Source organism: Ursus maritimus, unplaced genomic scaffold (genome assembly GCF_017311325.1).
Source record: "Ursus maritimus isolate PB19 unplaced genomic scaffold, ASM1731132v1 scaffold_21, whole genome shotgun sequence".
NCBI classification, from domain to species: Eukaryota; Metazoa; Chordata; class Mammalia; order Carnivora; family Ursidae; genus Ursus; species Ursus maritimus.
Genome location: NW_024424564.1, coordinates 633,801 through 769,838, shown reverse-complemented (window position 1 = coordinate 769,838; position 136,038 = coordinate 633,801). Strand labels below are relative to the sequence as shown.

At 47.2% G+C, this 136,038-nt stretch overlaps 10 protein-coding genes, 1 long non-coding RNA gene and 1 pseudogene across 28 annotated transcripts in view; 8 read left to right on the top strand and 4 right to left on the bottom strand.

Moving 5' to 3' along the window:
• Positions 1-5,555, top strand: part of LOC103656249 (major intrinsic protein of lens fiber) — a 7,978-nt gene extending 2,423 nt beyond the window's left edge. For all 3 annotated transcript variants that reach the window (XM_040637135.1, XM_040637134.1, XM_008683610.2), the window contains 4 exons: positions 1-1,270; positions 1,761-1,925; positions 2,354-2,434; positions 3,790-5,555. The exon at positions 1-1,270 is cut by the window's left edge. In XM_040637135.1, the coding sequence (XP_040493069.1) occupies positions 911-1,270; positions 1,761-1,925; positions 2,354-2,434; positions 3,790-3,975 (792 nt within the window). In that variant the 5' untranslated portion in view covers positions 1-910 and the 3' untranslated portion in view covers positions 3,976-5,555. The remainder of the gene's footprint in view (positions 1,271-1,760; positions 1,926-2,353; positions 2,435-3,789) is intronic.
• A 176-nt stretch (positions 5,556-5,731) lies between these two features.
• On the top strand, positions 5,732-36,558 carry TIMELESS (timeless circadian regulator). Of its 2 annotated transcripts, none has more exons than XM_040637133.1 (29): positions 5,732-5,829; positions 23,309-23,473; positions 23,622-23,775; positions 23,899-24,013; positions 24,109-24,171; positions 24,461-24,562; positions 24,743-24,898; positions 25,149-25,282; positions 25,483-25,570; positions 26,251-26,427; positions 26,927-26,991; positions 27,236-27,339; positions 27,485-27,654; positions 30,084-30,218; positions 30,317-30,468; positions 31,165-31,262; positions 31,354-31,477; positions 31,587-31,788; positions 32,076-32,221; positions 32,817-32,902; positions 32,991-33,105; positions 33,195-33,277; positions 33,506-33,648; positions 33,852-34,029; positions 34,112-34,180; positions 34,303-34,421; positions 35,353-35,572; positions 35,679-35,783; positions 35,914-36,558. In XM_040637133.1, exons 2-29 carry the CDS (start codon positions 23,377-23,379, stop codon positions 35,985-35,987), a joined length of 3,474 nt encoding a protein of 1,157 aa, XP_040493067.1. In that variant the 5' UTR covers positions 5,732-5,829; positions 23,309-23,376; the 3' UTR covers positions 35,988-36,558. The 2 variants fall into 2 exon arrangements, with proteins under 2 accessions (XP_040493067.1, XP_040493066.1); XM_040637132.1 differs by having other exon boundaries at positions 26,774-26,991.
• A 6,446-nt stretch (positions 36,559-43,004) lies between these two features.
• APOF (apolipoprotein F) lies at positions 43,005-47,409 on the top strand. The gene is made up of 2 exons (XM_008683594.2): positions 43,005-43,221; positions 45,387-47,409. Exon 2 carries the CDS (start codon positions 45,404-45,406, stop codon positions 46,241-46,243), a length of 840 nt encoding a protein of 279 aa, XP_008681816.1. The 5' UTR covers positions 43,005-43,221; positions 45,387-45,403; the 3' UTR covers positions 46,244-47,409.
• On the top strand, positions 47,038-64,654 carry STAT2 (signal transducer and activator of transcription 2). 2 transcript variants are annotated; one of them, XM_008683577.2, is made up of 24 exons: positions 47,038-47,162; positions 49,073-49,287; positions 49,439-49,592; positions 49,940-50,035; positions 50,210-50,299; positions 50,391-50,466; positions 50,911-50,978; positions 51,140-51,288; positions 57,702-57,860; positions 57,965-58,057; positions 58,309-58,368; positions 58,756-58,776; positions 58,991-59,084; positions 59,235-59,282; positions 59,361-59,444; positions 59,604-59,702; positions 59,805-59,940; positions 60,063-60,115; positions 60,242-60,336; positions 60,875-61,011; positions 61,190-61,372; positions 61,598-61,655; positions 62,737-63,056; positions 63,341-64,654. In XM_008683577.2, exons 2-24 carry the CDS (start codon positions 49,157-49,159, stop codon positions 63,481-63,483), a joined length of 2,547 nt encoding a protein of 848 aa, XP_008681799.1. In that variant the 5' UTR covers positions 47,038-47,162; positions 49,073-49,156; the 3' UTR covers positions 63,484-64,654. The 2 variants fall into 2 exon arrangements, with proteins under 2 accessions (XP_008681799.1, XP_008681792.1); XM_008683570.2 differs by having other exon boundaries at positions 50,893-50,978.
• On the bottom strand, positions 53,589-54,171 carry LOC103656916 (annotated as a pseudogene).
• IL23A (interleukin 23 subunit alpha) lies at positions 64,011-68,634 on the bottom strand. Its single transcript, XM_008683583.2, has 4 exons — positions 67,069-68,634; positions 66,743-66,844; positions 66,070-66,216; positions 64,011-65,964 (listed from the first exon to the last, which is right to left on the bottom strand). Exons 1-4 carry the CDS (start codon positions 67,228-67,230, stop codon positions 65,803-65,805), a joined length of 573 nt encoding a protein of 190 aa, XP_008681805.1. The 5' UTR covers positions 67,231-68,634; the 3' UTR covers positions 64,011-65,802.
• A 56-nt stretch (positions 68,635-68,690) lies between these two features.
• On the bottom strand, positions 68,691-69,707 carry LOC121104381. Its single transcript, XR_005836652.1, has 2 exons — positions 69,289-69,707; positions 68,691-69,108 (listed from the first exon to the last, which is right to left on the bottom strand). It is a non-coding gene; the product is annotated as an uncharacterized LOC121104381 (long non-coding RNA).
• Positions 69,708-70,947: 1,240 nt separating this feature from the next.
• On the top strand, positions 70,948-85,449 carry PAN2 (poly(A) specific ribonuclease subunit PAN2). 10 transcript variants are annotated; one of them, XM_008683516.2, is made up of 26 exons: positions 70,993-71,144; positions 71,787-72,182; positions 75,018-75,187; positions 75,301-75,421; positions 75,583-75,660; positions 76,033-76,300; positions 76,696-77,038; positions 77,242-77,338; positions 78,176-78,295; positions 78,510-78,629; positions 78,891-79,019; positions 79,147-79,346; positions 79,445-79,578; positions 79,715-79,821; positions 80,011-80,109; positions 80,449-80,522; positions 80,627-80,774; positions 81,073-81,216; positions 81,353-81,412; positions 81,637-81,727; positions 82,782-82,939; positions 83,039-83,182; positions 83,315-83,494; positions 83,835-83,928; positions 84,206-84,403; positions 84,724-85,449. In XM_008683516.2, the coding sequence occupies exons 2-26, from the start codon at positions 71,901-71,903 to the stop codon at positions 84,756-84,758; spliced, it is 3,594 nt and encodes a 1,197-aa protein (XP_008681738.2). In that variant the 5' UTR covers positions 70,993-71,144; positions 71,787-71,900; the 3' UTR covers positions 84,759-85,449. The 10 variants fall into 10 exon arrangements, 9 of the variants coding, with proteins under 9 accessions (XP_008681746.2, XP_008681738.2, XP_008681708.2 ...); XM_008683486.2 differs by having other exon boundaries at positions 81,046-81,216; XM_008683499.2 differs by having other exon boundaries at positions 79,445-79,590.
• A 651-nt stretch (positions 85,450-86,100) lies between these two features.
• CNPY2 (canopy FGF signaling regulator 2) lies at positions 86,101-89,160 on the top strand. Of its 4 annotated transcripts, XM_040637130.1 has the most exons (7): positions 86,129-86,363; positions 86,668-86,835; positions 86,948-87,060; positions 87,213-87,328; positions 88,174-88,377; positions 88,528-88,624; positions 88,998-89,160. In XM_040637130.1, the coding sequence occupies exons 3-7, from the start codon at positions 86,973-86,975 to the stop codon at positions 89,039-89,041; spliced, it is 549 nt and encodes a 182-aa protein (XP_040493064.1). In that variant the 5' UTR covers positions 86,129-86,363; positions 86,668-86,835; positions 86,948-86,972; the 3' UTR covers positions 89,042-89,160. The 4 variants fall into 4 exon arrangements, with proteins under 4 accessions (XP_040493065.1, XP_040493064.1, XP_008681781.1 ...); XM_040637131.1 differs by lacking the exons at positions 86,129-86,363; positions 86,668-86,835 and adding an exon at positions 86,101-86,122; XM_008683559.2 differs by lacking the exon at positions 86,668-86,835 and having other exon boundaries at positions 86,129-86,306.
• A 5,641-nt stretch (positions 89,161-94,801) lies between these two features.
• CS (citrate synthase) lies at positions 94,802-119,245 on the top strand. The gene is made up of 11 exons (XM_040637129.1): positions 94,802-95,040; positions 106,925-106,975; positions 107,551-107,658; positions 108,804-108,869; positions 109,230-109,361; positions 109,616-109,804; positions 115,950-116,149; positions 116,599-116,728; positions 116,853-116,954; positions 117,153-117,362; positions 117,675-119,245. Exons 1-11 carry the CDS (start codon positions 94,810-94,812, stop codon positions 117,843-117,845), a joined length of 1,590 nt encoding a protein of 529 aa, XP_040493063.1. The 5' UTR covers positions 94,802-94,809; the 3' UTR covers positions 117,846-119,245.
• A 704-nt stretch (positions 119,246-119,949) lies between these two features.
• On the bottom strand, positions 119,950-123,521 carry COQ10A (coenzyme Q10A). Of its 2 annotated transcripts, none has more exons than XM_040637127.1 (5): positions 123,256-123,521; positions 122,554-122,700; positions 121,384-121,576; positions 121,049-121,150; positions 119,950-120,763 (listed from the first exon to the last, which is right to left on the bottom strand). In XM_040637127.1, exons 1-5 carry the CDS (start codon positions 123,387-123,389, stop codon positions 120,596-120,598), a joined length of 744 nt encoding a protein of 247 aa, XP_040493061.1. In that variant the 5' UTR covers positions 123,390-123,521; the 3' UTR covers positions 119,950-120,595. The 2 variants fall into 2 exon arrangements, with proteins under 2 accessions (XP_040493061.1, XP_040493062.1); XM_040637128.1 differs by lacking the exon at positions 123,256-123,521 and adding an exon at positions 122,964-123,110.
• A 5,225-nt stretch (positions 123,522-128,746) lies between these two features.
• ANKRD52 (ankyrin repeat domain 52) overlaps positions 128,747-136,038 on the top strand; it is a 17,552-nt gene continuing 10,260 nt past the window's right edge. Inside the window, exons 1-15 of the mRNA XM_040637126.1 lie at positions 128,747-128,849; positions 129,169-129,252; positions 129,724-129,802; positions 130,003-130,073; positions 131,128-131,328; positions 131,918-132,005; positions 132,357-132,499; positions 132,796-133,008; positions 133,281-133,359; positions 133,665-133,779; positions 133,952-134,034; positions 134,122-134,239; positions 134,437-134,505; positions 134,683-134,823; positions 134,900-134,980. Of these exons, the coding sequence (XP_040493060.1) occupies positions 128,823-128,849; positions 129,169-129,252; positions 129,724-129,802; positions 130,003-130,073; positions 131,128-131,328; positions 131,918-132,005; positions 132,357-132,499; positions 132,796-133,008; positions 133,281-133,359; positions 133,665-133,779; positions 133,952-134,034; positions 134,122-134,239; positions 134,437-134,505; positions 134,683-134,823; positions 134,900-134,980 (1,592 nt within the window). The 5' untranslated portion in view covers positions 128,747-128,822. The remainder of the gene's footprint in view (positions 128,850-129,168; positions 129,253-129,723; positions 129,803-130,002; positions 130,074-131,127; positions 131,329-131,917; positions 132,006-132,356; positions 132,500-132,795; positions 133,009-133,280; positions 133,360-133,664; positions 133,780-133,951; positions 134,035-134,121; positions 134,240-134,436; positions 134,506-134,682; positions 134,824-134,899; positions 134,981-136,038) is intronic.

The window sequence follows — 136,038 nt, the reverse complement described above, 5'->3', positions numbered from 1 at the left end:
GCATTAGACCCTCCCATTGCTCCATAGCCATGACTCAGTTTCTTTCTTTTCAGTACTTCCTGCTAGGACTGTGTGAGTTAGGAAAGATGAAGTATAAACTGATTCTGAAATTTAGCTACTAAGCCTTTTCCTCCTCCCCAGTCCCCCACCTCCACCCCCACCCTATCCATGGAAGATAGGTTCTTCTTCCTATCTTTGTAGTTTACAAGGCCAGGCTGAGGGTTTGGAAAGGGAGGTGCTGGCATGGATGGGGGTAGGGAACCTGGGCTTGGAGAAAACCAGACACAGCAGAACTATTCTGTCCCAGAGCTGCAGGGTCCACAGATTCCAGACCAAACCAACCAATGGGAAAAGGCCCTCTAATCCCAGAGAACTAAAGAATTCTCTTCAGTTATCCAACTTCCCTGCTGGACCCCACTCCTGACCCCCACCCCCACCCTTCCCCCTGGCCGACTGAGAGGAGCCTGAAGGCCCCCAGGAGCACAGTCTCATACCCTGTGAAGTGAACTCAGTTTGACTGAACTTCCAAGCAGAGTTGAGGGATGTTCTAATATAGAAGTCAATCAGGACCACGAACCCCAACTTTGACACAAAGAGAAAAACAACTTTTACAGTCCTCCTGTTCTTGGTCCTTTCCTCTCAGAGTCTCTCCAGCCCTGACTCTACCCCCACCCTAACACCCATGGCTCTGCTTCTCTCCCAGTGGAAGAGGGAGGGGAAAATCCAGCAGCTTTATCAGATGCATTAGAGTGGGCCCAGCCCTCTGCAGCTGTGAAGGGGTTAAGAGGCTGGGCCAGCCACTTCAGCCTGCCCCTCCCAGGGATTAAGAGTCCTCTATAAAGGGGACTGTCCACCCAGATCAGGCCAGGGGGGTATCAGGGACCCAGGCATTGTGCCCATCCCCCCTGCCATGTGGGAACTGCGGTCAGCCTCCTTCTGGAGGGCCATATTTGCTGAGTTCTTTGCCACCCTCTTCTATGTCTTTTTTGGACTGGGGGCCTCACTGCGTTGGACCCCTGGACCCCTGCATGTCCTGCAGGTGGCTCTGGCCTTTGGCCTGGCCCTGGCTACGCTGGTGCAGGCCGTGGGCCACATCAGCGGAGCCCATGTCAATCCTGCAGTCACTTTCGCCTTCCTCGTGGGTTCCCAGATGTCTCTGCTCCGTGCCTTCTGCTATATGGCAGCCCAACTCCTGGGAGCCGTGGCTGGAGCCGCCGTGCTGTATAGTGTCACCCCTCCTGCCGTCCGAGGAAACCTAGCACTTAATACGGTAATGGGCAGCTCAGTGGGATTGGGGGAACCTTGTACCCTGTCTCCCTGCCTGGTGGAGGCCTATCAGTTCCTCAGGGGTCTGGGACATTGTGTGTGTGTGTGTGTGTGTGTGTGTGTGTGTGTGCGCACATGCGTGTGTGTCAACGGTAGTTTGGAGGAGTAAGGAAGGCATAAAGGCCTGGACTGACTCAAGAGACCAGAGTTCTGGTTTCAGCTTTCGTTCCAACTCCGTGCAGATTCTTGAGGAAACTTATTTTACCCGGGGGGGCCTCAGCTTCCTCACCTGCGTAAGTGGGTACAATTCTTTCTACCATGAAGGAGTATTATTAGGAGAAATTAGAAACGAATACAGTCACTACGAAGGGAGTTGTATTATCCTCCCTCTCCAGGGGACTGATGCCATATGGGTTTTGCTGTGTGGGAAGCCTTGAGGAGGTAACATGGTGGCCACCCTGATGAGCTGCCTCCTTTCTTCTTCCTTTGACCAGCTGCACCCTGGGGTGAGTGTGGGCCAGGCCACCACGGTGGAGATCTTCCTGACACTCCAGTTTGTGCTCTGCATCTTTGCCACATACGACGAGAGGCGGAATGGCCGCCTGGGATCTGTAGCCCTGGCTGTTGGCTTCTCCCTCACCCTGGGGCACCTCTTCGGGGTAAGCAGGAAAGCAAAGCAACTTCTTGTTTAAGGCTTCTAAGGCCCCTCAACCTTTCCCAATTTTGAAGTTTCTTTCTACCCAGCCCACTGTCAAACATGAACATAGCCCACCTCACTCTGTTTCAGTCGGCAAGAGGAATCAACGCTGTTCTATTCCTCTCTTCTGTGACCACTATACCTGGTCCTTGTTGACCCCAAGGTGGAAATGTATGCATCATGGGTAGATGTGGGCTTTGTCTATGGATCCATAGTCTGAGCCCAGATAAAGTGCCTTTACTCCACTGTGGAACCCCCATGCAGTTTGTCTTTCCCTACTTGCTGCTGGCTTGGGGCAAGTTGCCAGCCCTTAGGGGCATGTGGGTTGTAGGAGAAGACGCTGGGGTGGAGTAGGGGAAAGTGTCTCAGTTATGACTGTGTCTTTTGCAGATGTATTACACTGGTGCAGGCATGAACCCTGCCCGCTCCTTTGCTCCTGCCATTCTCACCAGAAACTTCACAAACCACTGGGTGAGTGAGGGGAGAGGGGCAAGATCCTGACGCCCTCCTGTATGGGTGTGGGCTGCAGGGTCCATGTTTGGTTCCTGCTTTTCCATCTGGATGTGTTAACTGCTTTACTAGCACTCAGCTAAAGGGGCTGTCACAGAGTTTGGCATGCCTGTGTGAGCAGGATTCATTATTCTGCTAGGAAGAGAGGTTCTTGCTCATATTGTTCCTTCACCGGTTGGTCAGGTATTTTTACTAAGTATCCACAGGATTCTAAAGCTAGCACTATGAGGATAGACAACTGAACAGGAAGTCAAATACTTCTACTCTCAGAGCTCAGGATGTGTATGAGTACAGATGGGCCTGTGTGCCTCTTCCCAGTTCTAGCACATTATTGGCCTTGGGTGTGACCATGGCAAATGACTGTCATTCTGCGCCCCAGTTTCCTTACCATAAAATGGGGTGTTAGGAGAAATCAGTGTGAAAATTATATGTGTGAAATATTTAGCACAGAATCTGGTATGGACTAAGACCTCAATAAAAATTGGCTATGTTTGTGTTGTTTGGCTATATGCCAGCCAAACATCCAGAATTAATTTTAAAAAATGTTTTTAAAGGTATATTTCCATTTTCATGGCAGTGTTATTCACAATAGCCAAAAGGTGGAAGCAACCCAAGTGTCCCTCACAAGTGAGTGGATAAACACAATGTAGTCTATACATGCACTGGACTAGTATTCAGCCTTACAGAGAAGGACGTCCTGTCACGTGCTACAGCATGGATGAACCTTGAGGACATTATGCTACATGAAATACCAGTCACAAAATGATAAATACTGTATAACTCCCCTTACATGAAGTATCTAGAGTAGTTAAATTCATTCAAACAGAGCAGAGGAGTACTTGATGGGGTATCAGGAGAGGGGGCAATGGGGAGCTGTTGTTTAATGGGCATAGAGATTCGGGTTTGCAAGATGAAGGAGTTCTGGAGATTGGTCGCACAACAATGTGATATACTTAATATTACTGAACTGTACACTTAGAATTGGTTAAGGTGGTAAATTTTATGTTATATGTTGTATCACAATTAAAATATTTTTTTTCCCAAAGCAATGTGCAAACTAGTGAAAACCGATAAGAAATAGAATATATATGTGGGATAAAGAACTAATTTGGTGAGTCAGAAAAAAATGGTAAGTTTTGAGGCACAGGAAGTCGAGCAGTTTAGAATTTAAAAACAAACACTGGTTTCTGCTTAAATAGCGCCCAGTTGTATGTGCCAAGTACAGATGTCTGTTTTCCACCCATAGGTTTGGAAAAAGAGAAGCCTTGCTCTTGATCCCTTCCCTGAGTCTGATTATTCCTCTCCTTTTCCTACAGGTATACTGGGTGGGCCCAATCATTGGAGGAGGACTAGGCAGTCTCCTCTACGACTTTCTCCTCTTCCCCCGGCTCAAGAGTGTTTCTGAGAGACTCTCTATTCTCAAGGGTGCCAGGTCCAGTGACTCCAATGGACAACCAGAGGGCACTGGGGAGCCTGTTGAACTGAAGACCCAGGCCCTGTGAAAGCTCCAGTGGGCTAGAGGGAGTAGGAAGCTTCTGGGTTTACTTGGAGGGGCTGAGACAGCCCCTGGATGAAGAAAGAGACTGGGCGAGGGACATGTACTTCTTTATTTTTTAATTTATGTGTGTGTTGTGTGTGTGTGTGTGTGTGTGTGGTTTTTTTTTTTTTTGCTTTTTGCCGTGTGAAATCTTTCAAGTTGCATTCATGAGCTGGTTTGTGCAAACTTCCCTCTCTCCCCATCCCACCTCTCTTCGCCACTGTGTGTGCATGATTGTGCGTATGAATGGTATGAATGTGAGTGAACGTGGCTGTGTCTGAGTTTTGGGGCACAGCAGGAGAGGTAGGGAAGGGAAAAAGATGTCACCCTATACCTTCCTCTCCCAATCCAGTGTGGTGAGCACAGGGAACCAAGACATTTAAGCTTCTAGCCTTTACCCTGCTGCCAGTCAAGTTTATTATGGCCCTAGGTTTATTAGGGAGCAGGGAAGCAGGGAGTACTCCTCACAGGAGGCAGATGGAGACAAGGCATTCCAAGGGTTGGGAGAAGGGGCTGGGGGCAGGGAGAGAGAAAATGGAGGTATGAGCCCCAGATCAGGCTTCAATTGTACCAAAAAGTTTTGGGGAAGTTAATGGGAGAGTGTAGCCTACTTATCTCAGGGATGCTTGCCCCAGGGACTTGGATGGGGAAGTAGCTCTGAGAAAAGTGAACACTGGGGTTTGAACTGTTCTGTAAAGCCACATAAACTTGTCTACATCCACCAGCTGGGTTTTGTGTTCATTCTAGTATGATGGATCTCTTTGGAGGCCCTGGGCCAGTGAGCTCCCAACCTAAACAAGGGGTAGGGTGAGCCTAGAATCTAGAAAATTGAAGTAGTTTAGCGGTTCTGCCAGGTTCTGCCAGACATCCCTAGAGGGGCCTCCGGTACTTAAGCCAAAGAAGAGTTCCCTAAGGTCAAAACAGGAAACGTGATGCCTGGAGCAAATGCAGAGGTAAGGATGGGGGGCCGTAGGAGGGAGAGGCTTTGACCCTGAGTTTTAATTTAGCTAGACAGATCAAAACACCCTTCAAATGGTATCTTTCTGCTTTTACCCCTAGTTTTATAGTCTTCTTTATTTTCCTTTTTTGTGTGCGTCTTTTCACTTTTCTCTCATGTATCCTTTCATCTTCAGCAAATCTCTTATTAACTCTCTTCATATCCCAGAAATTGATTCCTTCTATTCAAATGCTTAATAATTCCGGAGGTAATTATTCGTCTGAGCCCTATCTTCTTTTGTCGTCGGCAAAATACACTCATCTCAGCAGAGTCCAGAGGAGATCCTCAACTTACCAGCGAATATTTATTGTTGTTCTCTTCCTTTTAGGAGCCTGCACGCTTCGCAAGCTTTAAACCAATATCTCTAGCATGAAAAGACACCCCTCCCGCAAAAAATCACCCTAGCCCGTAGCTCAACTCTTCACTTCCTCCCAAATAAAGCCTAATTTTTCTAACTAACCATGGAGACTTTGGAATAATCCACTTGACTAGGAGAAGGGGAAGAATGTTTGTAAATTTACCTCTAATCGGACTTTGATCCCTATTATCTTAAGTCAGCAGAAAATTCATAGCGCTGTGGTGCTTAGTTCATCATAGGGGATCGACTCAGATAAAACGGTGATTGTACTCTCTTCCCTTTTCCTTACTTCATCACCAGCACCACCCTCTCGCTTGGGGTTACATGGACCAGCCCAGCTCGCCCCGCCCCACTTCCCACGCAGGCGGGGACTGGTCCCGCCGGGTCGGGTGGCGGGAAAAGCTGCGGCCCGGGGCCTGAGGGCCGCTGGCTCCGCGGGGATCCTGAGGACCGGCGGGGAGCGGGTGAGTGTGCGGGAGAGAGGGCTCTAGCGGACAGCGTTATTTCCGAGCCGCGGGGGCACTCTTGAGAGGTGCCCAGTTCAGTTTGCCGCCACCGGCTTTCAAGTCAGAGGGCGGGGCTTGCGCGTTTGCTGCGCACGCGCAGTTCTCCACCCCGAGTCCCAAGTAGGTGCCGCTGCGTTCCGGATTCGCCTGGGTCTCTCCTTCGGTAGTCCCCGCGCTCCTATCTCCCCCGGGTCCTCGCGCAGGGGTGGGGCTGTGATGGGAGGTGGCTTGGAACCCTTAGGTAGAACAGACGGTTCCGGGGCATTTCCACTTTAGAACTTTCCATCCAGTTCAGACAAGAAGAAACAAGTGCCGCTTGGTGGCCAGCAGGAGTCGGAATTCGGAATTCGCTTGACTCAAATTTTGGGTTTTTATAGAACGGATTTCTCATTCCCTTCCCTCCTTTCTCTCGGGTGTCAGACTTAAGGAGGATACAGCTCTTGCTTGGGTTTGTTAGCTGGACTGTCAGCTACTAATTAAGCTCCTTCCCTTGAGTCTCAGTTCTTTACTTTGCCCTTCGTGCTGCCCACAAGTTACCTTTTTAAAAAGTCAACCTGGTCATTTCAGATTAAATTTAAAACTCCTCTTTGGCCACCCACAGTCAGGCTTAAATCCTCAGGTGGCGTCCATGGCCCTTCACACTCTGATCCTCTCAGCCTCATTTTCTAAAGCTCCCTAACATTTGTCCCGTGTCACGCAGTCGATTCCCAGCTACATGGAAGGGGTGTATCTACATTGTGCTCTTTTATGCTTTGCTGTTCCCTCTACTTGAAGTTCTGGCCACTTCTCTGCCAAATGAACTTCTCTTTCAGGACTGAGCTTACTGGTCCCTCTGAAAACCTCTATTTCCAGCCCCCCACCTCCCTGGCCAAAGTAGTCACTTCTTCCTTTGTGTTCTTGAAGTATTGTACCTCCCTCTATTATCAGTGTCACTGATAACAGTCCTGTAAAAAAGTTCCTAAGCTCCTAACAGGTACTCTGCACTTTGCTCGGTGACAAGTGGACAGAGATGAATAGGACGGAGCTCCTGACCTTAAAGAACCCACAGTCTGGATGGAAAAACACATATGAATGAGTCCTCTGCAGTTACTGGGTGACAAAGAAGTCTGCCCTGGCTTCCTAACTCCTCTCACTTTGTACTCTCTTAATTAAGCTTATTTACTGCCACAGTTTCACACACGTTCTTGGATTCTGATGCCTCCAAATCTCCAGCTCCAACCTTTCCTCCCTTAATTTCAGAACTTGTCTGCTTCAGTTCCAGTTTAGAAACCATTTATTGATGATTCACATTGTGCTGGTCGCAATGATTCCTGATCTCAAGGAGTTTATAATTTAGAGCGGTTAACAGGGGATTAAGTTAGAATCACCAGGTGAGCATTTTCAAAACACTCTCCTCCAGGCCCCACCCCTGTAAGTCCGGATTCTGTAACTAGACTCTGAAAATTCAAAAATGAATAAGAAATACTTTACATCCTCAGGGAATCTAAGGCTAAGGGAGGGAGACAGACATTTTCAAACAATCTGTTTAAATACGACGCATAACATGACCTGTAGATGCCATGATGGAAGTATATTTACAGCACTAAGTAGACACAAAGGGAAGAGAGGTCACTTCTGTATGGAATAGTAGGAAGGAAGTACCGTTTGGGCAGAGCCTTCAAAGATGAAAGGATCGACTCTAGGGCATTTGGGACAGAAGAGTAACTTGAGAGAGCAGCTTAAAGGTAACCAGCAGGGAGATTATGAAGAACCTTGTATTGTAGGCATGTGAAGCTGCTGAAACTTTAGTTTTGTAGTGCATGCTGTGGCAAGTCATTCAAACAGTGCTAAAGTGAGAGGTAAATATTTCCTCCTATTGTAGTCCCCTCCCCTCGTCTCCCAAGAGACTATCACCATGAAGTGTCTTTTGTATCCGTTGAAGGGTTTTAAGCAGGGTAGTTATGTGGCCAAATCTAGTAACCATTTTGTGAATAGATTTAAGGGAATAAGACTGGAAGCAGAGAAGGAGGTTAGGAAGAGGATGAGTAACCTAAGCTGGAGATATTCAGGTCTGAACGAAAGCAGTAGCAATGAGGATTTATTGGGGTTGGATAGGAGAGCTTAAAGAGGTAGAATTAGCCTGAGTCAATGACGTGAGGTATCTAGGATGACGCCTAGCTTTCCTATGTGAATGACTAAGTAGATAGTGTCAGTCCCTAAAGAGATCCAAAATAGAAGTAGAGACAGATTTAGGGGGAAGATACTCCATTTTGCACATGTTTAATGTGAGGTATCAGTGAGACATAAAATGGAGAATGCTATTCGTTAGTGAAATGTGAGATTGACACCATGAGAGCTCAGTATGGCAAGAATACAGATTTGCTGGCTAATAACTCGGAGATAGTAGTTGAAGACGTGGGAATGGATGAGTTTGCCCAAGGAGGCTGTGTAGAATAACAGGAAGACAACCGAAGACGAAAGCCTATGAACATCTGTGCTTGAGAAGGAGAAGCCAATATGGCATCAAGGAAAGGTTTTGTTTTTTGTTGGATATTTTCCTCCCTGAGATGGAAGAGCTTTGAGCAACTTATTTGGGCCAATATAAAGAGAAGACTGGAAACAAATGAGAAATGAGGAACAACTGGGGCACCTGGCTGGCTCAGTCAGTAGAGAATGTGACTCTTGATCTCAGGGTGGTGAGTTTGAGTCCCACGTTGGATGTAAAGATTACTTTAAAAAAATAAAATCTTAAAAAAAAGAATGAGGAACAACCAACTAAGGGACAGGAAGTGATTGACAAATCACAAATGGAGGGCTTAGATTAGAAGCAGAAAAGTCTGGGTGGGCATTTGAAATATGTACGTTTTTAGGCTTGGGTGGAGAAAGTTCAAAGAGTTCTTCCTTGTCTGATGACGGACCTCAGTTGTTCCTCAGAAGAAGGGGCAGAGACACCAGCTGAGAGGTCTGGTAAGCAATGGAGAAGAGGGGCTTGAGGATAACCGTGAAAGCTAAGAAACAGTTGTTCCTTGGGAAAGAGAAGAGGAAGTGGACCAGGAACACTAAAAAAGATTGGCTGGGCCAGGCTGAGGGCCCTGCTCAGGTTGGAGACTACCCCGTAGCTGTGTATCATCCTGCAGGGTTTGGTTTTCTTCAGCAAATCTGAGTCAAGATTTAAGTTCAAAAGTCTAGAAAGTGGATGATCCGAGGTTGGGATCTTTTGCAGGGTTGAATGCAATGAAAGGAAAAAGATTGACACCTCACAAAGAGTGATATGTAGTGATACGATAGCGGGTTACATGATACCGCCTGTGTGACCCCCAATTTGATCATTTTGTTTTTCAGCTCAAAAATCTTCAGTGACTTCTTGGTTTTCCTTTAAATCCTTGAATTGTTAGACAAAGACAAGGTTGTTGCATAAAGTCAGTTCCAGCCCCTCCTTTCTACTGCTGTCCTGTTAGTTTCAGCTGCTTTTGCTCTGGCAGTTTCCTGCCTAAACGCCCCACCTCCTCCCGGCTACCTGAACACTATGGAGCCTTCGAAGGCCGCGATCTAGTCACACTTCCTCTGACCAATCCTCCTTGACCACTTTCACCTGGAAAGAGCCCTAGTTTGTCAGAATATTTGTTTCAATATCACTTACTTAGAGCTTATACTGACTTGTCTTTCACATTATTTCTTTTATATTGGGCAGGCTTTATTTCTGCAACTGTATTTCTTAAGTTTCGTTAGCACCTGCGCAACATTTCTTTTTTGGCTTTGGGGGCTCATCGTAAGCATTTAGTGACTGATTATAGAGTCCAATAGGCAGAGAGGAAATTAAGATTTTGAGAGTTCTTTCTTGGTGCTTAGCATTCAGTAAAGTGTCTGGTATCAGTGCTTTTCAAACTGTCTTCGTAAAGGACCAGGTAGGTTTTTTTTCCCCGAAGGTGTTACAAATCTACTTTTCTTTTTTTTTTTTTTTAAGATTTTATTTATTTATTCGACAGAGAGAGAGACAGCCAGCGAGAGAGGGAACACAAGCAGGGGGAGTGGGAGAGGAAGAAGCAGGCTCATAGCGGAGGAGCCTGATGTGGGGCTCGATCCCATAACGCCGGGATCACGCCCTGAGCCGAAGGCAGACGCCCAACCGCTGTGCCACCCAGGCGCCCCACAAATCAGTACTTTTCTTTCTTTCTTTCTTTCTCCACCCCCCACCCCACGTTTACTGAGTTATAATTGACATATGAAGTACTTTTCTAAAAACACTTCTGTAAAACACTGAAACTATTTAATTACTAATGATAATTCAAATAGTACTAAAGTGAAAGATAAGGGAGATAAATGTTTCTCCTACCCTAGACCCCCCCCCATTCTCCCCAGAGACAATCATTATGAAGTTTCTTATGTGTCCATTAAAGTGTTTTAGGTAGGGTGGTTATATGATCAAATCTGGTAACCATATTATGGATAGACTTAAGAGAACTGAGTAATCTAAACTAAAGATACTCAGGACCTGAACTAAATTAAATTACTAGAAAAATAACATGGAAAAAAACCCATACAGAATATAGACTTTTAAAAATTATTAGATTTAGGGGGTGCCTGGGTGGCTGAGCGACTGACTCCTGGTTTCAGCTTGGGTTGTGATCTCCGGGCCCTGATCTCAGATTGAGCCCTGCTTTGGGCTCCACGCTCAGTGCAATGTCTGCTTAGGACTCTCCCTCTGCCTGTCCCTACTCACTCGCACGCTCTCTCTCTCTCAAATAAATAAATAACATCCTTTAAAAAATGATGAGAGTCAACAAACGTTAACCCTTACCTTGCTGTAAGATGTTCTAAATGCTTATGCTTCGCGTCTGTTCTGGATGTAGACTGATAGTTTGTGGAGCGGCAGTGGTCTGCTTACCATGCTTTGAGTACCACTGCTTTCCATGCATGATCTCATTTACACTTCCCCATTTATCTTCTCAGTGTACTGACAAGGCAACTGAGTTTTAGGTTAAGCCACAAACAGGATCGCCAGTGTGGTACTGGACAGTACTGGGATCCAAATGCCAAATGTCCTTCTGGTTATGCTAGTGATTCTCAAAGCTGGTTCTTAGAGTTGGTATGGGGCGGAGTGTTTTGTTTGGCTTTATTTTGTTTTCAAGAAGTGAGTTAATTTTCTATTTTCAATAACAAGTACATTTAATATTTTATCCTTTTTTTAAAATTTGGTTCTTGCATTTTGAGACCTACAAGTATTAATTTCAGAGGAATATTCCTTCATCTGAACCATTTAGTATTTAGTTGAGTGGGAAAAGTAACTAACATCCCTTTAAATGTCCAGGTCTGCTGGCTCTAAGATGTTTGACAAAGTTCCCATCTGTCTATGATAAACTGTGAAAGTAAAATATAATTAGTTTTTTCATAAATTGTAGTTTATCAAATTTAATGACTGTATTTTATCCTGAGATTTTGTTCTTAGTGGGTTTTGTTTTTGTTTTTTATGTTTAAATAGAAAATAGAATATATAGTAATTGCATGGGATTTTTTCGTAACAGCTTTATTGAAATATAATTTACAGACCATAAAATTCACCCTTTTAAAGTATACAGATCACAGAGTTGTATAACCATTTGCATTATCTAACATTAGAGTATTTTCATCACCCCCTAAAGAAACTGTGTGTGTACCTACTACCTGTGTTCCATCTTTCCTTCTCCCAGGCCCTGGCAACCACTAATCTACTTTGTGTCTCTATGGGTTTTCCTCTTCTGGACATTTCATATAAATGGAATCATATAGTATGTAATCTTTTGTGTTTGGCTTCTTTCACTGAAAATAGTGTTGTCAAGTTTCGTCCGCATTGTAGCATGTATCAGCACTTTGTTCCTTTTAATTGTCAAATATTCCATTGTATAGATACACCACTTTTTGTTTATTCATCAGCTGATGGACATTTGGGTTTTTTCCCACATTGTGACAATTATAAACAATGCTGCTATGAACATTCACGTACACGTTTCTGTGTGGACGTGCTTTTTATTTCTCTCAGATAAATACCTAAGCGTGGAATTGCTGGGTCTTAGGATAACTCTATGTTTAACATTTTGAGGAATTGCCTAACTATTTTCCACAGCAGCTGAACCATTTTGTAGTCAGCAATATGTGAGGGGTGTGTGTAAGTGTCCTTAAGTTACAAAAATGTAAGGTTGGCAACCTTATGTTAGTCTCCCTAAATTAAAAAATAAAAAATTAAAGACCCATCTAGGAAACCACTGCATTTCACAAAACAAACAAATAAAAAAACCCAAAAACCTATTCAGGAGTTTATTGATGAAAAATAAGAATTTCTTTCTTTTCTGTTGGTTCTTTGGCAAACCAGAATGGCTGGTTTTCCTGTTTTGCGTCTGTTGTGAGTGAAAGAGGCAGCATGGGGGGAATTGCTCTCAAAGCAGAAAATCCAGGAAGTATAATAGAATGCTCTTACTAGAACAAAGAGAAATTACAGACTGTGTTTATTCTGTCCCACGCCTGGAAACTGCACATGTGGTTTCTCCTTTTCTCTCTTTGCAGGAGGAAAGGATTTAGTAGAGGTAACTGTAGTGAGACCCCACTCTGTTGTCTGTGCATTAAAATTAACCTTTTTTTTTTTTTTAAGATTTTATTTATTGGGGTGCCTGGGTGGCTCAGCGGTTCAGCATCTGCCTTCAGCTCAGGTCATGATCCCAGGCCACTGGGATCGAGTCCGGCATTGGGCTCCCTGCTTGGCAAGAAGCCTGCTTTTCCCTCTGCCTGCCACTCCCCCTGCTTGTGTTCACTCTTCTCTCTCTCTGACAAATAAATGAATAAACTCTTAAAAAAAAATTTTATTTATTTGAGAGAGAGTACGCACGAGCACAAGTGGGTTGGGGGGTGGGGGACAGATGGAGAGGGAGAATCACAAGCACACTCCCCACTGAGCAGGGAACCTGACCTGGGCCTCAATCCCAGGACCCAAGAGCCAAAGGCAAATGCTTAACCGACTGAGCCACCCAGGCGCCCCATGAATTAACCTTTGATGTTCACAGAAACACAAAAGAGTTTGGGCTGCTTCAAAACTCATTTACTGTGTAAGATAAATAATAATAATAATAATAATAATAATAATAATAATACAAAATGCAAAGATGAAGAGCTGCAGAAAGAGACCAAAGGGAACTTTGGGAGATGAGACAAGGTTCCTGCATCTCTGGGTGGAAACATTGAATGGACAATAACTCTTAGTGTGCCAGCCCAGCTGCCCCCATTCCTTTTGAAGGATAGTTGGAAGGAGACTTTTGGGCTAGGAGAGAGAAGATGGGAGGGAAAGACTGGGAGTACAGCAGTGGCTACCTTTGCCGTTTTTATTGAAAAGTATCATTTCACCCCAAGAATTGAAAACAATAAATACCTTTTTTTTTTTTTAAGATTTTTCTGTATTTGTTCATTTGAAATAGAATGTGTGCACCCATGAGCAGAGTGAGGGGCAGAGGGAAAGGGAGAAGCAGACTCCCTGCTGAGCAGAGAGCCCCACTCAGACTGGATCCCAGGACCCTGGGATCATGACCTGAGCTGAAGGCAGATGCTTAAGCTACTGACCCATCCAGCCACCCAGTGAATACCTTTATTTTTAAATACAAGATGTATCTTTATTATTAATTTCCAAGATCCCTCTTCTGCTTCAGATCATTCACATTTTTATGTAGTTGTTATTGTGAACATTCTACTTTATGTGCCCTTTTTTATTTTTATTTTTTTAAGATTTATTTGAGAGATAGAGGGGCGCCTGGGTGGCACAGCGGTTAAGCGTCTGCCTTCGGCTCAGGGCGTGATCCCGGCGTTATGGGATCGAGCCCCACATCAGGCTCTTCTGCTATGAGCCTGCTTCTTCCTCTCCCACTCCCCCTGCTTGTGTTCCCTCTCTCGCTGGCTGTCTCTATCTCTGTCAAATAAATAAATAAAAATCTTTAAAAAAAAAAAAGATTTATTTGAGAGATAGAGTGCGTGTGAGCAGGGGGCAGGGGAGGGGCAGAGGGGGAAGGAGAGAGACTCTCAAGCAGACTCCCCACTGAACAGGGAGCCCAACACAGGGCTCAATCCCAAGACCCCAAGATCATGACCTGAGTAAAAATCAAGAGTCAGCCCCTTAACTGACTGAGCCACCCAGGCACTCCTAGGTGCCTTTTTAAACATAAGCTTTTGAATTTTAGTGTGCAGTTAGTTTTTATATGACATATTGTTTACTGATATTCTCAAGTTTTCCTAGCTGTTCCTCAGGCTTGGGATATCTGGCTTGTTTCCAAGCCTTTACCATTAAAGACAGCTCATCTATAAACATCTTCCTGAAGTGTTCATTCTTTCTGAGCCTCTGTTTCTTCACCTGTAAAATGGAGATGATTTTATCTATCACTTAGGACTGTTGTGACGTTCAAAGTGTAATAAAGGTATGAAAGCATTTTATAAGCTAGAATCTACCAGGAAGAGTCTTATTTTTGTTTTCGTGTAAATGATTTCGTGTCTCTTTTGAATTGTTTTCTTGGGTTATAAGCTCCAAAATGGACTCGCTGGTTCAGAGGTTATGACCCAGGATAATCTGTTAATTCAGAATTAATGTATTACATGCTCACTGTAGGCGTGCTGTAGGCATTGAGGAGTACAGCAATGAAAAGTAAAATGAAACATCGCGCTCAGGGAGCTTTCCTTTTGTCGGGCTGGTTTATGACTTTTATTATATAAATATATAAATCAACGATTTCTAAGTGCCAGTGAGCCGGACAATACTAGTCTATAATAACATTTCTATCAGTCTGAAGTCAAATGAGAAAAAGACAATGTAGGGAGTTTTTCATAAAGGCTTGTTTATGTACCTTAAAGGAAAGGGCATAGCTGAGATTGTATAATGTCTACCTTTCGTGCACGTGTTAAGCTGTTTCTTTCTTTTATGAAACATTGGTGTTAATAGGTGTTAGTGGGGTTTTAAAAAGTGTTTGTCTTTATTTTTAATATCCTTACAAGATGGCTTCTCCAGTTTGGGGGGATATATACACTGGTACATGAAATCATGAAGCATGGGAACCACTGATTTTTATTTTAACTTTGTATTATCCATCCAAGCCGTGATACAATGTGCTGTGTTACAGCTTAAACGGATTCTCACAATACAATAACCATGTAATGGAAGTGGGGTCGGTATCTGTCAGTTCAGGTCCTCCGGGGAGCAGGCACTGAGTGGAGTGAGGAGTGCTTGTGATAGACCAAGGGAGGAGCGAGGTTGGGGCAGTGAGAGCCTCAGCCCCCAGGGCTGATCTGTCAGTCTCAGCCGAGCCAGTGAGAAACTCAGAAGCAAGGACTGACTGGTGGAGGAGTCCTTGTTGGACAGAAACGGCTAGGCCGTAGGACCCCTCTGCTTATCATTCGCTGAGGGGTTGCCCAGGAAGCATAGAGCTGGGGTGGGTCCTGGAGGGACTGTGAGCCACATTCTTTGCAGCTGAATGACAAGCTCTTTTTTTTTTTTTAAGATTTTATTTTTTTATTTGTCAGAGAGAGAGCACAAGCAGGGGGAGCGGCGGGCAGAGCAGGCAGAGGGAGAAGCAGGTCCCTGCCGAGCAGGAAGCCTGATGCAGGACTCAATCCCAGGACCCTGCAGTCATGACCTGAGTGAAGGCAGACGCTTACCCGACTGAGCCACCCGGGCGCCCCGACAAGCTCTTTGTTGATGAGAACTCTCTGAGTGGGCACCTCCGTGGCCACCACAGCCTCCTTTCTGTGCCTGACTGCCTTGGTGAAGAACAGAGAGGGAGGCAGTGAAGCCAGGACCCCAGCCCCACCTTGTGACCATTGTCCTGTTCTTTGTGTTAGTTTTTAATGAATGATTCTCAAATGAAAGAAATTGAGTGCATTCAGAAATGCATAAGCCAACATTTAGTAGAGGAGAATAAGACGGTCAGAGTATAAGTGGTCTAGGAGAGGAAGATGAGACCGGCAGACAAAGTGAGTAGCTTCTAGTTAAATGAATAAAAAGAGTGAACTCTAAGTTTTCTGGCCCTGGATGATTTTTTATTTTATTTTTATTTATTATTTTTTAAAGATTTTATTTATTTATTTGACAGAGAGAGACCGCGAGAGAGGGAACACAAGCAAGTTGAGTGTGAGAGGGAGAAGCAGGCTTCCCACCGAGCAGGGAGCCCGATGCGGGGCTCAATCCCAGGACCCCGGGATCATGACCTGAGCCGAAGGCAGACGCTTAACAGCTGAGCCACCCAGGCGCCCCTGGATGATTTTTTAATAGCGTGTTTCTACCCAGAATGGCTGAAACACCTGTGAGAGCTGTTTGATTCCAGTTCTAATGAACAGGCCCAACACTGCCAGCTTGCTTCATGACCTGAGAGCTTTACAATAGGTCATCTGACCCATTTCTTCCTCTGCTTTGCCTGTTGCTCTCTGGTTTTGTGAAAACTGCGGGGGACGGGGCAACAAAACTGCAGGGGATTAGAACCTGAAGTCCTGGGTCTCTTACATAACATCTTCCCTTCTCAAGTCTGCAAGGACTGTTCCTTTCCCATCTCCTTTCCCCTCCCCCTCTTAGTTTGCCAGCCAGGTAACAGGTAGCTGTTACTTCTTTTTGCCGTTCAGGTAAAGGGATGTATTCAAAGCAGATATCTGAGTACTCTGCTGGGGCCAATTTTACAAATACTGAATCTTTATATAGCATTGGTCTACAATCTACAAAGATATAGGGGAAGGGGAGCTGGGACTGTATGAGGTTATCCGTCTTAGAGCCTCCCAGACATGGCTTTGTCTCAGTTGTTGGAAGATTTTATCACGTTACAGCTTTCAATACCAGAGTGTGATGCTGTGTCTTAGTTTGAGGAAGATGTGCTGACTCAGCATCTTTATAGACCGTTGTATTGTCTGTCTTTGTCAGCTTTCTAGGCTGCCACTTGGAGACAGCGGACAGGGAAGCCCTGCAGTCTGGGTGTGTGTGTGTGTGTCTGCACGCGCGCGCACGCACGGATGTAAACACACCAGTGATCTATCTGAAAAAGCTGGATGTGTCTAAGGGGAGAATTGGAGATCCCACACACCACCTACCGTACTGAAGTCCAGGTCTGAGGGGCTACGGGTCCCATGGGGCATTGAAGAGAGGTCTCCCTTCAGACTTCTGGTCCTTCAGTGTTTTACAGGCTCACTCTTGCTGGGCTGAGCGTTCAGAAAGTAGATTAGCACTGTGTGGGGGTAGAAAGATAGCAGGTAGCCTGGAGAAGTAGACCAATTACATAAATGCAAGGAGATAACATCAGGCATTAAACCTTAGTCTTTTGGACACTGCCCATTTAGTCTTGGGGAACGGGTGGAGGCGGGCTAGAGATAGCTATGGAACAGCTTCCTTTTCAGAGGAAGCTGTCGAGGGCTGAGAGCAGAGTAGCTGAATGTGCTAAGGGGACAAGATTGACGGGCATTCCGTTTTCCACAGGAACAGGTTAGTGAATGTAATGTGTTTGTGTGTGTCTGCGTTATTAGGGTCAGGTTGTGAAACATCCAAGATTCAGGATCTCCGCCTTCCTGATTATCTGGTCAGGGTTTAGGGATCTTTTTTTTTTTTTTTTTTAAAAGCTTTTTATTTATTTATTTATTTGACAGAGAGAGAGAGACAGCCAGAGAGAGAGGGAACACAAGCAGGGGGAGTGGGAGAGGAAGAAGCAGGCTCACAGTGGAGGAGACTGATGCGGGGCTCGATCCCATAACGCCGGGATCACGCCCTGAGCCGAAGGCAGACGCCTAACGACTGAGCCACCCAGGCGCCCCAGGGTTTAGGGATCTTAATCAAAAGGGACAAGCTTCAGCAAAGGAAGATGGTTCTTCTGGGGAGAATGATGGGGAGTTTAACCGGTTCCTACTTAATTCTTTTCCTTCCCATTCCGTTAGACACTAGCTTCTACTAAGATCCCCAAAATTTAAGAGTAACTTTGGGGAGGAGAGTGAAGGAACTTTCTTTCTGCATCTCCAGTGCCTCAGAAGCCTCTGGACTCCTAGGAATGTCAGATCCTAAGTAGAATCAGTATGGTCAAAGCTGGGTTTCTTAGCCTGTGTGGTACATAGAGCTCTAACAGGGTGTGTAGAGGGGCTGTGGAAGGTGGAGGGGCCTTAAAGGAGGGGGAAGCTCACACCCCCCCACTTCCTCCAAAAGGCTACAGAGCTGTCTGAGGCTGAAAGTCTCAGAGTTGATGCCTTTCTCTAACCAACCTTTCTTTCTATACATTGTCTTGACTCTGAAATAGACTGTTTCCATAATTTTAGATCCAAGTTAGAGGAATTAAATTAGAATTGCTTAATTCTTAGGCTTGGAATCTCCTTGGTTTTGACTAGGTAGAAGCCTGAATTGAAGCTTTCCCTGGAACTAGGAATAGCACTTTTGATACTTTCTTTTTTATTAACATATAATGTATTATTTGTTTCAGGCGTACAGGCCTGTGATTCATCAGTCTTACACAATACACAGCGCTCACCACAACACATACCCTCCCCAGTGTCCATCACCCAGCCACGCCATCCCTCCCACCCCCTTCACTCCAGCAACCCCCAGTTTTTTTCCTGAGATTAAGAGTCTGTTATGGTTTGCTTCCCTCTCTGGTTTCTTCTTGTTTCATTTTCTCCTCTCTTCCCCTATGATCCTGTGCCTTGTTTCTCAAATTCCACATATCATTGAGCTCATATGATAATTGTCTTACTCTGACTGACTTATTTCGCTTAGCATAATACCCTCTAGTTCCATCCACATTGTTGCAAATGGCAAGATTGCATTTTTTGATGGCTGCATAATATTCCATTGTATATATGTACCACATCTTCTTTATCCATTCATCTGTCGATGGACATCTCGGCTCTTTCCATAGTTTGGCTATTGTGGACATTGCTGCTATAAACATTGGGGTGCAGGTGCCCCTTCGGATCACTACATTTGTATCTTTGGGGTAAATACCCAGTAGTGCAATTGCTGGATCCTAAGGTAGCTCTATTTTCAACTTTTTGAAGAACCTCCATACTGTTTTCCAGAGTGGCTGCACCAGCTTGCATTCCCATCAACGGTGTAGGAGGGTTCCCCTTTCTCCACATCTTCACCACCATCTGTTGTTTCCTGATTTGTTAATTTTAGCCATTCTGACTGGTGTGAGGTGGTATCTCATAGTGGTTTTGATTTGTATTTCCTTGATGCCGAGTGATGTTGAGCACTTTTTCATGTGTCTCTTGGCCATTTGGATGTTTTCTTTGCAGAAATGTCTGTTCATGTCTTCTGCCCATTTCTTGATTGGATTATTTGTTCCTTGGGTGTTGAGTTTGATAAGTTCTTTATAGATTTTGGACATTAGCCCTTTATCTGATATGTCATTTGCAAATAAATATCTTCTCCCATTCTGTCGGTTGTCTTTTGGTTTTGTTGACTGTTTTTCTTTGCTGTGCAAAAGCTTTTTATCTTTATGAAGTCCCAGTAGTTCATTTTTTCCCTTGCTTCTCTTGCCTTTAGCGATGTATCTAGGAAGAAGTTGCTGCAGCCGAGGTTGAAGAGGTTGCTGCCTGTGTTCTCCTCAAGGATTTTGATGGATTCCTGTCTCACATTTACGTCTTTCATCCATTTTGAGTCTATTTTTGTGTATGGTGTAAGGAAATGGTCCAGTTTCATTGTTTTGCAAGTGGCTGTCCAATTTTCCCAACACCATTTGTTGAAGAGACTGTCTTTTTTCCATTGGATATTCTTTCCTGCTTTGTCGAAGAATAGTTGACCATAGAGCTGAGGATCCATTTCTGGGCTCTCTATTCTGTTCCATTGATCTGTGTGTCCGTTTCTGTGCCAATACCATACTGTCGTGATGATTATAGCTTTGTAATAGAGCTTGAAGTCCGGAATTGTGATGTCACCAGCTTTGGTTTTCTTTTTCAACATTCCTCTGGCTATTTGGGGTCTTTTCTGGTTCCATACAAATTTTAGGATTATTTGTTCCATTTCTGTGAAAAAAGTTGATGGTATTTTGATAGGGATTGCATTGAATATGAAGATTGCTCTAGGTAGCATAGACATTTTAACAATATTTGTTCTTCCAATCCATGAGCATGGAGTGTTTTTCCATTTCTTTGTGTCTTCCTCAATTTCTTCCATGAGTTTTCTATAGTTTTCTGAGTACAGATCCTTGCCTCTTTGGTTAGATTTATTCCTAGGTATCTTATGGTTTTTGGTGCAATTGTAAATGGGATTGACTCCTTAATTTCTCTTTCTTCTGTCTCATTGTTGGTGTATAGAAATGCAACTGATTTCTGTGCATTGATTTTATATCCTGCCATTTTACTGAATTCCTGTATGAGTTTTAGCAGTTTTGGGGTGGAGTCTTTTGGGTTTTCCACATAAAGTATCATATCATCTGCAAAGAGTGAGAGTTTGACTTCTTCTTTGCTGATTCAGATGCCTTTTATTTCTTTTTGTTGTCTGATTGCTGAGGCTAGGACTTCTAGTACTATGTTGGACAACAGTGGTAATAGTGGACATCCCTGCCGTGTTCTGGACCTTAGTGGAAAAGCTCTCAGTCTTTCCCCATGGAGAATGATAGTCCCTGTGGGTTTTTCATAGATGGCTTTTATGATATTGAGGTATATACCCTCTATCCCTACACTGTGAAAAGTTTTAATCAAGAAAGGATGCTGTACTTTGTCAAATGCTTTTTCTGCATCTATTGAGAGGATCATATGGCTCTTGTGCTTTCTTTTATTAACGTAGTGTATCACTTTGATTGATTTGCGGATGTTGAACCACCCTTCAGCCCAGGAATACATCCCACTTGGTCATGGTGAATAATCCTTTTAATGTACTGTTGGATCCTATTGGCTGGTATTTTGGTGAGAATTTTTGCATCCATGTTCATCAGGGATATTGGTCTGTAATTCTCCGTTTTGGTGGGGTCTTTGTCTGGTTTTTGAATCAAGGTAATGCAGGCCTCATAAAATGAGTTTGGAAGTTTTCCTTCCATTTCTATTTTTTGGAGCAGTTTCAGAAGAATAGGTATTAATTCTTCTTTAAATGTTTGATAGAATTCCCCTGGGAAGCCATCTGGCCCTGGGCTCTTATTTTTTAGGAGATTTTTGATTTTCAGTTTCCGTGCTGGTTATGGGTCTGTTCATGTTTTCTATTTCTTCCTGGTTCTGTTTTGATAGTTTGTATGTCTCTAGGAAAACATCCATTTCTTCCAGATTGTCTAATTTGTTGGCATATAGTTGCTCCTAATATGTTCTTATGATTGTTTGTATTTCTTTGGTGTTGGTTGTGATCTCTCCTCTTTCATTCATGATTTTATTTATTTGGGTCCTTGTTCTTTTCTTTTCTTTTTTTTTTTTTTAAGATTTTATTTATTTATTTGACAGAGATAGAGACAGCCAGCGAGAGAGGGAACACAAGCAGGGGGAGTGGGAGAGGAAGAAGCAGGCTCATAGCAGAGGAGTCTGATGTGGGGCTCCATCCCATAACGCCGGGATCACGCCCTGAGCCAAAGGCAGACGCTTAACCGCTGTGCCACCCAGGCGCCCCATCCTTGCTCTTTTCTTTTTGATAAGTCTGGCCAGGGGTTTATCAGTCATTAATTCAAAGAACCAGCTTCTAGTTTCGTTGATCTGTTCTACTGTTCTTTTGGTTTCTATTTCATTGATTTTTGCTCTGATCTTTATTATTTCTCTCTTCCTGCTGAGTTTAGGCTTTATTTGCTGTTCTTCCTCCAGCTCCTTTAGGTGTAGGGTTAGGTTGTGTATTTGAGATCTTTCTTGTTTCTTGAGAAAGGCTTGTATTGCTATATACTTCCCTCTTAAGACCACCTTTGCTGCATCCCAAGGATTTTGAACAGTTGTGTTTTCATTTTCACTTGTTTACATGAATTTTTTAAATTCTTCTTTAATTTCCTGGTTGACCCATTCATTCTTTAGTAGGATGCTCTTTACCCTCCATGTATTTGAGTTCTTTCCAACTTTCCTCTTGTGATTGAGTTCAAGTTTCAAAGCACTGTGGTCCGAAAATATTCCCAGTCTTTTGGTACCGGTTGAGACCTGATTTGTAACCCAGGATGTGATCTATTCTGGAGAATGTTCCATTTGCACTAGAGAAGAATGTGTATTCTGTTGCTTTGAAATGGAATGTTCTGAATATATCTGTTAAGTCCATCTGGTCCAGTGTATCATTTAAAGCCCTTATTTCCTTGTTGATCTTTTGCTTAGATGATCTGTCCATTTCAGTGAGGGGGGTGTTAAAGTCCCCTACTATTATTTTACTACTGTCGATGTGTTTCTTTGATTTTGTTATTAATTGGCTTATATAATTGGCTGCTCCCATGTTGGGGACATAAATATTTACAATTGTTAGATCTTCTTGTTGGATAGACTCTTTAAGTATGATCTCCTTCCTCATCTCTTATTACAGTCTTTGGTTTAAAATCTAATTTGTCTGATATGAGGATTGCCACCCCAGCTTTCTTTTGATGTCTGTTAGCATGATAAATGGTTTCCACCCCCTCACTTTAAATCTGGAGGTGTCTTTGGGTCTAAAATGAGTCTCTTGCAGGCAGCATATCGATGGGTCTTGCTTTTTTATCTAATCTGATATCTGTGTCTTTTGATTGGGGCATTTAGCCCATTTACATTCAGGGTAACTTGAAAGATATAAATTAATGCCATTGTATTGCCTGTAAGGTGACTGTTACTATATATTGTCTCTGTTCCTTTCTGGTCTATGTTACTTTTGGGCTCTCTCTCTGCTTAGAGGACCCCTTTCAATATTTCTTGTAGTTCTGGTTTGGTGATTGCAAATTCTTGTAGTTTCTGTTTGTCCTGGAAGCTTTTTATCACTCCTTCTATTTTCAGTGACAGCCTAGGTGGATGAAGTATTCTTGGCTACATTTTTTTCTCATTTAGCACCCTGAATATATCATGCCAGTCCTTTCTGGCCTTCCTGGCCTCTGTGGATAGGTCTGCTGCCAATCTAATGGTTCTACTGTTGTAGGTTACAGACCTCTTGTCCCAAACTGCTTTCAGGATTTTCTCTTTGTCTCTGAGATTTGTAAGTTTTACTATTAGATGTTGGGGTGTTGACCTATTTTTATTGATTTTGAGGGGGGGTTCTCTGAGCCACCTGGATTTTGATGCCTGTTTCCTTCTCTAAATTAGGGAAGTTCTGCGCTATAATTTGTTCCAATATACCTTCTGCCCCTCTCTCTCTCTCCTTCTGGGACCCCAATTATTCTAATACTGTTTTGCTTTATGGTGTCACTTATCTCTCGAATTCTCCCCTCGTGATCCTCTTGCACTACAATACAAACTTTTGGTACTTTTGACAAAAGTGAAGTATTTGAGGACCTTGTTCAGAATACTCTGAGCATTAAGGTCCTGTTCTGTTCCCCTCTCCCTTTCACGGAGAGGACCCTACATGTGTTATCTTTCCCTGTCTCTACAGGCCTCATCATTTCTGTGTCCTGTCTCCACCTACCTTATATCTATCTCTCTTGGCTGGTCCACTGGTGTATGGACTTGTACATGATGAATTGTGAACTTCTAGCCACATGTAGTGCCCTTGGGTACTTAGAAGGAGACACTTACCACAAGGAACCGGATTGCTTAGGTGAGTACCTTTCTGAGGAAACAGGTAAAAAACTTGCTTGAATTGAGGAGGTCTGTAGAATTTCTCCAGTTGTGGGTTTTGAATAGCCTGTGGGCAGGGGTGGAGCTTCTTCCATGGTTCCTTGTAAGTGTTTATTCTGTCCCTGAAGAGAGTGTGAAGGATTTGATCCGCTACTTGAGGCACGAGGATGACACTCGCGATGTGCGGCAGCAGCTGGGGGCAGCCCAGATCCTGCAGAGTGACCTTCTGCCCATCCTCATCCAGCACCGCCAGGACAAGCCTCTTTTTGATGCTGTTATCAGGTTGGTTCCTCAGCGCTCTGACTTTTACCACGCGCCAGCCCTTGGTGTTTGAGCTGGTAGATTTCGGCGTTTGACCCTGGTGAGGAAACTGAGCAACATCTCCCTCCTTCATGGTCTCCGCAGGCTGATGGTGAACTTGACACAACCAGCCTTGCTCTGTTTTGGCAGCGTGCCCAAGGAGCCTAGCTTCCGGCACCATTTTCTGCAGGTGCTAGCGTACTTGCAGGCCTACAAAGAGGTGAGGTTTTCCTTCAAAGTCCCTGGGGCAGAAGTTGGGGGCAGTAGGGAAGGAGAGGGTGGGTGCCGCTTAAGGTCCATTCCCCTATTTTATAGGCCTTTGCCAGTGAGAAGGCTTTTGGAGTCCTCAGTGAAACTTTGTATGAGCTGCTGCAGCTGGTGAGTGAGGGTCCATCTTCCAGGATCCCAGGGGACTGTTAATACCTTGCTCCTCCTCCAGGCAGAGTGCCAGGCTCGTTGGTCATTGTCAGGATAGTAGAGTTTGGAGCTGTGGTCCCAGTCCTTGCGATACATAGCCCCATTCATTGTCTCTGGCTGCCTCAGGACTGCTTGAACTTTTTTCTTCCTTCGTAACCCTGGTTCTCCTCTGGGCCTCTGTCCTCTGGCCAGGGTAGATGCTGCCTGCCTTCCGCAGGGAGTCTTGTCCTCTAACCGTCCTTCTGACTAGGGCTGGGAGGAACGGCAGGAGGAAGACAACTTACTGATTGAACGGATCCTGCTGCTGGTCAGAAATATTCTCCATGTTCCAGCTGACCTTGATCAGGAGAAGGTGAGAGGGTCTTGGGTTGTCTCCTTTCTTATGCTTGGTTAGGTTGAGCTGCCTTTTTTTGCCTTTCTGCCCTCTGACACGTCAGGGGGGATCCTTGGTCAAGGTGTGAGTTGGAGAACCTCAACGCAGGGCAGTGGAGCTGAATGACCTCTCTTCTTCTCCTTATCACTCACTGCTCAGAGGATTGACGATGACGCCAGTGTCCATGACCAGCTTCTCTGGGCAGTTCACCTCAGTGGCCTGGATGACCTGCTTCTCTTTCTGGCCAGCTCGCCAGCTGAGCAACAGTGGAGCCTGCATGTGCTAGAGATTGTCTCCCTTATGTTTCGTGACCAGGTGAGAACCTGGCTTATTCCCTAGTCCCATGAGCCATGTACTTTTCTGCTCTGTAGCCAGAATTACTCTTGACGTAATGGCTGAATTATCCAGGGGCAGGTGGGTGACAGATGGAGTAGCCATGTCCTGAGTATGGAGTACCTTCAACAGTCCTTTTTCATTCACCTTTTCTGTTCCCACTAGGACTGAACCTAGAACAAGGACAAGGAACGACCATCCTTCTGACTCTTCCTCTTTGTTCCAAATCTAGAACCCTGAACAGCTGGCAGGAGTAGGACAGGGACGCTTAGCGCAGGAGCGGAGCACAGATGTGGCAGAACTGGAGGTGTTGCGCCAGCGAGAGATGGCAGAAAAGAAGACTCGAGCCCTTCAGCGAGGCAACAGGTGAGTGGCAGGGAGGTGCCCTATCTAGGTTCCCATCCCTTCGGTATGGAATGCTGAGGCCTTGGGCCAAAGGCTAAGACAGTGGTGACCAGGTAACATTTTGCAGTCATGATATGCTCTGATATGCTGATGAGAGGGAATGGGGATAAAGCTTCCAGAGGATTGAGGAATCACCCTGGACTAATTTTTTTTTACGGCAGGCATTCTCGATTTGGGGGCTCCTACATTGTCCAAGGCTTGAAATCCATTGGGGAGAGGGACCTCATCTTTCACAAAGGTCTGCACAATGTGAGTACGCTCCCCATCTGGGGTGGGAACGCTGTGGAGTTGAGGGTGCCTAAGGAAGGTAAGCAGGGGTGGGGCACCTGGCTGCCTCAGTCGGGGGAGCACGCAACTCTTGATCTCAGGGTTGTGAGTTTGAGCCCCATGTTGGGTGTACAGATGACTTAAAGATAAAATCATGAAAAGAAAAAAGAAAAGAAAAGAAAAGAAAAGAAAAGAAAGCAAGAATCTCTGGAAGTAAAGCATCTTTGTTCTTAGGCTTAGAAAGTTGGAGACAGGGATGCCTGAGTGGCTCAGTCGGTTAAACGTCTGCCTTCGGCTCAGGTCATGATCTCAGGGTCCTGGGATCGAGCCCTTCATCAGGCTCCCTGCTCAGCGGGGGGTCTGCTGCTCCCTATCCCTCTGCTCCTCCCCCTGTTCATGCACATGCCGTCTCTCTCTCAAATAAATAAAATCGAAAGAAAGAAAGAAAGAAAGAAAATCTTAAAAAATAAAAAAGTTGGAGACAATAGGAGAAATGGAGCCTCTGGCATTATTGTCTTTATCTATATCTTCTCTTAGTACCAGAGGGAGAGAACCTTCCAAGAGTTTCTTATGAGGAAATTGTAGCACGAGGGATGTGGAAAGAGCTGCAGGGGGAGGGTGGTGGTGAGGAGTCATTCTAATCCCCCAACCCACACCCCCAGCTCCAAAACTACAGTTCCGATTTGGGAAAGCAGCCCCGAAGGGTGCCTAAACGACGCCAGGCTGCCCGGGAGCTGTCCGTTCAGCGCCGCTCTGCCCTCAACGTGAGACTCTTCCTCAGAGACTTCTGCTCTGAGTTCCTGGAGAACTGTTATAACCGGCTCATGGGCTCGGTGAAGGTGAGAGCCTGGGAGGGATGGAATAGAGAGGTGATGGGGCCAGTGGTGGGTAGGAGCCTATGGGACGCTGACCCTGGAGTGTGGACTAGTAGTTGGGCAGGGTATAGGGCACCCTTGAGAGATGGTGAGGATGCTGGGAGGGACTGGGTTATTGGGACCATTTTAAAAAGGCTTAGAGAAATGCCCCAGAGGGAGGGGAGAGACCTGGGGAGAACAAGAGAGGGCTGGAAATTCTGAATCCCACAATATTGTTACAGTGGTGTCCAGGGTCTATCCCATCATCATAGGACGAGAGAAAGTTGGAAGCCCTGGGGTTACGGGGTGGTCTTTTTTTCCGGGACATTAGGATCACCTGCTGCGGGAGAAGGCTCAGCAGCATGATGAGACATACTACATGTGGGCCTTGGCTTTCTTCATGGCCTTCAACCGAGCTGCCTCCTTCCGGCCAGGCCTGGTCTCTGAGACCCTCAGTGTCCGTACCTTCCACTTCATTGAGCAGAACCTCACCAACTACTATGAGATGATGCTGACTGACCGCAAGGAAGCCGCCTCCTGGGCACGTCGGTGAGTGGGACGAGAATTGGGGTCAGAGTGGGCATCTTGGCCACGCTGGGAATCTTGAGTGCCGGAATTCTGGGTGGTACTTTCTTTCCTGTTTCAGGATTAAGATGGTCGAGCTGGGGAGCAAGGACTGGCTGGGTCACTGTGTTTGAAGGCACTATTTTTTGGAAGGGATAGGGGTGGTACTGTTTCCATGGGCCAGTTTCCTAAATTGTCCTCCATTTTTCCTCTTCGCCTCATCTCACAGGATGCACCTGGCCCTGAAGGCCTATCAGGAGCTGTTGGCCACAGTGAATGAGATGGACATGTCCCCGGACGAGGCTGTGAGGGAGAGCAGCCGCATCATCAAGAGTGAGGCCCTGGCCAGGTCTCTCATCCTGGCCTTTCCCATCTCTTGATCACATTCTCATTCTTTCCAGTTGAAATTTCATCCATCTCTCCCTTTCCCAAAGTTTCCAGACCAGTCCTTCCATTCCTTTCTCTTCTCCATTCCTAGACAACATTTTCTATGTGATGGAGTACCGAGAACTCTTCCTGGCACTCTTTCGAAAGTTTGATGAGAGATGCCAGCCACGCTCTTTCCTTCGTGACCTGGTAGAAACCACCCACCTCTTCCTCAAGATGTTGGAGCGGTTCTGTCGGAGCCGTGGGAACCTGGTCGTGCAGGTACTTGGCAGCCCTGGGATGGGGAAAGAGCTGTAGGGAAGGGAACTCTCCTCACATTTCTGCAGCTCGAGCTGACCTGTTAGAACTCCTCTGAACTAAGGAGGGCAAAGGGTTTGTTGGTGTCGCTGCTCTGAGTCCACTATAGTTTCCTTCTTTCATTAAATTCATCTCCAGTGTAACATAAATATTTTAATTCATTCAGGAAACATTTACGAAACACTATTATGTGCAAAGCATATAAACTCTGGGGATTCATAATTTCAGAGTTTAGTAATTATGCTGCGATCCTTCCTGGTTATACTTCAGAAGCATTGTAGTGAGATGGAAGGAGCCCTAAATTAAAAGCCAGGAGGTCTAGGGGCACCTGGGTGTCTCAGTCGGTTTGGCGCCTCCCTTCAGCTCAGGTCATGATCCCAGGGTCTTGGGATCAAGCCCCGTGTCGGGCTCCCTGCTCAGCAGGGAAGCCTGCTTTTCCCTCTCCCCCTGTTCTGCTCTCTCCCTCTCTCTCTGTCAAATAAATAAATAAAATCTTAAAAAAAAAAAAAAAAAAAGGCCAGGAGNGTCAAGAATCTCCTCCTCTATTAGTAACTGTTAGAATAACTCAGGCGGCTCATGTCAGACCCCAGATCCCTAAAGATGGGATTATAATATAAGCCTGAAATGAAATAAAAAATTAAGTCTTGGACAAGGGGCACCTGCCTGGTTCAGTCAGTGGAGCATGTGACTTTTTTTTTCCTTAAGATTTTTTATTTATATATTTGACAGAGAGCGAGAGAGTGCATGCACGTGCGCAAAAGAGCACAAGCAGGGGGGCAGCAGGCAGAGAGAGAGGGAGAAGCAGGCTCCCTGCTGAGCAGGGAGCCCGATGTGGGGTTCCATCCCAGAACCCTGAGATCATGACCTGAGTGGAAGGCAGCCGCTTAACTGACTGAGCCACCCAGGCATCCCTGTATTTTTTTTTAAGATCTTATTTATTTATTTGACAGAGAGAGCCAGCATAAGCAGGGGGAGCCGCAGGCAGAGGGAGAGGGAGAAACAGGGTCCCCACTGAGCAGAGAGCCCATGTGGGTCTCGATCCCAGGACCCTGGGATCATGACCTGAGCCGAAGGCAGACACTTGATATATACATATACATATACACGTGGGAATACTATTCGGCCATAAAAAAGCATGAAGTCGCCGTTTGCAACAATATGAATGGAGCTAGAGAGTATAATCCTAAGTGAAATAAGTCAGCAGAGAAAGACAGATACCATATGATCTCACTCATACGTGGAATTTAAGAAATAAATGAGCAAATGGAGAAAAAAGAGAGAGACAAACTAAGAATCAGACTCTTAACCATAGAGAGCAAACTGATGGTCACCAGGGAGGAGGTGGGGGGGATGGGGGAAATAAAGAATGGGGATTAAAGAGTACACGTCTCATGAGGAAAAAAAATAAAATGATAAAGTCTAAGACAAAAAGAAAATCTCAGTTTGTATCCTGCAGACACAGGCACTCTGCTTTGTAGAAATCTTCCTGTAATTCTGTTTGCTGTGGCTTAAAATTTGGTCAGAACTGGACTTAAAAGTGCCAGTAGTACCAGTGAGACCTTGCGAAAAGATATTTTTACGTTCAGGGCTCTATTATATCATCAGAAATACGAGGTGCTGTTGTTCATTGAGTGTTTACTGTGTCCGACCGTGCTAGAGTTTTCGTGTCATCCTCGAGTAGCCCTAGGACACGTGCACACAGGGGTGAAGCAGCGTGCTCGAGGCCTTGCTAGTGGCTAGTGTCAATACTCACACCCAGATCTGCTGGGCTCCGAAGCCCACGCTCCTAACCTTCAGTGTGGTCGGAGTTTCCCGGATAGAGTGTGTACCTCAAGGGCCCACTAGTCCATCCTGTTTGCCTGTGCCCCCAACTGGTTCACAGGCCTGATTTGGGGGGGCCGGGGTGGGGTGCTGACTCTCATTTTCCTGCTTTTCAGGAGAAAATATACAGGTTATGTTTACATAGTGCTTTGCACTTTATAAAGCCTTTTCATATAGAATTTCGTATCTTCATAGCAAATCTGTTCATTCTGTAAACTTTTGCTTAAGATATCACTGCTTTTGAGAAATCTCGGACCCCAAGAAATAAGTCAAGTACTATTCCTGTGTTTTGCCATGGTGTTTTATGCCCAGCCATATTCTAGGTCTTATCCATACTGGAATATACTTTACCTGTCTACTCACCAGTCTCCTCCACTGGACTGCGTGCTCCTTGAAGAAATACACCGCTCACCCTCGCTTCCCTATTGCTTATGAAGAGCACACAGTGGTCACTCTGTGACTATTAGATTAATTAATTCAGACCTCTACTGAATGAATAAATAGGGAAGACACTGATGGGAAAACATCCTCTTCGCTTTCCAGCCATCCTAACAACAGTTCTTTCTCCATAGAACAAACGAAAGAAGAGAAAGAAGAAAAAGAAGGTCCTAGATCGGCCTGTTGCTCCTGGTAATGTCCCCGCTAGTGCAGGGGAACTGGAGGCTGTGTGGCCATCCCTGGCCGAGCAGCTCCAGTGCTGTGCCCAGGTAGGTAATTGCAGAAACCCTACCTTCCCCGAGGGTAGTACGCTGGTAGGCTGTCTGGGTTTCCCTCCTCTGTTCCCATAGCCTTAATCCCGTTCTAGGATCCGGAGCTCAGTTTGGACTCCGTGGTTCCCTTTGACGCGGCCTCAGAGGTGCCAGTGGAAGAGCAGCGGGCAGAAGCCATGGTGCGGATCCAAGACTGTCTCCTGGCTGGCCAGGCCCCACAGGCCCTGACCCTCCTTAGGTCTGCCCGGTAAGAGCCCTGCCCACCCATCCTTCTGGATCCAGCTCCTGGGCTTTTGGGGGCAGAGGGAGGCTTTCGCTGTGGTCCAAGTTTCTTTGTCTTCCAAAGAGAGGAGTCCCTTGAGAAGCACAGGGGCTCTGTACTGAGCACCAAGTCCTGGGGAGTTTCGATTGCCTTATTGGGGGCTTTGTTGTTTTGTTTTTATTTTATTTTTGAGAAATATCAGAAAGCACTGTCAATTGGGGGAAAATACAGATAATTCTACTGGCTGAAGGTAATCATCTCTAACATTTCGATGAGTCATCTTTCTTTTTTCCCTCCGTGTTATGTGTAGACATATACAGCTTCTTGTACAAAAATGAAATATTGTACGTCGTGTTTTATAGTATTTTTTTTACTTCTCAGTATATCACGAGCATCGTTTCTCATGGGATATATTGCCATAATTGTTAATGGCAATGTGGAATGTACATTTGTTCAACCAAGTGTGGGACATTTAGATTGTTTGCGTGTTGTTCTTACGGTATTCGCTGCAGTGTGGCTGATGAGGGAAAATCTCCCTCGAGTCTTTGTTTCATCTTTGAGGTAACAGTTTGCATTCTCTTCCTGGCTGACAGATGAGGGATGAGTGTAAATTCATCCACCCACCCCAAATTATAACTCCGATTCCCCCTGGTTAAGGTCTTCTTTCTGTCTGTGCTTCAGGGAGGTGTGGCCAGAAGGAGATGTGTTTGGCTCTCAAGACATTTCCGCAGAGGAAGAGCTCCAACTGCTGAAACAAATCCTCTGCGCCCCGCTTCCCCGTGAGTCTGCGGTTCCTTCGCGTCCCCCTCCTTCCAGCTCTTCTCTAGAACCGGCGTCACAGAGACCCAGTAATCCTCACTTTTTCTGTAGGGCAGCAGGGGCCAGAGGAACGAGGGGCAGAGGAAGAGGACGAGGAGGAAGAGGACGAGGAGGAGGAGTTGCAAGCGGTCCAGGTGTCCGAGAAGGAATTTAATTTTCCGGACTACCTGAAACGGTGAGGCCGAGCAGACGGAGTTGGGCCCAGGGCGGAGCCTGTAGCGCTGGGCGGGTGAGCGGCGGCTTGCTTCTGCGGACACCCTCTCCCCCTCCCCGTCTCGGTGCAGTTTCGCAAGCTCTGCTGTGGTGCGAGCCTACGTGCTGCTGCTGCGGGGCTACCGACAGAACGGCGCCCACACGAACCACTGCGTTGTCAAGATGCTGCACCGCTTGGCCCATGACCTCAAAATGGACGCCCTGCTTTTCCAGCTCTCACTCTTCTGCCTCTTCAACCGTCTGCTTAGTGACCCGGCCGCGGGGGCCTACACAGTGAGGACGCACCAAGCAACGGGGATCGGGAGGCTTAGGGGAGTGCTAGGGTCACAAAGGACAGTCTTCAGGCGATAAAGGGTGCCGAGTGGTGCCAAGGGCCGAGAGATGGCAGAACGGGGAGGAAGTGGGCAGGCAGCTGAGGGAGCTGGAGACGGCTGGGAGAGAGTCCGAGTGAGGAGGGGCAGCTGGGAACAGGTAGAGAAAAAGCACCTAGAGGGCCTGGTTTATGCGTCCATTTAGGCCAGAGGTCTCACAGCAGGACTCACAGACTCCCTCTCCCTCAGGAGCTGGTGACTTTTGCCAAGTACATCCTGGGCAAGTTCTTCGCGCTGGCTGCAGTCAACCAGAAAGCCTTTGTGGAGCTGCTGTTCTGGAAGAACACAGCTGTGGTTCGAGAGATGGCCGAGGGCTATGGCTCTCTGGACGGCGGGTGAGCTTGAAGATGGGGAAGGATGGGCAAGAATGGGTGACGCAGTCACACAGTGTCAAAGCTGGCAGAGCTTGCAGATCAGCTGGTCTTTCTTCCCCTTTCATAGGTGAGAAAACAAGCCCCCAAGTTCCCTGAGATCACCCAAGAGAGGAAGTGGGACTGGATCCTAAGTCTCCTGTCTACCCTGGCTTCCTTCCTTCACCCGCCTTTGTGGGGGGCGGTCAGTTGGCAGTAGGGTAGCCCCTTGGAGAGAGTCCGTATGTGCCCTTTCCCAAAATGTGCTGGGAAACGGAGGATGCATGGAAATGTTCGCCCTCGTTCCTTGTAGCTCATAACCTGCTTTTCCCATGACCTGCTCAGCCCCTGCAGCATCAGCTTCAGTAGGGCCCAACCCAGAAAGTCTCTTCGTTTGACTTTTGGGTTCGTAAATGGTAGGAGAATAAGGGAAAGGAAGCACACCGTAGGCCTCTGCTAGCTGGCTCCTCTGAGTTACCCACATTGCCCTTCTTCCCTGTAGAGCTGACCAGAGAGGGCCTTTGGTCTCCTCTTTTGGAGCCAACATCCTACATACTCCCTTTCTCCTTTCCCCATTTAGATCTTCCAGTCGCAAACCCCCTATGTGGACCCCAGAGGAGGAGGCCCAGCTTCAGGAATTGTACCTTGCCCATAAGGATGTGGAAGGTATGAGTCCTTGAGATCTGAAGATTTCTGACGTGGGCGACCTGAGCTCCAGGACCCTCCTTACTGCCTCACTCCCCCTCCACCTTAGGTCAGGATGTGGTGGACGTCATCTTGGCCCACCTGAAAACCCCTCGAACACGCAAGCAGGTCATCCACCAGCTGGTACGACTGGGACTGGCTGACAGTGTCAAGGACTTCCAAAGGTAGAGGCGCATGCTCTGGAGGGCACTGAGATAGGGAGTCCTCCGTTTCCTCCCTGGGCCCCCTCTTCCACTGACGCCTCCTTACGCAGGAAAGGAACCCATATTGTCCTGTGGACAGAAGACCAGGAGCTAGAGCTGCAGCGGCTTTTTGAGGAGTTCCAGGACTCCGATGGTAAATGACGGGAGGGCTTCCGAGCCTCTGAGATGAGAGCCGAGCTGTCCGTCTCTTGCCCCTGCCTCCTGTTCCCGAGGAACCCTTATTCCATCCCGTTTTTCCCTTTACTCTATTTGTGGTGTCATTTGTGAGTGAATTGAATTAGCATCTTTCCAAAGGCCTCTGGTCTCCTTCACTACTCCCTTCCCCCCGTTGCTCTAGTATTTACACTTTCGCTCTTCGTAGATGTGCTGGGTCATATCATGAAGAATATCACAGCCAGGCGCTCACGGGCCCGCATAGTGGACAAGCTGCTGGCTCTGGGACTGGTGGCTGAGCGGCGGGAGCTCTATAAGAAACGCCGCAAGAAGTTAGCACCCTCAAGCTTGGTAAGTCTTTCCCTGGCTCTTCAGGCTGCCCCCCCACCCCCAAAGCGCTCCTCACAGGTAGCTCACCCAGATGGTTCCTGCCTTAGGCTCTTCTGGCTAGTCCCCCCTCCCCCCCGGTTTCCAGGGGTGGTCAGGAACCAGAGAATTCCGCTCCGTTCCTCATCTTGTCCCCTTTTTTCATTTCGCACCCCACTGAATTTTAGCTTAAGGGAGAGGAGTCCCAAAAAGATTTTTGCCAGGAAGATCTGGAAGAAGAAGAAAACCTGCCAGAGGAAGAGAGTGATGAGGATGAAGAGAAAGAGGAGGACTCAGAAGCAGATAAAGCCGAGTGTAGCCCAGTCCTTTCAGCGGAGACCCTTGGGCAAAGCCTGTCTCAGGAAGGTGAGGCCTTGGGCTGGGAGAGATGTCTCAGGTGGAGGGGTTGGCAGTCTGAGCCAATGATAAGTTTCCCTCCTTCCTGTAGGCTTCTCTGCTCCCCTTCTGTGGCTCCAGAACTGCCTGATGCGAGTAGCGGACGATCGAGAAGAGGATGGTGAGGGGATAAATGACGGTTTTCGGCGCTGGGGTACTGGAGGCTGCCAGAGACCTGGGCGTGGGATGGACAACCCATTCTGGCTTCCGATCTTCACCACATGACCACTGACCCTGTCCTAGGCTGCTCCCAGCCAGTGCCTTTGGTGCCGCTGACGGAAGAAAATGAGGAAGCGATGGAAAATGAGCAGTTTCAACAGCTATTGCGCAAGCTAGGGGTTCGGCCTCCTGCCTCTGGACAGGTAAATACACCAGTTCCACTTTCATACACGGCGGCGTGTTGTACAATACATCTCTTCCTCTTCCTTGCAGTTGCCATCTCTGACCTCCTTTCTGGTTAGCTCTGACCGAGGCTCCGGCAGCAGCCGTCCTTTTCATCTTCTCTGATCTCCTCGTCCCTAGTTCCACTTTCTGTGCTGCCCCCCCCAAGTTATCTTTCTAAAGTAGAGTTTTGATTTTATCACTCCCCTGTCCAGAGCACCGGGCGGTTCCCCACTGTTGGTGGGACAGAGTCCACAGGGTCTGTGAGGCATGCCTGGCCTTGGCCAGCTGTTGTAGCCTCACGGCCATGCCACCCACACACTTCCGTTTCACCGTCATCATCCTGGACTACTTTCCATACTTCCCAACAGCTGATCGTGCCAGTCCCTCCACTGGATGGCTCCGGCCACACATACAAGGCGACACTCACCTATCACCCATCTTCCTGACGAACCTCCACTCAGCCTTCAAGAGTCAGTTCAGTTGTCCCCTCCCCAGAGAAGCAGTCCCTATCACTCCTTCAACCCCCGAAGGGAAAGTAGTAACTTTGGTAGCTGGGGTTTGCTCATTCCTGTGATGTAACCCCAAGCCTGTGATGTTACAGTGTGTTCTTTCTTCCACTAGATTGTGGGCTTCTTGAAACCAGGGATCATATCTGATTCACCTTTAGATCCCCAGTATCCATTCATTGATTTATTTAACAACTGATTTTACTGGGATTTTACTGACATATCAGGCACTGTGCTGGACATTGTACATATATTGGATAAATAAGCAACAAGTGGAATTTACAGCCTTTGTGGATCTTCACCAATGTTAGATCATATTTATTCAGTGAATAATATCAAGATCTGGTGAACTAGAGTCGCTCCTTTCTTATTACTCCCATTTTCAACTTCTTTGCTCCTGTAGGAAACCTTCTGGAGAATTCCGGCCAAGCTGAGTCCTACCCAGCTCCGGAGGGTGGCAGCTTCCTTGAGTCAGCCAGAGGAAAAACTTCAGCCAGGACCAGAACCTGAAGTCCCCGGAGAGCAAGGCCCTGAAGAGGAGCACCAAAAGGAGCACCGTTCACAGGCCCTAAGGGCCCTCGTGTTAGCCCGAAAAAAGAGAGCTGGCCTGGTGTCCCCAGAGGGTAAGACCACTTACCTATTGGGTATTTACTATGGGCCAGCCATGTTGTTCGAGAGGGCTGATGAGGGCCCGGTTCCCTAATTCCATGCCTCTTATGGTCATTTCAGAGGAGGGGGCTGCTGGTGAGAAAGAACAGCTAAAAATGGCACCCCGGAAGCGACAACTACTAGACAGCGATGAGGAACAGGAGAAAGACGAGGGCAGGAGCAAAGGTAAGGAGTCTGAATGGGATTTGCTTTTTCTTCTGACCTCTAGCACTCTTCTCCTCAGTCCTGAAGATCAGTGCTACTCCCCCTTAACATATTTAGATACTCTCTCTTCTCACCCCTGTCATTCCCATAGCCCCAGAGTCCAGAGCTCCAGAAATCCAAAAGAAGAAACGGTTCCAGATTGAGGATGAAGATGAGAGCGACTAAAGAGCTGGAAGTTTCGGGGAAGGGGTAGACCGTTTTTAGGTGGGGAATTTAAGTTAGAGTTCAGAGGGTCACACAGGACTCAGAAACTCCTCTTACCAGACAGAAGCAGTAGAGTCCTGGGGTTCAGGAAGTTCAGGCAGTGGCGTTGGACTCCTCTGCAATCACTCCTTGCTTCTCCCAGTTTTAGCAGTATGCCTCAGTAGCTCCCCGGGGACTTACCCCTCTTCTTCTAGGATCCATTTCTTTGGGTTAGTTGTGCCCCTTACCAAATGGGAGAAGTGAGCGACATATAGAAGGCACCTTGGACCCCTTTTGGCTTTCTGCTAGAGATGGGTCACAGCACCGGATGGGGAGCTTTGTGGCATGATGGGTGGGGGTGTTGCACCATTTTTAAAAGGCACCAGATGCTCGCATCCTCGTTTCTTTCCTGTGATCACCTGCTAGACACCAGACTGAACCTAATTCCTGCAGTTGAGGTAGGGTTAGGACGCAGTACTCTCTAGATGGTGAATGTGTTTGGTGTTAAATTCAACGCGTTTAATTAAATTAAAAGTTGCCAGTGTTGATCTGACATGCCAGTCTGTCTAACTACCCCAGCCTTCCACCTGCTATGTTCTTAGAAGAACTTTTAACTCTTCGGGTTCAAAGAAACCATCACCTGTCGCTTTTCTCCTGCCTTCCCCACAGAAGACACGAAAACATTCTCCCCTTCCAGACCCTTTGTCTAGGATCAATTTTGAAGGTGACAGGTGTATGCAGCAGGAAGAAGCACGAGCCACAAAAGGAGCAGAAGCCAGTTCGCCAGCTTGGGGCGGAGTGGAGGGTAAAGTCTGGGCCAGAAAGAGATGGATAAAAATGACAAATGTCACGTCCTTCCCAACTCTCGGAACCCGTCGGCTTTCTGGCTCCCTGTGTTTCTGGCTAAGGTAGGGTGAAGGAGAGGTTCAGGAAATAACCATTCAGATCAGGGAGAGCCCTAGGTAAAGGATGCGTCTCACTGTCTTGCTTTTCCGACTTGGGTTTTTTTTTTTTCCTCCCACAGCCTCTAAAGGTAGGGGTGAAGCTATCTCCAGGGTAATTGAAGTTTCCAAGGGCCGAGACACTTCCCAGCTCAGACCAGTCTTGGCATATCTTTATGCCATGCCTTTCCCCACTTCCCAACCCGAGACTGCTTCTTTTCAGCAGGGCTGTTCCTGCACCTCTGCTGTGTCCTGCTGTCCCCACTGGCTGTCTCTACTTGAAATGCCCTGAAAGGGGCCCTGACCTGCCCGCCTTCTTTGAAACTTCCAGCCCCAATTTCTTCTACCAGTTTCTCTTACCAGGTGTAGACCATTACTGTGATTGGGTACAGAAGTATTGCTGTCCTTTTCCATTTATTTACCCTGTAGTTTTGAAAATTTTTATTTATTTTCTTTATTTTTTATTTTCTTTCTTTATTTTTTGTAGCAGCAAAGCAAGGTTTATTGAGGTGATAGTACAAAGGTGATAGGTGATAGTACAAAGCTTCTGAAGAGGGAGGGGCCCAGAGAAGGTTGCCCTTGAAAAATTTTTTTTAAAGATTATATTTATTAGGGAGGAAGAGAGAGCGAGTGAGCACGAGTGGGGGAGGGGCAGAGGGAGAAGCAGACTCCGCACTGAGCAGGGAGCCCGACGTGGGGCTCAATCCCGGGACCCTGGGATCATGGCCTGAGCCAAAACCAAGAGGCAGATGCCCAGCCAACTGAGCCACCCAGGTGCCCGCACTGTGGCAATTTCTTAAAATAAGACACCAGTGAAGTTTGGTGCATTGACTGACCCTTCCTTTCACGAGTGATTTCTCTGTAGCACGTGACGCTGCTCAACAGCATTCCCCACAGCAGAGCTTCTCTCACAGTTGGAGTCAATCCCCTCAGACCCGCTACTGCTTTCCCCACAGCAGAGCTTCTCTCACAGTTGGAGTCAGTCCCCTCAGACCCGCTACTGCTTTACCAACGAGGCTGAATATAATCTAAATTCTTTGCTGTCGTTTCAACGGTCTTCACAGCGTCTTCACCAGAAGTAGATTCCATCTCAAGAAACCACTTTCTTTGTTCATCTGTGAGAAGCAGCTACTTACCTGAGAAGGTTTCATCGTGAGGTGGTAGCAATTGAGTCCCATCCTCAGGCTCCACTTCTTATTCTCGTGCTCTAGCTCTTTCCACCGCATCTGCAGTGACCGCCTCCGCTGACGTCTTGAACCCTTCAAAGTCATCCTTGAGAGTTGGAATCAACTTCTCCCAAACTCCTGTTCATGTTCACACTTTGGCCTCTTCCCATGAATCACGAACATTCTTTTTTTAAACTTTTTTTTTTTAAGATTTTATTTATTTATTTGACAGAGCGAGAGCACAAGCAGGGAGGGAGCAATAGAGGGAGAGGGAGAAGCAGGTTCCCCACTGAGCAGGCCGACATGGGACTCGATCCCAGGACTCCGGGATCACGTCTGAGCCAAAGGCAGGCAACTTAACCAACTGAGCCACCCAGGAGCCCCATGAATGTTCTTGATGGCATCTAGCATGGTGATTCCATTCCAAAAGATTTTCAATTGACTTGGCTCAGATCCATCAGAGGAATCACTATCTATGGGAGCCTTACAAAATATGTTACTCAAGTAATAAGACTCAAAAGCCAGAATTACTCCTTGATCCATGGGCTGCAGACTGTATGTTGCATTAGCAGGCATGAAAACAATCTCATTGGACATCTCCATCAGAGTTCTTGGGTGACCAGGTGCCTTGTCAATGAGCAGTCATATTTTGAAAGGAATCTTCTTTTCTGAGAAGTAGGTCTCAACAGTGGGCTTAAAACATTCAATACACCATATTCCAAATAGATGTGCTGGGGGGCACCTGGATGGCTCAGTTAAGCATCTGCCTTCTGGCTCAGGTCGTGATCTCAGGGTCCTGGGATTGAGCCCCACATGGGGCTCCCTGCTCAGCAGGGAGCCTGCTTCTCCGTCTCCTCCCTGCTTGTGCTCTCTCTCTCTCAAATAACTAAATGACCTGAGCCGAAGGCAGCCTCTTAACTGACTGAGCCACCCAGGCGCCCCTAGGTCTGGATAACTGGCAGTGGCTGCTCGTGAGCACCTGCCGCTTCACCTTGTACTTTGATGTTATGGAGACGGCTTCTTTCCTTAAACCTCCTGAGCCAACCTCTGCTAGCTTCCAGCTTTTCTTCTGCAGCTTCCTCACCTCTCAGCCTTCATCGAATTGAAGGGTTTTAGGGCCCTGCTTATAGTTAGTACAGGTCTGCTGGTGATGCGTCCTTCCAGATTTTGAATGTATTTTTAAGGTAAAATTCAGATAACAATTCAGCATTTCAGACATTTTAAGGTGTACAATTCATTGGCTTTTGTTACATGCAGTGTTTTGCGTTCATCACCGCTATCTAATTCTAGACCATTTTCATCACCCAAAAAAGAGACCACATGCTCATTATGTTTAATAATCTTTCACTTGCTTCCCAGGTTTTCGTTTTTGTTTTTTTCCCTCCATCCAGCTACTGACGTCTAAGGGAGAGTTCTTGAGGCTGTGGTTAGGGCTCCAGGAAACTGATTCTCTCCCTTAAATTCTGCCACCCAGGTTCATAGGGCAAATAAAAGGTTGGACTGCAGCTGTTGCCAAAAGAGTTCAAGAGAGCGAGTCACATGTTACCTTGGTTCTGCCCCCAGAGTACCCGCTCCTCATTTCTGACCTTGAGGCCTACCGTAGCTGACCCTCTAAGATTCCTCGTCCTAGTCTCCTCTTCCCTTTCATTCTTGTTTTATTCTCCCTGCAGAATGCCTTTTAGAATGTGGTTCCGATCATGTCATTGCCCTGCTCAAGAGCATTTGATGGTCTCCCGTTTCTTTCGGGACAGAGTCTGGATCCAGGATAGCACGCCTCATCTCGGCAAGTCTCTGCAGCTTCAGCTGCCGTCACCGTGCCCACATTTCACACTGTTGCCCTGCCCAACTTTATTTTTTAAGATTTTTTTTTAAAGTAATCTCCACATCCAACACGGGGCTCGAACTTATCACCCTGAAATTAAGAGTCGCATGCACTACTGACTGAGCCAGCCATGCGCCCCAGCCCCTCAGACTATTTTGAATCACCCTCACAGAGCAGGCCTTTTCCTGCACCAGACTATTGATTATGGCAGTCCCTCTGCTGGTGGGCTCTATCCAACTCCTATCTCATCCTTCTAGAATCAGCTCAAATGTGCTTGCTTTTGTGATGCAGTCTTTGTCACTCTTGGAACCTCAAACCACAAGCAATCACTTTTCTAGCTGGGATTTGTTCATTCCCCTGATAAAGTGCCAACCTTACAGTGTTTCATCTGGTTTGTTCTTTTTGCCGTTAGACTGTGAGCTCCGTGAAAGGATTATGTCTAATTCACCTTTAGGTCCCAAAGGCGCATTTATTACTATATCCAGTTAATACATACATGTATTCAGTGCCTCCTGTAGAGTCGCCATTTTGGGCGTTGGGCATTAACTGGAGTGCTTGCTAAAGACCAGCCATATGTAGGTGAATACAGCGATATTAATAAGGGTCCCAGTGCTAGCAGATCGTCACCAGTGCAGTGTTAAGCACGAGGTAGCTGTTAATACTAACAATGTGCTGATCTAGAGGCTGGTTCTTTTCTCTTTGCTGCCATTTTCAACTTCTTTGATGCCATAGGAAAACTTCCTGTGGAATCCAGGCAAGCTGAAGCCCAAGAAAGTTAGAAGATTCTTTTTTTTTTTTTTTTTAAGATTTTATTTTTAAGTAATCTCTAAACACCCAGCATGGGGCCTAAACTTACACAACCTCAAGATCTGGAGTCACATGCTGTACCACCTGACCAGCCAGGCGCTCCAAGTTAGAGGATTCTTTAAGTCACTCAGAGGAAAGTTTCAGCCAGAGCTGGAACCTGAGGTCTCTGGAGAGCAATGGCCTGGTGAGGAGTGCTAAGCACAAGCCCTGGGGGCCGTCTGTAAGCCAGCAAAAGGAGAGGAGCCCTGGTGTCCCTACGGGAGAACAGCGGGACTGCTCTCTGTTGTATGTACGTACCAGCCGCACTGCTCTAGGGGGCTGACGGCGTTAACTTTGATGCCCCCTGTTTCAGGGGACACCAGGCTGATAGGGAATGGTAGCTAAAACAGCACCCAAGATTTTTAGGGCAGTGAAAAGTACTCCGTATGGTACCGTAAAGGTAAGTGTGTGACATTATATATTTCCTAAAACCCAGAGAACTATAGAATGCAAAGAATTAAACCCTAATGTAAACTAGGGACTTGAGTAATAATAATAATACATAATGAGATAAATAACTTTAATATAGGAATCAAATGTACCACACTAATGTAAGATGTTAATACAGGAAATATTTTAGTATTTGGGGACTGTATTTAACGCTCAATTTTCCTATAAACCTAAAACTACTCTAAAAAATGAACCACTGGAATGCCTGGGAGTCTCAGCCGGTTAAGCGTCTGCCTTTGGCTCAGATCATGATCCCAGGACCCTGGGATCGAGTCCCACTTTGGGCTCCTTGCTCCGCGGGGAGCCTGCTTCTCCCTCTGCCTGCTGCTCCCCCTGCTTGTGCTCTCCCTCACTCTCTCAAATAAATAAAAAAATTTTAAAAGAACAAAAAATAAAAATAAACTACTAAAAAAAATACCTCTACTAATTGAAACAACAACCAAAAAAATTCAGCTGACAACTGATGGGAATTGATGAGGAACAGGTGGAAGAAAAGGACAGGAGCAAAGGTAGGGAGTGTGACTGGGGGATCCTTCTGTCATTTTTCTCCTTGGTCCTGGAGAAAAACTCATCACCACTTTTCTTGCCCCTACCATATTTACGCATTCTTTTCTCTCTCCCCTGTCACTCCCAAGGCACTAGAGTTGGAAATTGGAGGAATTTCAACCAAAAGCCACTTTCATATTGAGGGGGGTGGTGATGCTGACTGGCAAACTGGATGTAAAGATAGGCCCGGTTATTGACGGCAAACTCGAGTCAGAAGTGGGAGGATCTGGGGTGTCTGGGTGGCTCAGTCATTAAGCGTCTGCCTTCCGCTCAGGGCGTGATCCCAGAGTCCTGGGATCGAGCCCCGCATCGGGCTCCCTGCTCGGCTGGGAGCCCGCTTCTCTCTCTCCCACTCGCCCTGCTTGTGTTCCCTCTCTCACTGGCTGTCTCTCTCTCTCTGTCAAATAAATAAACAAAATCTTTAAAAAAGAAAAAGTGGGAGAATCTGACAGGACCCAAAAACTTCCCTGAGCCTTGAGGTGCTCCGTGGATTTAGAGTGCAGGAATTTCAGGCAGCAGGCTGGATGTCTCTAGATCCCGTTCTTCCTTCTCCCAATTTTAGGATTGTGTCCCAGTAGCTCCCTGAAGACTTATTCCTCTTGTTCTAGAAAACTCCCCCCCCCATTTCTTTTTGATCTGTAGAGCCCCTCCCGGGACTGAGAGAAGTAAGATAGGAGAAGGAACCTGGGATTTGTTTATTAGCCTAATGCCTTTGGCCATCTGCCAGAGATAGGTCATAGCACCAGTGAGGAACCTGTATGGCGAAACGATGGGATGTTTGCACCAGTTTTTAGGAGGCACCATATGCCATCGTTCCCTGTTTCCCAGACTAGGGAACCCCTTATCTAGACCCCTGCAAATGAGAAATGAAGATCAATTCCTGCACTGATACAGGCTTAGAAAGAGGCGCTATCAGGGTAATGCATGTGTTTAACTAGAGTATTGTGCTGGGATAACACGACAAAAATAAAAGTTGCTCTGATTTGATCTGACTTGCCGGTAGATTCTATTTTCTCATTTTTCTACCTGGTAAGTCCATTGAATGAGAACTGTTTTGGGGCCTCCTGCCCAGAAATCATTGNNNTTCCTGCCTTTTGCCTCCCTGCTTCCCCAGAAGAGACTGGGGAATTTTTCCTGATCTAGGTTCAGGTCTAGAGAAATCCTTAGGGTGACAGGGATATGAGGCAGGAAGAGCAGTTAGCCACAAAGGGCGATGGCCCTTTTGTCAGCATGGGGCAAAGGTGAGGGGGAAAAGCCTGAGCCAGGAAGAGGTGGATAAATATTTGTGAACATCTGTCCTGCACTGTTTTCAGAAGGGCCAACTTTTTTTGGCTGGGGTGTAGAGAAGGTGAGCCCTAGGAAGTTGTCATTCAGATTAGAGAAGCACCGAGGAAAGGACGTGTTTGGGCCATCTTGTTCCTCCGGCTTGTTTCTTTCTGGAGCAGGTGAGGACTGCCCACAGCTTGTAAGGGTGGGGGTGAAGCTATGTCCAGGGTAACTGAAGTTCCCAAGGGTAGAGCCACTTCTTAGCTCTGAGTGGTCTTGGTGTCTGTTTATCCCAAGCCTTTCCCCACTTCCCACCCCGACCACTACTTCCTTCCTGTTTCCTGTGAGCTGTTCCTGCTGACCCACCATGAGCCAGGCTGTGCTGCTCTTTTGCTGTGTCTTTTTTTAAATTATTTTTAAGATTTTATTTTTAAGTAATCTCTACACTCAACATAGGGCTCGAACTTATAGCCCTGAGATCGAGTCTCATGCTCTACCAACTGGGCCAGCCAGGCACCCCTTTGCTGTGTCTTGCTGTCCGCGTTGGCTGTCTCTCCAAGAAATGCCCAGAAAGGGGCCCTGAACTTCCAGCCATCTTTCACAAAAACTGGCCATCCTCCAAACACACTCTCCAGCCAGGTCCCTCTTCCAGATCCCAAGACCTGCCCAGATCTCTTGCACACTGCCCCCTCCTTAGCCCCTCTGCCTGAGTACCTATCCAGCTCAGCTCTGGGGGTGGCCCTGGAGGAGGCTGGTCACCCGACTGAGGCCCACGCTCTGCAGCTTCAGCTTGTTAGGGTGGGAGGGAAGGACATCGCTGAAACTGCCCCCCCCCCACCATGAGAGGAGAGCACAATGAGGAGAAAAGCGTTGGCAATACTAAGGTCACTCGGAGGGATCTGGGGGGGCCTGCAGGGAAGCTTGGATGAACCTAACAGCTGTTTACCCTGAGGACTGTATTGCCGGTGGCGAATACACACATGGGCGTGCTAGGTCCTCCAGCCGTCTGCCGTGCTGCCGAGGTCAGTATCCCCTAGAGCTGCAGGAATGAGTGCTGGGAGTGTGAGGAAGAATTGGGCAAAAAGCTGAAGAAACCTGGAAGTTAAGAACCTCTCAGTGTCTACAGATGATGATAATTTATCAAACGTTCCACAGTTATTTGGGAGTGCTTTATGGAGAGATTCGTTCAGGAATTTGTCTAGGTTTACTTCAGATATTCAATGCCACTTAGGCAACAAGTCTCTCTTCTCAGGACTATGCTCAAGGATGGGACATAGTAAGTAGTTAGAAATGTAGAAGACCAGGGGCGCCTGGGGGGCTCAGTCGGTTAGGCATCTGCCCTCGGCTCAGGTCATGATCCCATGGATCCTAGGATCGAGCCCTGCGTTGGACTCCCTGCTCAGCAGAGTCTGCTTCCCTCTCCCTCTGCCCCTCTCCCCTGCTCCTGTGTGCGCTCTCTCTCTCTCAAATAAATGAAATCTTTAAAACAAAGAAAAACAAATGTAGAAGACCGCTCAGGACAGATGTACTTTATTTCATGCCAGTGCTAAAACACACGTGACTGGTGTTAGCCTTGACCCTCTCCACTTAGTAGTTCCCGGCCCCTCTTATTCCATTTTTCTTTTTCTTTCTTTCTTTTTTATTTATTTATTTATTTTTTGGGTCTTTTCTTTCAGTCATCATATACTGTGCATGTAATATGTACTAAGCATGAGAGGTGATTTGACCTTTTTCTCATTCATCCACCCTGTACTAAATCCTAACTTAATTCTTAAACTGAAAAGAGATACAATGAGAGAGAGAATCACAGATATCTAATCTCTCCTAACTCTGGGTCTCCCAGCTCATATCATGAGCTAGAGTGGAAAAGTGACAGGAACGTGTAGGAAATGCCAAGGAATAGGGTCTTAGGTGTTGAGGTCAATGTGTGACAAGGGGACAAGGTTTGAGCAGCCAATACAAATGGACAAATATTTGCAGAGATTGCATCTTACTGATTATGGGGAAAAGCAAATATCTCCTCTCTTCATGGGGCAGAGGAGGAGGCAGAACTGGATCAAGGAGCAACCAAACTTATCAAAACATTCTCACTTCGCGCCTGAACTTTGTGGTACTTTGGGGCCCCCTATAAATGGGTGGAAATGAAGCAGAGGATGTCTGTGGTGACTGGAAGATCGGGAAGGCCAAGTGGGAACAATTAGGCTGCATTTCCTGATTCTTGGGCCTTTGCCTAAAATAACAAGTCTGGAGATGATGGATGGGGTGTGCCCTGAGCCACGGGCTCATTTCAGACCACAGCCCTTAGGGAAATGGTTTGTATGTTTCTGGTTTCTCCCCTCTCCAGTGTACTCTGTTTCAGACATGAGTGGCTTCAGATCCATCACGATACAAGTTGAGCTGCTTTTTTGCTACCTCTTGCTGCACCCTGTGGATGTCATTTCATATGGAAACCGGACAAATATTCCCTCATCCTTGAAACCCTGGCCACCTTCCTCAGACCCCTTGTCCTGCCAGACACTGCTCCCAAAGTCCCTGCCTGGCTTCACCCACATGGCTCCTCTACCCAAGTTCCTGGTAGCCTTGCCACTGGTGATCGCCCTGGAAAAAGCCGGTTGCCTGGCTGATGTCTGGACCCTGCAACTTCAGCTGTACCGCCAGGGGGGTATACAAGCTACACAGAAACTCATCCAACATCTTCAAGAGCTCCAGAAAAGTAGAAGCACAGGGAGGGCAGTTTCAGTGGATGCCCTGGTCTCTGCTCTACAGCTGTTGGCCAGGGAGCAACCAGGCCCCAAACGGGCCCAACGCTCCCTCCCTATCAATGACTGTGACCAGGAGCAGGAGCAAGGCGTGCACAATATACTCCAGTGGTTTCCAGGAGTGGACACCTACTACAATCTTGGCACAGCTTTGTATTACGCTGCTCAGAACTGTCCAGTCAAGGCCAAGGAACGAGGCCAAGATGGGGTCATAGATATGGGTTATGACCTTCTGATGACCATGGCTGGATTGTCTGGAGGACCCACAGGACTACTAATCAACGCTGCACTTAAACCTGCAGTGAAGGCTGGGATTGAGCAGTTGATCCAGTATTACTATGTGAAAGAGGCAAACACCGCTCTGCCAGAGATCAGCAGGGGGGCCTGGGGGGGGACCTCAGATGTGAGTGACCTGGAAGAAACAACTACCGTGGCCTTTTAGTGTTGGTTCAGCTTGCTGATTAGTTCAGGGCTTATTTAATGGCTATGACTTAGATCCTGGGAATGGCAGTCTTGGGATATAAAAGGTGATGATCACGGAATGAAAAAATCTAATATTTTGACAAGCTGTAATGTGTGTATGTTCAAAATCCAAATCTCTGGTTTGTTTTTTTTTTTTGTTTTTTTTTTTTTTAAATCTCTGGTTTGTTATCAAGGAGGAAGGCAGTGCTGTAAAATGGAGGAATTTTAAAGTTTGGGGTTTGGAGTCCGAGGATTTGGATTTGAATCCAGGCTCCACTTGTAAGAGCCTCAGTGATCGCTGACCAATAACAATTTTTCTCCAAGCTCAGTTTTTAAAACGTCTGAAGTAGTGGTAATCCTTTTCACCTGGCTGGGTTTTGTGGCAATTAAAAACGATACAATGAACCTCAAATTCTTAGCAACGTACCATCAAAAATATTTATGACTACAAAATATACAAAAAAATATTATGACTACAGCTCGTCCTTTCCTATCCCAAAGTGTCCCACCTCTCATGGAGCGCTCAGAGCCTACAGTGCCCTGGGCTAATCTCGGTTTCGTTCCTACGGCGCGGGTTCTCGGAAATCAGCTGTTACAGTCCCGGGCTATTCCATTAATCGGACTCCTCCCTCCGCGGACATGGTAGTTGAGGATCCCACCAATCGCTGGGGCTGGAGGTGTGGTTTCGGCGCTTGAATGGCAGCCAGCGTCGGGGTTGCCAGGCCGCGAATGGCGAGCTCCCGGGTTCAGCCGTCCGCCCCAGCCCGTCAGCTACAAGGGGCGGATCCGAGGGGCGGGCCGAAGCCGAGGGCGGAGCGCGAGCGCGGGTGCAGGAGGTCTTGCGGCCGGAAGCCTTACCCTGAGCCGCTGGAGAGAGCGGGGATTGAGACCCTAACCAGGTACGGGCCCAGAGGGGACGCGCGGGGGTCTGGGTGCAGGCGCGAGTTCCTACCTGGGAAAGACGGCAGGCCCCGGGGGTATGTCCCGTAGTGGTAGACTTCGTCCCCAGCTGTCGCCTGCTGCATAACCGAATCTCCCCATCCAGCCCAGCTCTCCAACCCATCTTCCCAAGTCTCCGGCAGCCTACGATAGCTACTTAGCCAATGCGTTTACCTTCCGGTCTGTCTTAATTTTGATTCTCACCAAGAAAAAAAACAAACAAAAAAAACGGTGTCTACAGGTAGATACGATTTTACTTCATTGTTATGTTAAGAAGTATAAGGGACAGGGGCGCCTGGGTGGCGCAGTCGTTAAGCGTCTGCCTTCGGCTCAGGGTGTGATCCCGTTGTTTCGGGATCGAGTCCCACATCGGGCTCCTCCGCTGGGAGCCTGTTTCTTCCTCTCCCACTCCCTGCTATGTTCCCTCTGTCGCTGGCTGTCTCTCTGTCACATAAATAAATAAAATCTTAAAAAAAAAAAGTATAAGGGACAGAAAGGTGAAACTATTGGCCTGAGGTCACATACAAAATGCAATTCTTTTCCGAAAAGCAGATTGAGCACAAAATATATACCTAAGAGAGTGAGGGATAGCGGAAAAAAACGTAAGTGTTACAGCCTTTAACCCTCGTGTTTGGGATCTGTTTGGAAAGACCATGGTTTTTGTTGTTTTGCTTTTTTATATTTAAACCTCAGGATTAACCTGCCCACCTTGCTCTTTTAATACTAGCCAGATTCGTTCTTTGAGAAGTGGGGCGTCTCCTTTGTGTTTTTTTGTTTTTGTTTTTTTTAAGCAGTACAGGTGCATAGTTTAAAAAGCTAAGAACTAGTAAGAGGATTAAAATGAAAAATAGGAGCTCCTGACCAGTCCTTTCCTCCCCGTCTTTCTACTTCAAAGAAGTAGAAAAACATGTCATGATTATTCATACTGGTGGAAGAGAATCTCTCCCACCCCAGGCATTTTTCTTTCATTTGTAATAAGATCATGTGACCTTTTTTAGACCACAGATGTATGTAAATAACTCTTTTCTGTTAGGTTCAGGCTGCAGCAAGAATAAGTTTTGATTTCCTAAACAGACAGATGGCAGGGGGTGGGGAAAGAGAGGAAGAAAGATTCTTCGCCCAGCCTACTTGGTGATAGGCAAAAATGAGTTTTGAGTGAAATTTCACGGTGAAAAAACAAACACCTTTGCTTTCTTTGCCCAACCCCTCCCCAGTGGGGAAAAAAAAAAGACATTTCCGGGTCTTTCACAAATTTGGTATTCTACCTGAAGAATCAGAGGTCAATAGAGGTCTTAAAAGTATCCCAGTCTTAGGGATTGAGTGACCCCTTGCACGGGATTTAAATATCTAGAATGGAGTTCCTCCTTCCTATATGGAGAGCAGATTATAAGGTATACCAATCTCAAAAGAGGTGTCAGCCCTTGATAAAGCTTTGGGGCTGGCAGGGATCATGCTGAAATAAATATTTATCACCCACTTATGATCTTGAAATGCTCCAGCATAAGTGAATACAAACACAAACAAATCTAAGATAAATTCATTGAGGGCGATAGATGAAACAAAGATGGTGGAAATGTTTAGTGAAGCTGAGTGATGGGTACATGGATGATTCTTGTACTAGTCACATTACTTGGTGTGTGTTTGAAAATTATCATTAAAACAAAAAGGCCCATATATTGGCGCTCTTAGATAGTACTCTCTGGAAGAAAGTGAACCAAACTAATAATACTGGTTACCTGTGGAGAGAAGGGGAGGGGACCAAGATTGGGAGTGGGGTCAGTGTAGCTTTAATTTGTGTGTGTGTGTGTGTGTGTGTGTGTGTGTGTTTGTATTTTTTTCTTACCTGTATAATTAAAAATTTTTATTGTAGTGATAAACAATCATGAGACTGTAGATGATTTAGTCCAGCAAAATTTCTGGTTGGGAACCTACATCCTTCAGACTCAGATCCCAAATGGCGCAGTGGGAGATGTTGCAGAATCTCAGCAGCCCATTTCAGGACCGGCTGCACCAGCTGTACTCAGATAGCCTCCTGCCAATGGACATTCGACAGTGCTTAGCTGTCTGGATTGAAGACCAGAACTGGTGAGTGCCTCAGGAAGTTGGGTGCGGGTGGGATGAGGAAAGTAGTTTCTTCTGAGCCCCCAGGATCCTGGAGACACCAAGGGCAGGGAGGGGTTAGAAGGCCTCAAAAGACAGTAGCAACCCTGCAGAGATGCTAATCCCTGGTCCCCAGGCAGGAGGCTGCACTGGGCAATGATGATTCCAAGGCTACCGTGCTGTTCTTCCACTTCTTGGACCAACTGAACAACGAGTGTGGCCGCTGCAGCCAGGACCCCGATCTCTTGTTACTACAGCACAACTTGCGAAAATTCTCTCGGGACATTCAGGTACTTGGAGGAGCCAGGAATAGTCAAAAAGCTGAATAGAAAGGGAACTGAGCGTAGAGGAGTATGGTTTAGGTTATGGAACAGGACCTGGAGAGGTGAAGGGGTGGGGGCAGATCTGGGGAAAGAGAGGACGAGGTCTGGACTTGGGGGATCACTGGCAGAGAGAAAGGCAAAGTCTAGATGACCCTGTTGGGGAGAGGCTGGGTTCTGGGGTACCATGGTGAAGAGGGGAAGGGCTAGGGACTCCGAAGGGGGGGGAAGAGCTGGGGTCGCTGGTGGGGAAGGTCTGGAGGGCTAGATCATTGAAGACAGTTGAGTTCAATCAGTTCTTTCTCTTCCTACTGCAGGCCTTTCCCCAGGGCCCTACCCAATTGGCTGAGATGATCTTTAATCTCCTTCTGGAAGAAAAAAGAATTCTGATCCAGGCCCAGAGGGCTCAGTTGGTAAGAACAATTTGTAGTGATTTTGAAAGCTCCTGGAGTAGAGAGTGACTGTGGAAAGGACTCAGGAAGTTTGTCTCAGAACAGGATCCCCTCACATCCTGTGACATAATTGCAGGCCTGGATTTCAGGGATGAAAGGTCAGAATTGAAATGTGCTCAGAGTCTCTTATTTCAGGAGCAAGGAGAGCCAGCCCTCGAAGCACCCGTAGAGAGCCAGCAGCATGAGATTGAGTCCCGGATACTGGAATTAAAGACTATGATGGAGGTTAGTGGATGTGGAAAGAGTCAGGGTGGGTAGGGCTCAGCCTGCCGCCTCCCACAGAAGCAGCCTCATCTTGGTCTTATCCCCCGTACAGACGCTGGTGAAATCCATCTCCCAGCTGAAAGACCAGCAGGATGTCTTCTGCTTCCGGTATAAGACCCAGGCCCAAGGTAGGAAGCAAGCACACCAAGGAGTGGGAGAAAGACAGGTGCCTGCTAGGAGGCCAAGGGTGGAAGAGAGGAGAAGTGACAAGCCCCCGTAAGCAGTAATCTCTGGCTGCTACACTGCGCTGGCTACAGTCCCGCTGCCATGCAAAGCTAAAAGTGCCAGCGTGTGATGGAGGTTGAGCTGGAGATGTGGCTGAGGGACAGCTGCTGTGTGTTGGGGGAGATGCATGGAAAACTGGCTTAGCAGATTGAGTGGGCTTTTGGTGCCAGCATGACCATTCAGAATTTGCCCGAGGGGCCAGAGGTGCCTCTGCTTTGCTTGGTTCCCCTTCTCCCTTCAAACTTCCCCCCACCTGACTCTGACTGAGGTCCTGGTCAGGATGGAAAGGGAAGGAGCCCTAGGTCTGAGCTCCTACTTCTGCCATCCAGTGAAGACACTCTCTTTAGACCCCCATCAGACGAGACAGCGGCAGCTGCTGCAGGAGACTCTCAATGAACTGGACAGAAGGAGAAAGGTGGGAGGCAGACAGAGGGAGTGGGCGGCAGGGAACTGGGGAAGATGAGGGATGCGGGGGCCCTGGCCTCTTAGCCCTGGCTACTTTGTCTCTTCCTCCCCAGTTGGGCGGTGGGGGGTGATGATGAGAAGTGCTCACCACTCACTTTATGTCTTTCTTAGGAGGCGCTGGACGCCACCAAAGCCTTGCTAGGCCAATTAACAACCCTCGTTGAGCTACTGCTGCCCAAGTTGGAGGAATGGAAAGTCCAGCAGCAGAAAGCCTGCGTTGGAGCCCCTCTGGATGCAGGGTTGGAACAGCTGGAGAAGTGGTAAGGGGCACCTCCCGCCCAGCCCTGTCCCAGCCACCCCGCTGTGCTTTGTAAGTTGTAAACTGTGAATTGTAATGAATTTTCTCATTCCTGCAATGAATTGCCTCTCCAGGCAAGAGCTCTTGCTGTCCTTGCTCTCTGCTCCCAAAATGATCCCAGCTCCCTCCCTTGACCTGACTACAGTGACTCTCTCTTCATTCTTACCACGCAGGGAACCCAAAGCCCAGTCTTGGCTTAGGTGAAAGGAGTGGATTAATCCACAAGGTGGTTTCTCCTTCCTTTTTAATCATCCAAGAAATAAATAAATATATATATATTTAAGATTTATTTATTTATTTTAGAGAGGGAATGGGGGGGGAGGGACAGAGGGAGAGGGAGAGAGAATCATTAAGCAGATTCCCCACTGAGTATGGAGCCCGACACAGGGCTAGATCCCAGGACCCTGAGATGATGATATGAGCCGAGATCCAAGCCAGCCACTTAGCCAGCTGAGCTACCCAGGTGCCCCTCTACTTTTTTTTTTTTTTTAACTGTAATGACTATAATGTCGGAAAAAAAGAATGACCATTACCTATTATCTTACTACCCAGATGTAGCTACTGTAATATACAAAAATTGAATTGTATTTTTGTGCTGTTTTGAGAACTGTGGTTTTTGCTTTCTAACTTAGCAGTGTATTACAGTATTTAGCCATGTCATTTATTTTTATTTATTTATTTTTAAAAATTTTTTAAAGGATTTTAGTATTTGAGAGAGAGAGAGAGTGCGTGAGCAGGGGTGGGAGGAGCAGAGGGAGGGAGAGAAGCAGACTCCCCACTGAGCAGGGAGCCCTATGTGGGGCTCAATCCCAGGACCCCTGGGATCATGACCCAAGCCAAAGGCAGAGCTTAACTGACTGAGCCACCCAGGCGCCCATATTTATTTATTTTTTTAAATAAGACAGGCTGATGTTTCTTTTTTTTTAAGACTTTATTTATTTATTAAGTAAACTCTACACCTGACGTTGGGCTCAAACTCGCCACCGCGAGATCAAGAGTCACGTGCTGTACCACCGGAGCTAGCCAGGCACCCCTGCCCATGTTTTGGGGTTTGTTTAAGTAGGCTCCAAGCCCAGCATGAACCCAGTGTGGGGCTTGAACTCACGACCCTGAGATCAAGACCTGAGCTGAAATAAGAGTCAGCGCTTAACCAGCTGAGCCACCCAGGTGTCCCATACGCATGTTATTTTTAATGGTTGCTTCATAGTTCCCTATATGGAGGTAACATAAGTTAGTTAATGAGCTCCTATTTTTGGACATTTAGGTTTTTTAATTTCTTGCTATTTTTTTAGTAAGCTCTTTTATATTAATTTTTTTGTAATGTGGAGAAAGTAACTAGTATGTCTTTCAATACTTAGAATACCTACTGTTTTAAATATTTTCTAATGAGAAAATTCAATATAATTTATTAAAAATGGGGGTGCCTGGCTGGTTCAGTTGGTAGAGCATGCAACTCTTAATCTTGGGGTCATGAGTTCAAGCCCCATATTGGGGGTAGAGTTTACTTTTTTAAAAAATAAATCATATTTTAAAAAGTAAATTATTGGGGTGCCTGGGTGGCTCAGTCAGTTAATCATCTGCCTTCAGCTCAGGTCCTGGGATTGCGCCCTGTGTCGGCCTCCCTGCTCCACGGGGAGTCTGCTTCTCCCTCTCCCTCTGCTGCTCCCCCTGCTTGTACTCTCTCTCCCCCCTCTCTCTGTCTCTGTCAAATAAATAAATAAAAATCTTAAAAATAAATAAATAAAAAGTAAGCTATTAAGAATGAATCACAACAACGTTCAGGTAAATTGAAAACAGGTCTATAGGGCTTAGTCACCGAATCACTATTTAAATTGCAGTTGCAAACATATCCATCATTTGTATTAGCAAACTATGACCTACTAGTGATACCTTGCTACTTTTAATTTTTAAATTTTTTTTTTTTTTTTTTTTTTTTTTTTTTAAGTTCCAGGTTAGTTAACATAGTTTCAGGAGTAGAAGTCAGGTATTCATCACTTACATACAACACCCAGTGCTCATCACAACAAATGTCCTCCTTAGTGCCCATCACCCAGTTAGCCCCTCTCCCCGCCCACCTCCCCTCCAGCAACCCTCAGTTTGTTCTGTATCATTTAAGAGTCTGTTTTCTGGTATGCCTCTATCTGTTTCGTTTCTTAAGTTCCACACATGAGTGAAATCACATGGTATTTGTCGGTCTCTGACTGACTTATCTCGCTTAGCATACTACCCTCTGGCTCCATCCACGTCATTGCAAATGGCAAGACTATTCTTTTTATGGCTGAGAATTCCATTGTATATATTCAACAAATACTTCAGGGAGTTTTTTCCCCCCAAGTTTTGTATTTCCTTTCTTTTTTTGGGGGGGGGTGGAATGGGTCAGTTATTAGGTTCTTTGTAAGAAGTGTAGAACACCAGGTTGTGAGGGTAAACTCCATTTGTGGGAGAAAACACGGAGCAGAGGTAGCCCTGAAGCTGAGGAACAGCTTTGAGTTTTGGCAGAATTCACGAGTGCACAGCTTTCTGATCAACCTTGCTGTACTCTGTAATCTCACATTTCTCTTTCTCCCTGTCAAAGACCTTCCCAGTGTCTGGGTTTACATCACTTCTTCTAGAAATAAGCATCAGTGAGATGCTTGGGAGTTTTCACACTGCTGATAGCAATTTTTGTGGAGGTGGGAATGACAGATTTCTGGTGTGTTCTTCATAGAGGAACTCAACTGAGGACCAGAGGTCCAGTCACAAGTAGCAAGCCACTGCTCAGATACTTCAGGAAAACCATTCTCTTGCCTCTATGGTGCCCAGTGAGGTTGATCACAGTGGTGCCAGGAGGGGCACCTGGGTGGCCCAGTCAGTTAAGTGTCTGCCTTCCGCTCAGATCATGATCTCAGGGTCCTGGGATCGAGCCCTGCATGGGGTTCCCTGCTCAGCTTCTCCTTCTTCTTCTCCCTCTGCCCTTCTCCCTGCTCATGCTCTCTCTCTCTCTCTCTCTCAGGTAAATAAATAAAATCTTATTTTTTAAAAAATGGTGCCAGGAGTGACGCTAGCTTGCAGTTTTCTCACATGCTGACTGAGAGGGTTTTCTTTCCTCTGTGGCTCAATAGCTTTCAGGCCACATCTTCAGTAGGATAATACCTAGACATTTTGTGAAGTTTAACCACTCATGTACCTTGTCACCACCAGCTTATTTTGTGACAGTAGCAAGAACTTTCTCCTTTTTCTTTTCAACTCTGGGTTTAGCTGCTGAATACTTCCCGTTGTACGTGGCCTTTGTGGAATACGTAGCCGATGGGAAATATCTGCCAATCCCTCCGACTAGGACAGGGTTTTGGCGGCAGTGGGGCTTCCCTTTCTTTGGCATTTTAGCCTTGAGGTTGCCCTTCTTAATCTTGCCACGAGCATCAGCCTTCTTGATTCCAGGTTTCTTCTCCTTAGTGTCCGGCTTCTCAGCTTTTTTCACCCACCATCTTGCAAGATGGGATTGGATTTTTTTTTAAGTTTATTTATTTTTTATTTAAACAATCTCTGCACCTAATGTGGGGCTCAAACTCACAACCCTGGGATCAAGAATTGTGGGCTCATCTGACTGAGCCAGCTGGGTGCCCCGCTTTCTTGCTATTTTAAACAGTGCTGCAGTAAATATCCTCATAGCTACATCTTTATTTACATCCCTCATTATTTCTGTGATAGAAATTCTCAGAAGTGGTATTCCTGGGTTAAAGGATATACCTTTTCTTTTTGGTGGTGTTACTGTGTTTCATTATTTGTTTTGTTTTTATTTTTTTTAAGATTTTATTTATTTATTTGTCAGAGAGAGCGAGCACAAGCAGGGGGAGCAGCAGGCAGAGGGAGAAGCAGGCTCCCCTCTGAGCAAGGAACTCATGTGGGACTCGATCCCAGGACCCTGGGGTCATGACCTGAGCTGAAGGCAGACTCTTAACCAGCTGAGCCATCCAGGCATCCCTTGTTTTGTTTTTAAAGATTTTATTTATTTATTTATTTATTTATTTATTTATTTATTTGAGAGGGTATGAGGGGGGGAGGGAGGAAGGGGCAGAGGGAGAGGGCAAGAAGCAGACTCCCCACTGAGCATAGAGCCCAACATGGGGCTCCATCCCCGGACCCTGAGATCGTGACCTGAGCCAAAATCAGTCGGTTAAGCATCCAACTCTTGCTTTGGGGCAGGTCATGGTCTTGGGGTCATGGGATTGAACCCTGTGGGGGGTTGCCCACTCAGTGTGGAGTCTGCTTGAGATTCTTTCCCCCTCCTTTTCTCTCCCCCTCTTCTCCCCACCGCCACTCTCCCTCTCTCTAAAATAAATAAATAAAATCTTTAAGGGGCGCCTGGGTGGCACAGCGGTTAAGCATCTGCCTTCAGCTCAGGGCGTGATCCCAGCGTTTGGGATCGAGCCCCACATCAGGCTCCTCCGCTCGGAGCCTGCTTCTTCCTCTCCCACTCCCCCTGCTTGTGTTCCCTCTCTCGCTGGCTGTCTCTCTATGTCAGATTAATAAAAATAAAATAAAATAAAATAAAATCTTTTTAAAAAAAAGAAAGCTTTATTGATTTTTCTGATTATAAATATGTGTCCCAATTGGAAAAAGAAAATTCAGACAACCTAAAAGAAAGTAAAAACTGCCCATCTGCATAACCTGATCATGCAGGGGTACTCATTAGGGCTTTTGAATACATTTTTTTAGATTTTCCCTATGCATATACATAAATATACATCTATACATCTATTTTAAAGATTTTAAGTAATTGCTACACCCAACATGGGGCTCGAACTTACAACCCTAAGATCAAGAGTCACATGTTCCACTGACTGAGCCAGCTGGGCGCCCCAAATGTATATTTTATCTTTTTAAAAAAGATTTTATTTATTTATTTGAGAGCGAGAGCGAGAGAGCACAAGCAGGGGGAGCAGGAGAGGAAGAGGGAGAAGCAGACTCCCCACTGAGCAGGGAGCCCGATGTGGGACTCGATCCCAGGACTCCAGGATTATGGCCTGAGCTGAAAGCAGACGCTTAACTGACTTAGCTGCCCCGGTACCCCTATACATTTATTTTAAACAGAAGTCATATATGTACTGTCTTGTGATTTTTAAAAATTTAATATTTTGGGATATTTTTTCCAAGTTAAAAATTTGAGCCTGGGGCTGGCTGGCTCAGTTTGTGGAGTGTGTGACTCTTGATCTCAGGGTTGTGAGTTTGAGCTCTACGCTGGGTGTAGAGATGACTTAAATAAATGAATAAACTTAAAAACAGTTGAGTCTATATGATTATTTTTAATAGTTGCTGTTTGATTATTTCCTTAGGACACAGCTTAGAAATGGAATACTGCGGGGGCACCGGGGTGGCTGTGTCCAACTCTTGATCTTAGCTCAGGTCTTGATCTCAGGGTTGTGAGTTCAAGGCCCATGTTGGGCTCCATGCTGGGCGTGGAGCCTACTTTAAAAAAAAAAAAAAGGAATACTGCAAATTGTGTGCATGTTTTTTGAGGCTTTTTAAAAGATAGTTCCAAATTGCTATCCCAGTCTATTTGCTGATATGTACTATGATTGGCTTCCTGTCACCACATTGCCTATTTTTTTTTTTTTTAAGATTTTATTTATTTATTCGACAGAGAGAGACAGCCAGCGAGAGAGGGAACACAAGCAGGGGTTGTGGGAGAGGAAGAAGCAGGCTCACAGCAGAAGAGCCTGACGTGGGGCTCGATCCCAGAACTCCGGGGTCACGCCCTGAGCCGAAGGCAGAGGCCCAACCGCTGTGCCACCCAGGCGCCCCCACATTGCCTATTATTATTACTTTTGGTTACAGAGACAGTAAAGGACAGAAGTTAAAAGTGTTATGGCTGGCTCAGTCGGAAGGGCATGTGACTCTCAATCTCGGGGTCGTGAGTTCGAGCCCCACGCTGGGTGTGGAGCCTACTTAAAAAACTACGGATTGTGCAGCCAGGCTACCCGGATCAGCTACAGCTCACTCCATACTGGGTCTGTGACCTGGAGCGAGTCACTTAACCTTTCTCTACTTGAGTTTAATTATCTGTAAAATGGGGCTAATCATCGTAGCTACCTCACAGGGTTGTTACGAGGATTAAATACATTAAGTACTTGGAATAATAGTACATACTAAGCATTATATGAAAAGTAGCTTCATTATAGAAATAAATCTTTCACCAGTTTTATCTGCGAAAGTGGCTTTGATTTTTATTTCTTGGATTATGAGTCATGTTGCATAATCTTGCGTATGCTTCTGGGTTCTTTTTTTGTCCCAATCAGTTCTGCCTCTACATGCGTAGTTAAAGGGGAGCTTCTGGCGCTTGCCGGGGGCACCGGGAAACTCATCAGTTCTCTCTCTCTCTGGAATCCTGTCACCCAGGTTCACAGCCGGAGCCAGGCTGCTGTTTCACCTGCGTCAGCTGTTGAAGGAGCTGGAGGGACTGAGTCGCCTGGTTAGCTATAAGGATGACCCTCTGACCACCGGGGTGGACCTGCGGAAGGCCCAGGTCACGGAGTTGCTACAGCACCTGCTCCAGAGGTCTAGAAGCCAGGGCAGGCCCTCCCGGGAGGGAAGGAGAGAGCAAGAAGAGCCATTCGTACAGGGACTGAGCTATATATTCTCTCTGCCCTCTCTCTCTGCAGGGCCTTTGTGGTAGAAACCCAGCCCTGCATGCCCCAAATTCCCCATCGACCCCTCATCCTCAAGACTGGGAGCAAGTTCATTGTCCAAGCAAGGTTGGCATTTCAGAACTCATCCCTGCTTCCTTTTTCCAGTCCTGGTACTACGGTTTGCTCTCTGACTTTACAGATCTTTCCGCTCCTGTCTTCTCTCTTTTCTCCTCCACCCACCCACCTCTTCTTCTTCTTCTTCTTCTTCCCCCCCCCACCTACCTCTTCTAATCTCTTACCTTTGCTTTTGCAAACATCTGATCTATCCAGGAGATTGAGGCTGAGCGCTTTCCGCTATCCACCCCCCTTCTCCCTAGGCTGCTCGTGAGACTCCAGGAAGGCAATGAGTCACTAACGGCAGAAGTCTCCATTGACAGGTAAGCTGGGGCCCATGCAGCCACAGGGTGGCCGGGCACGGGCTGCTGGGGCTGAGGAGACACACACTCTTCAGCATAGGGCCTTGGGGCTGTGTCCTTACCCCTCCATTCCTACCTCAGAAGTAATAACTCCTCGATTTTGTTGAGCACTATATGACATGCAGTTTGTCAAGTGCTCATTTGTCATGGGAGCCCCGTGAGTTAGCTATCATCAGTGCACCATTCAAATGAAGAAACAAGCCCAGAGAGATTGTGTCTCTTGTGCAAGGCCACATGGCTAGTGAGCGCAGATCTGGGTTTGAACCCAGGTCTGTCTGATCCTAAAGACTAAATTCCTAACTTCTACACTATTGTGCTTCCCAATGATTTTTTTTAATGTCTTTTCAGGAATCCTCCTCAGTCACAAGGGTAGGTGTCTGACAAGGGTGCTGCAAACATTTGTGCACTGCATGGCCTGCATGACCACACGGGGGCGCAGACGAGGAGGTTGATTTGGTTGGGGTATGGACGAAGGGAGAAGGGGAGGTCTGAAATGAAGTGGAAATTTTGTTGTTTTTCCTGCTNNNNGTTGTGAGAGTAACTCTGTTCCTATTCTCCATATATCTTCTTCCTCCTGGAATAGCTTCCGGAAGTTCAACATTCTAACCTCAAACCAGAAAACTTTGACCCCCGAGAAGGGGCAGAGTCAGGGCTTAATTTGGGACTTCGGCTATCTGGTAAGAAGGGCTAGTAGCTTAAGCTTCTGGTCCAATGGAACAGGCTGAGGGAAGTTCCCAGGCCTTGGGAAGTCTTGAGGTAAAATAGGGGGTTCCAGGGACCCTGGGGTCCCCACTCTGGCATTTTTCTCTCCTTCTCTCAACTCACAGACTCTAGTGGAGCAACGTTCAGGTGGCTCAGGAAAGGGCTGCAATAAGGTGAGGCCTGGACAGAGGATTGGGGGTGGGAGGAACTGGCCAAAGGGCCCTCTGACCGTGTGTCTTCGGCCATCCTAGGGAATGCTGGGCGTGACAGAGGAGCTGCACGTCATCAGCATTACGGTCAACTACACCTACCAGGGTCTGAAGCAGGAGCTGAGAGTGAGTGCAAATGGAGGGCAGGGGGAGATGAAGCAGCTTTGGCAGAAGGCATTAAGGAGGGGTTAAATAGAAGCCTCTCAGTGTGGGAAGTTCTCCCCCTTTGCCCCTGTCAAAGCTGGAAACGTCACGTCCCTCCTCTGACTCCTGTTTTCTCTTCAGACGGACACCCTCCCTGTGGTGATTATATCTAACATGAGCCAAGTCTCCATTGCCTGGGCCTCGGTTCTTTGGTTCAATCTGCTTAGCTCAAACCCCCAGGTAGGAGGTGGGGCCGACAGTGAAGGATGCCCAGGAGGGGTGTGGAAGCTTGATATAAGGGCACTCCTTCTGAGCCGCTCTGCCCTCTTCCCACCCTTGCAGAATCAGCAGTTCTTCTCCAGCCCCCCCAAGGCCCCCTGGAGCTTGCTGGGCCCTGCTCTCAGTTGGCAGTTCTCCTCCTACGTTGGCCGAGGCCTTGACCCAGACCAGCTGAGCATGCTGAGGAACAAGCTGTTTGGTACAGACCTCCTTTCCTCTCAGCCTTTCCCTGGCCGTCATCTCCCCAGCCCTCCGTCCTTTCTATTCCAGGGACCCTGGCCTTGCCTCCTTCCATTATCTGAACTGTCTCTCTGCCCGCAGGGCAGAACTCTAGGACTGAGGGTGCATCGTTATCCTGGGCTGACTTCACTAAGGTAACTCCCTGCATCCCTTGCGGCTAGATCTAGCCCCTATGCAAACGCTAGTCCTTCCCCTCCATACTCCTTCTGCTCACTTCGGGCAACTCCACATTTCTTCGCGCGTTTCCATTCCTCCTGCAGCGAGAGAGCCCTCCTGGCAAGCTACCATTCTGGACATGGTTAGACAAAATTCTGGAGCTGGTGCATGACCACCTGAAGGATCTCTGGAATGATGGGTAAGGCCTTGGTCAGCCTCCCTCTCCCCACCCCTACCTTTCTGCCTTTCTGGGCTTGAGAGCGGACCCCGTGCGCCCTCATGTGGCAGAAAGGGAGAGAGCAAACACTGGTGCGAGGTTGCAAGGTCACAGCCTCCCATTTGCGAAAATAGCCCTAGCCCACGTGTGTCCGGCATCTGCCATGCTCCAGAGCCTCTGGGCGCTCTTTATGAATGCTGTCGTGTAATCCTTACAGCCACGCTGAGTCGCAGAGAGGTGAAAGAATTCACCCAATGGGCAGAGTTGGGATTCAAACCCAGGCCTGTCTGACTGCAGGCCTGTGCTCCCCCCACGACACTGCCTGCTCAGTGGTACAGCCGTTGCCTCTTACAAGGTGCTTTTTGGCTGTGTGACCTCGCTGATGCCTCGTCCTCCTCCAGCTCTGGAAGGTGGACACTGTCCGTACGATGAAGTGACTAGGCCGAGAGAAGCAGGCCGTGCCGTACAGGCGGGAGAGCAGGGAGGCAGGGCAGCCTCGCAGCAGCTCTCGGTGTTTCAGACGCATCATGGGCTTTGTGAGCCGGAGCCAGGAGCGCAAGCTGCTGAAGAAGACCATCTCCGGCACCTTCCTGCTGCGCTTCAGCGAGACGTCGGAGGGAGGCATTACCTGCTCCTGGGTGGAACACCAGGACGATGGTCAGCTGCTCCGCCCAGACGCTCCCCCAGCCTGTCCTCCCTGTCCCTCGGCCGGCCCTTGGCTTCCCTGGCTCTGTCCCGAACCTCGCCGCGGGCTTGGGGTTGGACAGCCAGGGCGGGGACGTCCCAGGCCCAGCCTCTTCTTTCAGGCCTGCCTGTCCCCACGTCCATTCTACAGATAGGGTGCTCATCTACTCTGTGCAGCCCTTCACCAAGGAAGTGCTGCAGTCTCTCCCGCTGACCAAAATCATTCGCCACTACCAGCTGCTCACGGACGAGAACATCCCCGAGAACCCACTGTGCTTCCTCTACCCCCGGATACCCCGGGATGAGGCTTTCGGGCACTACTACCAGGAGAAAGGTGAGAATCCTTGACATATGTCACCGGAAGATGGCAGGGATTCTACAAATCCGACTCCTTTCTTCCAGACGTGGAAAAACCGATAGCCAGAGAAGTGAAAAGATTTGTGCCTGGGATACTGCTCGTTAGTAGGGAGACCTGATTATCAGGACCATTTGCACAAGGGGTCCTTGGGTACACGTCCAGCCCACTGACCTCCCTGTCCTCCTGCATATGTGCCCACAGTTAACCTCGAGGAACGGAGGAAGTACCTGAAACATAAGCTCATTGTGGTCTCTAACAGGTGAGAGATGCATTTTTCGCCCACCCTCCCTAACCCTTGTTGGCTGATGTACTGACCCAAACCTGCTCGCGTCACCTCGCCGGCCTTCTCTCCTGCTGACCCATACTCTGCAGCCTCTAGGCCTTTTTTCTGGTTCTGCTAGCCTCTTTCCTCTCTAGCGTTCTGCTGCCATCCTTAGGTTGCTTCCACGGGGCCTCCCTGCTAATAATCATCATAATCACTGACGGTCATGGGCGTCTGCATGAAGCATGGTACTAGACATTTTTTTTAAGAACAGATTTTTTCATTTTATTGAATTCTTTTGAGAACCCATCCAAGTAAGTGATAACAGCCACATTTAATACAAGTTTATTATATGGCAGGTATGGGGCTAAGTGTTTGTGTTTAGTTTCTTATTTTTCGAATCTCCATAATAGTCCCGTGAGGCTGACTTGGGTATGACTCTTTTTTAGCCGCAGAAGCGGAGGTTCAGTGTGGTGAGGTGGCATGCCTGAGGCACACGGCTAATAAATGATCCAGGTCTGCCAGATTCCAAAGTCCTGCTTTTAACCATCCTCCTGCCTCTCGAGTGTTGTTAGGCGGTGGTGTTGCCGTTCCATCGATGCCATATCTGAGGCTCAGAAAGCTAAAGATGACCCAGCTAATAAACGATAGGAGGCAGACGCTGGCAAACCTGATTCCGAAGCCTGCACTCTTAAGCCCTCTGCTCTGTTCCCCCCTACTCTTCCTCCTCCTCCTCCTTCTTTCTTCTTTCTTCTATTTTCTTCTTCTTCGATTTTATTTATTTATTTTAGAGAGAAAGAGCAAGTGAGCGTGGGGCAGGGGGGTAGAGGGAGAGGCAGAGAGAAAATCTCAAGCAGACTTCCCACTGAGTGTGGAGCCTGCCTCGGGGTTCAGTCTCACAACCCCGAGATCCTGACCGGAGCCGAAATCAAGAGTCAGCTGCTTCACTGACTGAGCCAGCCACGCGCCCCCGCTCTGTTGCCTTGTAGCCTAGAGAGACAGTGTCTGCTTGCTCTGCCATTCCCCACTTCACCGAACCATCCAAGCCCTGCCCCTTTGTCTGTACTGCCGTATCCAGACAGGTCGATGAGCTGCAGCAACCACCGGACCTTAAGCTGGAGCCAGAAGCGGAGTCGTTTGAGCTGGAGTCAGGACTGGCCCCACTGCTACAGCTAGAGCCAGGCCTGGAGTTGGAGCCACTGCTGGAGGCAGGACTGAATCTGGGGCCAGCCCTGGAGCCCCTGCTGGAGCCCGCACTGGATGTGGCACAAAGAGTGTCAGAGCCAGACTTGGGACCAGAGCTGAAGCTGGAGCCTATTCTAGACCCCGCATCACAGGCAGTGCCAGAGCCAGATTTGCCCCATGATCTGAGACACTTGAACACCGAGGAAATGGAAAGTAAGTGATGAGATGGGGCTGGGGAAGAGAGGACACATTCCCTTTACCACCTGCCCTCCCTTACCCGTTATAGGCAAGGCCGAACGCTAAGCTCCGCATTGGAGGAAGGCTCATTTCTTTGTGATTCCTTTTATTAGGAACCACACATGCCTCCTCCTTCCCGGACCTAAGTGCCTCCTCAGGCCTTGTTCAGGCCTCCACTGCCATCCTGCCTCATTTTCCCTGCTGGGTTGGGAACTCCTTACCTAAGATCAGGGCCTGATTTCTTTCTTTGGACTACTTAGTCTTCAGAAACAGTATGAAGATTGAAGAAATCATGCCAAATGGTGACCCACTGTTTGCTGGACAGAACACCGTGGACGAGGCTTACGCTTTCCATCCCAGCCATTTCTGCACGGACGGGCCCTTGATTCCTTCTGACTACTAGAAACGACGTTTCCTCTGTTCTTGCTGTATCTTCTGCCCTCCTACCCCGCACGTGATGTTGCTCTCCAAGGATGGAAAATCCATTCTAAGCTGGATAACTCTGGGTTTTGGAGTGGGAAAAAAAGGCGTACTATGGGTAAGGAAGGGGCCCCAGTGAATCAGAATAGATGTTAGCCATGGCTCTAACCAGGATCTTTGAGGCCAGCTGCTGTTTGGGGAGGTATAGGAGTTCTGAGGGTAGGCCAGTGCAGTTAGGAGGTACTGAGATGGCTCAGGCACTTGGAGTGGCTTCTTTCCAGTATGGGAGGATGTCAACATTTGAATAGTTGGTAAGGCTAACGTAGTGGTGCCCACTAGCATTGGCCATCAGTAGGGAACAGAGATGTGAGATAGGATTCCATTTCTCTCTTCTGGTTCTTTCATGTCTACAATAATCTTTTCCTTCCTTCTTCCCCTCACACCTGATTCAAGTCCTAAATTCCTTTGTTTCCTGCAGAGACTGAGAGCTTTCTGCTTCAGCCCACCATGTGCAGCTCCCCTCAGAAGAAGGGAATAGGAGATAAGCCTCCTCTGCTTGCCAGTCTCCCCCATTGCCCCCCCAAGATGGCCACACCCATTCCTTCCCCTAAAATGATCCTGCCAGTCTAATATGCCTCTGTAGCTTTGCACAGTAATTTATTCTGTCTAGTCTCCACTTCCTCAGTGCTTAGGAGACGAATCACTCTTGGAGGCCAGGGATCGTCGGGTGGCTGAGAATTTAGAGATCACTTTTTATAGTATTAGATGGAATTTCATATTTTCACAGAGGAAGAGAAGCCCTGGGTCTTAGATATTTCTCTGTTAAGATAACCATTCATTCTTTTGTACGATATATTGCTTATCTGAAAGAGTTTCTATTCCTTGGTTGTGGACCTGGGCAAAGACCAGGTTCCTGGAACTTAGAACCTTGAGCGTTTATCATGGGGCTCTGGACAACCTCACACATGAGTCATTCCCAGGGAGCCCCAGGACAACTGCCTTTGCTCTAAGATGTGTTTCTAGTATAACTTGAGATGTAATGAAAGGCCCTGAACATGTGGCTGTTTTCTGGCTGGTATGTTAGAGGAATAGTCCTGTTCAGAAAGAGGCCCTTCTGAGCAGAAGTGGCTAATAAACTTTGTGCTGATCTAGAAGTGTTTCTTCTCCGAACTTCTTCACTTCTCTGCTCACAAAGACCGACAATGTCCTTGGACACACCAGCAGGCCATGTAGGATCAAGGTCAGCAAATCGTGACCTATCTTCCAGCCACCCCAGTAGGCACCCTCTTGTAATGTTTTTCTTCTCACCCGTTTAGAACAGCTTTTCCTGTCCTTTAGATTCTTCTGCGGGACTGGGAGCCATATATGAGTTGAGGGGTATGGTGAGCAGTTCTGTAACTAGCCCATTGTCACTTGCCTGGTTGGTGACAAAGCCAAGATAAAAGCCTGGGTCTGTTTGACCTCAATGCCCATGTGTTTTTAATGTTGTGACTATGGAGAAAAGGAAGGGGAATGACCACAGGAGCCTTCCCCTTCTCTTTATTTCAAAGGTAGTTGACCTCCCCTTGGGTAGTCAAACCGTCTGATGGGGCTCACAGATGTCCATTAAGGGAGAATCCCATTAATTTGGGGGATTTACCACCATCTTCTTGGAATGCCCTTCCTGCTTGAAACAGCTCTGACTTTCGATCCTGCAGTGATCGGGACTCCTGTCTTTGGCCAAGTACACTCTTCACCAAGAAAGTAAGGAGGCACAGGGTCAGGCAGCAAAAGCAGTCACATTTAGGGGCCCAACTTCCTAATCTTAACCCTTGGTAATCCCGTTCAGCTTACTCAGCTATCAGGGATCCAGACCAAAAAGATCCCTGTTACTGTACGTATACACCAGAGGGTCGTGAGGATAGAGCCTTCTCCTCTGGAGCCGTGCAGACTAGAAGGACGCATATTGGAGTCCTTGGGCCCTATCTTTCCTGTTCCTAACCAAGCCTAGGAATCAGACTCGGATATCCACATAAATAAGTCTTTATTGAAAAAAGTACATAATTCAGAATAAATATAATAAATAATCCTCCCCCAGCTGCTGCCCTGAGGATAAATAATCTCAAGTTTTCCCTTCCTATTTAATAAATAGTCAACTTTGTCCTAGGTCAGCAGCATAAATTAGTCAGTATTGGTAATTTTCAACATAGGCAAGTCTCATTAGAATTAATGGACTAACTTGTTGGCTCACAGGTGCCTGGGCTGATTGATTTTAGCACTGCTGAGCCGTGGAGATCTGGGTGCCATCCTTAAACCGTTGGCTTTAGGGGCTCAGGGTTGCTGCTCCGTGGGCAAAGACCCGAGCAGCTACAGCCACAAAGGCCTGGAGGCTGCGAAGGATCTTGAAGCGGAGAAGGAGGCGCTGCCATGGCTGGCTGGGGCTGGGGCTTGGAGTTTGTTCAGTCTCTCTGTGGTGACCCTCAGGCTGAAAGGACACAGGACACAATCAGAGAGAACTCTAGATCCTTCACCCTCCAGTCCTTGCCTCTGATACCTGCAAGCCCCCGCTCTCCAGGCCCCTAGTTCATACCTGCAAAAGTTGCCTAAGGCCCAGGAGGGAGGCGTGAAGCTGGCCCACAGGGCCATCGGGAAGTAGAGAAGGCTCCCCTGTGAAAATGTCTGAGCCCAGCAGCTTCTCATAAAAAACCAGGCCCTGGTGGATCCTTTGTAAGCAGAACTGGGAGGGAAAAGAAAGCGGTGAAAGGAAACAGATCCCTTCCTCCCACTCCATTCACCAAAGACCCACCCAGTTCTTTGCCATTCCTAGACACTGCTATGGGCTGAATGTTTGTGTCCCCACAAAATTCAGATGTTGAATTCCAACCCCGCCCCCCCAAGTATAATGGCTTTGGGAGGATGGGCTTTCACGAGGTGATGACGTCATGAGGGTGGGGCCCTTCTGAATGCAATTAGTAGTCTTCTAAAAGAGACCCACCGGACTCCCAAGGCCCCCGCCATATGAAGACACAAGGAGAAGTCCGCAGTCTGGAAGAAGGCCCTCACCTGACCGTGCTAGCACCCTGATCTCTGACTTCCGGCCTCCAGAACAGTGAGAACTAAATTTTTGATGTTCATAAGCCACCCGGTCTGTGTTAGTTATTATAGCAGGCTGAACGGATGAGGACAGAACTTTCACTAATTCAGCATGATACCCAACGATGTCCCAGTCCCCTCTTCCTTGTGGTCCAGCCTCATCTTACTACCTGACTGTTGTCTCTGAGTCCTTGGGGATCACAGCCATCCCCACACTGGATGCGGGGGACCTCATCTGTAGTCTCGTCATCTCCCTCTTCTCTTGGTAGGTCCTGGAATGGAGGAGGGGGTGGGGAGAGTGAAGAGGTAAGAGAAGTGCTTTCAAACTCCACTAGGACCCTCAGGCTCATGACTCTCCCAGGAGCCCCACTCCCCCATCCTCTCTTACTCTGTGATGACCTTCGACCCTCTAGCTTCCATCGAAAGCCAGAGTCTTCCCCTGCAGCCTTGGAGAGCTTGGATAGGCTCCTGTTTGGAGCCGGAGCCCGTTACTTACCACCTGTCCCATCGGCGGATGTGCGCTCCAGGCCAGCGTGCAGAGCCTCTGTGAGAGCTGCTGGCCCTGAACCCAGGCAGGGCGACCGCCCGCAGGCACAGCCCGGGTCTGAGCCCCCCAGAGCAGCAGCAGAAGCAGCATCACAGCCCTGCTCCCCAGCATCTTGTTGGCTGCTTCTCAAATCTGGCTGGATCCGCGCCTCGAACTGGTCCTTGTGGAATCTCTGCCCACTTCCCTTTCTTCTGAGCCTGATGCTGTCCGTTCTGTGCGTCTCTGGTTTGGTTCCTTCTGTTGTTCACTAAGTTCCTGAGCAGGTTCCTGCTGTTTTTCTCCCCTTGTCTCTGAGTCTCTTTTTAAGGTCCCTGCATTGAAAGGCCCGCCCTTTATACTGGCAGGTGACTCACAGCAGGTGGGATTCCCCTCCCTGCATCATCCCCCTCCACGGGGAGCCCAGGTATGCAGGCCTCAGTTCCAAGGGAAATGAGACGTGTGGTTGCTGTGGCTGGAGGCCTGGGATGGGGCCTATGTGTAATGCTCTCCATGAATCGCAATGGCTTGTGGAGGGGGTGGGGGTAGGAGGAATGAATATTTAAATGAATCTCGTCTCAAGTTCCTTCCTGTTTAACTTTCCCTCATCTTTTTGCCTCTCAAAGCTATATCCTTCACCCCCAGTACCTAATTTCCTTACCTCCCGCCTGAGGAAAAACCAAAAACGGAAGCATTCATTTGTTTCCCAAAAGAATAGCGAGCTCCGTTTGGAATGAAGTTTGATTCCCACACGGTGCCCTCTGTCTGAGAACCGGGGGGGGGGTTCTTTTTCTCCCTTGGGAACAGTAATTTTCACTGGAAGAGAATGGACTCGATGCACATTGTGAACTGGGAAGCCATATAATGCCGCATAAGGTATTTCTGCTCCCACTTCAGGCCTCACTGTGGAAGTTAGGAGGGCTCTTGGAGGGAGAGAGTTGTTGCTAAGAACCATCTGATTCCTCAGCCTTAGTGGCCAAAAGTTTCATAGGCTCTGTGGAGTTCAGGTGATGGTGCTTTTGGGATACCAATGTAAGCAAGGGCTAGAAGTCAAATTTAGATATTCTGGCAACCAGCCGCTATCCCACAGCTAGGAAATCCAGGAGTTCTGGGGAGTTGAAGGTATACCGTGTCAGTGACCCTGGCCAGTCCTTCAGCCTGTTGCATCCATGGGTAAAATCCGCTGACACTGATTTCATCACCCTCCCTGATGCAACATCCAGTGAAACAGCTGAGAATGTGAGGTTGGGCGTGGGAGTGGGGGGTGGTCCAAATCTGGGACTGCCCCAACCCCAGTGGAGGGTCCCAGAACAATTTGGACGTCAGAATGAGGACATGGCTGACCACACGGATGGTCCTCAAAGCCTCCCCCAAGAGGTTGACCCTTCTCTGAGAAAGTTACCCTTGATAGAAGTCTCCCTTCCCTTAGAACTATTCAAAATTGCCCAATGAAATATTTGATTCAAATATTAGGACTCTGTGGTAAATCTATCCTTTGGATAGAACGTTCCCAGCATCAGGACAGGTTATCTCAGTTTGAGTGAGAAATGGTTTGCCTCTCTCTACATATGGTAGACACAAATGGAATAAGAAAATGGGTGGGAGGGAGGAGGGGAAGCTCCCCTCACTTGTGTTTAATATCTCTTGCGTTCTTCCCTTCTCTAGCCCCATTCTGGGAGGCTAAAGGTTAGGGGATGAAAGGTAAAAGAAGGAAGAGGAAGTAGACTCCTGGGGGATGGGATGACAGGGACAAGGGTGAGTTGGAGGCACGGGGCTCTGCTGCTTTGTTTCACTTCCTGGTACTTCGAGAATTGGGTAGGAAGCAAGGTTGGTGGGGTGATTGTGGGACTGTTCTGTGGCAGGAACTACTTCCAGGACTAGATCTGACCTGGAGCTGCAGTGACCCCTTGACGTCAGCAGGGCCTCAACCGTTATGCAAATCACATTCACAGGACACTCCTAAGCAGGCCTTTCCAGTTGGATGCCCAGGCTCCAAATCCAGTTGAAGTTCCCCTAGGGAGTTAATAATGATGGCTAATATATATGCAACTCTCACTTTATGCCAAGTACTTGGTCTAAGTACTTTTCATATATTAACGCATTTAATCCTCACAGCAACCCAGTGACGTAGGTACTCTTATTATCCCTATATTACATACATTACATATGAAGAAACAGAGGTAAGTAATTTACCCAAGATCACAGAGCTGAGTGGCCAGAATTCCAGGGCAGACAAACTGGTTTCAGATCCTGCATTTTCAATCATTCTATTACACTGGACACTGTGAAGACACACAAAGTATCTTTATAAAGTGGGTCATTTAGCCCAGATATCTCTGAGTATCTCAGGCCCTATAATTTTCATGGGTCTGTGAAGTCTTTCTCAATCTGAGACCTCGATGTGGAAATTTCTCAAAGGGTACAAACTGTCCAGGTCTTTCAGCACCCATCTTTTCCCGAGATTTTAAATCTAGTCAACTGTGAAGTCAGATCAGTTTGACAGACCCTCTGAATTAAGGTGTTTTTCTCTCCATCTTTGACTTCTGACTGATTCTAGGACCCCTGTGAATCCTGGAAGTCTAAACTATGGAGTCCTTTCCTTTTTTAAAAGATTTTATTTATTTATTTATTTGTTTGTTTGTTTGTTTGTTTATAAAGATTTTATTTTTATTTATTTGACAGAGCGAGCACAAATAGGGGGAGCAGCAGGCAGAGGGAGAAGCAGGCTCCCCGCTGAGCAGGAAGCCGGATGTGGGGCTCAATCCCAGGACCCTGGGATCATGACCTGAGCCAAAGGCAGACGCTTAACAACTGAGACATCCAGGCGCCCCAAATATTTTATTTATTTGAGAGAGAGAGAGAGAGAGCAGAGAGAGCACGAGTGGGGGGAGGGGCAGCGGGAGAGGGAGAAGCAGGCTCCCCACTGAGCAGGGAGCCCGATGTGGGGTGATCAGGACTTGAGCCAAAGACAGATGCTTTACTGACTGAGCCACCCAGGAACCCCTTAAGTCCTTTATAAAGTGTATTGAGAGAGAAATGCTTTAACACTCTATCCTCGGTGAGAAGTTCCTTCCATCAGAGAGGCTCCATGTGGCCTTTAGAAACTAGCTAAAGTGCCGTGGAGACGTGTCACAACCTGACCCCATTCCACAGCAGTTCCAGCTCAGAATTAGACCCCAAGAATCCCTAAAAATAACTGTTGGCGCTAAATCTGTAAGAGTTTGGGGTAAGCAAATGCCCCAATTTGCCCTGCTCATCCCCCTCTGAGTGAGAATGCCGAGCTTCAAGAGCTAGGGGAATTTGATAGCTGAGGGGTCTTGCTCCCTGGGACTACCACCGGGGCATGTGGGGAGGGGATAATCACAGATGGGAGTTTCAGATGGATGCCTACAGAATCGTAGAAGACGCGGCTAGTTGGGCCGTGTTAAGAGCCTAGCTCCCGCTTCCTTTTTTCTCTCCCATTCCTGGAAATGATAGGAAATGCCGGCGAGTTTCGGGGGCAACAGGGTGAGAGGTGGCGGAGTAGCTCACAAGAGTACCGCGGCCAGAGGGGGTGGACTGGACCATCCTGGGAATACCCAGCAGTCGATTCCCAGTACTTTACCTTGGGCGTCCCTTATTCTAGAGTCTCTAAAGTTATAGGGAGTCTGAGAGTTCAGGTTTCCAAGCGAGTTCTCTAGTTTTGTTCAAACAAAGGTTTAAAAAGAAGGGGTTACGTTTCACGACACCAAATACGGCCAAGGTCTGACACCGTTTGTCCCCACCGGCGGCCCGTAACCTTGTTTTTGCCCAGTCCTTACGTCACGGGTCTTCTCGCGGAGCCTTCTGTACCTGGCTCCTTCTGATTGGCTTAGGTGAGCCCCACACCCTTCCTGATTGGAAGCTCCGAGTGGGAGAGCGACGTCCTTTCCGCCGTAGGGTTTGGTTGAGCATCAGGCGCGGGGGAGAATTGGGGAAACTGGAATTTCCCGCGGAGCTGACGGCGCTTTCTCTCCCCCTACTCGTTTTAATTCCACGCGCTCCAAAATATCCGCCATGGAGAAATCTTGGTAATGACCCAATCCCCATAAGCATCCCAAGAACACATCTGACCCCTGCCCTAATCCCTCCCCTCCCCGCTGCCGGGGGAGAATTCTGGGTAATTGATTTCTCTGGTTCCCCTAGAGAATTGTGGGTAACTAACCATTTTCATCATGTCCCCCCACCCCCGCCCCAGTTGTGGGTAACTGGACATTCTTATTTTTCCCTGGAGAATCCTGGGTAACATTGCAGAGGATTCTGGGAAACTGACTTCTCTGGTTCTCACCTCCCAACCCCCCACTCCTCATCCCTAATTTGGGGAAACAAGCACCTTAGCCCCCCTGCCTAACTCTAATCCCGCAGTTGCTGCTCCTTCCACTGATGGTTCTGGGGTGAACCAGGCAAGTGAGCAGGCCTGAAGGGAGATGGAAAGGAAGTCAAGTATTAGGTGAGATAGTGGGGTGGTGGAGAGTACAGAAGGACCAGAGGAGAAAAAGGGACTAGACGTTCACCTCTACCCCCACTGCCCATCCCCTCCCTGCCTGCTTCGTCCCCTACCTGGCATTTTCACATCTGCCTGCCTCATCTCCCTCCTGCCCTGATAATGGAGAACACACTAAATACAAGTACTTGGGCCTGCCACTGACTCAGCTACCTCTTTCCCTTTGCAGGCCAGGATGTCCAATCTAGGCCCACTGGTGCTGTTCTGCTGAAGGTTGGGTCAGGCCTCTTACGGGGCTGTTGCAAGGGAGGGTGTGACAAGGGTCTAATCTGCCATCGTCATCATGAACTTCGAGGGTCTGGACCCTGGACTGGCAGAGTATGCCCCAGCCATGCATTCTGCCCTGGACCCTGTCCTGGACGCCCACCTGAACCCAAGTCTGCTACAGAATGTGGAGCTGGATCCGGAGGGGGTGGCCTTGGAGGCTCTTCCTGTCCAGGAGTCAGTGCACATAATGGAAGGTGTCTACTCTGAATTGCACAGTGTGGTGGCTGAAGTGGGTGTGCCTGTCTCCGTCTCCCACTTTGACTTGCACGAGGAGATGCTGTGGGTGGGAAGCCACGGGGTAAGAACTGTACCCCTTTGTGAGGGATGAAACGAGATGTTGGAGGTCTTTTATCTGGTTTTAGCCCAAAACAGCTGCTTTACTGGGAGCCAGAGAATTAGTTGTGTCTCAGTCAAGTCAGGAGGAGGGCAGTGGAAGGAACCATAGGATCCAGGGAGAAGTTACATAGGCATTCTTTTTCAGAAGTCGTCCTATTTCTACCACTATTTGCCCCTTCCAAGCTTTGATTAATCTTGATAACTGTACCCATCAGTTAGTCTGTGGTGTCCAAATCCAGTCTCTAATGCGCCTCCTCTGTTTTCCATTTTTATAATTATAGAATGTTTAATACATGTTTCTGTGTACCTTACATGGAATCATTTTGTCTTCTCTGGCTGATTTTAATCTCTGTGAGAGCAGTTATCAAGGCTGATTTTTGAAAATTTTTTTAAAAAAATTACCAATATGCTAGGGAGCCCAAGATTTTGTAAGAAATAACATGTTATCCTTGGTTTACTAATATACTTTCCATAGAGCATGAATTGTGCTTTTTTCATTAGAAAGAATGAGCTTTTTCGGTAATACATTCATTTCAGTAGGCACTGTTTACTGCTATGCTAGGCCCAGGCAATAAAGCTGAATGAAACATAATCCTTACCTTCAAGGAATTTATAGAACAATGAGGAAAAAACGATATGTAAACAGATAACTTCATGATCCTTTAGAAGAAACTAAACTGTTCCACTTTTTTAAAAATTATTTATTTATTTGACAGAGAGACAGCAAGAGAGGAAATGCAAATGGGGGGGGTGTGAGAGGGAGAAGCAGGCTTCCCGCTGAGCAGGGAGCCCAGTGTGGGGCTTGGACCCTGGGATCAGGACCTGAGCCGAAGGCAGACCCATAACAGCTGAGCCACCCAGGCGCCCCTAAACTGTTTCACTTACTAATTACAAACTTAAGATATAAACTACTAAGTGCCAGTATAAAAACATGTACTGGGTAGAGAAGGGTCAGAGGGCCCCCAGAAGGAAGTGATACCTGAAGTGAGTTTTTGAGACGTGAGTAGAAGTCAGGTGAAGAAGAGGGGAAAATGCTGTCTTGGCCAAAGCAACAGGAGAAAGATTTCCAAGATACTATACAGTGTAACAGCAGAGTGCAGGAACTATAAGCAATGGGGGTTTACTGCACTGGGAGATAAAGCTGAAGAGATAGACATGACTTCATTCAACTAGTGTTTTTTGAGCGCCTACTAGGTGCCAGACCTTGCTCTGTGGTCTAGGTTTAGAATGAACATTTAAGAGGGCAACAAAAATCTTTTTGTAATATATTAAATGTTGTTTAGTATCTTTAAGGAAAATAAAGTGGAGTTAAGGGGGTTGAGGTAACGAAGGTTGGGAGGTGTTACTGTTTTAGATAGTTGGTCGGGGAAAGGTCTCTCTGATACAAAGCCACATTTGAGTAGAGACCTGGATGCAGGCCATGCTGTCCATTCTAAGTCTTCTAGAGGGGAGAGAGGAAGCCATGTAGATACCTGGGGGGAGAACATTCCAGAGAAACCTCATATGCTGTGTTAAAAAAGCTTGGACTTGACACCACTGAAGATTTTTATCCAGAATGATAAGGCTAGGGGCACCTCGGTGGCTCAGTCCTTAAGTGTCTGCCTTCGGCTCAGGGCGTGATCCCGGCGTTCTGGGATCGAGCCCCACATCAGGCTCCTCTGCTGGGAGCCTGCTTCTTCCTCTCCCACTCCCCCTGCTTGTGTTCCCTCTCTCGCTGGCTGTCTCTATCTTTGTCGAATAAATAAATAAAATCTTAAAAAAAAGAATGATAAGGTTAGGTTTGTATCTTAGAGGGCTGAGGTAGAAGTAGAGAGTTTGGTTTAAGGGGGACAGGGCAGGACTCCATGAGGTCAGTTTGGAGGTTATTGTAGCAGTTCGCATAGAATATGAAGGCCTGAGTGAAGCATTTAGAGATGTATACGTGAGCACACGTGAGCACAGATTTGGGAAATACTTAGGAAGTAAACAAGACTTAAGTTGACTATCAATGACTTAGTCCATTACATAGATCATGGTACCATAGGGAATGTATTTAAGAAGGATTGAAATGAGGTCAAAATGACATTTAATTTGGAATGTAATGAGTTTGGGGTTCTCATGGAATATCTAAAGAGAGATGTGTGTAGGTATTTGGATGTATAAGTCTGAAGCTTGAGGCAGTGGTCTGGGCTAGGGAAGGGAGTAAGGATCCATCAGCTTAAAAACATGGATGGCTAAAACCTTGAGAATGGATGAGATTACCTAGGAACACTAGTGAGAAAATAGTGGACTGGGAATAGCCATGTCTCAAGAGAGTGGTCTGAAGGGAAACAGAGAAGGAGAAGGTATGAGCTAAGAGTCAGCAGAGAAACCAGTAGTGAACGATGTCGTAGGAGTCAAGGGTGGAATGAGTTTCACATTCTCTCTGTTCCAGCCTGTGACCCACAGTACACATTTCGCAGACAGCCGGTAGAGAATAAGACTTGACTATGGAACCAGAAAGCCACTGCAGGATCGGACCCACGTCCCTGACCTGAAACTATTCTAACCAACTGAGCCCTTACCGGTTCAGCAGGGTCATTGTGAGGATAAAATGAGGTAGTGTTTACAAAAGTACTTTGTAAAGCATTAAAGGAACATAGATAGTATCATCAATGTCTTTATCACTTAGATCGGTCCCTGGGCTAATGCCTTAGGGGCTGCCCGCGGGAAAGGCCAAGCAAGAATGGAGGAAAGCTGAACAACGTCCAGGCCCTGACCTGTATCTGGGATGGCCCCGCCCCTCCATTCAGGGTGTGTCTCATCTTTTTCCCCACAGGGCCATGCTACTTCGTTTTTCGGCCCAGCCTTGGAGCGTTACTCATCCTTTCAGGTCAATGGCAGTGATGACATACGACAGATCCAGAGCCTGGAAAATGGTATCCTTTTTCTCACCAAGAACAACCTCAAGTATATGGCCCGTGGGGGCCTCATTATATTTGATTACCTGTAAGTGGTTTCTCAGCTCTAGACTGGGAAAGAGGGTCCCTCCTAGAACGGGAAGACTAAAGAATTGGAAGCTTCTGAGGGCCGGGTCCCTTAGCCTTTTCTCTGCACCACAGGCTAGAGGAAAGTGAGGATATGCACAGTCTCCTGCTGACGGACAGCAGCACTCTGCTTGTTGGTGGGCTGCAGAACCACATATTGGAGATTGACCTTAACACTGTCCAGGAGACTCAGAAGGTACAAGCCTGGGGCAGGAAAGACCCAGCAGCGTCTGAGACTTTCGGGGAGCTGGGGATATATCTGGGCTGGGAACATGACTAAGTGTATGTGCGACCTTTCTGTTCCTTTGGTCTGTGGGAAGAATTATTCTCACTGGTTTTTCTTGCTTTCCTCCCCAGTATGCCGTCGAAACGCCTGGAGTCACTATTATGAGGCAGACAAATCGCTTCTTCTTCTGTGGCCACACGTCTGGCAAGGTGGCTCGGTTCTGTGTTTCCTCCTACCACAAGGCCGTTTCATCAGACGTGTGCTTGGGCTCTTCCTTTCCCTCAATGCTGGGGCTGTAGTGGGAGGGACGGGAGGAGTGAACGGAGTTCCTCCTCAGCCACATTATACTAGATTATCTTTCACCCTAACGGTTTCTGTTGTAACTAGATACCTTCCAGGCGAAAGAGTAAACAAGAGCTCTCTTTGGGGTCCCTTTCAACGCTTGGCTTCTTTCTGCCTCTTCTGCGCTTTAATTGCCTGTATCCTAGAGCCTTAGTTCTTTGGGCAGGGGCCTTGAGGTAGGTGGCAGGTCCTTTTCCTGATGACAGTGTTGGAAGATAACCCCGTCATCTCTTCTTCAGGTTTCCCTGCGAGACCTCCGTACTTTTAAGGTGGAGCATGAGTTTGATGCTTTCTCGGGGAGTCTGTCGGATTTTGATGTGCATGGCAACCTGCTGGCCGCCTGTGGCTTCTCCAGCCGCCTCACCGGCCTGGCCTGTGACCGTTTCCTCAAGGTGTATGACCTGCGCATGATGCGTGCCATCACCCCGCTCCAAGTACACGTGGATCCCGCCTTCTTGCGCTTCATCCCTACGTACACCTCTCGACTTGCTATCATCTCCCAGTCAGGTAGGAAGGAATATAGGGTGGGGTAGGGGGCACTGATGAGTGAAGGGGAACTAGGTACCAGAAGGACCGTACTCCCGGGAACCTCTTTGTTGGAGAAAACAGTAACCTTTCAGTGGGCTGTCAGGGTCTCACTTAGTTTTGGTCAGAGAGTAGGACTTTTATTTTTCCCCCAGTATGAAGAACACAGAACAAGATAAAGGCAGAGCAGGCAAAACAACCTTAGAACTGCCTTTACTGGGTAGCAGACTTGCCTGTGGTTTGTGGGAAGGCATCCGATGGTATTCTTTGTATCTCTAGGCATGAATTGAGGCCCCATCTTTCCTTGATACCAGGGCATAAAAGAACGGCCCCCTTTCAGCTTCCCAGGGCTCATTGAGCTTCCTCCTCTCTTCTAGGGCAGTGCCAGTTTTGTGAGCCCACAGGCCTGGCCAACCCAGCAGACATCTTTCATGTGAATCCTGTAGGGCCTCTGCTAATGACATTTGACGTATCAGCCAGCAAGCAGGCCCTGGCCTTTGGGGATTCTGAGGGCTGTGTGCACCTCTGGACTGATTCCCCTGAGCCTTCCTTCAACCCTTACTCCCGTGAGACCGAGTTTGCTTTGCCCTGTCTCGTGGACTCACTGCCTCCTCTGGACTGGAGTCAGGACCTGCTGCCTCTTTCCCTCATCCCTGTCCCGCTCACCACTGACACACTTCTCTCTGATTGGCCTGCGGCCAACTCCGCTCCAGCTCCCAGGTTGTACCTTACATCTGGGCCAAAAGGAGGGAGGGGAAAGGGCCGAGATGCCAGGATTCTCAGCAAGCCCTGTAGTAGTCATTGCCTTTCCTGATTTTTGTCTGCCTTCAGTATCTTCTTTTTTTCTGGCTCCTTGGGCGTTGGTTGGGTTTTGGTGGGCAGACACCACAACCTCCCAGCCTTAGAACTATACTACATTACAGACGCGCACCCCCTGTGGATGCAGAGATTCTTCGCACCATGAAGAAGGTGGGCTTCATTGGCTATGCGCCCAACCCCCGCACCCGGTTGCGCAATCAGGTATGTTCAGAGGGGAGAGGGGCAGCCCCCAGCCATTCTCCTGTCTTGTTTCTTTACTAGTCTGCAGGAGTTTTTGCTTTTAGTCAGTCAGTAAAGGTGTTTTGAGGCCTACTGAATCAAAGGTACCATGCTAGGTGTGAGGGAGAATTCAGAGATACAGAAGATTGTCTTTACTGTTAAGAAGTTTAGTTTTTAGTTGGTAAAGATAAGACCTGTCTGGAACAAATTATGTTCTCTTGTGAAACACTGAAGGATTGTTACAAACATTTGGTGCCAGGGCTGTTTGGAGGGAAAGTGTTATTCTGGGCCAGAGTAGTCAGGGAAGACCTACTGAAAAAGGTGGATATTGAGCTGGAAAGGTGAAAGATGGGTAAGTAGAAAGTAACATGGGTGCATGTTCAAGATGAGAGATCAGTGTTAGCAAAGGTCTCAAGAAGCATAACTGCAAAAGGCATGTCTGGTGGGGACTGTGACTGGACCAGTCTGGCTATAGCAGTGGTCAGTATTGAGAAATCGCCAGACGTTAAGGTTGGAAGGGGCCCAGTTGTGAAGCCTCGAATACCAAGTGTATAGTGGGAGAAGTGACGTGCTGAAATAGGCTTTTTGGAAGAGTTTGGTAGTGGGATGCCGGACAAGGTGAATGTGCAGATCCCGGTGGGGAAGCCATCATCGTTGTCCAGCTGTGATGAGGTGGGGTGTTGGCAGTGGGAATAAAAAGGAAGCAGTGGCTGCTGAAAACCCCCACGAAATCTGAATGTTCCGTGTTGGGATAAAGGTGGGGGGAATCCAAAGATAATTAAGACATCCAACAAAATTACCTCTTCTTAAAAATTCTAGATTCCTTACCGACTCAAGGAGTCTGACAGTGAATTTGACAGCTTCAGCCAGGTCACTGAGTCACCAATAGGGCGGGAAGAGGAGCCACATCTCCACATGGTTTCTAAGAAGTACCGCAAGGTGCTGGGGGATACCAAGGAAGGAGCCCTCGGGGACGTGGGGAAAGGTTCCCTGGGAAAAGGGGTCATACGAGAAAGGACTGAAGGACTCAGTCGAGATGCCTTCACCTACCACCTGGACTCGGGAGGGAGGTTCCGGGGAAGGTTATGACTACTCGGAAGATACAGGGGACTCTGAGGATATCTTCATCTTGCTCAGACTGTTTCTGCCTCAGGTAACCATCAAATATTCCAAGCTAGGGCTGGAGGACTTTGACTTCAAACACTACAATAAGACCCTGTTTGCTGGATTAGAGCCCCACATCCCCAATGCCTACTGTAACTGCATGATCCAGGTAAGGGTGGGTACGCCTGCGACTTGAACACGCCTACTGCATTTCTCCTTCTCTGTAGCCCTACACCCACTACTCTTTTTCCAGGCCTCTCCAACCAAGCCCACTTTACCATGGCCTCCGCTACCATTCTTTCTTGCTCCGCAGCCTTCAGATCGCCTGTGCGCATTCCATTCTTCAGTGGCCTCCTGCTTTGTATTCTTCACCAGCTCCCTTAACCTTCCCGTCTTTCTTTCTCCCCACACCGGTTGCCTTTCCCACCAGGTGCTCTACTTCCTGGAGCCTGTTCGCTGTCTAATCCAGAACCATCTTTGCCAGAAGGAGTTCTGCTTGGCGTGTGAGCTGGGCTTCCTCTTCCACATGTTGGATCTCTCTCGAGGTGACCCTTGTCAGGTCAGTGTCTGGAGACCTGAGACCATAAAAGGGGAAGGGAGGTGGAGAGTAGGTGGGGACATTGCTGTGCAAATGACCACAAAAGAGAAAATTGCCCCATTTTACCAACATACTTCCTGGATTCCAGGGCAGTAATTTTCTTCGGGCATTCCGCACCATCCCTGAGGCGTCAGCCCTTGGTCTGATCCTGGCTGACTCAGATGAGGCTTCAGGCAAAGGCAATCTGGCCAGGCTTATTCAGAGGTGGAATCGCTTCATTCTCACTCAGCTGCATCAGGACATGCAGGAGCTCGAAGTACCCCAGGCTTATCGAGGTGCTGGAGGCAGGTATGATATCGGGCCGTGAACAGTGAAGGCCCCTTGGTGACTTCACGGGTCTCCTAACTGCCTCCATGTGCATGCATTGCCTTCCCCACTCTTAGCAGCTTTTGCTCATCGGGGGACTCGGTCATCGGGCAGCTGTTCAGCTGTGAGATGGAGAACTGCAGCCTCTGCCGCTGTGGCAGTGAGACCGTGCGAGCCTCATCCACCCTGCTCTTCACGCTCTCCTACCCCGAGGGTAGCACCAGTGGTATACCCTGCAGCTGGGTCGGGAAGCCTCCCCCACACGTCCCGGAACATCAAGGAGAGGGTGTTGGGGGGCTAACAGTGGGCCAAAGGGTGGACATAGAGTGAAGCATCCAGTTTCCCTGCAGATAAAACCGGGAAGAGCTGTGACTTTGCTCAGGTCCTAAAGCGAAGCATCTGCCTGGAGCAGAATACACAGGCCTGGTGTGACAACTGTGAAAAGTACCAGCCCACGGTGAGCCCTCCGTGCTGGGGACTTGGCTGCACTCTCCTCTGCCACTGGCCGTGTCAGCACTGCCATCCAGGGAGCCATAGGGAGTGGGAGGAACCTCAGTTCGAAAGTGCAGGCCCAAGTTTCTCTGTTCCCGTCCAGGTTCCTTTCGTGTAGGCTCCCTGCCACTCCTTGTTTGTTTTGTCCTCTCAGATTCAGACCCGCAACATCCGCCATCTGCCAGATATTCTCGTCATCAACTGTGAGGTGAACAGCTTGAAAGAAGCTGATTTCTGGAGAATGCAGGCTGAGGTAAGGACCAGGTCTGGAAGCAGGGCTTTAGGTGTACTTTTTAGTTTGCTCTCCGTTCTGTGCTCCATTTGTGATTAATGTTCCTGGGGAATCAGGTTTTTTGTTGTTTTTTTTTTAAGATTTTATTTACCTATTTGAGGGAGGGAGAGAGAGCGCGTGAGCGCAGGGGGAGGAGCAGAGGGAGAGGGACAAACACACTCTGCTGAGTGCAGAGCCTGACACGGGGCTTGATCCCATGACCCTGAGATCATGACCTGAGCTGAAACCAAGAGTTGGACATTTAACCAGCTGAGCCAGCCACGCACCCTGGGAATCAGATATTTTTTCTTTTGTGTTCAGGTTGCCTTCAAAATGGCAATAAAGAAGCATGGTGGAGAAATCTCCAAGAACAAGGAGTTTGCTTTGGCTGATTGGTACGTACAGCCTGAGGCAGTAGTCAAAGGATTGAGCTACCCAGTGGCTCCTCTTGTCACTGGCTAGATTTCAGAACAAATTTCTAATTCTCTTGTCCTGATAGGAAAGAACTAGGAAGTCCAGAGGGCATGCTCATGTGTTCCTCCATTGAGGAGTTGAAGAATGTCTGGCTTCCTTTCTCCATTCGCATGAAGATGACCAAGAACAAAGGGCTGGATGTTTGCAATTGGACTGATGGGGATGAGATACAGGTTGTTGAACAACTGGGAAGAGAAAGGGGAATAAGGGAGAGAAGGTTGGGACAGAAGCAGGGCAAGGGGAAGATGGAACTTAGTATAGGGAAAAGGAAGGGAATAAAGCCGAGGATTTACCAGTTGTGGGCTTTTCCAGAGTGACTCAGTTCAGTATTGAGACTCATAGCTGGGCTAGGATGGAGAGAACACACCCTGGTCCCCCATCCCCATACTCCAAACTCCCTGTCCTCTATCCCCATTCCCCTTCTTTCCCCATCCTTAAACTTAGCTTAGCAGCCTGGGTACCCCCTCACAGTGGGGCCCAGCCAGGGCAGAGGAGGAGCATGGTGTCTATGTGTATGACCTGATGGCTACTGTGGTGCACATCCTGGACTCACGCACAGGGGGCAGCCTGGTGGCTCACATCAAAGTTGGAGAGACCTACCACCAGCGTAAGGAGGTAAGTGAGATTATACGCGGCAGGGACACTCCTGGTGGTAGCCACTGAGGAGTCCCAGGTCTGTCCCTATCTTGAGTCTGAGCCGGCGTGGTCCAGCTGTCACTTTAGCATCCATCTTTTTTCTGTATCTTCACAGGGTGTTACCCACCAGCAGTGGTATCTCTTCAATGACTTTCTTATTGAACCTATTGATAAGGTTAGTTGTAACACATTCCGTTGTCCCTTTCATCTCCCCCTTTCCTCGCGTTCCCATCCTCATCCTAGAGAATGCCACGCAGATTCGGGAGGGAGGCGGGGATCCTTAAGAATAAAAAGCGTTAGCAGAATTAAAAATAGCACCTGAGTTCTATCTTTTGTCTGGCTAGGGAAAAAGGAAAAAGGGACATATACGTAGGCCATTAAGTGCTTTTTCTTTTATAGCACGAAGCTGTGCAGTTTGACATGAATTGGAAAGTACCTGCTATCCTTTATTACGTCAAAAGGAATCTTAATTCCAAATACAACCTGAACAGTAAGTGGTACAGAGTAGACCAAAGGGTGTGGGTACTTTAGATTGGTCTTTAGGAAGAGATCTTGTTAAGATTAGGACAGGTAACAGTGTTAATATTTCCAGGGATACTAAAGATAGTCCTGTTCATCGGCCCTTAAATTTAGAATCTGGAGATCCTGAGGTGTAGTGGGGAAGAGCTGATGGGGGGAAATCTGATCAAAATGACTAAGGTTATGATTTTGATTCTAATCATTCTTCCCCCCCCCCCAAGTGAAGCTTTCATCTTCTTTTGGAGATTAACTCCTTATTAAGGCCCTTTTTGGTGCCTTTATTTTATTTTTTATTTTTTAAAGATTTTATTTATTTATTTTACAGAGAGAGAGACAGCCAGTGAGAGAGGGAACACAAGCAGGGGGAGTGGGAGAGGAAGAAGCAGGCTCCCAGCGGAGGAGCCTGATGCGGGGCTCGATCCCAGAATGCTGGGATCACGCCCTGAGCCGAAGGCAGACGCCTAACGACTGAGCCACCCAGGCACCCCCTTTTTGGTGCCTTTAAACCGTAGTTTCCCTGCAACTTTATTTTTCTGGTTTTTTAAAGCTAAAGACCAAAGCTAAAGTCTTACTCTTTCTTCTCTTTTTTGTTTTTTCTTTTTTCTTTTCTTTTCTTTTTTTTTTTTAAAGATTTTATTTATTTATTTGACAGAGATAGAGACAGCCAGCGAGAGAGGGAACACAAGCAGGGGGAGTGGGAGAGGAAGAAGCAGGCCCATAGTGGAGGAGCCTGATGTGGGACTCGATCCCGTAACGCCGGGATCACGCCCTGAGCCGAAGGCAGACGCTTAACCGCTGTGCCACCCAGGCGTCCCCCTTTTTTGTTTTTTCTTAACATATTTCTTAATAGTTTTCTGATTTGATCTGTTCCATCCATCTGTTCATCAGACATGATCTTTTTACTCACATGCTTTGATGATTGAGGGATCACAGTGTAGACCCAGTCTCTGGTCAGCCATCTGGATTTCCCTTCTACGGTTACTTCCCTTTCCCCAGCCATCTGTCTTCTGGACTTTCCCTTCCAGTCAAGAACCCTATTGAGGCAAGTGTCCTGCTGGCTGAAGCCTCACTAGCACGGAAGCAGCGGAAAACACATACTACCTTTATTCCACTGATGCTGAATGAGATGCCACAGGTTGGGGACCTGGTGGGCCTGGATGCTGAGTTTGTCACCCTTAATGAGGTAACAAAGTCCAAAAGGCTGTGGTGGTGGAACAGAACCCTGGAGATAGTAGGAGTCATAAGCAGTTCTCTGATTTCCTTATCAACTCTTCTCACATAGGAGGAAGCAGAGTTACGCAGTGATGGCACCAAGTCTACCATCAAACCAAGCCAGATGTCAGTAGCGAGGATCACCTGTGTTCGGGGCCAGGGACCCAATGAGGGTATTCCCTTCATTGATGACTACATCTCTACCCAGGAGCAGGTATTAGGATATGGAGGGGCAAGTGAGACGGACCTTGTGTGTATGTAGAGTGCTCTAGAACCCAGGGAGGAGTGGTAGAGGGATACTCTGCACCTCACCTCCCGAGCGACTGACCCTTTTCTCTGTGCCTAGGTGGTGGATTACTTGACTCAGTACTCGGGGATAAAGCCAGGAGACCTAGATGCGAAGATTTCCTCTAAGCACCTCACAACTCTCAAGTCTACCTACTTAAAGCTTCGTTTTCTTATTGACATTGGAGTCAAGTTTGTGGGTCATGGTCTGCAGAAGGACTTCCGGGTCATCAACCTCATGGTTCGGGCAGGGCTTTTTTTTTTTTTTTTTTTTAAGATTTTATTTATTTATTCGACGGAGATAGAGACAGCCAGCGAGAGAGGGAACACATGCAGGGGGAGTGGGAGAGGAAGAAGCAGGCTCATAGCAGAGGAGCCTGATGTGGGGCTCGATCCCATAACGCCGGGATCACGCCCTGAGCCGAAGGCAGACGCTTAACCGCTGTGCCACCCAGGCGCCCCTGGGCAGGGCTCTTTTAGGAGTCTTTGAATGTGGGCCCTTTAGGGTATATGTTGTGCTTTTGGAGAATGGGAAATTATGATCACCTGCCTTCAGTTTCCCACTCTTTTATCTCTGCCAGGTGCCCAAGGACCAAGTCCTTGACACTGTCTATCTCTTTCACATGCCCCGAAAACGAATGATTTCCCTGCGATTCCTTGCTTGGTACTTTCTAGGTGAGTTGGTGTACCTTGTAGGCCCTTGTGGTGCTCAGTAAGCAGAAAAAAATGTTGGAGTTGTCAGAGGAGTAGGGAGGACCCTGAGTTAGTGGTGAGAGTTACTAATGGATTTAAGTAGCTTCAGTATCCCTGTGCACTAGGGATGGTGTTTGGCTCTTTCCCTTAGGGGCAGTCAAGTTTTTTATTGTTTATTGGGAGCTGGAGATGTGAGTAGAGGACATGTTCTTACCTTCCTTTGCTAGGTACCAAACTGTTCCACTTCTAATTCCCCCAGACTTGAAGATTCAAGGGGAAACCCATGACAGTATTGAGGATGCCCGCACAGCTCTTCAGCTCTACCGAAAATATCTGGAGCTAAGCAAAAATGGCACCGAGCCTGAGTCCTTCCACAAAGTGCTCAAGGGTCTTTACGAGAAGGGTCGAAAGATGGACTGGAAGGTGCCTGAACCTGAGGGCCAGACAAGCCCCAAGAGTAAGACCTGAAGTGGGACAAGGGAAACTGGACAGGGTGGGGTTAGATTGCATATGTGAAGATTATACCCACAATGATAATAATGATCATGGTGATGTCAGCAACAGTACCACCCCTACCTTGTATTTGTAAGGCACTCAGTAGTTCATAAAGCACTTAATCTTCCCAACATTCAGTGAGATAGATTTTACTACTGAAACTCCATTGATCCTGACCTCCTTTTGTCCAGTTCTAAAATGTTTGGGCAGGCTTGCCCTCTTTTCTCTTGCTTTTTCTACACTCACCTTAAGAGTCAATGCTCTTGGTTTTGTCTCTGACAGATGCAGCTGTCTTCTCCTCAGTGTTGGCGCTCTGACCTCACCCTCTCCCAGCGAACTACCCCTCTCCCTTCAGTGTTCTGTGGCCCCAGAACTGGGAGATGGCTTCCCAAGTTGGCTATACCTTGTCCGCTTCCAGAATTGGACCTGCTCAGGGTCTGCAGATGGTGCTATTAATAGAACTGGAATGCAGCAGAATTGTTGCAAAGGGAAGAGGAGCCAGATTCCTTTTTCATCCTTTGCAAAATAGCAGGCCAGAAACAGAGTCTAGAAATGACCCAAATGGAAAGTAATTGGTATTCTCAATAAATATCCTGGGTAATTAATATCCAAGCAAACACACAACACAACACAACACAACACAACACAACACAACACAACAAAATGCTCCTGGAACTAGTACTCTCAGTTCCTACTTGGCTAAGGACTGAAGTCTTGGACAGTGACAGGCTTACAACAGAAACTCAAGACAGCTCAAATCTCTGACTGCTTGAGGGTTGCCTGGAGGGGCCAGGACATAGAGTATTGGTGGCCCTAGCAAATCAGTGTTGCCAACACCATCATTGCCAAAAGGGCCTCTGGGTCCTAGATGAAGCTTGGCTGCTGGCTTCACTCCTGCTGACAGCTGAGAAGCATCTGTCTTCCATCCACTCTCCTGTTCCAAGTTTTGTTACTTTTTAAAATTTTGTTTTAAACTGCATGTTTTATAAAATAAAAACAAAACTGTTACTGGCTGTCATCTATGTCATTAGAGACCTGGGACTGTGGGATGCTCGGACTTAAGCCCTCCTCTACTTTTTGTTTGGCTTTCTCTTACAACTGGAAAAAAACAAAGCTTTCAAATTTCCATCTAGAAATGAAGGTGAAGCTCTGGAGTCCAAAGTTAAAGATGTTGGAGGAATATAATTATGACTTTCCTGCACAATGTTAGGTCTTTGCTGTGGCTGCCTGGTACCCTAAGGTCGGATTCTTTTAAACGTACGGTATGGTTTCCTCCTTAATTGTGCAAAAGGAAAGTTGGAGGAGCTGACAAATTACAGGTTTCAGGTTATCTTGAGACCTGTAGATATTAACAGGATCTCTGTAGTGCTGCGGTGCTTCCTGGGAGATGTAGTTTCCTGACTAGAAACCAGGACTTCTCACCCGCTAGCCGTGCACCTTTCTTCTGGAAGGTCCTAGCCCACCTAGACTGACACGCGCGCGCGTCTGACCGCCACCTTACGCCACGCCGCGCTCTGTCCTTGCTTCAGGCCACTCCTATTCTTCGGCTGACCCCTGGTGGTCACGTGGAGCTGCTCGCCACGCAAGTCTGGGTCCTTCTGCGATCCACCGGGGTCCTCGCTGCCTGGAAGCCGGTCCTGAGCTGCCTGTTCGCGCGAGAGTTTGGAGGGGCGGGTTTGGGGTCGGTCTCTCGTGTGGGGCTTGCACCGCCGTGCACCGGAGCCCTGCTTAGGCGCCCGCTTAGAGTGGGGGGAGCTGGGTCAGGCAGTCGCTGGGGCACCCGTGCCTGGAAAGTGCCGGAGCGCTCTGGAGAAGCCTGGACAGCCCCGCTCCCCAGCAGCCAGGTGCTAGGGTCCGGAGCTAAAGTGAGAGTCCGGCCGTTTTCGAGCGCCTGGGCCACGGCGGCGGCCCTGGGAGCAGAGGTGGGACGGGTGCGAGTGGCCCTAAGTGTCGGGGATGGACTCGAGCGAAGGCCGTGGCGGCGTCCTTAGAAAGGGGGCTGGTCCGCACGGGAAATAGCTTATAGGCTGGAGGTGGGGATGCTGTAATCTAAGGTGGTGGGTCCAAATAGGCCCCAGTTACTGAGTGCTCTTCTCCCGCCCACCACCTCGCTGCCTCCTGGCGGGAATCAGCTGCCTCCCTTGCCGGCAGCTCCTCTGTGCCTGCCGTCCTCGCTTAGTGGCCAGCCTCTGTTCCGCAGCTGCCACATAACCCTGTGCGCCCTAGGCAGCCGACGCTGAAGTACCAACATCTGGGGCCTCACCTGTCGACGTAGCATCTGGAGGGCTGAGCCCCAAGTCCCTAGCTCGCGCTCTCACTCACCGCCGGGAGAATCCGAGTCCTCAAGCGCTGGGAACAGAGGAGTCCCTTTGTGTCCTGGCCATTTCCTGAAAAGTAGAGTCAGAGTCACAGTGAGGCCTTTGTAGGCCTTGGGATGAGGGATGGGGGGGGTGGGGGTCATGGAGCCGCCTGTTCACACCTATGTTTTATTCCAACCCAAATCCAGGTGGAGCAACCCCGTTCCGCTAAAGATGAAAGGCTGGGGTTGTCTGGCCCTGCTTCTGGGGGCCCTGCTGGGAACTGCCTGGGCTCGAAGGAGCCAGGATCTACACTGTGGAGGTAAGGGTACAAAGAGAAGTGAGAGAAGGAGGGTGGGGAAAACAGAGCCTTGGGAGAGCATGAGATCCAGGGCCTGGGAGAAGGATGAATGGAAACCCCTGGGTGATTCCCTTCTTCCCTCCTCCCTCCTCCCATCTCTCCCCTCACACCAGCTTGCAGGGCTCTGGTGGATGAACTAGAGTGGGAAATTGCCCAGGTGGATCCCAAGAAGACCCTTCAGATGGGCTCTTTCCGAATTAATCCGGATGGCAGCCAGTCAGTGGTGGAGGTAACTGTTACTGTTCCCCCAAATAAAGTAGCTCACTCGGACTTTGAATGAGAACTCAACTAATTAAGGACCTTGGTTTAATAGAAATGAAGAAAACATTGACCCAGAGAGATATCGAAAAGATTGGGCTGTCTCATTTGTAAGAGGCTGGAGGCTTATACCCTATGCACTTGCTTCCTGGCCCCAAATCTTAAGACTTTATTTCTGCTGTAGTTGTTAGCAAACCCTGACCAGCCTCCTTCTCCACATCCTTAATTCATGTCACTCATGTTTTCACTATGGCATAATCGTATACATACAAACATTCATTCAAAAAAGAAGGTCTTATTCTTGTATTTAGGAAATTTATGTTTTAGTTGAAAACGTAACACAAATACACAAAGCTGTATCTGGTGAGCAGTATATAAAGAAAAGTTAAGGCTATGATGTTTGTGAGATGCTTTAATAATTTTATCCTCCAAGCCTATACTGCCTCTCTAATGCTTTTGTTGAGGATAGGTATTAGTCTGCTTAATACAAAGAAAGAAAATCATTAGCTTACACCCATAAGAATTAAGGGAATTCACAGGAAAAGAACACATAGTTAACTAGGATTAATCCAAGAGGTCTCTGTTTATCTAGAATTTGGAGCTAATGACACTTTGCATTTCTTAGAATTGTATAGTGAGGTAAATAAGGTCATATATTTGAAAGCATTTGGAACTATACAGATAAACTACTGTTTTTCATTAGGGAAGGCTTTTTAGAATAGGTTGGTTGAACTAGATTTGGAAGGAAAAGTAAGGATATAAATTACTAATGTACAGACGTAGCAGAATGTGACCCAAGGCTGAGGACATTTCTAGGTGCCTTATGCTCGCTCAGAGGCCCACCTCACAGAGCTGCTAGAGGAGGTATGTGACCGGATGAAGGAGTATGGGGAACAGATTGACCCTTCCACTCACCGCAAGAACTACGTACGTGTAGTGGGCCGGAATGGAGAATCCAGTGAACTGGACCTACAGGGCATCCGAATTGATTCAGACATCAGTGGCACTCTCAAGTTTGCGGTGAGCTTTGGGAGTGGGTAGCTGGGTTTTGAAAATTCGGGGAGTTATTGGAGCCCAAGTGGCAAGTTGTGTCCTCTTCCTCTCTGGAGGTGGGGGCAGAAGGCTTCTTCTTGCCACCCCCTCTCACTCATTTCTCCCTTGGGTTGACAGTGTGAGAGCATTGTGGAGGAATATGAGGATGAACTCATTGAATTCTTTTCCCGAGAGGCTGACAATGTTAAAGACAAACTTTGTAGTAAGCGAACAGGTAAACTACTCCCGCTTTACTGCCTGTCCTCAGAGCCCTTTGGAACCCGGCACATTCTCTAGCATGTTCCTCCACCTCCCTCCCCCCGCCCCCCCCATCCTCTGATATCAGCTCAACACTTGGCTTCGATTACCTGTGACTTAGGGACTTGGGTTCTTCCTCTCCATTCTCTTCCTGTCAGCTTTCAGAATTTGTGGCTCCCTCACCTGAGATACAGGTGAGAGGATAGTGAGAATGTTTTGTCATTTAAAAGGTTACGCTCTGAAAAATGGTGGATGGTGTGTGCCAGTTTGGTTTTGGGTATTTTCTCGGTAGTGGCTTATATCAGTATGAGCGTGGCATTTTCCTTCAAACTGTTATGTGCTATTTGCAGATCTATGTGACCATGCCCTGCACATATCGCATGATGAGCTATGAACCACTGGAGCGGCCCAGGCTGACAGGCTTGATGGATCACCCCCAGGAGGGGAAGAGGGTGGCAATGCCTTTTATATAATGTTTTTACTGAAATGAACTGAAAAATTGTGAAACCAAAAGTATGAACTGTGTTGTCTTTTCATACCCAGAATCAACCCTTACAGTAGGCTTGAAGATAGGGGATTCCAGATAGGAAAGGAAAGGGAAGGAGGAGCTTTGGAAATGGTGTAGCATGAAGGTAAGAGGAGTCTGAGGCTTACATTCTTTTGCCATCTGAGATTTCTGCTGGACTCACAGACTAGATAAGCACTTACCAGTGCTTCCTCAGTACCATGTGTTTAGAGTCTGATTGTGGAGAGAAGAGGAACCTCTCTGAATAAGCAAGGGAACATAGGTAAGTGTACGGTAGTATGGGATTCTAGAAATTACTTGTATTTATACTGATGAAACATACAGTAAGACAGAGCTTGGTCTTGGAATAACGGACGTGCATTATTCTCCCCTCCCTGCCCTTCCAGATGGAGGGGTCAGCAATAGCAGACAGAAAGGGGAAATGGATATGATCAACTCATCTGAAAAGTAAGGGCTTTCTCAGATAGGGAGAGATGAGGTAAGGACTGTTATTTCATGAAGGCCCTTGCTTGCTGGCCTGAGCTTTTAGATTTGATGCCAAGTGCAACACTAAAGTATACCTTTATCATCTCCATCTGTCACTCTGGACTGTAAGTCTGTCCCCACTTTGTATGTGTAGAGATTCTGTACTGGGTCCTGGGGATGAAAACCTAAAGGACGCCGTCTCTGAGGAGCTTCTTAAACACCCTGATCCCCAGGTGTGTCTGTCTCAGGGTTTGGAATGGAGCATTTGTATCCCAGGAGTGCCTCAGGGAAAGAACACCTGAATAAACATTTTGAAGACTTTTTAAATTAAGCGTTTTAGAATCTAAAGAGACCTTGGAGGTCGTCTGCTTCACCTCTGCCCATTTTACAGATGAAGAAACTGAGGCCCAGAGATACCATAGGTCCTGAAGTTCTGTGGTGGCAAAATTGGATCAATAAGCTAATGTTCCCAAGTGTCAATCTGATCTAATATAGCTGTAAAGTAGCTTCTATTTTACGTCTTTTTTTCTCTTAATATCTTGCACTAAGCCTGGCACACATAGTGAATGGGTTCAGTGAAGCTTTCTTGTACCACAAATCCCTATGAAATCTAACACACGAACTAATTCAGAGCAAGTATCCTGATGTTAGTTGACAACTAAACTCAGGGTCTAGTGTTAATTCCTTCTTCTCTCATTCAGCCATAAGAAATGCTATATCCTTGCTATATCCTGTCAAGTCCATTCTCCAGACCAGCTGTTACTAACCATTATTTCTTCTGTGATGCACATGAATCATGTTCACATGCTTCACACCCCTGTGAGTATACCCAGGATTCTGTCCATCGCCTACTTCGTGTCTAAAAACTTACTCTTCCTTCAGAAAGCTTATCAGAAAAGTGAGAAAACTCTTAGAAGGAACTCAAAATTGTGTTAATGTACAAAGAAGCAAATTATTTGCAAGTATTAATAAAATACTGTTAGTTGGTAATACATTACTTGTGATACACCTCACTAGTCTGTCAAGATACAGCTGTTAAGAACTCTCCTGCCCAAGAGTCTTTGCCGTTGCTACCCAGGGGTGTGTCCTACATAGGGAAGAGTGCACATTATCGTCCTTGACTTGATCCTCAGAACGGTAGGAGGATATAGTTTGCACATCACTATTCACATCAGAGGTCACCACAAGGAATCCACGAATTTATCTGATCCCTTCTGGAGGCTCCCGACAGCAAATTATTCTAGCCCAGTATTTGGGCAGATCAAACAGTAACGTTGCGTATCTGGTTATACCTTAAGCTTTAGATGTCTTCTAAATTAATTTATCAGTAAAATGTTAGAACTTAAACATTCTCAAAGACAGTTTTAAATGAGATCTGGATGTGACTAAGAAAAATTATTATGTGAAAATCTAGTCCTTTAAAAGTTTTAAAGGTGGCTCAGTTAAGCATCTGTCTTTGGCTCAGGTCATGATCCCAGGGTCCTGGGTCAAGCTCCACATAGGGCTCCCTGCTCAGTGGGGATCCTGCTTCTCCCTCTCCCCCTGCTCATGTGCTTTCTCTTTCCCACTCTTTCTCTCAAATAAATAAATAAATAAATAAATAAAATCTTATAAAAAATAAACAAAAATAAGTTTTAGAGGGTTTTTATGCTGTTAAAAAGGATCCAGAGCAGGGACAAGATTCCTTTAAATACAGGACAGGAATGAATAGCAAGGGCAAAGGAACTAAGACATGGCGGCGACTCCTATAACAAGCACATACACCTTATTTAATCTTTCCAAGTCTAAGAAGTAGATGCTACTCCCATTTTACAGATGAAGAAACTAAGCTCAAAGAGGTGGTGTTCTGGGGAGTCAAGACTTCAACCTTAGTGATCGTCTTATCCCTAGGCCAGTGGTCTTTCTGCCACATCCCGTTCCCTGTAGTGGAGTCTCCATGTAGTCCCCAGTGACTGTGCACACTAGTACTTGTATTTGTTTGAAAACTACCTCCAAGTCTGAACACATGCCCTCTGACTCTAATAATCAGTAGTGAAAAGGCATCATATCCTCCTTTCAGCTATTTCTCCAGACTGATTATTCATTGTAATGAGAAACCCATCCTACCCCCGGGTCACTTTAGGTGCTAGATGTCTGTCTTTCCTAACTTTATGTATTCCGGGAGGGTCACAATTTCTCATGTATTTCAGGTATGGATGTACAAAGGTTTTACAGATATTTGTAAAATATTTTAAAATATAGAACACACTGAGCTGGTGTGCCCAGGAGACAGTTAACAATGACTCAGAGTTGCAGCTGATAGTTCACAGTCATCACCATATAAACAATACAGCTTAGTAGTTAAGATACAGCTTCTGGCCAATTAGGTACTATGATCTTCAACAGGATACTTTATCTAAACCTTGGTTTCCTCCTCTGTAGAGATACTATTATCTACATCCCTTAGAGGAGTTGTGAGGATTAATTAAGATAATGTGTGTACCACATTTAGATAGTACCTAGAAATTGTAAGTATTTAATAAATTTTAGCTATTACCCATTAAATACAGGACTCTTGATTTACTGAAGTAGACAGTTTCAACTGATGTTTAGACTGCATTTTCCCACTTACCCTTAACCACCAGGGGGCACCATTGCCTCTGTCCATTTTAAAGAGGTCCTTCCAAGGTCAAGATGACTTCAATTGTAAGCCTTCTCTCCATTGCCCCCTCTTCTCAGGCACTTAGGTGTATTTGGACCTAAAGCTCATTTGGCTACTTTATTCATGCCAATCCTCCCTTAACTTTCTTCTCTCCTCCCCAGGTCCCATTCACATTTAGAAAGAGATTCGGGGAGGACTGGGTGGCTCAGTCGTTACGTGGCTGCCTTCAGCTCAGGTCATGATCTCAGTGTTCTGGGATCAAGTCCCGCATCGCATCAGGCTCCCCACTCAGCGGAAGCCTGCTTCTCCCTCTCTCACTCCCCCTTGTGTGTTCCCTCTCTCACTGCCTCTCTCTCTGTCAAATAAATAAGTAAAATATAGAAAGAGAAAGAAAGAAAGAAAGAAAGAAAGAAAGAAAGAAAGAAAGAGAAGAAGAAGAAAGGAAGGAAGAAAAAGATAGATAGATAGATAGATAGATAGATTCTAAGCTAGCTCCTAGGAGGAAACATTTAGTCCTTCTGATCCCTGGGCTTTCCCACTGGCTTTTTAGTAGTGGGCATCAGGACTAAACAACTTCAAAACAAGCCCATAAAGACTTCATAACACTAGGCTCCAGGACACAGTGTCAAGGTGCTTAGAGCATTGCTGTTTCCCATCCTCCCTCCAATCATTAGAGCTCCAAAATAGGTTACCCTTATGGCCACTCAATGGTTATCTCTTTGGGGGGGGGGGGGGCCTGGCTGGTTCACTAGGTAAAGCATGTGACTCTTGATCTCATGGTTGTGAGTTTGAGCCCCACACTGGGTATAGAGATTACTTAAAAATAAACTTTCCAACAATAATAAATATAATAATATTGATAATAATAACTATTATTATTTGGTAGCCTTACCCTGAGAATGCCCCTGTCTTTTGGGGGCACTGGAGTTCAAGCCTCTGGTCAGCTGGTTTGTCTCTGTGGATAATTAACCAGAGAGCAGAAACCAGGTCAGACTATTCTAGGGTTAGGAGGAAATCCTCTGTGAGATGCTAAATTGGGAGCAAATATTGATCAGTGGAGCTTTGAAGTCACCGAGAAGGTAGTTGAGGTCAGCGTTCCTTTGGGGCTCTGCTTGGCTTCTCTTTTTGAAGTTCTTTCCTAAGACCTACCTATTTGATCCCCAAGCCAAAGGAGTATTGTTTGGTAGGTGTGAAGCTAGGTACAAGGTAACTTGAGAAGAGAAAATGGTGGTTTTCCTCTCTTTCCCCAACTCGAAGCTATACACTACTTTCTTTATAAAGTAGGTCTATTTAAACCTGGGTTGAATGGTACTGAGACTCCTGAATCTTGTTACTGCTATGTGAAGAGATAAAAGGACTGTTCATCTGGGGCTTAGGATTTATAGATAAGGTGTTCTGGTCCTTGCGTCAGTTCTCCTCTGCCCTTAGGTCAATGACAAAGATATTCTTAGGAGGTAGAAAGGTCCTGAGGTCTTGTCTACCTACAGGAGTTAGTCAAGAGTGATGTGGAAGATTACTTTAGTACCGTGGTTCATTTAATGGTCTCTGGGAAGCATAGGATAAGAGTGTCTAGAAGACGGCCAAGTAGGAGAAGGGACCCAGAGGCCCTATGGGAGTGATGGGAGTGATGAAAAGAGAGGGTGCTTAATGCCTGATTTTGGTTATGGGGCTAGTCTGCAGCTTTTGATCTTATGGCCAGTTGTGGGGTGGGCTGGCTGCATGGTGTTATGTGACTGGAGTGGCAGTGAGACTAATGCCCAGGACTCCAAGGTTCTGGCCTGTGCTAGAAGCCTTCATTTGTTTTGTTTTTTACGATTTTATTTATTTAAGTAATCTCTACACCCAAGGTAGGGCTCCAGCCTACAACCCTGATATCAAAAGTGACATGCTCCACCTATAGAGCCAGCCAGGCGCCCTTTGAAGCCTTCATATTAAGGGGGCATGTCAAAGACTTAGATTTCCCGACGCTGGACGCCCAACTGACAGCCTGCCTTTGCTTTCCTTTTCCACATATTGGGGTCTCTTCGTATCTATAATACCATGGCCTCGGCTGACCTCAAATGATCACCAGGCAGCCAACTCTGGCACCATAGCCTGTGTCCACATGACGTCACCTCTATGGCCATTAAGTCATTCACCAAAGACATTGATCACGAAAGCGTGCCAACAGGGTAGGAGGAGCCCGCAATGATCAGTAGCGGTGATAGTATGTTAAGGGATTGGCTTCCGAGGACCTTCTAAGGTCGGACTCCTTGGGGCCTTTTTCTCTCATATTCACATCAGAACAAACCCCAAATGTATTAAGGACAAGAAGGGAAGCCTAAGAAGGAAGTTAACTGAGTTATCAGGCACATATTTAGTCACCTACACGTCCCCCCGCACCAACCCATCCTTAATTAGCCTAACCCAGGCGGTCCAATCCTGCCCTCCACAACTGCTGTCAACGGCTCAGGTCCCGCCCCCACACACACCGGACCAATGGCCGAGCCCGAAGCGAGTCCCCTGAGAGGGGCGGGAGCGAGTTCGGGCAATGGGCGGGGCCTCACTGAGGACCCCGGGCTGGGCGCCGCCGCCGGTTTGTCTACCCTTTCCCTCAGCCACCTCCTTTCAACCTTGTCCACCCGTCGGCGCGGCCTTTGGTGCAGCGGCGGCGGCTCCCGTTCCTGCCGCAGCTCTCTCCCCTCCTGCCCTCCCCACCAGATCCCTGAGTTCGCCCGTCATGGCTTTACTCACTGCGGCAGCCCGGCTCTTCGGAGCCAAGGTGAGCAACTCTGGGAGGGAGCGCGCGGCCCCAGGGTGGGGCTGAGGCGACTGCAGGCCCTCCAGCGCCGGGGTCTCCCTCCCCTACCCATACGCACCCCCGCGAGCCTTAAAGGGGCCCTGCGCTCGGCTGGCCGCCAGCCCCCTGTGGGGCTCTCAGGACCATGTGCTACGCTGGCCTTCTGCCCCTGGGGGTGAAGAGAGCGCTGCCCGCCCCCGGCGTGCGGTCTTGGGCGGGTGGAGAGCTCGGACCCTGCTGTCACCCGCGTGTCTAGGGTGGAAGAGCCCTGGGAAAAAGAGGAGCTGCCGGTGGAGAACATAGGTGTTGTGTTCCATTGGAGTTAGGGAAAGGGCCTGTTTGGAGGAGGGGGTGCGGGAGTAGGAGAAGTGGCAAGGGTGAACAGATGTGCTCACTGTCCCAGGACCAGAGCTGGAGCGGTGGCTAATTTCGGCTTCTGTTTCGTAGGGCAGGCCTTGTCGGTTCCTAAACTGCCTTTTTCTCCGACCAATTTCTGAAGCTTTTAGTGACCAAGCTTTAGCAGTTCCTGCTAGTGGAGTGGGACTCTGGTCCTTTTTGTCCTTGGGACTCTTGCACTTAGTCTTCATATAGGAGGAGCTTGGGTGGGGTGGAGCCCTTCTGTAAAATGTTCTGCATGATTATCACATATGATTGGAGAAAGAACCAGAAAGATTGTTCCTCCAAACCGCAGGCCAATAAGTGAAGATACTGGGCAGGATATAGTACTGCGAAAGTCACATGACCAACCCTACTACTTGCTCACTCAGGTTTAGCTATTGCTCTTAAGTCAACCCCGGAGAGTCCTCTCATTCTTTGAGGCCCTAATTTACTTGAATTCTGTTGCCTTTGGATCATAGGAATCTTGTTGCAGGTAATGGTGTTTTCAATTTCAAATTGCCAGTACTTTTGTCTCTGGGTAACTTAGCTCTTTAAATAGAGAAACTGCTGTGTAGAGGGGGAGTCCCAGTCCTCTAATCCAGGCAGGGACAGTCCCACAAGTGACCTTGACTTCTGCAAAGAATTTATACTTTCTCTTCTGCAGATTAAAGCTGCCAGCACCTGAAGGAAAGGAAAATCTTAGAATGGTTTTGCTGTGTGTTACCTTGCATGGTTGGCAGTTAAGGTGAAGCCTGTAGAATTACACTGGGGTTCTTCCAGGTACCCAGCAGCAAGGTGGAGACTGATCATTTGGGAGACACTTGTCTTACTTGACTGTTGCTTCTTCTGCTGCCAGGGAACAGGGTAAGGAAGCCTCTTGGGAAATGAAGCAAGTTCTAGATAGTGTTTTGGCAGAATAGGGGACACGACGCTATAATTAGCTCATTCCGGAGCTCCTAACCCGGACCAGATAGATAATCTAACCCTTCGGTGAATTTGAAAAAGCTTTTAGAATTTACCTTTTGAATATATTTTGTCTTTTAAGCCTCTGGGGGAAGCCCAGAAAGCTTTTGGGATGACAGCGCTACATAATTGTAGAATCATTATTGTTTTGTTTACTTTACTGTTAGGAATGAACCTAAGGATCCCAGAAACCTGTAACTTGGAAGCGGTTTGAAGTCTTTTGACCCTTAAAACTAGCAAAGCCCAAAAAACGCAGGAGTGGAAATTTCCTGAGATCTAAGTAGAATGACCAGGATACCAGGAAGCCTGTTCAGTTTGTCAGCATTGCTAGCACCTGCTTGAGGTTTCCAGATGTGCCTGCAGCTTAACTGGTACTCAGTTTTACTCTTGCTATTAAGGTAGGCTTTAAAAGGCAAAAATAAATAGTTTTCTGATCTGGGAGAACTCACCACCCTACCACTTTGATTCTCAAGGTCAGATGTAGTTTCACTTTTCTCAGAAGAGATTTTTTTTTAACCTTGCTGGGTGACACAAATGCCAGTCATTGTTGTTCCACCTTACCCACTTTAAGGTAATTTAATGAACACCTGAGTTGAAGAGCGACAAATTCAGAGCCTCCAGACTGTTTGACTTCTTGTTTACCCAGATGACTTTATACTAAGCAATGGCCTTAGTATCAGCTGTGGGTGCCTTAGCTTTATGATGTATTATCTTTTCACATGTGATCTGGGTCTGGATTTGGGTTGGGAGTTAGAGTATGGCCACCAATTCACTTCTGGACTCTTAACACCAGTGTGACTTAACAAATCCTAGTTACTTCTTGTACCATTGAGAATTGCTCCTCTAAGCTAGGATGTTCAATGACTTTGAGAAAATCAAGCCAAAAGTGTTTTTATGTTATTTCTAGACCTTTTCAAGAAGGTATCACTTAAATGAATACCCATTATTCCTTTACAGTAGACCTACACCACTGAACATCTGTATAAATCCTTGTCTGAAACTGGGTTCAACAAAACTAAGTCAGTTTTTTCTGTGAAATGTAAGTTAGGCTTACAGCCCAGAACTTTAATTTTTATATTTTTAACATTTTTTTAAGTTTATTTAAGTAATCTGTACACCCAGCATAGGGCTTGAACCCACAACCCCAAGATCAAGAGTCCCATGCTCTTCCAACTGAGCCAGCCAGGCGCCCTTTACAGCCGAGAACTTTAAAGGCAAGCACTCAAATCTGTGTGCCTTCACTTTGGTTACCAGCCTACCCAGAGTGATGTCAGTTCCTTGATGCTTACTAGATGGGCTAAAGATGAAAACAGAAAGTAAAGCCTCCTCGTGTGCTAATGGTGGGATGCCTGCATTTGTCCTTCCTAGTGGCCTTTAGATTGGTAACAGATGAATACGTGGGTGTGAGGAAGCAGTGAGGTGAGCAGTGCTAAAGTGGATCATTAGAAGGGAAGACTGGCATTCCTGTTTCTTAGAATCCAAGTGGGCAGAAGGTAGGAAGCCAGATGTGGATCTCTCTAAAACTACACTGTAATTCTTTTTGCCCTGTTTCAGTGCTTTATGTGATAAAGTTGAGTAGGGCATGAAATTTAAAGCAGTAGTGAAGCAAGCTAGCAGTAGGTCTTTCTGGCTATTTGACTGTCTTTCAGTTTTTCCCTCAACTGCCCAAATTCTTCTTTTTTTTTTTTTTTAAGATTTTGTTTTTAAACAATCTCTACACCCGACATGGGGCTCAAACTCATGACCCCAAGATCAAGAGTCACACACCCTCGACTGAGCCAGTGCTCCTGAACTACCCAGATTCTTTACGTCCCTGTATTTCGTTTATTTTTTTTTTAAGATTTTATTCATTTGAGAGAGAGTGCAGGGTGAGGGGCAGAGGGAGAAGCAGACTTCCCACTGAGCAAGGAGCCCGATGTGGGGCCTGATCCAGGGACTCCAGGATCATGACCCGAGCTGAAGGCAGATCCCCAACCAGCTGAGCCACCCAGGTGCCCCTGGGTCCCTGTATTTCTTTTAACACATTATCATTTTAAAAGTTCTTGGGGTGCCTGGGTGGCTCATTTGTTTTAAGCATGTGGCTCTTGATTTTGAGATCAAGCCCCGAGTTGGGCTTAGTGCTGGGCATAGAGCCTGCTTGAGATTCTGTCTGTCTCTCTCCTTCTGCCCCTCCCCACCCCGAAAGAAATGAAAAATATAAATAGGGGCACATGGGTGGCTCGGTCAGTTGAGTGTCTGCCTTCGACTCAGGTCATGATTCTGGGATCCCGGGAGCGAGCCCTGTGTTGGACTCCCTGCTCGGTCTGCTTCTCCCTCTGCCTCTCACCCGGCTCGTGCTCACTCTCTCACTCTTTCTGTCCCTCAAATAAATAAATAAATAATCTAAAATATATTTAAAAGAGAAAAAAATAATAAAAAGGTGAAAGTTCTATAAATGCACAGTGGGCATCATCACCTGGGTTTCTTGTTCACATTGCAAATTCATGAATCCTGTCTTCAGATTCTGATTCAGCAAAGGTGGGATGAGATCTGGAAACTTGTTTTTTTTTTTCCCCCAAGTACTTCTGTTGATTGATGATGCCTGGTGGTCCCCTTCTGTTGGGCCAGTAAAGCCACATGCAGGCCTTTTTATTTGCAACTTTATTGAATATATATATGAAATTTTTGAGTATTTGGGCTTTTTTTTTAGTTAGTGATTATTTTAAAAATGTACTTCAAAAGTGATTATTCTAAGCAATAGTTCATTTAGGCTATTTTCTCTAGGTTTATCTTCCTAGACCTTTTTTTCAAATGCCTTTAGAAAAGTTTCTCGGGATCCCTGGATGGCTCAGGTGGTTCCTGTCCGACTCAGGTCATGATCCCAGGGTCCTGGGATCGAGTACTGCTTTGGGCTCCTTGCTCAGTGAAGAGCCTGCTTCTCTGCCAGCTTCTCCTCCTGCTTGTACGCTCGCTCTCTTTGATAAATAAAATCTTTGGAAGGAAGGAAAGTTTAGAAAGTTTCTTATCAATTTTTGGACCAAAGTGTTAGGCACTAAAATTTGTAAGTACTCCTAGTGGAAGTGAGAACAGTTACTAGTTCCCCAGAAATTAGGACAGCAGATCCTATATACTTTATTCACTAGTGTACACGTAGTATGTGCAGAATAAGTAAGCGTTCAGAAAATATTTGTTAAAGAACTGTAAGGATTTCTGTTGAAAGCAAAATTAGGACTCTTGAGTCTTTTCTGAGGTCTTTGGTGGTCTTCCTTGGAGTGAATCTGTAGGGAAGAGTCTGTTAGAAAATGACAATTAGGGGCGCCTGGGTGGCACAGCGGTTAAGCGTCTGCCTTCAGCTCAGGGCGTGATCCTGGCGTTATGGGATCGAGCCCCACATCGGGCTCCTCCACTAGGAGCCTGCTTCTTCCTCTCCCACTCCCCCTGCTTGTGTTCCCTCTCTCGCTGGCTGTCTGTCTCTGTCAAATAAATAAATAAAATCTTAAAAAAAAAAAAAGAAAATGACAATTAGATAGAATTATTAAGGAAACTCCTGTCAGTATGAAGGGGGTCAATGTATGAAATCTGAAGATTACTGTGCTCTGGCTGTTAAGTGGCCTGACCAAGTAGTGCAGGCTGACTTCCAATATCACCATTGTGAAACACAAATGTTAGAAGGCTTTAGTTCTCTGACCTGGTTTTGGGGAGAGAGGAGCCTTTGTCTTATGCGTGTTCTTTTTCCCTTAATGCAAGTCGTTCCTTCTGCATTGGAAGCCTTTGCAGCACAAGATTTTTCCTACCAGTTATTAGTGCATTGTGTTTGCTTCATCAACTAAGCCAGTTTTGCTGGCTTGGCAAGCTCTGATATTTTTTTGATGAAGGACAAGGGCTCTATTAAAATCAGGAGCATTTCTCTCAGGCTTTTAATGTTGGAGCTCTTGGATATATTGCAGGACATGTTCTGTATGTGCCTGGGATGGAGGGTCAAATAAAATGGCTTTTCCCCTTTGGAGTAAAGGTCCAGGGTGTGGATCAATGATAATAGGCTAAGAGGAGTAAGAGGGAAAGAACCACTTTTTAAAGTGCTTATTCAAATAGGATTCTTTTGTTCCTAGAATTTTAGGGAAGAGAGAGTAGTTTCAGATGATTTTTGGTGATTCATCCAATACCCTATTCCAGAAATACCCTAAGTATTATAGGCAAGGCAAGTCTTTGGCATGGCAGAATTTCCTGCATTTACTATTTGTCCTTATCCTCTCTTGGTCCTTTAAGATAGTGGTTCTTTTAATTATATTGTTCTGTTCTAGCACATTTGAGAACTACAGTGCAGTTCATCAATAATAGCGAACTCACTAGGAGAGTTCTTGCAAGGGGTGGCAGCATTTGAGGTTTGAAGAAAGCCTCTTAGTGATTGTAATACCCCCACCCCCACCCTGCAGAGAATCCTGGCTGTCAAACACGTGAGCCAGGCCCTTGTTTTTGGAAGTAGCTCTCCCCATGAAAGAGCTGACCTATTGAATGAGGTGACTCTCTGATTCACCTGACAGCTGCTGTTCCAGTAGGGTGACTCTACACGTGGCATGCTACCAGAAGGCAAAAGTCTAGTTGCCACACCTCTGGGATTTAGGGGGAGGAGCTGGTAGGTGAAAGTTCTGGGATGACTCAGAGGTTTGTAATCTGCCTGTCCCATCAGTGAGTATAGTCTGAACGTACTATACAAAGCTATTCAGCAGGTTTCTTTGGCAGCTAGGAGGTAGATGAACTGAGGTGTGTAGCCTTGGTGTAAGAGTCCTCCAGTATCTCCTTTCTAGTCATTTGTTCTGGGTAGTTAAATTTGTTTCCTCTCCTTGAGACTCCTCCCCTTTTGATCGGGAGGCTCTTAAGGCCCTTAAAACGGAAATCAGGGCTTTATTTCCTGTTCTACAGGTAGAGGGAATTGCCCGTTCACCCCTTCCTCAGGCTTGACTGCCTCTTTCCCGGAATCCAACTCTAGGAGAGAGTAGTGACACTTGACATGGTAGGTAATAGGCCAACACTTTTCTAAGAAACACATATTTATTTATTGAACTCGCTTATGTAGAAGGCACTGTTCTAGATGCTTTCATGCAGATTATTTTGTACAGTCTACTTGTCTACCCCAAAATTGGCTTTATTATTATCCATTTAGAGACATGGAACCTGAGACTTAGAAGTTAGGTCATATAGCCAAGGTAACATGGCAAGATAGTGGCAGAGCCTGGATTTAACACTTGATCTTAATAACTATACATCCCAGGGTCTACATTCTACCCTTCTGTTCCCTTGCTTAACACTTTAAACTATGTATGTGTCTCAAACTTTATTGTTCATATGAATCACGTAGTGAGCTTCTTAAACTGTAGATTTGGATGCAGTAGGTCCGAGGTGAGGCCCAAGATTGTGTATTTCTTTTTTTCTTTTCTTAAGATTTTATTTATTTACTTGACAGAGAGCTAGAGAGCACAAGCAGGGGGAGAGGGAGAAGCAGGCTCCTTGCTGAGCAGGGAGCCCCAGGTGGGGCTCGATCCCAGGACACTGGGATCATGACCTGAGCTGAAGGCAGACACTTAACCGACGGAGCCACCCAGGTGCCCCAAGATTCTGAATTTCTTTTTTTTTTGTAAAGATTTTATTTATTCATTTGACAGAGAGAGAGACAGCCAGTGAGAGAGGGAACACAAGCAGGAGGAGTGGGAGAGAAAGAAGCAGGCTCCCAGCGGAAGAGCCTGACGTGGGGCTCGATCCCAGAACTCCAGGATCACGCCCTGAGCCGAAGGCAGACGCTTAACGACTGAGCCACCCAGGCGCCCCAAGATTCTGAATTTCTGACAAGCTCCAAGTAATGCTAATGCTGCTGGCTAGGCAGTCATATACTAAATAGCAAGGCTTTTGAGTACCTTTACATATGTCTTATTAGACTTATCAGACTTTGAGCTAAGTACCTTGAGTGTTGTTCTAAATATGGAGAAGGAAAGGGAAACAATACAGTTGACCCTTGAGCAACATAGTTTGAACTGTGCTGGTCCACTTATATGTGGATTTTTTACAGTATAGTACTGCAAATATATTTTCGTTTCTTTATGATTTTCTTAGTAACATTTTCTCTAGCTTTTTTGTAAGAATACAGTGTGTAGTCTATATATATACAAGATAGGTATGAATAGACTTTATATTATCAGTAAAGCTTCTGGTCAACAGTAGGCTATTAGTAGTTAAGTTTTGGGAGAGTCAAGAGTTATAACCAGATTTTTGACTGCATGGGGGGGGGGCACCGGTCTGCATCTGTAATTCCTATATTGTTCAAGAGTCAACTGTAGTTAGTTGTTTTGCTTTGGATGTCTGTTATTTAGTAATGGAGCTGGGCTAGAACCCAGATTTCTTTTCCAAATTCCAAGTTATGTGCTCTGTCTTCTACATTAGGTAAAATTGTCCTAACTTGAATTTTTCCTGTTCTGCGCTTTCGAGTGGTTATATCAATGAATTGCTGCCTTTAAAGTCCTTCTAATTTCTTCAGTCCTTCTTTTTCTTTTAAGCTGCAGGGTTAGCTAAAAACATGACTAATCCTGATGCTGAAGGGTGTGAGAAAATGGCCATACTGTTTAATTTTATATATTTATTATATAACAAATGCAGAGTATTTGCTTTAGGCCAGACGTCATTTTAAGAGCTTTGTAAGTCTTGACTTAATTAAATCCTCACAGCAATCCTTTGAAATAGATACTGATATTGTTCCCATTTTACAGATAAGGAAATGGAGGCATAGAAACATTAAATGACTTGGCTGGAATCACATAGGTAATAAGTGGCAGAAAGGGCAGTAGAAACAGAATATGCTAGCTTTAGTCTATAGCTCCATAGCCACACTATCCACAAACTGGTGTTGCTCTGCAAAGTGGAGATCTGGCTAAGAAGTGTTGCTGATGGAGATCAGGGACAGTTGAGGTCAGCCCTCTAAGTTACTCCTGAAGCCCCTCACATGAAATGGCAAAGATGCTCAGTGCAAAGGTAATGAAGACGTCACTGATGGTGGAAGTGGGGTGATAGTTCAGTTCTAAGTGTCTTTTCCTATGCATTCTTTTAAAGTAACATTCATATAAATAGATCTGAGAAATGACTATAATAAAGCAGCAGTCATGACCCATCTGATTCCTTTAAATGATGTCTCATTCTCACAGCCTTGTTAGGTGATCTGCCATTCTTTTCTTTCTGATTTCCTCTTTTTTGTTGTTTTTTGTTTGTTTGTTTTATCTTGAAGTAAAAGAAAAGGGCAGCTCATTAATTCTAGCAGTTCTCTCTCACAAGGAGGAAAGAAGCTATTTTTGTTTTGTTTTATGTTCATATTTGTGAAAGAAAAGGCCTCCAAGCTGAGGGAATTCCATTTTCGTCTATTTTTTTTTTTTAAGATTTTATTTATTTATTTGAGACAGAGAGAGAGCATGAGTAAGGGGAAGGGGCAGAGGTAGAGGGACAAGCAGACTGGGGAGTCTGGAACATCCATCTCAAGACCCTGGGATCATGACTTGAGCTAAAGGCAGATGCTTAACCAACTGAGCCACCCAGCCCCCCTAAATAAATAAAACTTTAAAAAAAATTTTTTTAACTCAACTTTGTAGAACAATTGTATCCTGTCATGTGTCTTTGACATCAATGTCTTTGTCATCATTAGAGCCTTTTTGAACTCTATGACAGAAATTCCCAAGGCATATCATCCTTTTAAGTTGTTTAAGGTATATGCTTTTTAAATCTGTGTGTATATCCAAAATTGCTTTTCCCTGAGGTCATTTCAGGCTAATTTCTTCCCAAGGCGTGATCCTGGTGTTGTGGGATTGAGCCCCACATCAGGCTCCTCCGCTATGAGCCTGCTTCTTCCTCTCCCACTCTCCCTGCTTGTGTTCCCTCTCTCGCTGGCTGTCTCTCTCTCTCTCTGTCGAATAAATAAATAAAAAATCTTTAAAAAAAAAAGTGGAAAAATGATCATTATGAAGAGATTTTTAACGTCTTTCTTCTCTCAGATGAGATGTTCCCCTGTAGCCTTTTTGGAAACCAAACCACCACAACAACCAACCACCCACAATTAAAAGGTCTGCTGCGGGGCTGATATAGTCTCTGGGAGGTGGCCCTTCTATAACAGGGGATCTGTGGGACCGTGGAGCATGGAATAGAACTTACTCGCATGTTTTCTCTTGTACCCTTTTTGGTGACTAGTAAGAAAAGGTAAAATTATTTCTTAGGTGCTAGGTCAAGTTCCCATTTACCCCATGTAGGGTGAAGAGACTAACGGCCTGTTTGTGCTACCTCCTTTTGCCCCAGTGGTCCTCAGTGAGGCAGAAGAGACTCTTTTGGAAGTTAATGAAAGAAGTTAAATTCAGGCCTGGTTAACAAGCTGAGGTAGTCCCCCTTTGCTTTAGGGACATAGTAGCTTACTTGGTACTCTCTGAATTTAGCTTTGAATTGTTTGTTTTTTTTTTTAAGATTGTATTTGTTTATTTGACAGAGAGACAGCCAGCGGGAGAGGGAACACAAGCAGGGGGAGTGGGAGAGGAAGAAGCAGGCTCCCAGCGGAGGAGCCCGATGTGGAGCTCGATCCCATAACGCCGGGTTCACACCCTGAGCCGAAAGCAGATGCTTAACGACTGAGCCACCCAGACACCCCTGAATTGATTATTTTTATTTATTTTTTATTTTTCTAATCTTTTTAGTTTTTAAGGATTTTATTTAGAGAGTGTGTGTGCGTGCACGTGGGAGAGGAGCAGGGGGAGGGAGCAGAGGGACAGACAGAATCTCAAGCGGTCTTCACACTCTTGATTTTGGCTAAGGTCATAATCTCAGGGTCATGGGATCAAGCTCTGCTTGGCTCCTCGCTTGGTGCAGAACCTGCTTAAGATTCTCCCTCCCTCTCCCTTTGCCCCTCCCCCTTCTCTAAAAAACAAAACAAAAAAAACACCTTTTTTTTTTTTTAAAGATTTTATTTATTTATTTGTCAGAATACAAGCAGGGGGAGCAGCAGGCAGAGCAGGCAGAGGGAAAAGCAGGCTCCCCGCTGAGCAGGGAGCCCCCATGCGGAACTTAATCCTGGGACCCTGGGATCATGACCTGAGCCAAAGGCAGACATTTAACCAACTGAGCCACCCAGGCATCCCCCTTTTCTGAAGGATCTCATCCCTTTTCAGTTCTCCCTGATGCCCCAACAGAAGGAGTACTAAATTCTAAAAAATCTCCAGCCTTACTGAACTCTCACTTTAGGCATGTAGTGTTTTGGGAGTTTACACAGTACTATTGCTTCAAATGATTTTCAGCACAATCCAACAGCAATGCAATAGTTACAAGAAAAGGTGTATCTGGCCTTTTGGCAAAGACAGGAAAGGCTTGGTCTTGCTCATGGATTAGTTTGTATGTGTATGTAATCTTTTTAGTTTGCAAAGTGCTTTCACATCATTGTAATTTAATTATCACAAGACAGCCTGTGAGATGTGTGGTGGGTATTTAACACCAGTTTTATAGATGAGGCTTACTTTGACTATCTCATTTTATCTTCAAAATAATCTTGTGCAGAAAAGTTAAATCTTGTCAAATTTATAGCTAGTTAGTATAATTGGTTGTCCTTTTCAAAGGCAGTGTAGAACTTTCTGTTGCTACTCAGCAATCTTCTCATAGAAAATAGCTTTTCTTTTGGGGAGAAAAACCTATCTCTAAACATAGAAAACATAGCCTAGCTACACTATTCATCTTTGTAGTGAAGAATAGGCTTGAATCTCAGACCTGTCTTTACGGTTCTCAAGTATATCTTTAAAAATTCCTTTAGTACAGTTGTGTAGGTGATAAACTCAGCTTTTGTTTATCTGAAATGTCCTTACTTCACCCCCTTCGTTAAGACTTTTTCCTCACCTGGATATACAACTTTAGCTTAATAATTATTTTCTGTCAGCACTTGAAAGGCAATTTTCCAGTTTTCTAGTTTCCCAGTGCTGTTGTTGAGTAGTCCGTCAGTTGTTACATTGTAGGTATTCTGTCTTCTCTGTGCTTTTTCCAGGAACCTTTGAAGTAGTGTGGTGAAAGGCTGCCTCTGCCTGTGGGCTCTCTAGGCTGGAGAGGTTGAAGTACTGCCAAAAGACTAGGTGCTGGAGAGATCTTACCAGCAGGGTTAAGTAGTTGATCAGTTTCCTCTTTTGCTTTTCTGAGGGCCACTGAGAACTATTGACGGCTAGATTGGGATGGCCTGGGTACTCTAACAGCTGCCTCTCTGACCTTTTCTGTGCCTAACAAAACCCAGCCCGGAAACCCAGGTGATGGGAAAGAGCCTCTCCTCAGGGAATGCTACTAAAGCTATTGGATGCAAGACGCAGAGTGAAATCTGCAATTGCCTCCAGACTGGGAACTCCTTCAGAGCTGTTCAGGGCCTTTTACAGTTTTTTTATGTCAGACTGTCCTTGGAGGCTAAGGTGGAGAGAAAGAGGATGAGTCACTATTACTCCTTCTTGTTAATATATAGGAGGGAAGAGTAACTGTTGCATAAGGTTTTGTGTTTTCTTTTCAGAATGCATCTTGTCTTCTTCTTGCTGCTCGGCATGCCAGTGCTTCCTCTACGGTAAGGTTTGGAAAAGAGGACTGAGAATCACTGAGGCAGTCTGACCCTAGGATGGTTGGGTGGGGAGCAGCAGTTGGTTACTACCTGGCCTCTCATCGTTATCCTAAGTAACTCTGAGAGGTGTCCATTGTTATTGTTGTTATAGCTATTAGTATTACTACTATTTTAAGAAATAATTTATTCAGTGGTGTAGTGAGATCGGAATATGAAATATTTTTGCCTAATGTTTTTAAGTTGTATAAAATAGGCATCACATAAAATTTTCCATTTTAAGCGTCTTTAAGTGTGTAGTTTAGTGACAGTAAGCGCATTCACATCGTTGTACAGCAGTCACCGCTGTCCATCTCCAGAACTTTCTCATCTTCCCAAACTGAAATTCTGTACCTACTAAATAATAAACTCTCCACTCCCTTCCCTCTCTGCCTAATTCTTTACCTCATCTCTGCAGAGCATCTGTCCAGATTTCTCTGGCAGAGAGAGCCAAATTCTAAAAAGCAGTCTCAATATACCTACTTTGTCGGAAAAATCTAATCAACATTTTGACCATCACTTAACCTCTCTACTTCTCTTGTTAGAATTTGAAAGACATATTGGCCGATCTGATACCTAAGGAGCAGGCCAGAATAAAGACTTTCAGGCAGCAACATGGGAAGACGGTGGTGGGCCAAATCACTGTGGACATGGTAAGATTATGGGGTTTTGGCTGGAAAAAGTAGCTGGAAAAACAAAAGTACCATTCTCTTCACAGACTATTCAGAAGCATCCTGTCCCATACATGGAAATATTGGTGCTTATGATGTTCATTAGAAATTAGACTGTTTTTTTTTCTGTGAATTTAATAGTTCAGCCTAACCTAATTTACCTATGGGAGGGATGAATGAAGTTTCTATTCTTCTTCCCAACACCTGAGCTTTTGGGGCCAGGACTGTTAGAATTAATGCTGTGCTGGTCATCCATTTATACCACAGCTCTAGCAGGCCATCTAGAACAGTTTTAGGATGGCTGCTTCTCCAGCCTGAAGAGTCTGAGCAGCTCAAATAATTCTACAGCAGTGTTTAGCCTTTGGTCTTCTATCTCCTTTCCCTGTTGTAGATCCCGTTCTTTCTTTTTTTCCCTTAAGATTTTACTTATGTATTTGACAGACAACACAAGCGGGGGGGGGGGGGGGGGGTGTCAGGCAGAGGGAGAGGGAGAAGCAGGCTCCCCACTGAGTAGAGAGCCTGAAGTGGGGCTCAGTCCCAGGACTCTGGGATCATGACCTGAGCCGAAGGCAGTGGCCTTCGTCTGAGCCACCCAGGCGCCCCTGTAGATCCCATTCTCTTGACTTTGGTTGGTGGAAATGAGGGTGTAAGAGTGGGTAGAAGAAAAAATAAAATACAAGAGGGGCGCCTGGGTGGCTCAGTTGGTTGAGTGTCTACCTTTGGCTCGGGTCGTGGTCCCGGGGTCCTGGGCTCGAGCCCCACATCGGGCTTCCCTCCTCGGCGGGGAGCCTGCTTCTCCCTCTCCCTCTGCCTGCTGCTCCCCCTACTTGCTCTCTCCCTCTCTGTCAAATAATAAAATCTTTAAAAAAATAAAATAAAATACCAGAAGAAAAGGAAGCAAACAGACGCAGACACATTAAATAAAGATAGCGATTTTTCAACTTAAAAATTTCATTTCCAATGTTAGCAGGCTTTCTTACAAAGTTTTAAGTTTCCTCCTCAGAAATCTTCCCACAAATGACGTCTTGCAAGTCAGAGAATGTATTTCCTCTCTCAGATCCCATGAAACACTAACAAGCTCTAGCCTGAATTATTCTGACTACTGGTTACATCCTGTCTTTCTTTAGATGTACGGTGGCATGAGAGGCATGAAGGGATTGGTATATGAAACATCAGTTCTTGATCCTGATGAGGTAAGAGACCCTCACGTCAGTACTAATAATCACTGAGTTTACTGACTGTTGTGCACACCATGGATGAGACTGGTGAGGGTAAGGGAAACAAAGCATCTGCCTTCGTGTTTTGGAAGATGGAAAATAGGTACATATGGAAAAACTGACGAACAAGTCTACATTTTCAGTATATCAACAAGTAAAACTAAAAGTACCAAACAGAATTATGTGAAGATTTAAGCTTTAAAAATTCTTTTTTTTTTTTTTTAAGCTTTAGAAATTCTAACTTGTTAAAAGGTGTGATAAGAGTGAGAGTAGTCAATTATGTAACTTCCAGGCTGATAAATTTAAGATTTGCACCTCTTACTCTTTTCCATCAAGGGCATCCGTTTCCGAGGCTACAGTATCCCTGAATGCCAGAAACTGCTGCCCAAGGCTAAAGGGGGTGAAGAACCCCTGCCAGAGGGCTTATTTTGGTTGCTGGTAACTGGACAAATCCCAACAGAGGAACAGGTAAAGCAGGATATTAGCCCTTCTCATTCTCCTCCTCCTTTGCCTTTCTCTAATCTCAGACACTTAATCCTGATCTGGCTCTGGGTGGTAGTTTATAGTGATGTGTAGTGAGGGGAAGGAATCAGAGCAGAGTTCTGCTGTATAAGTGGCCTGGGTTGAATTCTCTTGGATTTTCTTTACTCTGTTGTCACTGTCTTTTTATTTCTCTTCTTTTCCCTTGCCTAGTGTTCTGAGCAATGTTTCCCTTTCCACAGGTGTCTTGGCTCTCAAAAGAATGGGCAAAGAGGGCAGCTCTACCTTCCCATGTGGTCACCATGCTGGACAACTTTCCCACCAATCTACACCCCATGTCTCAGCTCAGTGCAGCCATTACAGCCCTCAACAGTGAAAGTAACTTTGCCCGAGCATATGCAGAGGGTATCAACCGAACCAAGTATTGGGAGGTAGGAAATTTTGATGCAATGATTGACGTGTGGTGGGGATTCAAAGGACTTGAGTGTGAAGGAAGAAAAAGGAATGTAGAATCTTCAGAAGAATGGCTTCTCTGAGTTATGCCAGAAGCTCATTTAACAAATTTTTATTTTAGGCTTGCTTTCTTTCAGTCCTTGGGATTACATAGATAAATGGAACATGCTTTCTATCACCAAGGTTATTGGTTTGGTTAGGGTGATATACATGTAAAAAATTGCAATTCAGTAATCTTGCTGTAATAGAGGTATTACACAGGGCTGTTGGAACATTGGAAAGGATGTGACTTAACTGCAGGGTCCCTGGGGAAGATTTCGCAGAGTAGTCTTACCCTAGCCCCAGAAAGTCCCTTCTTCTTGTTCTTCAAATAAAGAGAACCTTGAGATGTTAGGTGAATGGCAGCTAAGGCAGTTCTAGAGTCTAGGAGGACTAATGCCAGTGAGCCACTGTTCTGTACTGTCCGGCTCAAGGTACCTCTCAGAGGCAGAGGGATGGTTGGTGTCCTGGAAGTAGGATCCAGACACAAACGAGCTTTATTTTCTGAAAATGAAATGTGACCCTAATAGCTTGAACTGGTCAGAGTATGTAAAGACTATTGTGCCTTGTCCCAGTGCATAGTACATAATTCCTTTCATCCTCTTTCCAGTACTTACAAGACACTGGGTAAAGGACAAGTTATCTGGCTAGGTTTACAGCAGGACATCTCATTTTCTTTTCTTGTTTGGAGACAGATAATATGGGAACAGAATGGTTTCGTTTTGTAAAGCAAGTACGCTAGATGATTTGACCAGGAGAGAGCCCCCCCAGAGTTCACCTGATGCATGGCACAGAAGAGCATGCGTAGCCCACTGGGCTGATGCAATCCTCTTGGGGTTTTGGCAAATCCTGCTTCATTTGGTTGGTGAATATTTACTCAGTGCCAACTGTGTATAAAGAATTGTGTTTGCTCTCGGGGGAGAGTGAGTTTGAAATTAGTCTGGTTGGCATTGAGAAGGAAGGTATAGGAATGATAGAAAATATACACATTCACAAGCACTTGAAGCATATATAAAGCCATACATGAGCAGGTTCAGAAGTTTGTATAATCTGAATCTGTTGCTTTCCATTTTCTTTTTTAAATGCTATTCAAGCAGTTCTTACTTGTGTGGGTCACCCTGACAGAAAAGGTGAAATTGAGATCAGCAGTTCTCCTATTTTAAAACTTCTCTTTTAGAAATTGACCACTCAGATGTGCCCGTTACTGCTTACAGTGCTGTTGTCTTGACTGTCACAAGAGGGGGAGAAAACAGCTGCTTCATGCTTTACAATAGATGCCTATAAGGTATTTCCGAGGCATCCAAACATGCTTCATTGCTGCATACTATCCTTTATCGAATCGTTAAAATGAATCTTGTTTCAACGTATAGTCATTGATTGTCTTGCCATTACCTGTTCGTGAGATGTCATGTGAGTGTGGTTGTCTTGAGGTGAATGTGTTGTATATATTCCAGGACGTTGCCGATCTTTTGGAGAGTATTATATAAGCAGTACTGATGTATTTGTCAGCCTTAGGCTGTGTGTCTGATAAGTTGACACGGCACAAATATTAGCACCAGTAATTGCTTTAGTTTGGTAGAACTTCATGCTCTTTTGCTGTTACACCTTGTATCTCTCTCAAAGGCCAGACACACTCTTTCCTTGGTTAATTTAACCATAGGCTTCTTAAGTAGAAATGCATGACATCATTAGGCTGGTTATTTCTGTTTACAAATCTATGTTGAGGCGTTTATGTATGACCTGAGTTGTTACTAGAGCCATCAGTTCATACTGTTTTTTTTACATATACCTCAAGAGGATGATCTGCATGCAACATTTCTTCCGTAACAGAGATACATAGTATAATCTATTGAGTTGAAGAAGTTAGGTCTGTTGTTGAATGACCTCACTTCACTCATGACCAAGAGATTGCTATGATGCAACCAGCTGTGTAATTGTGAAATAGCCTTAAGATGTTGAATTCAGTAAAATTTGCTAAGTAGCTGAGAGATCAGGTTTTGCTGATAATGCCACCTTTGTAAAGCCAATGAACGGTATACATATGTTTTGAATTTTTTATAATAAAATCATCATCCAAACACCTGAAAACTCTTGAAAACATGCCACATATTATGCTTAAATGCTTTATAATCATTATCTGATTTAATCCTCAGAGCAACCCTATGAGGTAGATGTTACTTGTTATTCTCATTTTACTGAATGGGAAAACTGAGGACTAGAGAAGTAGCTTGCCCGAGGTCATGCAGCTAATAAGTGATAGAGACCAGATTCAGACTTGAGTTTCTTTCCCCCAAGGGGCTCTTCGCCATTAATACTAGCTTTCTTTTTTTTCTGTGTCTCCTTAATAATGATTGAAAGCTAACTACCTGGCCAGGATTTTACTAATAGAGATGCTGGCTCACGTTGGTGATTACAATCAGCTTTGTAACCTTTATTCCAGATAATTGTGACGTTGGCATGTCTTAATTGTCTTTTTATTTCCAAGGCTTTATCGATGAAGAATGTGTTGGTACAAATAGCTAATAGCACCTCATTCTTAGCTTATTAAAGAAGAAATAGCAGGAGTTCTCTGTCAGATTTTGTTTTGTTTTGATCTCTTCTTAACTATACAGCATTGACCATGACAAAAAGCAGGGTAAGGATCCCACATTGTCACACCTGGTCTGATACATGTTGATTTATAAACTTCATTCTCCGTAGTGGAAATTGACACGATCTCCTTGATGTGTTTTCTTTTTGATGCGGCCATTCATACTTTCCAGATAGTTTTGCAAGTTAGTATATATTCCATAGATAACAGTTTATCTAGCCCAGGATCCTGTTCTTTGCATTATTAATAAGCTAATCAATCTGGGTCTCTTAGAACTGCATATACTTGATGCAGGCTTCTGGAAGTAACCTACTTCCTTGGGGGATATAAAGGAAGTGTACTTAGTAGTATGATTGTCATGTAAGTAATCTCTTGAGAACCTGAAAGTGTTAGGCTGTGTCTTGCTTCAAGTAGCTTTTTAATTTTGGCAGTATTCTTATTGAATCCAGTGGCATTGACAAAATTCACTGTTTGATACTTTTTAAAAGTTGTTTTAAAAAGGAAAACAGTACCTAAACCCTGTCTTCTCCCTAAGGAACTTAAAATCCCTTTGAGAAGATAAAATTGAGACATAAGAGTTGAGCAAGCTATTAATATCACAGGCAACTAGATTATATGTTTCTCTTTTTTAAAAAGATTTCATTTTTAACTAATCTCTACACCCAATGTGGGGCTCAAACTTACAACCCCAAGATCAAGAGTCTCATGCTCTACCAACTGTGTTTCTCTTTTTTTCTTTTTCTATATTTCTCTTAACAAATGAGCACAACGCTATTTATCAGGTAGTCTCTTCTGTTTTAAGTTTAAATTCCAGTTAACATACAGTGTAATATTAATTGTTGGAGAGGATGTGGAGAAAGGGGATCCCTCCTACATTGTTGGTGGGAATGCAAGTTGGTACAGCCACTCTGGAAAACAGTGTGGAGGTCCCTTAAAAAGTTAAAAATTGAGCTACCCTATGATCCAGCCATTGCACTACTGGGTGTTTACCCCAAAGATACAGACGTAGTGAAGAGAAGGGCCATATGCACCCCAATGTTCATAGCAGCAATGTCCACAATAGCTAAATCGTGGAAGGAGCCGAGATGCCCTTCAACAGATGACTGGATTAAGAAGTTGTGGTCCATATATACAATGGAATATTACTCAGCTATCAGAAAGAACGAGTTCTCAACATTTGCTACAACATGGACGGCACTGGAGGAGATAATGCTAAGTGAAATAAGTCAAGCAGAGAAAGACAACTATCATATGATTTCTCTCATCTATGGAACATAAGAACTAGGATGATCGGTAGGGGAAGAAAGGGATAAAGAAAGGGGGGGTAATCAGAAGGGGGAATGAAACATGAGAGACTATGGACTATGAGAAACAAACTGAGGACTTCAGAGGGGAGGGGGGTGGGGGAATGGGATAGACCGGTGATGGGTAGTAAGGAGGGCACGTATTGCATGGTGCACTGGGTGTTATACACAACTAATGAATCATCGAGCCTTACATCGGAAACCGGGGATGTACTGTATGATGACTAACATAATATAATAAAAAATCATTAAAAAAAAAAAAAAACATACAGTGTAATATTAGTTTCCGATTACAGTACAGTGGTTCAATACTTCCATACGTCACTGTGTGCTCATTCGGGTAGTCTTCCTAAAGAAAAATTGAATCTGAATCTACTCAAGCCTTTAGATCGAACTCTCAGTTTGTAGGAAATACAGTAGACAGAGAAACACATTTAATGATATCACAGGTATATAAGCAGCAAAATCTAAACTGGGAAATTCTCTAGAATTGTGTGATCCGATTTTCCACGAATGAATTGCGAAGTTAAAAGAAAGAGAGAGCGAGCACAAGAGGGAGCTTAACATTGATTAAAAGAGACTTCAGAGACATATGAGATGATTGCAATGTGGGCTGTTTTCAGTCCTGAATCAAACAAATGAGGTGGGGGGCTTTATGATCAGGGAAATTTGAATACTGAGTAGATATTTAATGATATTGAGGATTTAATTTTTTCCTGTGGGATAATGGTTTTGTGATTTTTATTTATCAATAGCTTTTATCTTTTAGAGATATATGCTTAAATATTTATACGTTGGAATATATAATGTCTGGAATTCACTAACAGTAATTTGGGAGGGGAAAGTAAGGGTGTGATGAAACAGGAGTGTCCGTGAGTTGATTGTTTAAGCTACATGATGCTTATAGCCAAGTGGGTAACTTTGGGCCAGTTACTTGACCTGGCCAAGCCCCAGTTTCTTCATTTATAAAATGAGGGATAGGGGCGCCTGGGTGCCTCAGTCGTTAGGCATCTGCCTTCGGCTCGAGTCATGATCCCAGGGTGCTGGGATCGAGCCCTGCGTCGGGCTCCCTGCTCAGCCGGGAGCCTGCTTCTCCCTCTCCCACTTGCCCTGCTTGTGTTCCCTCTCTCGCTGTCTTTCTCTGTCAAATAAATAAATAAAATCTAAAAAATAAATAAATAAATAAATAAATAAATAAATAAATGCTGTATTACCTTACAGGACTATTGTGGGAAAAGAAAAAAAAATGCAGATAACCTGTCATAGTGCCTGTTACATAGTTAAGTGCTTAAAAAATGGAAGCCTTTGTTATTAATTAACAATTGAATGCCAGTCTTTGACCCTTGGCATATATGGTGAATTTTCTTTGAAAGATGGAACATAGAATTAATAGTTAAAACCTGGTGTCTTAGCACATTCATTGGGTCATGTACTGGGAAAGATCATGATTAAACATAAAAGTCTTCAAAATCTGACTTTGGGGGCGTCTAGGTAACTTAGTTGGTTAAGCATCTGACTCTTGATTTTGGCTCAGGTGTCATGAGGTAGACCCCTGCATGGGATTCCGTGCTCAGTGGAGAGTCTGCTTGAGATTCTCTCCCCTCTCCTTTTGCCTCTTCCCCCCCCAATAAATAAATAAATCTTTTTTAAAAATCTGACTTCTGCATTTAACTGAATGCTCTGAGCTTTAGTTCCCTCATCTTTAAAATAGAGGTCATTATGTAATTCGTTGAGTGGTAAAAATTGGAAATAAATAAATAAAATCTTTAAAAAAAATAAATAAAATCTTTAAAAAAATTATTTGACATAGAGAGAGAGGGAGCACAAGGACGGGAAGCAGCAGAGGGAGAGGGAGAAGCACGCTCTCCGCTGAGCAGGGAGCCCAGGACTCTGGAATCATGACCTGAGTTGAAGGCAGACACTTAACCGATTGAGCCCCCCAGGCGCCCCGGAAATAATGTTTTAATACACACAAGATATACATGAGATATTATGTGTGAATCACTTAGTGCAGAGCCTGGGTCATAAAATTATTGAGTTAAACAGTTATTGTTGACCTCCCTATATAACCACTGAGCATAAAACCATCAACCAAGTAGCCCAATCCCTGGAGGACAAACAGCATCCTTGCCTAATTCTTTTTTGTTGATAAATCGTTTTCTTTTTTTTCCCATTTCCTCCTCTCATCAGTTGATTTACGAAGATTGTATGGATCTGATCGCAAAGCTACCTTGTGTTGCAGCAAAGATCTACCGGAATCTCTACCGGGAGGGCAGCAGTATTGGGGCTATTGACTCTAAGCTGGACTGGTCCCACAATTTCACCAACATGTTAGGCTATACCGATGCTCAGTTCACCGAGCTCATGCGCTTGTACCTCACCATCCACAGGTAAGCTAGACGCAGAACCGTAGCCCCCAGATGGCCGCTTGGCAGGGAATTGTAAGAAAAGCTCCTTAACAGTCTCATCTTCTGGGAACAGGTGGTAGGCAACACGGAGATGGAAACATGGCATAAGGGATCACACAGGGCAAGAAAGGAGTCTAGTCAAGGAAGTCTAGAGGTGTGCGGAAACTAACCGCAATCATATGAAGAAGAAAGTAATGCTTCTAAGAAACTGGGGAGAGGTACTAGTTGGTCACAGTAGGTGATCTTTCAGCTTTCCAGGAGCTCCCTCTTCTGGCCATTGCTATTAAAGCTGGAGTGAGAGTCTGGAAGCTTGGCACACAGGCATCATCAACCAGTGACCTCTCCAGCCCTGTGGATTAGGAAACAAAGGCTGGTAGTGAGATTGGGACATCTCTTACCAGAGCTTTTCTCCTTTCTCATTTCCCCCACAGTGACCATGAGGGAGGCAATGTAAGTGCCCATACCAGCCACCTGGTGGGCAGTACCCTTTCAGACCCCTACCTGTCCTTTGCAGCAGCCATGAACGGGCTAGCAGGGCCCCTGCATGGTTTGGCAAACCAGGTAAGACTCTTCCTTTTCTTTTCCTGCTCCATGTTTTTCTTACTCCCACGCTTTTCTTCTGATTTTGGCATTCTCTGCTGGCATATGTGTTGATACTGTCTTACTCCCCAAACCTTACCCATAGGAAGTACTTGTTTGGTTGACACAACTACAGAAAGAAGTTGGCAAAGATGTGTCAGATGAGAAGTTACGAGACTACATATGGAACACACTGAACTCAGGACGGGTAAGCAGAGATGCTTAACAGCTAGGAAAGAAGCCAAGACCCAAATTGTGCAATTTGGAAGAATTGAGAATAGAATAAAAGAGGTCCCCTAAGTCAGAGAAGACTTTTCCCCCCATATTTGTCTATCCTGAAGAATTTAAAAAGACAGGAACTTCTACTTGAGAATACAACTGGCTCTTTTACCCTCATTCTTTGCAGGTTGTCCCAGGCTATGGCCATGCGGTACTAAGGAAGACAGATCCACGATATACCTGTCAGCGAGAGTTTGCTCTGAAACACCTGCCTCATGACTCCATGTTTAAGCTGGTTGCTCAACTGTACAAGATTGTGCCCAATGTCCTGTTAGAGCAGGGCAAGGCCAAGAATCCGTGGCCCAATGTAGATGCTCACAGTGGGGTGCTGCTCCAGGTGAGTCTTCCCTTCCCTGCTTTCCCTTGAATTTGTGCCAAACCCATGTTCGCTGCCATGCAGAAAGTCACCTTCCTAGTCAGAGCAAGGACTCATGCCTCCTTCCTTATCCCTTTGATAAAGTTGCCTATGGCGGAGGGCAGGTGCAGGCAGGAGGAAAGGAGTGTTCTCTTTTCAGAATCCCAGTTACTGTACTTTTCCTAGTGTCATTTCTATTTAAGGCTGACTCGGTTAAGGTTTCTGTCACCCTGGACTTGTGCGTGCCATTACCTCGGGGCGTTTAACAAAACTTTTTTCTCTTTTATCTTACAGTACTACGGCATGACAGAGATGAATTACTACACAGTCCTGTTTGGGGTGTCACGGGCACTGGGTGTACTGGCACAGCTCATCTGGAGCCGAGCCCTAGGCTTTCCACTAGAGAGGCCCAAGTCCATGAGCACGGATGGTCTGATGAAGTTTGTGGACTCTAAGTCAGGGTAAAACTGAAGACTGGGGGAAACTACCAGAAAGTGAGGGAGCTTTAAAAAAAAGTATAATTTTGTTTTGTTTCAGGGGGCTTTTTAAGACTTAAGATTAAATTGTATCTGAGGCACTGATAATAAGTTTGAGGTTAAAATATAAATTAAGACTTTAAAAGATAAAAAGTAACCCTTTCTTCCCCAACCAGTTCCTTTTTCCTGCCTGGTGAGTTGCCCATCAACTGTAGGGTGACCAGGACTAGTGCATGTGGTATGGGTTAGGTTTGGGCCTCCCACCATCTCTAGAGTGAGAATCTGGCTCTCCTTTGCCTCAGTCAAAGCTGTTTGCAGAGAATCTGTAGTCACTTCAGAGCTTTTGGTTCTACTCTCTCCAGCCCTTCATAGGCCAGCAAATCAGGATTCTGCCTCTTCTGTTTCCATAGGAATCATGTTGGATTGTCAGCTTTATCAAGCCCCATTGCCCTCTCCCGTGCACACAGACACTTCCTAGCAAGACCTGTAGTTAGTTGGACATCTTTGGCATTTTTTTTATGCTACCAGGTGACCATAAATGCCATGGCATTTGTTGTGACTGGCACCCAGTGTTCGATTTTTTTAAATTATCCTATGAAAATTAAGATCTGGAGTGTCCTTTTCCCCACTACTTTAATACTCCCCTCCTTGCAGATTTTCTATACCTACTGCACCTCAAGCTGAGGGTGCTGTGGACCTCCCCTTCTTGGTCCTCACTAGAGACCTCTTTCAGCAGGTTGTATATGCCACTGTCTAAGCTGTGGTCCTTCCCAGTCATTTGGCTTTTTCAGTGCTTAACATGAACTGAGTTTTCACTTCTGTGGAACATAAACCACTACCCTCTGACTTCTTTCCCCCTTTATTTTAATATGCCATGGGCCATCAAATAAGGACTTGGGAATGACCAGCATGGTATCTTCATAGTCTGGTTCCAGGGATATGGGTACTTCTTTCTGAGCAGGGAAATTATTTAAGATTGAATGTGGTTTCCTTTGAATATCAGGTCCTGGGGCTGAGAACATTAAAAATAGTAGGCCTCCCTCCTCTTTCCCTGCTACAAGGAAATATCCCTTTATTTATCAAGGTCCTTATCCAGCCCCTTCGCCAAGAGCTCACAGTACAGTGTTTGTTTTTTAGAAGCCCCATTTGCACAGGTTTTCAGTGACTCAGAATGCTCTACTGCCTTTTCTTTAAGAAAGGATTGAAATACACTCCTCCTGTGCCCCTTCCTTCCCTTGCAACTCCTGCCTGTGTTTGTGTGGACCCCTAATCCCAGAACCACGCTGAGATGGACACACTGTCTGTAAACCCCTGGGTAACTGTCAAGTCATGATCCAGACTTCAGGTTGTTCTGTATAAAATGCAAAATAAATGTTTTTATTAACAATGCTTGAGCCTGCTATCAAATAAGGCCTGGAAGAATCTCTGTTATAAGGTAAGGAATCTGGCTAGCAAGATCCTGGACAAAGTGGGTTCTAAGTTATGCTGCACATCCCTTTATCGTTAGGTGGGTTTGACATTCATTTACCCTAATAAGACAGGGTCTCTATGAAATTTCCAAAGGAGAGTTCTGTTTTTCCTCAGTGTTAGAAGTCCTTGACCTTTAGCTCCCCCATCCTTCCTAATTTTGTTGGAAGATAGAACACTCAAGGACCATAGCTGAGACCTCACAACTGCTTGTGACTAATGCAAGGAAACTGGTGCAGCCCCCTGGGTGAAAAGAACAAACCATACCAAGGGCAAACGGAGGAGGACTGCTAGCTCTGGACCCGAGCCACTAGAGGGCTCTGGTACTGTGTGGAATGCCTATTCTTTGCAGTCTCTCTTAAGGAAGTCCTCAAAATAAGAGGTGGTCCTAAGCCCATCAGCTATGTGGTAGATCTGAGGCCAGATTATTCTGTCCTGAGATTCCTAAATAGGCGAGGGAGTGGGTACTAGGTCCTGGCTTGTAGAATGTGCTACTATAGTTAGCAGGGACACTATGTCCAAGAGGCCTTCTTGCACCTTTACTCCCCTGAGGAAGGAAGCCATGACTTTCTTCTGCTCTGCTATAGCTACATCATTCCCCCAAGACACAGTATAAAAAAGCCAAATTCACACTGTCACAATTAATTTATTGACATTTTATAAAAACTCAGCCAAGTAGAAGAAAAAGGTACAACCCAAGAGTACAATTCTCTTCAGTGCTTTTTTTCTCCTTGCCCCTGTGGCACTGATGTTAAGACAGCCCCTTGCTCTCCACTAACCAGGCAGCATAGAAATATTCTTAAAGTGAGGTCCTATGGATTTCAAGCTGGGGCCAGGTCTCAGGCATTTCCTGAGGCATCTCAGGCAGGCAACAGTTACCACCCAATACCTCTGTCAGAGGAAAAAGCTCAGTTTATTCAGTCCCTAGAAAATTGCTATCTTCCCCTGGTCAGACACTAAGGCACCCTGACAGGGTCAAAGACAGCCAACAGTCCTGACTATAATTCACTGTAAGAAGGCTGCAGACATCAGGCATATAGGGCACTCAAGATGAGCCTGACCATTTCCTAGGCATGTCTCCTTTCCATAACCTCCTGCCTTTCCACCCCAGCATTTCCAGCCAGCTTATAACCCAATTTCTGGGGAAGTGAGGGGGAGAACATCATCATGAACACAGACTCTTCTCTTAGATTGGAGCAGGAGCCAAATGCAATAAATAAGAGAGTTGGGTTGGGAGGGAGAGGAGAGGAGAGGCTAGGGAAAAATCCTGCCTCAAGTCTGGTGCACCTCATGGAACATCAGTTCACGGGGGATGGCTGTTTCTGGACCAAACTTGGTAGCTGCCCGACGCTCGAAGGCAGCGACATTCTGCTTGACAACCTCATCAAAAAACATGGTGGCCAGCTGGGAGTGCAGCAGAGAACGAAATTCAAAGGAAATCTGGGAATAGGTAAGAGACAGAAATCATTCAGGACCATGTTGGATAGTCCCTGGCCAAACACAAGGATACTATTCAGTGTCTTTCCCCCTGCCCCGCCCCGTTCCTTAGATCCCCTCAAAAGCCCTTACTTAGGACTGAGCACAGAATACAAGTTTGATGTAAGCTCAGACCTGTGGCAATTGACGGGAAATGCTAAGTGCAAGCTATACTTAATAACTTCATGATACCTTGCTCAACCCTCACAACCTAGTTGTAGCTCTATGCTACATAGCCTCCTGACTCACCGAAAAGTCCACAGTGCAAGTTCGCGGGTAGGCAGGAATACCAGGGCTGAATCGCCAAATGGTCTCTAAATGGTTGAAGAGCTTGCCATCAGTGCAAACAGCCTAGAAGAGGGCAGTTAGTTAAATAATATTACAACGGGATAAAACATGCAGTAGGTATATAGGAGGGTATAAGAAAGAACTGAAAAATGTTTTCCTTTCCTTCTAATGTTTTATTAGGGAAGTATTTGACACATGGAGCTAAAATCATTACAAAGAAGGCCAAAATAACCCTTAAATGTAAAAATGCTAGAGAGCACAAAAACTTTGCTAATTAATCCCTTCCAGTGCCTCACCTTGACCATGTGAGGTTTGACCATGGAAACAGCAGAGGTATAACGTTCCACAATAGGTGGAAAGCCAACCTCTAACTGGGCCTTCAGGTGACCTTTGCGGCTAGATACCACCAAGGACTTCTTACACCAGGGCACAAACTCACGATACTCCTGGACATTGGACACCACTTCAAACATCTCCTGCATTGAGTACCTAAGGGAAGGAATCAGAGAGAGGCCAAGGAACTGCCAGCTGGGACAGGTTCCTTCCTGTCCTGGGTGCCCGTCCCCACCCCATGCCTTTGCCCACTAAACATTCACCTTCAGAACTAGAGATCCCAAAGAAACCTGGATGAATGGCTTCCCAAAAGGAAACATGGAAATTTCCATGATGTTAAAGTTACGTTTCTTTGTTGTTGTTTTTTAAGATTTTATTTATTTATTTGACGGAGAGAGAGAGACAGCCAGCTAGAGAGGGAGCACAAGCAGGGGAGTGGGAGAGGAGGAAGAAGCAGGCCCCCAGCCGACCCCGGATCACGCCCTGAGCCGGAGGCAGACACTTAACGACTGAGCCACCCAGGTGCCCCTAAAGTTATGTTTTGCAGTTCACAGAATGCTTTTGCATTTAGTATCTATTTTGATCCTAAGAGGGACCATCTAGGGGAAACAGGCTATTCGTTGTACTGGTGATCACACAAGAACTCAGATCCTACCTCTACAACTTTCTAACAACGTAGTCCTAAGTAAATTACCTGTGCCTCCATTTTCTCATCTGTAAATCAGAGTTAATAATAGTACCCGATACATAGTCTGTTGAGAGGATCAAATGAGAAAACCTACCTAAAACACTTAAGTAGCCTAACTACTAGCTGTAGCAAGTGTTCAGTGTTAGTCTTATATCTTGCCCACAAATACGTTTAAAAGGTCAACAGAGAAATAATACCCTGTTGTCTTATATTGTCCAATTCTAATCACCTTTCTCTTAATGCACATGCTGGGCAACCAAGAAGGGAAATTAAGGTTGGAAGGCTGGCAGGGAAGAATAAAAGATCAATAATAATAGCTGGGGAGAGGGACGGCCGAGGATGAATCTTGCCCACTATTGCTCCCCTTACATTCTAGCCTGGATTTAGTCATTTGTTTGGAGAGGAAGGGAATGTGGAAGGATGCTGGACAGGGGAGGATGCTCACCCCATGATCCTACGCTCAGAGTAAGCTTTTCGCTTGTTGGTGAAGGGGGCGGCAAAGCCCATGAAGGAACGCGTGGGAGGTAAGCCAACATCAGCCACCAAGGCTTGGGCAGCCCGAGGCAAGAAAAGGCTGCAGGACATCAGAAATCTAAGGACAAGAGGAAAGGAGAGAGGACGTCACGATTCTTTGTATTCCTCAACCATTCCCAGGTGAAGGGGGGGGGTGCATCCCAGAGGAAGGTCATCCGAACAAGCGTTTCCCCCGGCACCTGCTGCAGCCCGCCAGGCTCCCTGGCCAGGCAGTCACGAGTGCGAAAGGTCGAGGGCGGCTGAGGACAGTGGCGGGGGAGGAGATGGGGAAAAGTGGGGTGCGTGCGAAGCGCAGCTGCCTTGGAGTGTGGGCTACGATACCGTTAAAAGCTAGGACTCTTCAGAAAGTATCACAGTCTCTGGGGCCTTGCCAAGCCGGGCGTTGCCAGGGCACCCGCAAGGGGCACGTAGTGGCTGGGCACCCACCCCGGGAACATCCCCTCGCGAATCACTTGCAAAAGCATTCCCCAAAGCTCTACATTACACCCGTAGCTAAAACCGCTGCCGCCCCACGCCGCGCCCGCACCGCAGCGCCGCAACCCTACACGGTGGAACTTCGGGGCCCTGGGCGACCCCCTTTCCAGCGGCGCGGCCGCTCGCGCCTCCCTCTCACCTCATTGGTCGCGGCCGTCGCGGAGGGCCCGGGGGCGGAGCCGGGCGCGCGCCCGGGCGGAGCGCGAAGCCGCCGCAACGCTGGGCCGCCGCGCGCGTCCCGGCTGGGAGCCGCCGCGCGCCCGCCGAGGCCATGCGCGGGACCGACCCTCCCTTGCCCTCTCGGCTCTGACCCCCGCTGCGCCCTCCTCACTCCCGAGGAAAAGCGGCCGCCGGGCTGGTTCAGGGTCCCCGAGAACAGGAGCAGCTTGAGGCTGCGGCTCCTCTCGCCCTGCTCCCGCCCGGGCGGCGGGGTAGGCTAGAACTGAAGCTGCGACCGCTGCTCCCGCAGCTCCCAGTACCCCCACGTCACGCCGTTGCCATGGCTCGGAACGGGGAGAGGGAGGAAGAAGGGGACAACGCGGCCTTTCGGGAGATGTAGTTTCACACCTCTAGCGAGAAAGGGCGCAGGAGAGGGCGTGTGAGAAGCTGCAGAGATGGCCAGGAGGAACGAAGTCGCCTGGCAAACGACTTGGCGAGTCTGTGGTCACAGAATTGATACATAAGCACAGAGGCGACTTCGGGGGCGTGTCGTCAGCAGACATCTGCTGATCTTCTGAACGTCTCTTTTAGAGCCTTTATTATATTCCTCGTTCATAGTTAGAAGTTCTATTAGTCTTTGTAGCCTCTATCTATGGTGCCTAGTACTATGCTGTACATCTTTGAGGAAGGAAATTAATCTTCCAAGCTCTGGGCTAAGACTTTGCATAGTTTTCTCTTTTAATATTTATAGAAAGAAGTGGGGGTGGGGGTGAGGGGAAGAACCAGACTTAATTTTAGGGGAGAAAACCGTCTCTGTCTGGAAGTGTGCACTTGATGAAGGGTGAGACCTCAGGGAGGGAACCCAGGCAAAGAAATGTCACTGTACTGCTTTCCGTCGTGATAACAAGTAGGGGGGGAAATGCTCTTGATAAAAGTGGGAAGAACAAAAGGAAAATAAAAAAAGAGAGATTGGATCTAGATGGGTACAAAAGTCATTGAAATTCTCCCACGGTGGAGTAGAGGAAGGCCATTTTAAGAATGGTGGTGCCTCCTGTGCCTGGGTGGCTCAGTCGTAAAGTGTCTGCCTTCAGCTCAGGTCATGATCCCAGGGTCCTGGGATAGAGCCCCTCCAGGAGTAGGGCTCCCTGCTTAGCAGGGAGCCTGCTTCTCCCTCCCTGCCCCCGCCCCCCCACCCCCGTGTGCTCTCTCTCTGCCTCTCAAATAAATAAATGGGGAAAATCTTTTTTAAAAAATCTTTTATTTGTATTTATTCATGACAGACAGAGAGAGTGGCAGAGGCAGAGGGAGAAGCAGACTCCTTGCTGAGCAGGGAGCCCCCATGCAGGCTCCATCCCAGAACCCTGGGATCATGACCTGAGCCGAAGGCAGATGCTTAACCAACTGAGCCACCCAAGTGCCCCTAAACAAATAAAATCTTAAAAAAAAAAAAAAAAAAAAAGAATGGTGGTGGCTGCTGTCGCATTCAGAGATGTTCACGCTATTATAGTGTGAGCCCTTCCTCTGCTTTTGTTCTAAATCTTTGGTCACATTTCCATACTCAGTAAAGTTTTGTCTGAGTAATGTGTGGAAGGTGAAAGGAGGATAAAGTAAAGTAACTGTGTCGCCTTTGGGGTCCAACTGGTGTGGAAGAGAAACAACTTCCCTAGAAGTGGGGGCTGGAAACAGATAGAAATCCTCCCTCTCCCCACTCCTCCTTGAGATTGGCATTAATTTTGGGATTTCCATTGCATATGGATTGATTTAATCTTTTTTTAAGATTTTATTTTTTAGTGACTCCTGGGTGGCTCAGTCAGTTAAGCGTCTGCCTTCTGCTCGGGTCATGATCCCAGGCTCCTGGGATCGAGTCCCACATTGGGCTTTTTGCTCAGCGGGGAACCTGCTTCCCTCTCTGCCTGTGGTTGCCCCTGCTTGTGCGCTCTCGCTCTCTCTCTCTCTGATAAATAAATAAATAAATAAATAAATAAAATCTTAAAAAAAAAAAGATTTTATTTTTTAAAGTAATCTCTACACCCAACATGGGGCTCGAACTCACAACTCTGAGATCCTTTACAGACTGAACCAGTCGGATACCCCTGGATTGCTTTAAATTTTGAGCCTATTTTATTTGAATGTCAAAGAGCAAGAGCCCTCCCTTTGACTCTGGCTTACATTTAACATTTTTAACGAAGGCATTTTTGGGGAATGCCTGGGTGGCTCAGTTGGTTAAGCATCTGCCTTGGGCTCAGGTCCTGATCCCCAGGGTCCTGGAATTAAGTCCCACATTGGGCTCCTTGCTCAGCAGGGAGACTGCTTCTCCCTCTGCCTGTCACTCCTCCCTGCTTATGCTTGCGTTCTCTCTCTCTGACAAATAAATAACATCTTTTTTAAAAAGGAAGGCATGTGAATCCTTATTTTATATGTATATTATATATACGTGAAGCCCCATATTGGGGAATGATCTCACCTCTTTTTCTCTCCTAACGTTTCTTCTTCTCCCCTCAGCACCGCTACGCCCACCACCAGGATACAGTATCGCTTTCCAGTTCAAAGATGGTACTCTGGAGCCACTCAGATGGGCATGTGACCTTGAGGGACAGATTTACTCTTTACAACCCTGTTTTCTTGTCCAGACCCACTCCCTCTGACTAAGGGCTTACACATGTGAGACAGCTGCTTAGAGTGAGGAGAAAGGATCTGGCTGGATAAAAGACAGAAATTAACCGGGATACATGACTGAACTGTGACCTCATTAACACTATGCCTTAACTGAGTTAACTGCTGCAGAATCCCCAAGGTACAATAGGCCTGCCAAGCCAATTTGCTTGTTGTCCCCCTACTAATTAGATTAGCTAATTACTGCCATTTAAACTTTTCCTAGTTCATTCCTCGTACTTGAACAACTAATTTCTTGCCATTTGCCTGTCATTCTACATCAGTAACTTCCTTCAGGTACTAACTCAAAACACATCTACTCAAGGAAGACCCTCTTTTGACTGAACCCATCCTTGAACATTACCCCAAACACATAATGCCACGTAAAATAGCATGTATCCTGGGGCGCCTGGGTGGCTTAGTCGGTTGAGCATCTGCCTTCAGCTCAGGTCATGACCCACATTGGCATTGGGCTCCCTGCTCAGCTCCCTGCTGCTCTCTCCCCTGCTCCCCCTGCTTGTGCTCTCTCTCTCTGCCAAATAAATAAATAAATAAAATCTTTTTAAAAAAATAGCATGTATCCTATATTCTCTAGTTGTTTCATAAGTATATGTATGCTCTTCTAAGTTCCACAGAAATAGACACTATTACTTCTAAGTTTCTACTTCCAAACCAGTTAGTATAGTGCTGTATATGCATTCTATAATGGTTGAGTCCTCAATCAGCATTTGTTAAAAGAATGGAAACTGAGGCTTAAAAATAGGTGGGTATCTGCCTAGAGGTACCCAAATGTGAATTCAGTAGTTGAATCACAGGACTGTCTTCATAGAAGGGCATTGCACCCACTTCCAGCCTAAATACACCCCCAACCCCTGTGCATCTCCCTGAACCTTGGAAGTATCTGTGTTAACTACATCATATCCCTTTTTTCCCTACTGGGAAATCCTCTTTCTGTGCTCTAAATAATATTAAAAATAACTCTTTAGCCCTTCCTCCTTCTTCCAGCTGCCCAGAGAACCCGGCTGGCAACCTCGCTTGTTCACCTCTACTCCCACGCCAGAACCAGGCACGTGACCCCAGCTCAACCCCTGACTCCAATTCCTCAGGTTACCAAGAGCTATTTCAGGCAATGAAGGCCATGTAGTCCCCTCCTCCCCATCCTCTGGGCCATATCCTAGCTCAGCCCTTCCTGGAAGGTCCAATAGTCAAGTCAACATGTCCCAACACCCATTTCCATGTGATTCCAGCTACCGTTAGTTTCAACTTCTTCGGCCTCATCCATCCTCCTAATCAGATGTTAAGTGCCTGTTCCTGCTGTTAGAGCTACAAAGAATAATGTAATACCCTGGCTGTAGGAGAGCTCAAAATCCTTTTTTATAGAAAACAAAACAAAACCAAAGCAAGGTACAGTCCTGTGTTGGAAGATTGGCTAAGAAGGAGTTTAAAATCTGTTCTGAAATTTTGGACACTTGTATGTCAAAGACGTAAGGTGAAATGAGAACAAAGGTGTGCGATTTAAACCTGACTGCTACAGTGTAAACTAAATATGTGCTAAGGAAGCCTAACGAAAGGGAAAGAACCCGTTAACCAGGGAAGACTCCTTGGAAGAGGTTAAGTGTTAAGTAATACTGCAAATTTTAGTTTCAATATGGTGAAAGTTCAAAAATTATTAAAGGTATGTAGTGATAGGTATTTTTCCCTCTCATTCCTCATTCCCTGTTCCCCAGTTTCTGTCTCCAGGAAAAAGCACGGGGATCAGTGTCTTGTATATCTTTCTGGTAGGAATCAAGATACCAAAAGCAATGAAGGACATAGATTGTTAGAGAGCAAAGGAGAGCTGTTATTATATCTATGCCTTGACAGGGGGCCAACTTGCTACACTTCTTCCTAAATGTGTTCCCTCTTAAACACTTATATTGAGTTGCTGAGCTCTAAACAGGACCCTGGATCACCTTTTACAAATTGCACCAATTTTTCAATATCCAGTTTTCTTCCCTCTTTTCCTTTTCTGGGCTGGGATGACCTCCATCCAGATCTTGCCTGATTGGCTGCTCTCTGGCCTCGCCAGGGGAGGAGGGAAAGCACCCCACCCTTTTCTGGGGAGAAGCCATTGATCCTCTTAAAGTGTAGCCACCCTACCACCTTAACCTGGCAATGGAGTAATTAGGAATTCGGGAAGTGCCCCTTCTGTTGGCCTTGGAGGCCTTCGTCAGCGGCCAGCTGTCCCAGCCTCCTAGTGCGGATTTTCTGCAGCTGGAGAGTCCTTTTGGGGATTTCTCTCAGCAGTTTGAGCACTTTCGCTATTTCCTTTCTACCCAACTCATGTCACCGCCAGTGGAGATACGCGTCTTCCTTCTCTCTGGGGCTATTGCCATATACAATCCCCGGGTCTCCACGCCCCTCTTTCCCCAAGTCTGTGGCGGATTTGGGGGTATGTAATCGCAGACGGGAGGAGTTCGCTCCGGCGGAGGCATTGTGGTGGGCTGGGGGGTGGGAGGCACCGCGGCGCCAAGGCCGGAGTTGGCGCTTGAGTCTTGGGAGAAACCGCCCCCCGCCCCCCTGCCCCCCCAGCCTCCAGACTGGAGAGCACAGCGCGGCCGGCTTGCGGGGCCGGGGAAGCAGCGCGCGAGGTGGGGGGCGCCGGGGCCGTTCCGGGCGCCAGGGCGGGGCGGAGGGCGCCAGGCGGGGGCCGCCTGCGCGGCAAGCGCCCCGCAGCCCGGCCCAGGACGGCCGCCAGGGAGCGCTGCGGGCTCCCGCTCGCCCGCCCCCCGGTAGGCGGGGCCGCGCTCTCCCCGCAGCCGCCGCCGCAGCCGCCGCCTGGGCCGCCCCGTGTCCCCGGTGGAGCCGCCGCCGCCGCCGCCGGGAGCTCGATGCGGACGGAGCCCGGGCCGGGCCATGGGGATCCTCAGCATCACGGACCAGGTCAGCCCTCCTGTCCTTGCCCGCTTCCTCCTTCCAGGGTCCGGCGCCGCCGCCACGCGAGCCCGGGGATGTGCGGCCTAGGCTGGGCCCGAGCCCGGGGCTCCCGCGGCTCCCGCCCCGCCCCACGCCGTGCTCCCCTCAACCGAGCCGGTGTCCTTGGGGGCCTGGCGACCGGCCAACATGCCGCGGGAGTCCCCTGCAGCCAGGACCCCAGAGCGGAGCCCCTCCAGCGACGCCCCTCATCAAACCAGGTGTCCCCCCCGCCCCCCACCCCCGGTTCCGCTCCGGCCCGCTCTCTGAACGCCGGTTCTTCCTGCAGCCGCCTCTGGTCCAGGCCATCTTTAGCCGAGATGTGGAGGAAGTGCGTTCCCTCCTCTCGCAGAAGGAGAACATTAATGTACTGGTGAGTTGGGATCAGGGAGGATGGGGAGCCAGTAATCTGGGCCCTGGTGTTCTGGACCCCTCCCAACCAGTGGGGCGGCTCCGTGGCTCCTTGGCTCGGATGAGGCCGCAGCTCTTTCTACCCAGGGATGGGCGCCTGCTCTACATTTGGAGATGGAGAGCAGGTCAGGCTTGAAGCATAGACCAGTGGAGCTGAGGATGCCCAGAAACGGTGTTCTCTTCTGAACCATCAGTGTCTGCAGCGCCCCCACCCCTCCTGGAAGAAGGAGACTGCCTCACAGCCCCTTGGCCCTGACCCCCTGACTCCCTGACTCCACCCTCCCTAGGTGCTTGTTTTGACCTAAGACAGGCATTTAGAAGGCTGCAGAACCTATGGGAAGAGGTGGGGAAAGGCCTGGAGCTCTAAGACTTGGGCTAGGGTCCTTTATAGTTCCCCGACCGCCACAGCTGCTGCTCTTTTCTGCCTTCCCAGGACCAAGAGAGGCGGACCCCATTGCATGCTGCTGCCTACGTAGGCGATGTCCCCATCCTCCAGTTGCTACTGATGTCAGGTGAAAGTGGGGAGCTGGAAGGTGTGGCACCTAGGAGGGGACCTGAGGGAAGAGCCTTTTTTTTTTCCCCATATCCAAGAATTGTTCTCTGGTACTGGGTCCGGGAGAGGCTTCATCTCTGTCCATATTCCTTAGCCTAATTACTGGCTTCCTTCCTTGCTGTCCACCTCCCACCAAAAGAGGAAATTCTATCCCCACAGGTGCTAATGTCAATGCTAAGGACACACTGTGGCTGACCCCTCTTCATCGTGCTGCTGCTTCCCGAAATGAGGTATCGGCCTCCTCTGTCCTTTAACCCTCTCAAAGAGGATGAGTTGGCTAAAGGTGGAAGTTAAGGATTGGAGAGCCTCAGCTGTCTGTGTACAAGCTGGGCTACCCCTAGGTCAGGAGACTAGACCTTGGCCCCTCCCTCCTACCCCTAGAATTGGCTGGTAAGGGGGGGCTGAGTGTTGCCAGCTGATGTGACGTCAGGGGAGAGCTTAACACTGGGCTGGCAGACGGCAGGGGGCCCTGCTGCCAGGCCTGAGTGACTCATCCCTCCCTGGGGGGCCTCCTTGGAGCCCGATCCCCCTCTGGGCACTGAGATTTCTTACCTTGTGAAGGAGGCATTGAGGGTAGTGATCTGTTGCATCCCTGCCCCTCAAGCAGCATGAAAGTTGACAGCCAGAGGTCAAACATGCCTCATCAGTTGGGTCCATCAACCTGAGGGGGGGGCGGGGGTTGAGGGAAGGGGGCTAAGGAGACCTCTCTCTTGGTTCGATGGTCAGTTCCCTGGCTCCGACCACCAGGGGGAGGGACTAAGGCCAATGAGAATGGGGTGGGCTGTGATTAGGAGTAGGCTTTTAGCCTGAGTTTTAGAGAGGAACCAGCATCTGTTTGCTTACTGAGGTAATGGTGGAAATGATTTTGGTGCCTATGGAAGGACTGAAGGAGGGTATTCGGGGCCTTAAGGTAGCAGGAGCATGTATTTTTCCTAGTGAAAAGTAGTGAGCGATTGGGATCCTCTATATATATGAATTTGCTTGGTCGTGGCTGCATGTGTGGGTGAAGATTTTCAGGGTCTGGGTTGGGGAGGTGGCTTGAGGAAGAAGAAGGGACCGTGCTTTCCTCACCAAGGCAGGGAAGGTTTTAAACTCTAAGAAGATCCAGAAGATGGGAAGTAGGCACTGAGCAGCTACGTATGTTGGAAAAATGAGAAGAGACTCTGTGCTGGGGGGCTGAGGGGATGGGGCCACATGGGCCATGCTGACCTGTTCTTCCCTCCGCTATTTGTTTCACCTCCTACTTCCCCTCTCTCTTCTGTCGTATCCCCTGCTCCTTAACAGAAGGTGCTGGGACTGCTGCTGGCACATTCAGCAGATGTGAACGCCCGGGACAAGCTGTGGCAGACACCATTGCATGTGGCTGCCGCCAACCGGGCCACGAAGTGTGCTGAGGCCCTGGCACCCCTGTTGAGTAGCCTCAACGTGGCTGACAGGAGTGGGCGCAGTGCCCTGCACCACGCGGTGCATAGTGGGCATCTAGAGGTGAGGACTGCTCCGACCCATACCCAGCCTACTCCTGTCCCTCCCCTCCCCTCCCCTCCTCTCCCCTCCCCTCCCCTTCCCTTTCTTCCCCACCCAACCCCACTCCACCCCACCCCACTCACCTTCCTCTGCTTCTGGGCCATCAGGTCTGGAGAGAAGCAACCTGGGTGACTATATAGACAGTTGGGCTCAAGCACCAAATGAATGATTGGGTTAGATTGAAATACTTGACTTGGACTTGAAGTCCAAGGTAAACTCTCTGAAGTTGCGGGGAAAATGTGTGCCTACATGCCTTCTTCTGGAGCGAGTGTCCGTGTTTTTCAAAATGTTTTAGAAGATTTTTCAAAAGAATTCAAGAACGACCAGACCATATCAAGAGACTCCCTTGAGTTTCCCTCAAACTTCCAGACCTGTATGGGATCTCCTTCTTAGTATCTGCTTCCTCTGTTCCCTCTAGTTCTCCAGATTGTTCTGTTCAAGAACAAAGACATTTGGCTGCCTCAGCCTTTCAGGAGCGGAGGCCTCTGCCCTTAGGGACAGTGAGAGCATGAGCGTGGCTCTGAACGGTGTTTTTCATGCCCTGATACAGACGGTGAGCCTGCTCCTGAACAAGGGGGCCAGCCTGAATGTCTGCGACAAAAAGGAACGGCAGCCTCTGCACTGGGCGGCTTTTCTAGGTGAGAAAGGGTTCGTGGAAAGAGGAGGATTTTTTTTTTTTTTTTTTTTAAGATTTTATTTATTTGACAGAGACACAGCGAGAGAGGGAACACAAGCAGGGGGAGTGGGAGAGGGAGAAGCAGGCTTCCTGCTGAGCAGGGAGCCCGACGCAGGGCTCGATCCCAGGACCCTGGGATCATGCCCTGGGCTGAAGGCAGATGCTTAACGACAGAGCCACCCAGGGGCCCCAAGAGGAGGAATTTGACATTTAGGATTTCTGAAGCTGGGATGGGGGTCGCAGCCTTTGGAGAGAGGCACTGGGGGTCTTAGTTCACCCTCCACCCCCTTGAGAGCTGTCTCTTTCTTCCTAGGGCATTTGGAGGTCCTGAAGCTGCTGGTGGCACGAGGAGCGGACCTGGGCTGCAAGGACCGCAAGGGCTACGGGCTGCTCCACACGGCTGCTGCCAGTGGCCAGCTCGAAGTGGTGAAGTACCTGCTCCGGCTGGGGGCCGAGGTCAGGGTGCCGAGCACGGGCCGGGCGCTAAGGGCGGGGAGGTGGAGGCCAGAGCCCGCGTGCGGAGATGTGAGGGTGCTGGGATTGTGGGAGTGGTTTGGGGAGGTCGGCAGGATACGGTGGGATGTGATGAACGGTGCTTGCCGTAAGGAATAGGCTCAGTTTATTGAGTCAGGAGCCTGAGGTGTCTCGGGCGGTTTTTGGAATTCTGGGATTCTCTACGCTATCTGTGCCGGTGTCCATTTTATTTAAACTGATACCTCCCTATCTCCTTACCTGCACCCCTGGAAATCCAGATCGACGAGCCCAACGCTTTTGGAAACACAGCTTTGCACATCGCCTGCTACCTGGGCCAGGATGCTGTGGCTATTGAGCTGGTCAATGCGGGAGCCAATGTCAACCAGCCGAATGACAAGGGCTTCACGCCACTGCATGTGGCTGCAGTCTCCACCAATGGCGCTCTCTGCTTGGAGCTGTTGGTCAATAATGGGGCTGATGTCAACTACCAGGTGCCTGAAGGGATGAGGCCGCAGCCTGGCTCTGAGAGTCCTGGGAGAGGAACTTGGCTCTGGGGGTCCTGACCATATCTTCCCCTCTGGATAACTTTGGGGAATCGCCCACTTGCCCCCTGGGTTGATCAGACCTTGCCAGGGACCCAGGAGAGTGTGGACTGAGCAGATGTCCACAGGACCAGTCCATCCTCAGAGATGTGTCCTTTTGAAAGGGGAATAGGGCCTTCTCAGTGACTTGCATTGAAAAAAAAATTGCTATATTTTCACAGAGCAAGGAAGGGAAAAGTCCTCTGCACATGGCTGCTATCCATGGTCGTTTCACCCGCTCCCAGATCCTCATCCAGAATGGTATGGACTCGGGAGACTTTGTGCCCTCTTCTCCTGCTCCCCCAGAGAACTCATCCCTAGAAACCCCTTCGTTTCCTTATTCTACCTCCCACACCACCTTCAGGGTGGGCACCTGTAGCTCTGAGCAAGGCACCTGTGGAAATGGCCCTGGTCTGCATGCCCCGTCTCCTAAGACTTACAAACAACGTAACACACGTGGCAGGCTTAGCCTGGGACGTGGCACGTAACCAGCACTCACGAGGTAGCTGGCTAGTGGGTTCGGTCTGGAGCCAAAGGTCGGCCTGAGTTTGTGCATCCCCTCTCAGGCAGCGAGATTGATTGTGCCGACAAATTTGGGAACACGCCACTGCACGTGGCTGCTCGCTACGGACACGAGCTGCTCATCAGCACCCTCATGACCAATGGCGCGGATACCGCCCGGTGAGTCAGGGCCCCTCGGCCCTCCGGTCAAACGTGGAGGCACAAAGAAGCTTGCCGAAAGGAAGCTCGCACAACCTCGCAGTCTCCTGGGCTGGAGGGGGGCGGCGCAGAAAAGAGGTCTACACCTGGTCTGTCCTGGACCTAAGGACTGAGTGTCTCAACTTCTCCCTAGGCGCGGCATTCATGACATGTTCCCTCTGCACTTAGCTGTTCTCTTTGGATTCTCTGACTGTTGCCGTAAGCTTCTTTCCTCAGGTATGTGCTGACTGGGTGGGGGGTCGGCCCTCTCCCCACTCCGCCCGGCGCCCTCAGATGGGATCTGTGGCTGTTCTGGGCCTGCAGGTCAGCTGTACAGCATTGTATCTTCACTCAGCAATGAGCACGTGCTTTCAGCTGGGTTTGACATCAACACGCCTGACAACCTTGGCCGCACCTGTCTTCATGCTGCTGCTTCCGGAGGGTGAGTTCTCTTCTCTCTCTCCCAGGCGCCGAGAGGAGATCTGGGCGAGGGTGTGGGCCCTTCTCTGCTGCCCAGATCTCTCCCCCGCGTCGCAGCAGAAACGGCCGACCAGCGCCGTCCTTCCTCAGCCCCTCCCTGTGCCTGTGGCTGCTCTTTGAGGCTCTCGCTCTCTTAGCCCTCATCCTCTTTCCGTTTAGGAACGTTGAGTGTCTTAATTTGCTGTTGAGCAGTGGAGCTGACTTGAGGAGGAGAGACAAATTTGGAAGGTGTGTCGATGTGCAGGGGCAGACGTGGGGACTGCCGGGGAGGAGAGCGGGGAGGGCGTGGGAGGGGCTTGGAGACTGCGGAGGAGAGCGGTACACAGCAGTGCCGGGCTGCTCGTCTGCTTGCCTGTGCGTCTGTCCTTGGCTCTCGCGCCATCCTCCTTCCCGTCCTCCACGCAGGACCCCACTGCACTATGCAGCCGCCAATGGCAGCTACCAGTGTGCAGTCACGCTGGTGACGGCCGGCGCGGGCGTCAATGAGGCCGACTGTAAAGGCTGCTCTCCCCTGCACTACGCTGCTGCCTCTGACACTTACAGGAGGTGAGAGTCCCACTTTGGCCTTCTCAGCCCTGCTCACCTCCCTGAGCCGCTCCCGACTTCACTGTCTGTACTCCAGAGCGGAACCCCACTCATCTTCCAGCCACGATGCTGAAGAGGACGAGCCGCTGAAGGAGTCCCGCAGGAAGGAGGCCTTCTTGTGAGTGGCTGAGCAGAGTCCCGGGACACGCTTTCCCGGCAGTGTCAGCTCTGGCCCTGCCGCTCTCCCGCCCCCTCCAAATCCTGCCCCCTCACTTGCGCTGCTCGCAGCCGGCCCGCCCGCCCGCAGTGCGTTGGGAGCACTCCGAGCTTAGTCCTGGACTAAGTACTGTGGGTAAAAGCAAAAGTGTGAGACCTAGTTCCTTCCTCAGGGAGCAGATGGTCTTCTTGAGAGAGTCAGAATAGCTAAACATGCCAAATCGTTTATCTATTCTGTAAGAATTAAGTGAGGCTTTACTTATTAGGTACGAAGTACTGTGCTAGGTACCAGGGATAAAAGATGAATTACCCTCAGGGCATCTGGGTGGCTCAGTTAAGCGTCAGACTCTTGATTTCGCTCAGGTCAGGATCTCAGGGTCCTGAGATCAAGCCTGGCGTCAGGCTCTGCACTGGGCTTGGAGGCTGCTTGAGAATCTCTCTCTACCTCTCCTGCTGCCCTCCCGCCTCCCTCTCTCTAAAAAAAAAAAAAAAGAATTACCTCAAATTTCTGGCCTTTGAAAACTAATAATCTGTTGGGAATGAAGGGACACTTAGGCATTCTAACGTAAGATGTTACCGATAGGGAGAATGGTGCAGAGTACATGGGAACTCGAGACTATTTTCACAGTCTTTCTATAAATCTACAAGTGTTCTGAAACGAAAGGGTTGTTTTTTTTTTAAGAAGGATACTTTCAATCGAAGAACCTCAACTGTGTGACCTTTGACAACTTAACCTCTCTGTGCCTCGATTTCCTTAACCGTGGTAGGAATAAGAATAGTACCATAGGGTCATGATGTGGACTGAGTGATTTCATACACACGAAGTGTTCAGAACAGTGCTTGACACGTAGTAAGTGCTAACTATTATTACTACAGCTAGTACTTCTAAGCTGACCCTACTGGGAAGGGTGCCAAGGGAGTACAGAGCACCTCACTGGGAGGGTTGGGGAAGGCCTCACAGAGGAGAGGAGGCTGGGAACGAGTTTGGGATGAGTAGGACTTCTTCGGATGGGTTGGAAG

Bases quoted from the DNA above. Each gene is read 5' to 3' on its own strand.
- TIMELESS (XM_040637132.1), top strand. From the start codon at position 23,377: ATGGACTTGTACATGATGAATTGTGAACTTCTAGCCACATGTAGTGCC. The intron at 24,899-25,148 runs GTGAGAACCTGG...TTCCAAATCTAG, and splicing joins CCCTTATGTTTCGTGACCAG to AACCCTGAACAGCTGGCAGG. The intron at 25,571-26,250 runs GTGAGTACGCTC...CCACACCCCCAG, and splicing joins TTCACAAAGGTCTGCACAAT to CTCCAAAACTACAGTTCCGA.
- APOF (XM_008683594.2), top strand. From the start codon at position 45,404: ATGAGTGGCTTCAGATCCATCACGATACAAGTTGAGCTGCTTTTTTGC.
- STAT2 (XM_008683570.2), top strand. From the start codon at position 49,157: ATGGCGCAGTGGGAGATGTTGCAGAATCTCAGCAGCCCATTTCAGGAC. The intron at 49,288-49,438 runs GTGAGTGCCTCA...CCTGGTCCCCAG, and splicing joins TGGATTGAAGACCAGAACTG to GCAGGAGGCTGCACTGGGCA. The intron at 63,057-63,340 runs GTAAGTGATGAG...TGGACTACTTAG, and splicing joins GAACACCGAGGAAATGGAAA to TCTTCAGAAACAGTATGAAG.
- IL23A (XM_008683583.2), bottom strand. From the start codon at position 67,230: ATGCTGGGGAGCAGGGCTGTGATGCTGCTTCTGCTGCTGCTCTGGGGG. The intron at 66,845-67,068 runs GTAAGTAACGGG...CCTCCATTCCAG, and splicing joins ATCCGCCGATGGGACAGGTG to GACCTACCAAGAGAAGAGGG. The intron at 65,965-66,069 runs GTATGAACTAGG...GTGTCCTTTCAG, and splicing joins GCCTTAGGCAACTTTTGCAG to CCTGAGGGTCACCACAGAGA.
- PAN2 (XM_008683463.2), top strand. From the start codon at position 71,901: ATGAACTTCGAGGGTCTGGACCCTGGACTGGCAGAGTATGCCCCAGCC. The intron at 78,630-78,890 runs GTAAGGGTGGGT...CTTTCCCACCAG, and splicing joins ACTGTAACTGCATGATCCAG to GTGCTCTACTTCCTGGAGCC. The intron at 81,728-82,781 runs GTAAGTGGTACA...TTTCCCTTCCAG, and splicing joins TTCCAAATACAACCTGAACA to TCAAGAACCCTATTGAGGCA.
- CNPY2 (XM_040637131.1), top strand. From the start codon at position 86,973: ATGAAAGGCTGGGGTTGTCTGGCCCTGCTTCTGGGGGCCCTGCTGGGA. The intron at 87,061-87,212 runs GTAAGGGTACAA...CCCTCACACCAG, and splicing joins CCAGGATCTACACTGTGGAG to CTTGCAGGGCTCTGGTGGAT. The intron at 88,378-88,527 runs GTGAGCTTTGGG...TTGGGTTGACAG, and splicing joins GTGGCACTCTCAAGTTTGCG to TGTGAGAGCATTGTGGAGGA.
- CS (XM_040637129.1), top strand. From the start codon at position 94,810: ATGGGCGGGGCCTCACTGAGGACCCCGGGCTGGGCGCCGCCGCCGGTT. The intron at 107,659-108,803 runs GTAAGATTATGG...GTCTTTCTTTAG, and splicing joins GCCAAATCACTGTGGACATG to ATGTACGGTGGCATGAGAGG. The intron at 117,363-117,674 runs GTGAGTCTTCCC...TTTATCTTACAG, and splicing joins ACAGTGGGGTGCTGCTCCAG to TACTACGGCATGACAGAGAT.
- COQ10A (XM_040637127.1), bottom strand. From the start codon at position 123,389: ATGGCCTCGGCGGGCGCGCGGCGGCTCCCAGCCGGGACGCGCGCGGCG. The intron at 122,701-123,255 runs GTGAGAGGGAGG...TCTTGTCCTTAG, and splicing joins CGACGGCCGCGACCAATGAG to ATTTCTGATGTCCTGCAGCC. The intron at 121,151-121,383 runs GTGAGGCACTGG...GCCCTCTTCTAG, and splicing joins TCAAACCTCACATGGTCAAG to GCTGTTTGCACTGATGGCAA.